We start from the raw sequence: 144,179 nt of genomic DNA, 5'->3' as shown, positions 1-144,179 counted from the left end.
TGTTGTGTTTGGTGAAGAAGACAAGGAAGTGACTTGTCCCTGACCGTGAACATCCACTAACGACGCGCTGCTTTTACTTTTACCAGTTTCACGAGAGGAGGCGAAAGAGCTTGAGGCTGAGTCAGCAAGGAAAGCCAAAACTTGTTCTTGCTTCTCCGGCTTTAAAAGCGGTTTTCCTACTCCCAGAAAAGGGAGCGTTCGAGGCCTTGTGTAGCCAGACGACGAACCTGGCTCAACAACTCGAGACTTAGGTGCTATATTGCTTTTCCCACGACCACCTGATGCTCCACCACCACTACCATCATTACCAGCTGGCAATGACCGCCCACGGCCACGACCTCTTTCACCAGACTTCCTCATTGTTTGAAAAACGTAACCAAACTAACGGTATTTGTTACTGTAAAACCAGTTGCAAGGTGAACTCAAACTTCTGTTGGATTTATATATCCCTTTATAGGTGGGTGAGACTGCAGGGAAAATCAGGCCCAATGTATAACAGTACACAGCTTCAGTGGCAGACAGATATGCCACTAACAGGACTGACGCTGATGCAGACACTACCAATTAAAATCTCCCCCTCTTTATTTTTTCTGGGAGAATATTGAAGAAATGTGGCCCACTCTTATACAGTATATGTTCTGTGACACAAAATTAGAGACAGATGCCACACACAGCACTGGCAATGAGGCAGAATTGCCAATCTTAATCTCCCACTATTTTTTTTTTCAGGGAGAATTTAAAAGAAATCTGGCCCAGTATTACACACTAGGTTTAATGTGACACAAAATTTGAGACAGGTGGCACACACAGCACTGGCAATGAGGCAGAATTGCCAATCTTAATCTCCCACTATTTTTTTTGTCTGGGATAATTTTAAAAAAAAACTGGCCCAGTATTACACACTAGGTTTAATGTGGGACAAAATTAGAGACAGGTGGCACACACAGGACTGACACTGAAGCAGAAATGCCAATCTTAATCTCCCACTATTTTTATTTTTTCAGGGAGAATTTAAAAGAAATCTGGCCCAGTATCACACACTAGGTTTAATGTGGCACACAATTTGAGACAGGTGGCACACACAGCACTGGCAATGAGGCAGAATTGCCAATCTTAATCTCCCACTATTTTTATTTTTTCAGGGAGAATTTAAAAGAAATCTGGCCCAGTATCACACACTAGGTTTAATGTGGCACACAATTTGAGACAGGTGGCACACACAGGACTGGCACTGAAGCAGAAATGCCAATCTTAATCTCCCACTATTTTTATTTTTTCAGGGAGAATTTAAAAGAAATCTGGCCCAGTATTACACACTAGGTTTAATGTGGCACAAAATTTGAGACAGGTGGCACACACAGCACTGGCAATGAGGCAGAATTGCCAATCTAAATCTCCCACTATTTTTTTTGTCTGGGATAATTTAAAAAAAACTGGCCCAGTATTACACACTAGGTTTAATGTGGGACAAAATTAGAGACAGGTGGCACACACAGGACTGACACTGAAGCAGAAATGCCAATCTTAATCTCCCACTATTTTTTTTTCAGGGAGAATTTAAAAGAAATGTGGCCCAGTATTACACACTAGGTTTAATGTGGCACACAATTTGAGACAGGTGGCACACACAGCACTGGCAATGAGGCAGAATTGCCAATCTTAATCTCCCACTAGTTTTATTTTTTCAGGGAGAATTTAAAAGAAATCTGGCCCAGTATCACACACTAGGTTTAATGTGGCACACAATTTGAGACAGGTGGCACACACAGGACTGGCACTGAAGCAGAAATGCCAATCTTAATCTCCCACTATTTTTATTTTTTCAGGGAGAATTTAAAAGAAATCTGGCCCAGTATTACACACTAGGTTTAATGTGGCACAAAATTTGAGACAGGTGGCACACACAGCACTGACAATGAGGCAGAATTGCCAATCTAAATCTCCCACTATTTTTTTTGTCTGGGATAATTTAAAAAAAAAACTGGCCCAATATTACACACTAGGTTTAATGTGGCACAAAATTTGAGACAGGTGGCACACACAGGAGTGGCACTGAAGCAGAAATGCCAATCTTAATCTCCCACTATTTTTTTTTCAGGGAGAATTTAAAAGAAATCTGGCCCAGTATTACACACTAGGTTTAATGTGGCACACAATTTGAGACAGGTGGCACACACAGGACTGGCACTGAAGCAGAAATGCCAATCTTAATCTCCCACTATTTTTATTTTTTCAGGGAGAATTTAAAAGAAATCTGGCCCAGTATTACACACTAGGTTTAATGTGGCACAAAATTTGAGACAGGTGGCACACACAGGACTGGCACTGAAGCAGAAATGCCAATCTTAATCTCCCACTATTTTTATTTTTTCAGGGAGAATTTAAAATAAATCTGGCCCAGAATTACACACTAGGTTTAATGTGGCACAAAATTTGAGACAGGTGGCACACAGGACTGGCACTGAAGCAGAAATGCCAATCTTAATCTCCCACTATTTTTATTTTTTCAGGGAGAATTTAAAAGAAATCTGGCCCAGTATTACACACTAGGTTTAATGTGGCACAAAATTTGAAACAGGTGGCACACACAGGACTGGCACTGAAGCAGAAATGCCAATCTTAATCTCCCACTATTTTTATTTTTTCAGGGAGAATTTAAAAGAAATCTGGCCCAGTATTACACACTAGATTTAATGTGGCACAAAATTTGAGACAGGTGGCACACACAGGACTGGCACTGAAGCAGAAATGCCAATCTTAATCTCCCACTATTATTATTTTTTCAGGGAGAATTTAAAAGAAATCTGGCCCAGAATTACACACCAGGTTTAATGTGGCACAAAAGTAGAGACAGATGCCACACACAGCACTGGCACTGAGGCAAAATTGCCAATCTTAATCTCCCACTATTTTTTTTTATTTATGGGAGAATTGGCAAGAAATCAGGCCCACTGTTAGACTGTATGTTTTCTGTGCCAGAAAATGAGACACAGATGCCACACACAGGACTGCCACTGATACTGATTTGCCCATTTTAATCTGCACCCTTTTTTTTTTCTTCAGGTAGACTAGTGAATAAATCTGGGCCACTGAATTAGAGTATATTTTCTGTGGCAGAAAGTGGCTTGAAGAGATATAACGAAACAAAAAAATAAAAGGGACTGTCCTACAATTACTATCTCCCTGCAGTAATCTCAGCAAAGTACGGCAGGCAGCAATAACAAGGAGTGGACTGCTGCACAAAAAAGTCAAAAGTGTGGACAAACAAACAAGAAAGCTGTGCAGAAAGGAAGGAGCAACAGGATTTGTGCTTTGACAAAAGCAGTTGGTTTGCACAGCGGTGTACAAACAGCAATGCAGCTATCAGGGAGCCTTCTAGGGCAGCCCAATGAGCTACAGCGCTGAGGAAAAAAAAATGTAGCCTCCACTGTCCCTGCAAACAAAAGGTGGTGTTGGACAGTGGAAATCGCTACAGCACAAGCGGTTTGGGGGTTAATGTACCCTGCCTAACGCTATCCCTGCTTCTGACAAAGTGGCAGCAATCTCTCCCTATGCTCAGATCAGCAGCAGTAAGATGGCGGTCGGCGGGAACGCCCCTTTATAGCCCCTGTGACGCCGCAGAAAGCAAGCCAATCACTGCAATGCCCTTCTCTAAGATGGTTGGGACTGAGACCTATGTCATCATGCTGCCCACACTCTGCGTCCGCCTTCATTGGCTGAGAAATGGCACTTTTCGCGTCATTGAAACGCAACTTTGGCGCGAAAGTCGTGTACCGCATGGCTGACCCCACACAGGGATCGGGTCGGGTTTCATGAAACCCGACTTTGCCAAAAGTCGGCGACTTATGAAAATGACTGACCCTTTTCGCTCAACCCTACTGATGATGGCATTGTCAGCGCTAACTATCTTAGTAGCCCTTTCAAAACTATGCAGAAGGGTGAAGAGATCCTTCATCTGTGCCAACCCTGCAAGTGTGATTTGCACCACATCCAAACTGCATTGGCCCAGGCTATGCAAAAGGCTGTGCAAAAGGACATACTGCACCAGGGCTCATCACTGTGGCCTCAGTCGCTGCAACATGTGCAGAGTGGAATTCCACTGTGTCGGAACATCAGAAATAAAAAGTTAACTGGTTGCCTGAAAGACCTCTGTCAAAATGCAAGTTGATGATCTGCGGGGTGTGGTCAGCAGAAGTGAGCACACAGCGATCACGCTTTCTGCAGCAACACATCTAGCCCGAGTTAGTGGCAGAGAAATTTCGGTACCACCAGATTGAGGATGTGGACCATGCAATGTACATATGTTAGGTTGCCGTTATCGCACATGGCCTTCTCTGGCTCCAGGTTCAGTGGAGACACCAATTGCTCTAACTCAGCCTGGAAAACTGTCCACAACTCTTGAACTGTTTTACTGCAATCACCAAGGCATATTAATTTGAACACTGCCTGATTGCTTTGGGTCATGGCTCTGCAATGCGGAGGTGGGGGTGATTCGATTTGCACTGTTGGAATGCGTATCTGATTAAAGAAGAGGCTGAGGGCACAGGTGGAGGTCCTAGAGGAGGTGAAGGAGCCAGAAATAGGGGGGAACTGTTAGATACAGCCTTGGGGATTCAAAGACTTGACCGCCTACCCCCACATCCACCTGACTCACGCAGAGTACAGTCAGTGAGATGTAATGCCCATGTCCATGCTTGCTTATCCAGGTGTCAGTGGTGAAATGCACCCTGTCAGACAATTGATTTTATCAGGGAACAGATTAAGTTATCTGTGACATGGTGGTGTGGCGCAGGCACAGCTTTCTTAAAGAAGTAATGGCAACTAGGCAACTGGTACTGGAGGCCTGCAGTGGCTATCAACTTTCTGAAATTGTGTGAATCCACTAGGTGGAAAGGCAGCATCTCTGTGGCCAACAGATTGGATATAGTGGAGTTCAAGCTCTTAGCTTTGGCAGGTGTAGGATGAAACATTCTTTTAAGTGACCACAACTGCGGAACCGAGGCTTGGCTGCAGTGCTGAGAGCAGGTGGACTATGTAGAACAGGACAAACTGCTGGACTGTGAGTGAGGTGCAGGTGGAGATGTTATGGTTGTTTGAGAAATATGTGTTGTCCTAGGTGACAAAAAAACCTCAGTCATGTCCTCTTCCATAACAGCTGAAGGGCTTACATTCACCCTGACTGTAAGGGGTAAACGAGTGGATTTTCTATGAGCATAGCCCTGTGTGAGAATACTTGTCACAGTGATGGAGGAGGAAAAAGCAGCAGATGTGGCTGATGGGACAGCCGGTGGTTGGCGTGACCCGCCATTCAGCATTTGAGCGCAGTGAGATTCCCAGACTAATTTATGATGATTGCACATGTGGCGAATCATGCATATGTAGTTGTTGTTGTCAAATTATAGTAATTTTTGCCCCTACTGAGTTTATTTTTACAAATTTCCCGGATGACCTGAGTTGTGTCATCCTTTGAGCTTTCAAAAAGGCCCAGGCTAGGCAACCCTTGCTGCCCCTGCAAACTGCACAATCTCGACAGGTGCTGGCCATAGCCAGAGTTGTGGCTGAAGTTGGAGTTCTTGTCATGCTTGCATTACTTTGTTTCTGTGCAGGAAGCCATAACGTAACCTCGTCGTCTTACTCCTCCTCCACCTCTTCTGCTGAGCTACTCAGCTGCATACCTCTGGGTTTACACCAAGTGGGATCTACAACCTCATTGTCATTCTCCTCTTCTTGCCCTGATCCCACAGTACAGTCCACGTGTGCCTCTGGTATCTGAGTCTCATCGGGATCACCTCCACCCTTGGTGGTTAAAGTCTGCTGATAAGGGTCTGGATTCTCCTCAGACCCTACTTCATCCGGCTCTGGCTCTAACATGAAACATTTTTTGGCATCGGTGCAGATACTTTCTTCTTCTGGATTCTTGGATTTTTTGAAGCAGACCTCTGATGTCCATAGAATAGAATTTGTGAACAGCTCTGTAGAATAGCCCAACTGTGGTTCCTCACAATCAGTCGGGCATTTGGAAATTTGTTATGCAGCGGGAAACAAAGGTGATTGGGGTGCCATCTCTGAGGATTGTACTATGTGTTATGTTAAGGTGGAGGAAGAGGAGGAGGGGCAAATTGATGCAGCACTAGCCATTGACTCTTTTTGAGCCTCATCTACAAGGTGTAATGCTGTGCAGCAACCAAAGAAAGGGAATCAAGTAGCTCAGAGAGTAACAGATGTTGTCAGTGGTCTTTAGTTAGGACGAGACGGTGTTTGTTCAGGTGAGCTTTCATGTACATTAACACCTAACCCACGTTCACATCAAACACCAATCCTATTCCCCCTTCCATCATGATCTCGTTTTTTCCCACTCATGTTGCTTGCACCCTTCCTCTCTTTTAACCTGCTGTTTCACACCTTAAACTCACACCTGTCAGTCACCTGTCACTAAATGAACAATCACTATTTATTTTCTTAGATAGTGTGCCTGAGCAACACTCTTATACCTAATGATTTTTATGAACAAAATTGGCCTTCTTATTGCTTCCTGATTCTTTTAACCAGCTGTTTCACAATCCTAGGCCCAGACCTGTCAGTCACCTGTGAATAAATTAGTAATCAGCATTCATTGTTTGATACAGTGTGGCTAGACCACAGAGTTAGCACTGAAGATTTTGATTATGAAATGAGGTAAGATGCACTGTAACACTGAGAAAATGACTCCAGCAAAACAATATGTCCTCTTTTTATATGGCCAGGGGCATATGATTTCAGCAGCCAATCATAGAAGACCTTGTATCATACATTGTGGATGGTTTATGCGCCCTGATTGGCGCACAAAAAGTTAAGGGGAAAAAAAGAACATGCCGCTCCTCTAACCTCTCCACACCCCCTTGTCTCATCGAACATGCCCCCCCCATTCCTCATATAGCACCACTATCCTAGCCAAAGTAATTAAGAAGCATTAGTGGAAACATGATGATTTACCGAGCTGTGACCGAATTTTGCAGACTTTGAATAAAAATGCTTATAAAACCCAACATGAATCTGAATGTGCTACGTTCATGCTGAATCTGAAATTGGCAAACATTTTCCGAACAAGTTTGCCCGTCTCTGCTTTCAAGAGAACATAAATGTTAATATCTGGTAACAGGAACTCTATATTAACCTCCTCATGAGTGACTGACAGTCTGCTCTCCTGAACTACTTGTCGTGCGCTGGTAACATTCCATTTCATTTAAAATAATCTCTGGGTGCAGATTCTCAGGGAGATCTTTGTCTGCCCATAGACCTTGACAGTTCATATACATATCAGAAAAACGTGGATTTCTCTGAAATAAGAACATCAGATCACAGATATCAAGGTATCATCTTATTCAGCTATGCCCATCTAGACGGCTTCAGGAGGTTAATCCTACTGACAGATTCCCTTAAAGAAAATTGATTATTGCACAAGAAGCTTCATACATGTAAAGTTATGGTATTTTATAAAGCATGCTCATGGGTCGCCCCTAAACATCTGGGGTAAAAAAACAGCACATGTGTAATTAGAGCAGTAATGGGTTTTATTAGATGAAAAGAGCTGTCTTATGATGACAGTGATTTTTTAGATTGAAGATGTCATAGTAAGAAGCTTTTCAGGCCAAGTATAATGTCAGCCATCATACCTTACATGGCAACCATTTAAAGGGGTTGTTCTGCCTTAGGCTACACTCTATGTGACTGCAGACTTGTGAATACTCACATAACGTGCACTGTGTGCTGTGAAGATTCTCCTGTACTGGAAGAAGCAGGTATGTGACTGCAAATATGCGATTTGCATACATGCGGTGACGTGCTGACTAGATGACATGGCCTCGCTAAATGCAAGTGTACAAGTCAAGCCAGAAAGTGCACAGAAGTATCCAAATAACATATATCTAGTTATATGATCGCCCATTCCTGGTGCTGGCATCAGAGGATCCTCACAGTGTGCAGGGTGCACATAGAGTGACTGCAGACTTGTAGCCTAAGGCAAGAAAACCCTTTAAGTGCAGGTGTTGGCTACCGGAGAAGGAACCTAAACAAATACCCCATTCATGACATCTATGCACCTTAATAGGGCACACAGAAAGAGTTTATCTTTATAAGACATTGCATTTAAAGTGTAAGTTGTGTTTCAGGAGAACTTGCTATAGACTGTCTGTGTCTTCTAGCTGACCCTGACTCCCATCTGCATAGAATTTTATGTATGAAAATTGTCATCTCCTATCTCAGTAATGTGAACTGAGAGTGAATAATAAGTCCAAGAGGAGAAAGAAGCAGATATTTCTGATATGTGTCACGCTGTTTATGGCGATAAAGGGGCAGGACGGCATACTGGGACGCGCACCTGTCCCTGCCAATGTAAAGGGGCCCTGGCTTTCCCTTATCTCAGGGGTACCTATAATGGTTAGGAGTCCTGAGCTGCCAGCGCATCCCTGTCTTCTGTGCAGGCTCTATCAGTGGCCCCCTCTCCCCCCCAGGGAGGAGGACTGCACCAGTGTATTAATATGACAAGTAAACAGGGTATGCAGACAAGGTAACTAAAATCTCAAACTCACCAAATGCTCACACAACCACAGAGGAAACAGAGAAGGGAAGAGAAGGAAAAAACAAGGAAGGAAAACATGTTTAACATGCACCCAAAACAGCAGACATCAAACTCTGTAGATAAACGTCCAAGCTCATAACACCACGCTCCTTCCCACTTCAAGCCAGGCAGCAGAACTGATCACTGACAACAGTTGTAGTCAAAGCTGAGTCTATATAGGAGAGGAGATTACAAAAACCAATCCAGCTGAGAGACCCAGCTCTCAGCAACTTCAGCAACAAGGTTTAACTCCTGTCCTGCTGGCACAAAACAGCCAGGTCAGAATTCAGGAGAAGAGCTTCTGTTCATCGTGTGTGAATGAGGCCCAGAGCGCTGCAATTCTCTGGAACCTCTCTGTCGCGGTAGCCCCGTGACAATATACATTACAGAATTTTTTTTTCACATGTACATGTGATTTAGAACAATAAATAAAACAATGGTTACGCTGTAAATTTGGGTCCTGTTATCCATCTGTGAATATTGAAGATTTTAAAAGCTACATAACTAATGTAATTTATGCATGAAGAGAAAATTGGAAGCAACAGATAATTATTTGTTTCTATATTGTTGGATATTTTATAACGCCTGTAGTTTTATGTCTATGACTGTCCTTTCGAGTTGAACGCTCTTGAAATTACTCTATTTTCTTTGCATTTTGTGAATTTTAGACGAGATAGACAAAGCTGTAATTACGGTCAGGGTAATAATAATTTACACAGCTGCTAGTGTAAGCCATGCCATGTTATCTACACAGAACTTGATAGCTGAATTGTTAAATTAATGTAAGGGGCGCTACAAATGGGAGTGTTGAATATGCCCATCACCAAGTTCGGTGGCACAGCTGTGTAAGGCTGGCAAAAAGTCTACCAAACTACAATAAGCTTTTAATCTTTGTTAACAAGACCTTTTGAATATTCCCACTATGAAAGCTCTCCAGAAGAATGTAGAGAGGTGAGATAACTCAATACATATGATGACAAAAGGGAACAAAGGACCCGAGGAGAAAAATGAAACCACTACCAATGTGAATCCGCAGCAAAACAATGGGCAGCTGATCTGCCTGGCATACGATAACCCTCTGCTGAATGAGCTTGCAAGAAGAACAAGAAGTATGTTATTTTCATCGGTGCGCTCAGGCAGACATTAAACATATTAGTCAGATAGTTTTTCATATGCTTTACAAAAGGATAATTATACAAAGGAGAGAGGATCCATTTCACAGCGAGCGCTGGCATCAAGAATGAATGTCCAGTATTTGTACTCAAATTATTATAATAATAAGCCAGAGACAAAGATGCTGGAAAACTGAGCAAAGTCACAAACAACGGTTCTTGGTTGTTTCTGTAGTTAGACACCTACATGACATCGAAGGGATTTAGCTTTGAGAATTTTGGAATAAAATATAGGAATACATGTACAGCAATTGCCTTGTTCATTGTTATTTATGCATTTGGAGCAGGTGGAATTTGTTGAACTTTAAGGTCTCGTTCACTTGACCGTAGTTTAGGTCCGTGGAAAATAAACGGACAGCACTCGGACCAATGGGACTCATTGGGGCAGTGCAGATGAGCGATTTTGTTCCACTGACTAAATCTGTTATGAAAAATTCCCAGTAGTTTATTCCATAAATTGGATGAGACTCATCCATTCAAGTCTGTGGGTGCATGAAAAAAAATCAAATGCCACAGTGTATCGTCCAATTTTCATGGATACGTTGTCATTCTGAAACATAGGAAACTGTAAATGTTCCTGTAAATGATGAATTGCTGATGCATAAAAGCGTATTGTATACGGATGTCAGATGAGAAAAAAAATTTCCTACTTTTCTGAATGAAACTCTGAATAATATTTTGTAGTCATATGAACCTATCTTCAAGCTGAGGCCACCGTCACAAGTTCAGTTTTTGGTGAGTTTTTTACCTCAGTATTTGTAATGCAAAACCAGGATAGGAACAATCAAAGGAAAAGTATAATAGAAACATATGCACCACTTCGGCATTTATCACCCACTCCTGGTTTTGGCTTCCAAATACTGAGGTAAAATACTGACCAAATACTGATAGTGTGAACGGGGCCTAATACAATCCTCCCCTTCATTATGTACTGTACAACATGAAGGTAAAGGGAACCTATTATCAAGTTTTCCAGACAATCATCTTCACTGCCATGTTGTGCAGCCATTTTATATATTGATGATAAGTCCTGCATATCACTATAGTAGCCCCTTATACCTTATAAAAATAAACATTGAAGTTGTCGGCCACTGTATGTTAATGAGAGCCAAGTGCTCCTCTCTACATTGCAATGCCACCCTTCCAGATGACGTCAACCACAACTACGACTTTACATACGACAGAGAATAAACAAATGCACACCAAAGTTTTCCCTAAAATTGCTCAAGAAAGTGCAGTGAATTCTCACTTACAAAATACCCTTCAAACAAATGAAAGGATACGAAACACAATGTACCAGGACACATATAATGTCGCAACACAATAAACTCAATAAAAAAAACAAGAAAGAAGGAGGCTATTGTTCACACAGTTAAAGAGGTTGCCATACAAACAAAGTGTACTTTAATACTTTCCCGTGAGGAAGCCATGTCGTGTGGCGATACGAGTGGGATTCCTCTCCTTCCAAATACCATGACTAGTGATGAGTGAGTGTACTCGTTGCTTGGGTGGTCTCCGAGTATTTGTTAGTGTTCGGAGATTAAGTTTTCATTGCCGCAGTTGAATGATTTACAGCTATTAGCCAGGCTGAGTACATGTGGGGGTTGCCTGGTTGCTAGGGAATCCCCACATGTAATCAAGCTGGCTAATAGCTGTAAATCATTCAGCTGCAGTGATGAAAACTTAATCTCCAAACACTAACAAATACTCGGAGATCACCTGAGCGTGCTCGGGAAAACCGAGCAACGAGTACACTCGCTCATCACTAACCATGACGTGACCGGGTGACTTTTTTTCAGACTCTAATAGGTCTTATACAATCTGACTTATTTGCTCCTTTTACTTTTCTCTTTTCCTCCCATTTGTGCTTATTGCATCCCTTATTGCTGCTTACCCTCTTCATTTTCAGAAATCACCATATTCCTTTACAGAGGTTTAATTGCTTATGGTTGAGGATGCTTTTTCATGTTCTGCTTGTTTGAGCTTTTGATATTTTTGAACTGTGCTGCATAATTGGTTTCTCCCCTACAGTGCGCTTCCTTTTAGCGCACTCCTGGTGCACATAGTGGAGGAGTTTTGCCGGGCACTTATATGGCCCTCCAATAGTTGTCCGCCTGTAAGTCTTCTTTGGCTTTTTAACTGTTTTTAAATTATTTCTTGCCTTGCTTGTTTTTTTGAATAAAGATTTTGTTAAATATACATTTTGTATGTTTAATGGGGATCCTTGCCTATACACGCTACTTTTCTTTTTCTTTTCATGCATATTTTTATAGTGTATGGTTAGTGATCCCATTTATTCATATTTATAGTAGTGCCCTCAGTTTTGTTTCATTAATGAATAGAATAATAATATTTTTCACAATTGGATGTGTTAAAAAATGTTCCTGTGAGATAATCTTATAAATGTGTCCCTACTGTGTAATGACCGTGTCTGACCGTGTAGGAACATGGTCTGGTCATACCACAGCTTCTGGGCAGGGAAGGAAGCAAGAGAGTATACAGACATTACAGCACGTGATCACAGCTGCTGGGCAGGGTAGGCAGCAAAAGAGAGTATACACAAGGGGATCACAGCTGCTGGGCAGGGTAGGCAGCAAAAGAGAGTATACACAAGGGGATCACAGCTGCTGGTTTCTGTCAGGAAAAACATCTTTTTGAACAGGTAGTGAAATGTTTTTCCTTACAGAAAGAATCATCTGCGATCCTGTGCTGTCCTGTGTGTATACTCTTTTGCTTCATCCTCTGCTCAGGAGATGTAGTATGATCAGACCATATCTCTGCACATTTATAAAATGATCTCTGCACAATAACATTTTTTAATACATAGAGGAGGGGAACTTATTATTATTACAAAATCTATTGATTAATATGTATTTTGTTCATGGGAAAACCTTTTTATGGATAATGCACGTGCAATTAATATATTACGTAATACTAAGACCTCATTCAGATGTCCATGGGTGACATAGTCCAGTGTTCTCGCAGTGGTTTAAATGGATAGAAATAGACATGTCCACTTTTGATCAGGATCACAGATTAAAATTTCTCAAGTCTATGGTTCCGTGAAAATCACTGACAGCAGACGGCCATAATCTACAGGTGCTTTTCACAAAATTAGAATATCATGAAAAAGTTAATTTATTTCAGTTCTTCAATACAAAAAGTAAAACTCATATATTATATAGAGTCATTACAAATAGAGAGAGATCTATTTCAGGTGTTTATTTCTGTTAATGTTGATGATTATGGCTTACAGCCAATGAAAACCCAAAAGTCATTATCTCAGTAAATTAGAATACTTTATAACACCAGCTTGACAAATGATTTTAAAATCCAAAATGTTGGCCTACAATATGTTCAGTAAATGCACTCAATACTTGGTCAGGGTTCCTTTTGCATCAATTACTGCATCAATGCAGCGTGGCATTGAGGCGATAAACCTATGGCGCTGCTGAGATGTTATGGAAGCCCAGGTTGCTTGGATAGCAGCCTTCAGCTCATCTGCATTGTTGGGTCTGGTGTGTCTCATCTTCCTCTTGACAATACTCCATAGATTCTCAATGGGGTTAAGGACAGGCGAGTTTGCTGACCAAACAAGCACAGTGGTACTGTTGTTTATAAACCAGGTATTGTTAATTTTGGCAGTGTGGGTAGGTGCTGAGTCCTGCTCGAGAATTAAATTTCCATCTCCAAAAAACTTGTCGGCAGCAGGAAGCATGAAGTGCTCTAAAATTTCCTGGTAAATGGTGGCGTTGACTTTAGTTTTGATAAAACACAGTAGACTTACACGAGCATATGCCATGGCACCCCAAACCATCACTGGTTGTGGAAACTTCACACATTTTTTACATGACAAAAAGCTAGTATTACAACAGAGATGTGTAGACTTTTTATACTGACTGTACTTTCTACCTACATAGCAACATTTGCTTAAGTTTGAGAGTGAGAATTTTAACTAAAGAAAATAAAATATGCACAAATACTTTGTACCTACCAATTTAAATTTTTCTGCTTGATATCTGTAGTCTCACAACAATTTTAAGCATCGTTCCTACTACCTGCCATTTGTTTTTACTTGTAATTTATGAAAAAGGGGAGAGTGCCTTACTTTAACTCAAAATGTTCCAATAGATTATTACAGTGAATAATCTCATTTAACTGTACAGGTCTGTCTTGCCACATCCATTTAAAGGAAACCTGTCAAGTTCCCTGTGCTCCCAGAACCACCAAAAATTATGTCTTCACAGCAAAATACCCTGCCTAACAGTTCCTCTATTACATTACACACATAAACAGATCTTTAGAAAAAGTATTTCTAAAGTCCATCTATGATATGTAAATGAGGCCTTTGACTAGTCGATGGGGCGTTAGTGTCCCCAGACTAGTTAGCCCACTAAGCATTGATCCACTGAAGCTGGCTTCAGAGAGGTGCACTGAGCATGATCGGAAGTCTTCTTCACTTCAGATCATGCGCAAGGTGCTCTCTGAAGCCGGCACGCATCAGATGATCAATGCAGTGAGGGAAAAAGCAGCACACATGCGTAAAATATGTAAAGTGCTGGCATTGACACCTGTGCTTGTAAATCATGTTATAACACCCACAGGGGCGTGATAACATGGAGTGCCTGCTAGGGCCGTAGGGTACTCGAAACCGGATCCGATGGTTCTTAAAGGTGTGGTCACGGCAGCAGTGACCCAGTTCGTGGCCCTTGGCATCCAATAAAAGTGAAATGAAGGGGGTAAAGTTTATGGGGAGATTGTTCATGATGCCACCCATGGTATTCTGCAATAAGGAGAGAGCTGATGCTGTTTAAAGGGGAACACTGGGGCCGATGGTGATGCAGCAGAGTTGTTATAGCTTCCCACAGGTAGAACTAGGCCCCAGGGCAGTTAAGAAGCGAAAGATGGTTAATGTTGCTGTAGTGCAGGGCATAAATCCGAGGACACAGCAGAGTGCAGTTTCTACACTTTTACTCACAGCTCTCTAGTTGCATTCCCCTGCCGGGGTGCTGTGTCCTCCGGGTTGTTGATCCTGCCAGCTCTTAAGTAATTTGGGCTCTACACCGTGTCAGAACCCCTTTTTATGTTCCTTTTCTGGCCGTCCCACTGCGCAGGCTCCCACCTCTCCTGCACTGCACCTTCACATGCAGTGTCCCAAGCCAGCAGCTTCGGATCCTGTCGGGCGATGTATTCTAGGTCCCCTTGATTCTATGTGGCTACCTTTTTGGCAATTACGTGTGGAAGCGGCTGCAGCACTTACAGATGCTGTAGCCTCCGTTAGGCTAGCTGAGTCCTCAGTTCCTCCACTAGTCTTGGGGGCCAGTTCCCCCACTGCGACCTGGTCCTTCCACCCGACTACGGTCAGCGTGGATGCGGGCCCCATGGGTGGATTTCTCAATACCCATGCCCCAAGGAGCCCTTTCTCTCTTCCGCTGAAGCTTATCTTTGTGTTCCTTCTGTCCTTCCTTTCTCTTTTTCAACTACCTTCTGGTCCAGGGACGAGCTCCCCTCACCTCCAGTCCCCAGCACCAACTCTCCCTCTGCTCTCATTGTCACTTCCTTAAAGGGAGGGTGCCATGATTTTAGTTTTTGTATTAATAATTATTGATTATATAATCAATTATTTTTAATACAAAAGTAAATGTACTACTTTAATACTTTTTTATTTATTCATTTTTACTTTTGCCACTGGAGGCCGCCATTTTCATTAGTGTGGGTGTAAGTGTCTGGGCACGACACTTGCACACCTCACTTACGGCAGCCATGGGCATAGGAGCCAACAGTCGGGCTCCGACCGCTCCTCCTGCCTCTCAGCTGTGACTTGGGCACGCCCACTGGGCTGCTACGTCACAGCTGTGAGAGGAGATCGCGGCCATTTTGTTTTTTTCCTCTGTCATCGCACACACAGCTCAGTGTGTGCGATCATAGCAGGAGCTGCCAGGGAGAAGCTGCTGCTGGGAGCGAGGGTCTGAGGTGAGTATCTGCAGCCAGGAGCTGTGATTGCAGCCTGTACTTAGTATTACAGCACAGGCTGCAATCACTGCTCACTGCCGTTCAGAGCAGGGAGATCGTCACACTGCTCTGCCCTGAACATGATTCAGCACTTCCTGGAAGAGGACTGAAGGTAAGTACAGAGTTTTTATTTTCTTATGCATCTACCACTGCTACCAGCTCCTATATACCACTGCTACTAGCCCCTATATACCACTGCTACCTGCTCCTATATACCACTGCTACCTGCTCCTATATACCACTGCTACCTGCCCCTATATACCACTGATACCTGCCCCTATATACCACTGCTACCTGCTCCTATATACCACTGCTACCAGCCCCTATATACCACTGCTACCTGCTCCTATATACCACTGCTACCTGCTCCTATATACCACTGCTACCTGCCCCTATATACCACTGATACCTGCCCCTATATACCACTGCTACCTGCTCCTATATACCACTGCTACCTGCCCCTATATACCACTGCTACCTGCTCCTATATACCACTGCTACTAGCCCCTATATACCACTGCTACCTGCCCCTATATACCACTGCTACCTGCCCCTATATACCACTGCTACCTGCCCCTATATACCACTGCTACCTGTCCCTATATACCACTGCTACCTGCTCCTATATACCACTGCTACCTGCTCCTATATACCACTGATACCTGCCCCTATATACCACTGCTACCTGCTCCTATATACACTGCTACCTGCCCCTATATACACTGCTACCTGTCCCTATATACCACTGCTACCAGCCCTTATATACCACTGCTACCTGCCCCTATATACACTGCTACCTGCTCCTATATACCACTGCTACCTGCCCCTATATACCACTGCTACCTGTCCCTATATACCACTGCTACCTGCCCCTATATACCACTGCTACCTGCCCCTATATACACTACCTGCCCCTATATACACTGCTACCAGCCCTTATATACCACTGCTACCTGCCCCTATATACACTGCTACCTGCCCCTATATACACTGCTACCTGTCCCTATATACCACTGCTACCAGCCCTTATATACCACTGCTACCTGCCCCTATATACACTGCTACCTGCTCCTATATACCACTGCTACCTGCCCTATATACCACTGCTACCTGCTCCTATATACCACTGCTACCTGTCCCTATATACCTCTGCTACCAGCCCTTATATACCACTGCTACCTGCCCCTATATACCACTGCTACTTGCTCCTATATACCACTGCTACCTGCCCCTATATACCACTGCTACCAGCCCTTATATACCACTGCTACCTGCCCCTATATACACTGCTACCTGCTCCTATATACCACTGCTACCTGCCCCTATATACACTGCTACCTGCTCCTATATACCACTGCTACCTGTCCCTATATACCATCTACCACTGCTACCTCTGTCCTGTGTAGCTAATCTAGTCCTGTGTAGCTAATCTTGTCCTGTGTACAGTATCACACAAGATAGGATTAGATACACGGTGCAGCACAGTATCACACAGGACAGGATTAGATACACGGCTCAGCAGTCAGTATCTAATCCTCTCCTATGCACTCCTCTCCCCCCTGCGTGTCTTTCCCTATTGTGGTTTATTATTTTTGTTGTGGGAGATGAGGGAGTCGAGGATTATGCGTTCGGTATGGTATAAAAAAGATTAATAAAGGACTTTATTCTGGCCGAGTCTTTATTTACAATACATGTGAGATCTACGTGGCGGCATTATGGGTGATCTATATGGCGGTATTATGTGAGAAGCATATGGTGGTATGTGAGAACACTGGCGGTATTATGTGTGATCTTTATGGTGGTATGTGAGAACACTGGCGGTATTATGTGTGATCTATATGGCGGTATTATGTGAGAACACTATGGCAGTATTATCTTCAGAAAGCGGACCCATTCTATGGTGGTTCTGGCTGAGCACCTGCACGCGGGTCTGGGGTAATAGAGGGGACAGCGTGACCTCCAGTTAGGTGTAGTCAGGGGAAGGCTGGTGAGGCAGCTGAAGAGAGGGGTCTCATTTTTATCATTACTATATGGCTACATTTCCTTCCCAGCGTCACCCCGGACTGCGCCTGTCGCCTCGCTTTCACACATCGCCAGGACAGGATGGAGAAGACAGGATCTGAGGAGGGGAATGGGGTCTGTATGCAAAGTCTGGATCAGACCAGGCCATCAATCCGCAGAAATGTTTCCTGGATTTCTGTGGAGCAGACGGTCCATCCATGTGTATAAAAGACCGCGCTCAATGTACAATCTCTGGCTGCTCCGCACACCAAACAGGGGGCCCCTATAGACCAGCACACTGCTCTCCTGAAATACTCTGTGCTGCTGTCACCCTGCTCCCTCCACCACATATCTCCCAGAATCCTTGCTGCCTGCCATCCTTGGTGACCGTCTACTTGTCAGTATAAGGCTGCTTTCACACTATCAGTATTTGGTTTGTATTTTACCTCAGTATTTGTAGCCAAAACCAGGAGTGGGTGATAAATACAGAAGTGGTGCATATGTTTCTATTATACTTTTCCTTTAATTGTTCCACTCCTGGTTTTGGCTTACAAATACTGAGGTAAAATACTGACCAAATACTGATAGTGTGACGGCAGCCATACTCTGCAGTCACCAACAAAATGGCTGCTCACTGGGTTCCTGAATCTCATCCTCTCTAATCCCTTAGCAGACACACTCAGAAGGAGAGGAGAGGAGACATCACACACGTCAGCAGACTCCGCCCATATTTACTGCAGTGCAGTAATGTGAGCTATTTGTACACTAGGTTTTTCTGAAATTTCAGCAGCTGCTTCCCCTAGTGTTTAAAAGTGGAAATTCCAAAACTTTTCAAATTATTTTTCATATTTTACTAAATTATAAACAAATGATAATATTTTTTAAGAAAATGTAATCATTAATTCTTTACATTTTTACAATTTCTGAAAAAAATTTTTTTTGATGGCACCTTCCCTTTAAGCACTTCCTCTCTCTGCTTTCTCCACCCACACCCTCTGCCTAGCTCCTCCCTGCGCCTGAGAGGTCTGGTGTTGGATGCAAGTGTCTGGGTAGTGCCCCCTCCTTACCTTAGAGCGGAGTACCACACCTCTGGCTGAGGTGCAGTGCCTCTGTGGCAACTGGATCCTCAGGGGCGCCACAAAAATCTAAGTGGGCTGACTAGTCCGGGGAGTCTAATATCCCATCAGCTAGTCATAGGCCTCATTTACATATTATAATCAGACTTTAGAAATACTTTTTCTAAAGATCTGTTTATGTATGTAATGTATTAATGAGACTGTTGGGCATTGTATTTAGCTATGTAGACATAACTGCTGGTGGTTCTGCTGGCACAGGGGACCTGACAGGTTCCCTTTAAACTGTCAAATTGGATACACATATAGGCCACACAGATATTGCAAAAAAATTGTTAATAAATTTTCCGTTTTAATCATGATGTTATTCCTGCCCAGATTTCTCCCTGATTTCGTGTTTTTGTAAACAAATTAAACATTATACTTGTGTCAACAATGTAATCCTGCTGATTAGAGTTGAGCGACCTTGACCTTTTTAGAGTCGAGCCGGGTTTCGCGAAACCCGACTATCTCAAAAGTCGGGTCGAGTGAAATCGGCCGATTATGACGTAAAGCCGGGATCGACCGAAACACGAAACCCAATGCAAGTCAATGGGGCAGCATAGTCGGCAGTGAGTGGGGGCCAGGAAAACACCTAGAGTGCCCATTTTAATGTCAAAACCATCCATTCTTCTTAATGAAGCTTGTCAAGCGTAATTTACCTTATAATAATTGGAAGGCATTTGAAATTGGGGGTCATTTGGCTAAAGTTGTGTGGGGTAGGGCTGGTTCAAGTAATTAGTGGGCCCAGGAAATCTGGACCACGTCACGGCAGTGGAGCAGGGAGAGGTAAGTATTTCAACTTTGCAAGTGCTGTGATCCTGAGCAAGCAGGGGGGGCCCACTTGTTGGCATTGGCACTGGCACAGGGCCCCTCAAAGTACAGCGGTGTGTTTGCACGGCGGGGGCGCCTCCCACCGGCAGCAACACTTTTGCGTACTATGAGAGGCCCTGTGCCAGTGACGTCGCCAACTAGTATTCCTCCCCCCACCTGATGAAGGAACCTGCACTTTCATCTGCACCTTCCTCTTTGTCCCCGTGTAAGGTGGTATGGTATGCGGGAAGAGCAACCTGACTTTCAGCAGGGTCACAATGTTGTTGTGTAGCATGCACGGGGAATGTTGCGTTATGGGTCAATGTACCAGCAGACTCATCTATCACTGGCTGGGCAATGGGCACGATGAAGTGGAAACACAGATATAGGCCCAAAGAATAAAGTGAGCTAAATGCAGTTCAAAATTGGTAACACAGGAATAACCAGGGGGCATTGCAGTGGAGGACAACTGGAATGAGAGGCTGACACAGAGAGTAGGGCCAAATCAGTAAGTAGTCGAAATGCAATACAAAATTGGCAACCGTAGTAAACAGGCGGCACAGCTTTGTTCAGTGGAGGAGAACAGCAAGGAGTGGCAGACACCGATAGTAGGCCCCAACCCAACTAGTAGGCCAAATGCAGTCTAACATTAACAACTACTTAACGAGAGCCTGAAAATGGAATTTCAGGACAGGAAACCAGGAGAACAGCAAGGAGTGGCAGACACCGATAGTAGGCCCCAAACCAACTAGTACGCCAAATGCAGTTGTTCCATTTAACCACAATTTAATGAGAGCCTGAAGATAGAAGCTCAGGAAAGGCAACCTGGGGAACACCTTGGAGTGTAACACACCATCTCTCTCCACCCCATACCCATTTTGTAGGCCTAATGCAGTGTACTTTTCTACAACTACTAAACGAGAGTCGGAAGACCGAAGCAATGGCAAGGAAACCTGGGGAACACCTTGGAGTGTAACACACCATCTCTCTCCACCCCATACCCAATTTGTAGGCCTAATGCAGTGTAGTTTCCAAGAACTACTAAACGAGAGCCGGAAGATCGAAGCTCAGGAAAGGCAACCTGGGGAACACCTTGGAGTGTAACACACCCTCTCTCTACACCCCATACCCAATTTGAAGGCCTAATGCAGTGTAGTTTCCAAGAACTACTAAACGAGAGCCGGAAGATCGAAGCTCAGGAAAGGCAACCTGGGGAACACCTTGGAGTGTAACACACCCTCTCTCTACACCCCATACCCAATTTGAAGGCCTAATGCAGTGTAGTTTCCAAGAACTACTAAACGAGAGCCGGAAGATCGAAGCTCAGGAAAGGCAACCTGGGGAACACCTTGGAGTGTAACACAACGTCTCTCTACACCACGGAAGGGCTGATTCTTAGGAAGGAAGGCTGTTGGAAATAAGCATTGCGCGTCCGAGGGTGATTATATTCTTATTAGGTATATACTCACCCTCGGACGCGCCCTGCTTCTTTATTTGGAATGAATGTTTATTTGCAATGTGGTGTTGACTTTCTCTATTATTTTGGTAATTAATGATTTTATTATTTTCATTGTTTTGCATCTTCTCGGCAATAATATAAAGAAGACGCGACAGGACAACACTCGGTGGATGCCATATCTGTGTTTTCAATTTAAAAAACCTTTCAGTTAACTACTTGCAGGAGAAAGTAATTGTAGCTGGTGGCCATTTTTAGTACTGTACCAGATTTTAGTTGTGTGTTTGTTTTTAATGTTAAAATGTCTGCATTTGATATCTCACCAGTATTTTCTTTTTTATAAGCAAAATACTTTTTTTTTTATTTTATGATGTTGGTTCAAGGGGTACACGGGCAGCAGTAGACAGGTCAGTGGAGGCCTAGTGGAAGGAGGGACCGCAGACAGGCTTCGAAGCCCTAACATAATAAATTGGGCTGCCTGTAGGCAATTTAAAATTGGTTCCAGGGGAACACGGGCAGCAGTAGACAGGTCAATGGAGGCCTAGAGGAAGGAGGGACCGCAGATGCGCCAATGTTTCCCCCATACCAAATTTGTAGGCCTAATGCAGTGTAGTTTCCAACAACTACTAAACGAGAGCTGGAATATCGAAGCTCAGGAAAGGCAACCTGGGGAACACCTTGGAGTGTAACACACCCTCTCTCTACACCCCATACCCAATTTGAAGGCCTAATGCAGTGTAGTTTCCAAGAACTACTAAACGAGAGCCGGAAGATCGAAGCTCAGGAAAGGCAACCTGGGGAACACCTTGGAGTGTAACACACCCTCTCTCTACACCCCATACCCAATTTGAAGGCCTAATGCAGCGTAGTTTCCAACAACTACTAAACGAGAGCCGGAATATCGAAGCTCAGGAAAGGCAACCTGGGGAAAACCTTGGAGTGTAACACACCCTCTCTCTACACCCCATACCCAATTTGAAGACCTAATGCAGTGTAGTTTCCAAGAACTACTAAACGAGAGCCAGAAGATCGAAGCTCAGGAAAGGCAACCTGGGGAACACCTTGGAGTGTAACACACCCTCTCTCTACACCCTATACCCAATTTGAAGGCCTAATGCAGCGTAGTTTCCAACAACTACTAAACGAGAGCCGGAAGATCGAAGCTCAGGAAAGGCAACCTGGGGAACACCTTGGAGTGTAACAAACCCTCTCTCTACACCCCATACCCAATTTGTAGGCCTAATGCAGCGTAGTTTCCGACAACTACTAAACGAGAGCATGAAGATCGAAGCTCAGGAAAGGCAACCTGGGGAACACCTTGGAGTGTAACACAACGTCTCTCTACACCACGGAAGGGCTGATTCTTAGGAAGGAAGGCTGTTGGAAATAAGCATTGCGCGTCCGAGGGTGATTATATTCTTATTAGGTATATACTCACCCTCGGACGCGCCCTGCTTCTTTATTTGGAATGAATGTTTATTTGCAATGTGGTGTTGACTTTCTCTATTATTTTGGTAATTAATGATTTTATTATTTTCATTGTTTTGCATCTTCTCGGCAATAATATATAGAAGACGCGACAGGACAACACTCGGTGGATGCCATATCTGTGTTTTCAATTTAAAAAACCTTTCAGTTAACTACTTGCAGGAGAAAGTAATTGTAGCTGGTGGCCATTTTTAGTACTGTACCAGATTTTAGTTGTGTGTTTGTTTTTAATGTTAAAATGTCTGCATTTGATATCTCTCCAGTATTTTCTTTTTTATAAGCAAAATACTTATTTTTATATTTTCTGATGTTGGTTCCAGGGGTACACGGGCAGCAGTGGTGTGGTCAGTGGAGGCCTAGTGGAAGGAGTGACCGCAGACAGGCATCGAAGGCCTAAAATAATAACACATGGCTGTAGGCAATTTTAAATTGGTTCCAGGGGTACACGGGCAGCAGTGGTGTGGTCAGTGGAGGCCTAGTGGAAGGAGTGACCACAGACAGGCATCGAAAGCCTAAAATAATAACACATGGCTGTAGGCAATTTTAAATTGGTTCCAGGGGTACATGGGCAGCAGTGCCCTGGTCAGTGTAGTAGTAGTTGAAAGAATGGACCGCAGACAGGCATCGAAGGCCTAAAATAATAACACATGGCTGTAGGCAATTTTAAATTGGTTCCAGGGGTACACGGGCAGCAGTGGTGTGGTCAGTGGAGGCCTAGTGGAAGGAGTGACCGCAGACAGGCATCGAAGGCCTAAAATAATAAGACATGGCTGTAGGCAATTTTAAATTGGTTCCAGGGGTACACGGGCAGCAGTGCCCTGGTCAGTGTAGTAGTAGTTGAAAGAATGGACCGCAGACAGGCATCGAAGGCCTAAAATAAAAAAATTGGGCTGGCTGTAGGCAATTTTAAATTGGTTCCAGGGGTACACGGGCAGCAGTGGTGTGGTCAGTGGAGGCCTAGTGGAAGGAGTGACCGCAGACAGGCATCGAAGGCCTAAAATAATAACACATGGCTGTAGGCAATTTTAAATTGGTTCCAGGGGTACACGGGCAGCAGTGCCCTGGTCAGTGTAGTAGTAGTTGAAAGAATGGACCGCAGACAGGCATCGAAGGCCTAAAATAAAAAAATTGGGCTGGCTGTAGGCAATTTTAAATTGGTTCCAGGGGTACACGGGCAGCAGTGGTGTGGTCAGTGGAGGCCTAGTGGAAGGAGTGACCGCAGACAGGCATCGAAGGCCTAAAATAATAACACATGGCTGTAGGCAATTTTAAATTGGTTCCAGGGGTACACGGGCAGCAGTGGTGTGGTCAGTGGAGGCCTAGTGGAAGGAGTGACCACAGACAGGCATCGAAGGCCTAACATAACAAAAATGTCAATACAATGGTATTGTCAGTGGCAGGCATTGAAGGATGTCAGCGCATAGACTAAACATTGGTGGAGCTGTGAGATAATTTTGCAAGTGGTAGAGCACTGTTTGAGCTGGGGTGGGGGGAAACTGTCTTGTGGCCGGCGGTACAGGCCCAGGGCCCCTCATATTACAACGGTGTGTCTGACGTTGGGTGCGCACCACCACCGCCAGAGACACTTTATTGTACTAGGAGGGACCCAGTGGCAGTGCCGTCGACCAAAAGCGGGCTCACCCACCTCTTCAGACAAACTGCACTCTCACGGGTGCTGTCGCCAAGTGTCGATACCACGGCCCCGTGTGGGGAGTTTGGCCATTTAGTGAGGTGTAAACATGTCGTATGCTGGACAATCAGGTGCTGAAAATTACGAGATTGGAAAAGGCATTCAGAATAGTCCACAGGCAAGACCTTTTCATAGGAAAGCTAGGTGTCAGCCGGGCATGGTGGGGCAAAAGATTTCGAAATCCAGTTGTGGTTCATTTTAATGAAGGTTAGATCATCTACATTTTGGGTAGCCAGACGAGTCCTTTTTTCTGTTAGTATTGAACCTGCAGCACTGAATACTCTTTCTGATAGGACACTAGCTGCCGGGCAAGCAAGCTCCTGCAATGCATATTCTGCCAATTCTGGCCAGGTGTCTAATTTTGATGCCCAGTAATCAAATGGGAATGACGGTTGAGGGAGAACATCGATAAGGGATGAAAAATAGTTTGTAACCATACTGGACAAATGTTGTCTCCTGTCACTTTGAATTGATGCTGCAGTACCTGTCCTGTCTGCGGTCATAGCAAAATCACTCCACAACCTGGTCAGAAAACGCCTCTGGCCAACGCCACTTCTGATTTCTGCCCCTCTAACTCCTCTGGTCTGCTGGCCCCTGCAGCTCGTGTGAGAACGATCACGGGCGCTGTGTGCAGGGAATGCCAGAAGCAAACGGTCAACAAGAGTTGATTGTTTGGTTGCTAATATTAGTTCCAAGTTCTCATGTGGCATTATATTTTGCAATTTGCCTTTATAGCGAGGATCAAGGAGGCAGGCCAACCAGTAATCGTCATCATTCATCATTTTAGTTATGCGTGTGTCCCTTTTGAGGATACGTAAGGCATAATCCGCCATGTGGGCCAAAGTTCCAGTTCTCAAATCTGCGGTTGTGCTTGGTTGAGGGGCAGTTTCAGGCAAATCAACGTCACTTGTGTCCCTCAAAAAACCAGAACCCGGCCTTGCCGCGCCACCAATTTCCAGTGGCCCCGGAAAAGCTTCCTCATTAAAAATATAATCATCCCCATCATCCTCCTCGTCCTCCTCCTCCTCTTCGCCCGCTACCTCGTCTTGTACACTGCCCTGGCCAGACAATGGCTGACTGTCATCAAGGCTTTCCTCTTCCTCAGCTGCAGACGCCTGATCCTTTATGTGCGTCAAACTTTGCATCAGCAGACGCATTAGGGGGATGGTCATGCTTATTATGGCGTTGTCTGCACTAACCAGCCGTGTGCATTCCTCAAAACACTGAAGGACTTGACACATGTCTTGAATCTTCGACCACTGCACACCTGACAACTCCATGTCTGCCATCCTACTGCCTGCCCGTGTATGTGTATCCTCCCACAAAAACATAACAGCCCGCCTCTGTTCACACAGTCTCTGAAGCATGTGCAGTGTTGAGTTCCACCTTGTTGCAACGTCTATGATTAGGCGATGCTGGGGAAGGTTCAAAGAACGCTGATAGGTCTGCATACGGCTGGAGTGTACGGGCGAACGGCGGATATGTGAGCAAAGTCCACGCACTTTGAGGAGCAGGTCGGATAACCCCGGATAACTTTTCAGGAAGCACTGCACCACCAGGTTTAAGGTGTGAGCCAGGCAAGGAATGTGTTTCAGTTGGGAAAGGGAGATGGCAGCCATGGAATTCCTTCCGTTATCACTCACTACCTTGCCTGCCTCAAGATCTACAGTGCCCAGCCACGACTGCGTTTCTTTCTGCAAGAACTCGGACAGAACTTCCGCGGTGTGTCTGTTGTCGCCCAAACACTTCATAGCCAATACAGCCTGCTGACGTTTGCCAGTAGCTGCCCCATAATGGGAGACCTGGTGTGCAACAGTGGCAGCTGCGGATGGAGTGGTTGTGCGACTGCGGTCTGTGGACGAGCTCTCGCTTCTGCAGGAGGACGAAGAGGAGGAGGAGGGGGTGCGAACGGCTACAGCCAATTGTTTCCTAGACCGTGGGCTAGGCAGAACTGTCCCAAACTTGCTGTCCCCTGTGGACCCTGCATCCACCACATTTACCCAGTGTGCCGTGATGGACACGTAACGTCCCTGGCCATGCCTACTGGTCCATGCATCTGTTGTCAGGTGCACCTTTGTGCTCACAGATTGCCTGAGTGCATGGACGATGTGCTCTTTAACATGCTGGTGGAGGGCTGGGATGGCTTTTCTGGAAAAAAAGTGTCGACTGGGTAGCTCGTAGCGTGGTACAGCGTAGTCCATCAGGGCTTTGAAAGCTTCGCTTTCAACAAACCGGTAGGGCATCATCTCTAACGAGATTAGTCTAGCTATGTGGGCGTTCAAACCCTGTGTACGCCGATGCGAGGCTAAGTACTTCCTTTTTCTAACCATAGTCTCATGTAGGGTGAGCTGGACTGGAGAGCTGGAGATCGTGGAACTAGCGGGGGTGCCGGTGGACATGGCAGACTGAGAGACGGTGGGAGATGGTATTGTTGCCACCGGTGCCCTAGATGCAGTGTTTCCTACTACGAAACTGGTGATTCCCTGACCCTGACGGCTTTGGCCTGGCAAAGAAACCTGCACAGATACTGCAGGTGGTGCGGAAAATGGTGGCCCTACACTGCCGGAAGGGATGTTGCGTTGCTGACTAGCTTCATTGGCCGAGGGTGCTACAACCTTAAGGGACGTTTGGTAGTTAGTCCACGCTTGCAAATGCATGGTGGTTAAATGTCTATGCATGCAACTTGTATTGAGACTTTTCAGATTCTGTCCTCTGCTTAAGGTAGTTGAACATTTTTGACAGATGACTTTGCGCTGATCAATTGGATGTTGTTTAAAAAAATGCCAGACTGCACTCTTTCTAGCATCGGATACCTTTTCAGGCATTGCAGACTGAGCTTTAACCGGATGGCCACGCTGTCCTCCAACAGGTTTTAGCTTTGCCACGCGTTTTGGGCAAGATACGGGCCCGGCAGATGGAACCTGTTGCGATGTTGATGCCTGCTGCGGCCCCTCCTCCTCCGCTTCAGAACTGCTGCCGCCTGCACCCTGTTCCCCCAATGGCTGCCAATCGGGGTCAAGAACTGGGTCATCTATTACCTCTTCTTGTAGCTCGTGTGCAACTTCGTCTGTGTCACCATGTCGGTCGGTGGTATAGCGTTCGTGATGGGGCAACATAGTCTCATCAGGGTCTGATTCTTGATCAGCACCCTGCGAGGGCAATGTTGTGGTCTGAGTCAAAGGACCAGGATAGTAGTCTGGCTGTGGCTGTGCATCAGTGCACTCTATGTCAGATTCAACTTGTAATGGGCATGGACTGTTAACTGCTTCACTTTCTAAGCCAGGGACGGTATGTTTAAAGAGCTCCATGGAGTAACCCGTTGTGTCGCCTGCTGCATTCTTCTCTGTTGTTGTTTTTGCTGAAGAGGACAAGGAAGCGACTTGTCCCTGACCGTGAACATCCACTAACGACGCGCTGCTTTGACATTTACCAGTTTCACGAGAGGAGGCAAAAGAGCTAGAGGCTGAGTCAGCAAGATAAGCCAAAACTTGCTCTTGCTGCTCCGGCTTTAAAAGCGTTTTTCCTACTCCCAGAAAAGGGAGCGTTCGAGGCCTTGTGTAGCCAGACGACGAACCTGGCTCCACAGCTCCAGACTTAGGTGCAATATTTTTTTTCCCACGACCAGCTGATGCTCCACCACTACCACTACCCTCATTACCAGCTGACAATGAACGCCCCCGGCCACGACCTCTTCCACCAGACTTCCTCATTGTTTTAAAAACGTTACCAAACGAACGGTATTTGTTGCTGTCACACAACTTACACGGTGAGCTATAACTTCAGTATGATTTAGCTACCCCTTTACAGGTGGGTGAGACCACAACGAAAATCAGCCACAATGTTACACACTCTGTTGTTGTTGGCAACAAATGAGATGGCACACACGCAGGACTGTCACTGAAGCGCAAATGTAAATATTTATCTCCCACTGATTTGTGTTTGGTTTTTGTAAAAGGGAGACTTCAGAAAAAAAAAAATTTAAAAAAAATTATTTTTTACAGAAGAATTTATAAAACAAATAAAATGAAATGATTGTTTCAGGGAGAATTTAGGAAAAAAAAAAAAAAAAAAGGCTTTGTAGGGCCCACTGAGTGAGAGAGGATGCACACAGGAGTCAGGAGTGGCACACAAGCCCAGAGGCCAATATTAATCTCCCACCGATTGATTTAGTTATTTTTTTTGGTAGATTTTGGAACCCAAATCAAGCAAAAAAATTAATAGGCTTTCTATGGCCCACAATTGGGGAGAGAGAGAGAGATGGCACACCCAGGAGTCAAGACTGGCACACAAGCAGAAGGGGCAATATGAATCTCCCACAGATTTTTTTTTTTTTTTCAGGGAGACTTGAGAGAAAAAAAAATACAAAAAAAATGATTTTTTTCAGGAATAATTTAGAAACCAAAGAAAATAAAATGATTGTTTCAGGGAGAATTTAGAAAACAAATAAAACAAAAAATAGGCTTTCTAGGGCCCACTGAGTGACAGATGACGCACACAGGAGTCAGGAGTGGCACACAAGCCCAGAGGCCAATATTAATCTCCCACTGATTGATTTAGTGATTTTTTTTGGTAGATTTTCGAACCCAAATCAAGCAAAAAAATTAATAGGCTTTCTATGGCCCACAATTGGGGAGAGAGAGAGAGATGGCACACCCAGGAGTCAAGACTGGCACACAAGCAGAAGGAGCAATATGAATCTCCCACAGATTTTTTTTTTTTTTTTTTTTCAGGGAGACTTGAGAGAAAAAAAAATACAAAAAAAATGATTTTTTTCAGGAATAATTTAGAAACCAAAGAAAATAAAATGATTGTTTCAGGGAGAATTTAGAAAACAAATAAAACAAAAAATAGGCTTTCTAGGGCCCACTGAGTGACAGATGACGCACACAGGAGTCAGGAGTGGCACACAAGCCCAGAGGCCAATATTAATCTCCCACCGATTGATTTAGTTATTTTTTTTGGTAGATTTTGGAACCCAAATCAAGCAAAAAAATTAATAGGCTTTCTATGGCCCACAATTGGGGAGAGAGAGAGAGATGGCACACCCAGGAGTCAAGACTGGCACACAAGCAGAAGGGGCAATATGAATCTCCCACAGATTTTTTTTTTTTTTTTTTTTTTCAGGGAGACTTGAGAGAAAAAAAAATACAAAAAAAATGATTTTTTTCAGGAATAATTTAGAAACCAAAGAAAATAAAATGATTGTTTCAGGGAGAATTTAGAAAACAAATAAAACAAAAAAATAGGCTTTCTAGGGCCCACTGAGTGACAGATGACGCACACAGGAGTCAGGAGTGGCACACAAGCCCAGAGGCCAATATTAATCTCCCACTGATTGATTTAGTGATTTTTTTTTGTAGATCTTGGAACCCAAATCAAGCAAAAAAATTAATAGGCTTTCTATGGCCCACAATTGGGGAGAGAGAGAGAGATGGCACACCCAGGAGTCAAGACTGGCACACAAGCAGAAGGGGCAATATGAATCTCCCACAGATTTGTTTTTTTTTTTTTTTTTTCAGGGAGACTTGAGAGAAAAAAAAAATACAAAAAAAAAGATTTTTTTCAGGAATAATTTAGAAACCAAAGAAAATAAAATGATTGTTTCAGGGAGAATTTAGAAAACAAATAAAACAAAAAATAGGCTTTCTAGGGCCCACTGAGTGACAGATGACGCACACAGGAGTCAGGAGTGGCACACAAGCCCAGAGGCCAATATTAATCTCCCACTGATTGATTTAGTGATTTTTTCAGGTAGAATTTAGAACCCAAATCAAGCAAAAAAATTAATAGGCTTTCTATGGCCCACTGAGTGAGAGATGGCACACACAGGAGTAAGGAGTGGCACACAAGTACTGAGGCCAATATTTTTCTCCCACTGATTGATTGATTGATTTTTTCAGGTAGAATTATGAACCCAAATCAACCAAAAAAATAAATAGGCTTTATAAATAGGCTTTCTATGGCCCACTATTTGTGAGAGAGATGGCACGCTCAGGACTGGCACACAAGCCCAGAGGCCAATATTAATCTCCCATTTTTTTTTTTTTCCAGGGAAAATTTATAAACCCAATAAAAAAAATAATAATAAATAGGCTTTCTATGGCCCACTATCTGAGAGAGAGAGATGGCACGCTTAGGACTGGCACACAAGCCCAAAGGCCAATATTAATCTCCCACTGATTGATTGATTGATTTTTTCAGGTAGAATTATGAACCCAAATCAACCAAAAAAATAAATAGGCTTTCTATGGCCCACTATTTGTGAGAGAGATGGCACGCTCAGGACTGGCACACAAGCCCAGAGGCCAATATTAATCTCCCACTTTTTTTTTTTTTCCAGGGAAAATTTATAAACCCAATAAAATAATAAAAAAATAGGCTTTCTATGGCCCACTATCTGAGAGAGAGAGAGATGGCACGCTTAGGACTGGCACACAAGCCCAAAGGCCAATATTAATCTCCCACTGATTGATTTATTGATTTTTTCAGGTAGAATTTAGAACCCAAATCAAGCAAAAAAATTAATAGGCTTTCTATGGCCCACTGAGTGAGAGATGGCACACACAGGAGTAAGGAGTGGCACACAAGCCCTGAGGCCAATATTTTTCTCCCACTGATTGATGTTGTGATTTTTTCTGGTAGATTTTGGAACCCAAATCAAGCAAAAAAATAAATAGGCTTTCTATGGCCCACTGAGTGAGAGATGACACAGACAGAGATGGCACTCTAGCAGAAATGTCAATCTTAATCTCCCGCAAAAAAAAAAAAAAAAAAAAAAAAGGAACTGTCCTTCAATTACTATCTCCCTGCAGTAATCTCAGCCAGGTATGGCAGGCAGCAATAAGGAGTGGACTGATGCACAAATTAAATAAAAAGTGTGGACAAACAAACAAGATAGCTGTGCAGAAAGGAAGGAACAAGAGGATTTGTGCTTTGAAAAAAGCAGTTGGTTTGCACAGCGGCGTACACACAGCAATGCAGCTATCAGGGAGCCTTCTAGGGCAGCCCAATGAGCTACAGCGCTGAGGAAAAAAAAAAAAAAGGGAGCTTCCACTGTCCCTGCACACCGAAGGTGGTGTTGGGCAGTGGAAATCGCTACAGCACAAGCGGTTTTGTGGTTAATGGACCCTGCCTAACGCTATCCCTGCTTCTGACGAAGCGGCAGCAACCTCTCCCTAAGCTCAGATCAGCAGCAGTAACATGGCGGTCGGCGGGAACTCCCCTTTATAGCTCCTGTGACGCCGCAAGCCAATTACTGCAATGCCCTTCTCTAAGATGGTGGGGACCAGGACCTATGTCATCACGCTGCCCACACTCTGCGTTTACCTTCATTGGCTGAGAAATGGCGCTTTTCGCGTCATTGAAACGCGACTTTGGCGCGAAAGTCGCGTACCGCATGGCCGACCACGCACAGGGGTCGGATCGGGTTTCATGAAACTCGACTTCGCCAAAAGTCGGCGACTTTTGAAAATGTTCGACCCGTTTCGCTCAACCCTACTGCTGATATTCATCCTGGATAAAATACTCACAAGAAAACAAGAGCGGATGAAGGAATCAGTCAAGTGCACAATCGAGTACTCTGCACTTCATGGGTATAATTTTTATTGTACTTCTGGCTTGAAAAAGGCCCTTTGGGGACGAAACATTGCATCACTCGTCTACTTCAATTGTATTTCCCCATGTCATTTTTAAGGATGGAATAATGGAAAACAGGTTATGTTTAGTGATGAGCGAGTGTACTTGTTGCTCGAGTTTTCCCAAGCACACTCTGGTGGTCTCCGAGTATTTGTAACTGCTCGGAGATTAAGTTTTCATCGCCTCAGCTGCAGTGGCGTAGGAAGAGGGGTGCAGGGGGGGGGGGGCGGGCCGCCCCGGGCGGCACAATGCGGGGGGCGGCACAATGCGGGGGGTGGGTCACTGCCGGGCCGCGGCCGGCGCTGGCTGAAGAAAAAGAGCGCTATCTGTGCTATACCATTATTGCTGGTGGCGGCCATCTTACGGAGGCCGCGCGTGCGCAGATGGTAGTGCTTCCCGGGGCTTCAGGAAAATGGCCGCGGGATGCAGATGGAGATCGCGGCAGCCATTTTCTTGAAGCCGTGTTCGCATCTTATTATATTACCCGGCCGTAACTTTCACTTTCGATCTCCTGAGGCGGCTGCCACTGCAGCGATTCCAGGAAGCGCCGGGGATTTCTGCACAGCAGCAGCTGCAGATCACACCGGATCAGATCATCAGAGGCAGACTCTCAGGCATGCTGCAGTCCCAGTAACAGTTTATGTGGAATTTAATATTGGTTTGTGAGTTTAGAGAGGCATCTAGGGTTTATGTACCACTTCCTTATGGTACTGTCTAAATGTATTTTGTTGTGACCAGTGCAACACTAAGGCTACTTTCACACTAGCATCGGATTCGGCCCGTCGCATTGCATCGGGCCGAAATTCCGACACTAGCATTTAATGCGCCGCACAACGGGTGCAGCAGATGCATTTCTCCGGAGCATCCACTGCCCCATTGTGAGGTGCGGGGAGGTGGGGGCGGAGATCTGGCCGCGCATGCACGGTCTGAAAAAGCGGTCCGTCGGCAGCAAAAAACGTTACATTTAACGTTTTTTGCTTCCGGCGGTCCGCCACAACACGGCACAACCGTCGCACGACGGTTGCGACGTGTGTCAATACGTCGCAATGCGTCGGTAATGCTACTCTATGGGGCAAAAACGCATCCTGCAAACAACTTTGCAGGATGCGTTTTTTCCCCTAAACAACGCATTGCGACGTATTAAAAAAAAAACGCCAGTGTGAAAGTAGCCTTAGTTCTACTTATAACAACCTAGCTTGCATTTTCTGTTTTTTTTTTAAGAGAAAATAAATACGGTGTACATTAATTTAATATTTTTGGGTCTAGATTGAGTTCCAGATAAAATGCTTGTGATTATGACTTTAAAAGTGGGTTCTGCCATAATCTGCCAAAAGCTAACACTCAGGTTCCCTGTTATACTCCACATAGTCTCTAATGTACTCATTTGTGTGCTCCAAGGTCTTGTGCAAGTGAGGAATCTGGAGTATTTCTGCAGACCCTGCGTTTACCACCCAGCAGGTGGCATGCAGATTTCTCACTGCGCATTACATGAATATTTTTATAAGGGGTGCAAAAAGAAATTCAGCAGCAGAAACTTGTGAATAATTTTTTTTTAACTCCCTCATGCACGTAATAATAGTTAAAACCGTGTAATATTATGTATAAAGTACTGTAACTATTATGGCTCGTATGTCAATTCTTTCTGAGGAAGCAATAACCCAGTGGCGTAGGAAGGGGGGTGCAGGGGGGCGGGCCGCCCCGGGTGGCACAATGCGGGGGGCGGGTCACCGGGCCGCAGCCGGCTCTGGCTGACGAAAAAGAGCGCGATCTGCGCTATACCACGGATTATCGCTGGCGGCGGCCATCTTCCGGAGGCCGCGCATGCGCAGATGGTAGTGCTCGGCTTCCCGGGGCTTCAGGAAAATGGCCGCAGGATGCCGCGCGTGCGCAGATGGAGATCGCGGCGGCCATTTTCCTGAAGCCGAGTTCGCATCTTTTATTATATTACTCGTAACTTTCACTTTCGATCTCCTGTCACTGCAGCGATTCCAGGAAGCATCGGGGATTTCTGTGCGTCCGCACAGCAGCAGATCACATCAGATCAGAGGCAGAGAGGATCGCACCGGGCTGAGGTGAGCGACCGCCGGACAGCAGCCGCCCGGTGTGGTGATACGGGGGAGGCCGCATTTATGCACTTTATTTATGTATTTGCAGTTTCTCTTTACACCACTTTTAGGGTCCTTCAGACTTTCCTATCTCTTTATACCATTTTTTTTTTGGGGGGGACGAGGTGCTCCCCATTATACTTTATACTTTATACTTTAGGCGCGCAGGGCCTGTGATGATGTCGCGGTCACATGACCGTGACGTCACGGCAGGTCCTTCTGCCAGACGATCTATGCCAACGGAACGTGGCGGTTGTCTCGCGAGGAGCGGGAAAAGCGGCGTAGGTGAGTATATAATCGTTTTTTTTTATTATTATTTTTAACATTAGATGTTTTAACTATTGGCGTCAATTGTAAAAAGCTTGGTCACACAGGGTTAATAGCAGCGGTAACGGAGTGCGTTACCCGCGGCATAACGCGGTCCGTTACCACCGGCATTAACCCTGTGTGAGCGGTGAGCAGTGGGATGTATGTATTCATTTCATCATTTACAAGAGTTGAGCATAAAAAGCTTTGTAGGTCTTAGCAGTCAGGTTGGTGGTCCCAGAGGTCTTGGTGGTTCCAGCGATCACGTTGGTGGTCCCAGCAATCGCGTTGTGGTCCCAGCGGTCACATTGGTGGTAAGCAGAACTTTTTTTTTTTTTTGCAGTCCCGATCATGTGATGGAAGAATATTTAGAATTGAGAGTCCTCAGTGGTTGATACCTTTTAATGGCTAACTGAAAAGGTATCAACCACTGAGGACTCTCAATTCTAAATATTTTTCTATCCACTGGCTAACACGGTACCAAGATATATTTCTTTCCTGGATCATGTGATGGTAACATTCACCGGCGAAAGAAATTAACTTGTCCATCTGAGGTCTTATTTCTGCTGCATTGTTTTTTATTCTAAAAAATGCATCATAGAGAATTCAAATTCAGCCTACAGGCTTTACCAACTTACTCCGCTGCCGGGCCGATTGGTCATTTGGTGGGAGGGCGGGACAGTGTGTAGCAGCACCCAGACGTAGGCAGAAAGTGACGTCATTCTGGGAATGTTGGAGTGTCTGCAACCAGTCCCGCTCTTATGCCGGCTACAGGAGTGCCATCCTGGTGGCCCGGGCCCTGGTCTGACCTAACTTTATTTTTTTGTTATTTTGTTAGGCTTAGATAAAATGAAGCGAAGGAAAGAAAGTGGTGCAATGTTTAGGAAAAAGAAAAAGGCTAAGGAGGAAGAATTGAAAAAAAATGAAGGTGCACTACTAAAATATCTCAGCCACGATACTACTACTCCTGTTGCTGAGGAGATTCCTAAATTCACAGCATCAGACACAAGTGCTCCTTCAACTTCAGGAACCAATGAGCTGTGTGATGACCAAGACATTGACCCAAGTGCTCCTTCAACTTCAGGAACCAATGAGCAGTGTGATGACCAAGACATTGACCCAAGTGCTCCTTCAACTTCAGGAACCAATGAGCAGTGTGATGACCAAGACATTGACCCAAGTGCTCCTTCAACTTCAGGAACCAATGAGCAGTGTGATGACCAAGACATTGACCCAAGTGCTCCTTCAATTTCAGGAACCAATGAGCAGTGTGATGACCAAGACATTGACCCAAGTGCTCCTTCAACTTCAAGAAGCAAGGAGGAGTGTGGTGATCAAAATACTCCTGCTATTGATTTAAAGGATGTTGGTCTTTGGCCAAGTAAAATTAATGATGATACAAAGATCTTACTGGTACGTCAAGGTGCATCAGTGGTTCAGCATCTAGACTCAGACTTTGCTGAAGTGGTTCGTGAGGGTGCATCAATCAAAGGACAAAACAGAAAACTTACACGCAACTGGTTTTTTAAAACTCTGCCAAATAATGAAAAAATGTTGAGGTCATGGTTGCTGTACTCTCCTTCCAAAAAAGCCCTTTACTGCTTTTGTTGCAGACTATTTGCAGATGCAGAAACAAGTCAGTCTAATTTTGATTCAGTGAATGGATTCAAAACATGGTGGAAACTTAATCCTAAAGTATACAACCATGAATCTAGTGTGGCCCATGTAGAATGTTTCACAAAATGGAAGGAGTTAGAAATTAGACTCCAACGTGGCGTAACAATTGATAAAAAAGTACAGGAAGAAGTAGAAAATAATGTGAAGAAGTGGAGGGAGATACTTTCAAGATTGTTGGATATCATTAGATTCCTTGCTAAACAAAATTTGGCTTTACGGGGTCACAGAGAAGTAATCCATCATGAGACTGATTACGAACCTGAATCAACTGGAAAAAAGGGAAATTTTTTAGAATTAGTTCATTTGTTGGCGAAATATGATCCAGTGCTACGTGAACATATTCTAAGAATCAAGTTTGGAAAAAAGTTTGCTACATCATATTTCTCTCCTACAATTCAGAATGAGTTTATAGAAATTTTGGGAGGGAAAGTAAGAAGCCAAGTTGTGGAGCAAGTAAAAATAGCAAAGTATTTTTCTATGATATTTGACAGCACCCCTGATATTTCTCATAAGGATCAAATGTGCCAAGTTTTACGCTACGTTATGATAAATGGAAATTAAGTTAAGGTTGTGGAATCATTTGTTGATTTTATTGAAATAAAAGGTAAAACTTCAGAGAGTATTTCAACTGTGATTTTGCAACAATTAGAAAAATACGGAATTGACATCCAAAATTATAGAGGACAAGCATATGATAATGCTGCTGTAATGGCTGGTCAACATACTGGCGTTCAGAGACGCATTAAGGAAATAAACAAAAAAGCTGAATTTGTTACATGTACAAATCACTCTCTGAATTTGGCAGGTGTACATGCAGCTTCTGTTGCACTGAGTTCGGTTACATTTTTTGGAACTGTGGAGCGTTTGTTCACATTTTTTTCTTCTTCTACCCATTGCTGGGATGTTCAGATTTCAGTCACTGGTCAAAGTGTCAAGCGTGTATTAGAAACTCGGTGGAGTGCACGGGGAGATGCTGTGAGTGCAGTGAAAAAAAATTACTCCAAAATTTTACAGGCTGTAGAACATTTAACTGGTGAAGAAGAAAATAGAGTTACCAGGTCAGATGCTGGCGTGTTGCTTGTTGCTTTACAATCTTTTTCCTTCCTGTGCTTTCTTGGCATGTGGAAATCTGTGCTTAAAGAAATTAATGACACACAGGTCTACCTACAGACCAAACGATTAAATATCCAACAATGTGACACAAAACTTGGAGCATTAAAAGCATTTTTAACAGAAAACAGAGAGGATTTAGTTAAGCATTCAGTAGCTTATGCAAAAGAAATTTGTGAAGATTTGGGAATAGATATGGATCGCCGCTTTAGAAAGAAGAAAAAGATGGCAGGTGAAGAATCACAAGACGCTGCATTGCCATATGAAACGGAGTTGATGAGAGAAATGTACCTTTCGTGGGACAGAGTGATCCAGGAAATCACAACAAGATTTCAACAGCTTCATGCTCTTGCTGAAAAACATGCCTTCCTTACTCCATCACACCTTTTGGACGAGAAGTATGAGTGTCAGCTAAATCAAGATCACGATGATATTAATAAGGAAGAGGTCCTCATTGAGAGAAAAAGGCTTAAAAGTTTTCTTTATGTTGCTGTTACACAAGACAAAAAAGAGACATGGAAGGAGGACAGTCCGCTTGAACTGTTGCAGTTTATTGTAAAATACAGTCTAGAGAACTCAGTTCCAAATATTGTCATACTCCTTCGCATTTTTCTTACTATTGCTGTAAGTGTTGCTACTTGTGAGAGGAGTTTTTCCAAGTTAAAGCTGATTAAAAATTACCTAAGATCCACAATGAGCGCCATGAGTTTAGGAAATATGGCCATTCTGTCTATTGAACATCAGCTGAGTGAAGAAATAGACTTTGATGATGTTGTCAACGATTTTGCAAACAGAAAGGCAAGAAAAGTAAAATTCCAAAATATTTGAAATCAACTTTACTCCCAAAGTGACAATTTAAAGTTTCAGTTAAACAATAAAGAGTGTTGTTTCTGTGCATGTTGTCCTGACTATTTTTGGTAACCTTGGTGTGTATTGAGCCGGGGGGAGGGGGGAGCGCCAAACTCGGGAACAGCCCTGGGTGGCAAAAGCTCTAGCTACGCCACTGCTCAGCTGCATGATCTGTGGCTACTAGACAGCTTGAACACATGTGGGGATTCCCTAGCAACCAGGTGACCCCCACATGTACTCAGGCTGGGTAGTAGCTGTAAATCATAAATAAAACTAAATCTCCGAACACTAACAAATACTCGGAGATCACCCAAGCATGCTCGGGAAATCCCGAGCAACGAGTGTACTCACTCATCACTAGTTATGTTGTATCCCCATTTTCTCTGGTGCCTCAGAAGCTCAATACTTCTATTGCTTTGGACCTTGTGGGGGTCTAACTAAGTCAGCACAGACCAAAACCGCACAGTTCAGCAAGCCCACGTATGATGGCTATGTCAACAGAAATATTTAAAGGGAACCTGTCACCCCGGTTTTTCAGTAGGAGATAAAAATACCGTTAAATAGGGCCTGAGCTGTGCTTTACAATAGGGTATTTTTTGTCCCCTGATTCCCTACCTATGCTGCCAAAATACCTTACAAAAGTGTCCTTTTTCGCCTGTCAATCAGGCTGGTCAGGTCAGATGGGCGTGGTCACAGCGCTGTTTCTCCCCCACATCTTGCTTATGTTCCCGTTGGTGGCGTAGTGCTTCTCGCATGCGCAAGTGCCGAATGCACTGCGCAGCTGTAGAAAAAGAGCGCGCTCGCTGCTATTCAGCGGTTTCTCGGTGGGCGCGGCCATCTTCCTGAGGCCGCGCGTGCGCAGATGGAGTCTCCTGCTTCCCGGGGCTTCAGGAAAATGGCCACAGGATGCCGCGCGTGCGCAGATGGACATCGCGGTGGCCATTTTCCTGAAGCCGTAAGGAAATGATCTTGGAAAAAAGGTAGGAGTAAAAGAATCATCAAAACTAGTGATGAGCAAACTTACTCTGATAAGGTGTTATTCGAGCAAGCTCGGGGGTAACCGAGTGTCTTCGGCAAGCTATATAAATATGTTTCAGTCAACGCGACTGCATGTTTGGCAGCTGTTTGACCACTGCAACACATGCAGGGATTGCTTGTTTGTTAGTGAAGAAATCCTGGGTACGTAATTAGTTAAACAATCACTGATCAGCTTAAAGTAGTCGATCGATGGCTGTGTAATGGGTCTGGTCAGCCAGTGTAAATGCTAAGAAAACCAAATCATAATTCTCTTCAGTAATTAAAATATTTGCTCACTTAAAAAGTAGATACATGGCACTAACCTAATTATTATTTTTAATGAGGTTCAAATAAGGTTTTTTATTCCCAACATTGCATATGGACATGTGACAACCCACTTATCAGTGAAATATCCATCACAGAGATCAGACAAACTCAAGAATGGGGATCTTAAATGTCGATATGGAATGCTCGACCACAACTTGATTCTGACTGGATATTTCAGAGAATCATTCATGGAGTCTTTCTGACCAACACCAATCAGCAAGTCATCACTTATCCTGTTGATGAGTAAAGATCAAATACATTTGTCTTTGTTGTATGGATCCCACACACAGCAAAATAATGAAGTCTGGTCCATGGGGACAATCATTACAGTAGCCCTAGGCAAGAGCTTCTCAACTGTTTTCTTCAAGGACCTCACTAGATAGACCATGTGAATGCTTGGACCTCACCAAAAGTGGTGCAAGGATACAGTAAACTAAAAATTACAACTCTTTTTTTTTTTAGTTCATGAGTTTTGTGCAACATTTAAATAGGCACAAAAGGAGTGAGTTACATTGCTAAATTACAGATTTCAACAGCCAGAAAAATCACTGTGTAGATTACAATCACCACAGTGAGAACTAACTCCCCACCTGCACCACATCAATAATTGAGGGCACCTCATAGGTTCTCTCAAATAGAACTCACATCTATCTAAAAAATTGGGCAACACCAAAAAAAGTCATGAATTAAAAAAAATCACAGGCTAAATAGACATGTTAATGATATGCATATGATAAAGAAATGGAAACAACGTTTTCAACACATGTCAATTTTCTCAGAATCACATATGAGTGCCATATGCAGAATTACATGAACTTTCACGTCTTGACATGCTATTAAGAAGTTTATTAATAGTTGTCTGATGAATGTTCTGTCTCACTAAATACACTTGGGCACACAAATCATCAAGATCTGCAGCTGGCAGCTCTCTTTACAAAAGCTGACCAATCATATCCTAGAAATGCTCGATGGGAAACAAGACCAAAAATGCTGCAAACCATGGTAGTTTGTTTAGGCCATGCAACCTTCGAACAGTAGCATCAAGAACAGGCTCTGGGGCCACTGAAGAAATGGCCGTACTACTAGCTCCAAGACAAAATCAATGTAACTCCGAGTTGTTCGTGTACCTGGATGGAAGACTAGAGGGGTCTGTTTACTGCACTTTATGCGACTCCACAATATAATCCCAGGAGAGGGTATGGTGTAATGTTCCCTCATGAAGACCCCTTTATAGCATTGCCCCATGATCTCCAGACCAATCTCCAGCTATTGTTGCATCCAAGACAAAAGCAGGATTGATCACAAAAGAGGATATACCTCCATTCCAGTCTCCATTGTTATCTTGTTCTGTAGTCTTTCAGAGTGGTGACATGAGGCTATATAAAGCTACGTGCACAAGATTAGGAATAGCATCGTTTTGGACACAGTATATTTCCGCTGCCTCCAAAAGTCTGCATTCATATCAAGCAGTAAATTCACATGTTCTTAGTGAAGTATGCGGATGTAGCACATCTAATGACTGGCTATGGGGGAAATTAAGCCAAAATTGACATGCTGTGGCTCCTCGGTGAGTTTACGCAGTGTTAAATACCGGTAAATGCACAGTGGGCACCGCAAATGCGTTGCATCCAAAACACTGCTATTTCTGATCATGCAGCCTAAAACACCAGTAGCTGGACATCTGACTCATAACAAAAAGTTGTGCAAATACCATCGGATCATTTGTCTAGATATTGTTTGATTGATGAGGTCCGGTATGTGACGTCCAATCTCACTTGCAGTACAGAATGGTTTAATTGCAGAGCCAGTGGTACTCGCTCTTCTTTTTATATGTCCCAGGGGCTGTTTTTCAACATGACACCTGGCCACATATTTGCTTGAGCTACTATAAGCTGCCTGTGTGTAATAAATGTACTGCTATTGCATGCACTGTTTCTGCACTTGTCTCCTATCAAACACATCTGGGACATTTATAGCCATCCTGCGAGAACCAGTCTCAAAATCAGGAAAGTCTGATCATAGCCCAAATTCGTGTTAGTAAGCATTCTGTAGAGGTGCCAGAACTTACTAATCTGAATGAAGCCTTAGTCCTCAGTCACTATCAGCAAACCTAACTCCTTGGGCGGCCAGGGCCTGATGTTAGAATCTGTTTTGTTTTTGACCATCCGCCATCTTGTTGTGGTTTTCTGGCTGCTGGTCTTTTTCCCCTGGTGCTGGGTTGTCTTGGTCAGGTGATTGTATCACCCTTTATTACCCAGCACCTGCCTCCAATTCTTTGCTAGACAACAGCGCTAATCCTCTAGAGTTCTGGCTAGGTGCTTAGACAGCTTTCTGTGTGTGATATTCTGCAGTTATGGGATCTCTGGTTCTGCTATCTTTTGTTTCTGCTTTCAGTTTGTTTTGGCAGCCTTCTCTGTGTTTCCTATTAGGAGGTGACCTGATTTTTGTACCCAGTCCTTAGATCTTTTAGGGACCTCCTTCCCCTTATCTGTAGGTTTTCGCTGAGTTTAGACTAGTTTCATCAGTGGGTCTATTTGCAAGGAGTGGGTCACCCACTCCATCATAGAGTTTCAGCCTAGTCTTAGTGCAGGGTCAGCTTTCCCCCATCTCTCCTAGTTCTGTGCCAGTTTCGTAACACCTGAACCTTGTCCACTGTTCCTGGAGCGGCAGGGACTCAACCTCATCAGCTGGTCGCTGAGAAGCCAGTTCTTGAGCATTGTCTCTGATCCATATGTGGTCAAACCCTGATCCAGTATTCTTGATCGGTGTGTCTGAACCTAGTCTAAATCCGGGTCAATAACTGTTGTGTAGCTGTGCCAGAACTTATGAGTCTGAACAGAGACATATCCCTATCAGTGTCAGTGTGCCTGACCCCTTGGGTCAGCATCTGCTGTACTGAGAACTGTTCGGGAGTGGAACGTGGCATCTACATGTAGCCCAGTCTGTCTCCACCATCAGGAGCTCCAGAGAACACCTGGTTGCCGCTTAGCCACTCCGCTTCCTAGGCTGGTCTGGTTTTGTGGCACAGTGAGTCAACAAAACCACGTGCGCCATCGTTGGGCATAACCCACTGCAGTCTGCCAGTTGGTGAACAGTTTTGCAACCAAACAGGTCACACTTAGCTAAAACTTGCATTGCCACCGATCCTATTTAGCGAGAAATGAAAACAAATGTGGAGTTTCATAACATATACAGTAGCAATGAAATATTTCATACTAATTTCTTCTTCAGGAAAGGGATGGGGTTGACATCTGGATAGGATGAGGCAGAATTCGAGAGGTGGTAGGGGCAAGGTAGCACCAGATGGCTGCAACACTCTTGCAAAAGTTACAACAGTAACTAATTGGAGCCCTGATTCTCCTTTGTTTGACAAACTCTTTGTGAATTTAAACAACCACTTTCGGCAAACCAGTGAAAGTTGACTGGATCCCAATATATTAAATTCATTGTATTCTTCAACCAATAGTACCATAGGTAAGGTGCATTAGATTACTTGAGAAAAAATGTTCTAATAATAGATGCTTTCAAAATAAGAACTGGAAGCATAGTTCACCCTATGAATCTAATGCAGGCTCCTCTGGAGATCTGTGCCAGCTGGAATTGGCACATATTTATGGAGCATGATGGAAGGTTGATGGATGGTGACTGAGTATGTTTCCACTTGCTATCATAAGATGCTTTAGTTTAGCCAGTGTATTGAAAACTGGATTAGCAACTTATTCTTTGACCCGGGTAAATGACCTAGGTTAAAAATCACACCCAACAAAAAGAATGTGGCGCCACTGTGACGGTATCTCAGGTGAGAGGTCCCACGTGAAATTTGCCACCTCCTTTTGAATTCTTTTGTATATTTATGAAGCAAAACAAAATGAGGCTGACTATTTTTTTGGTGTTTGTTATTTAATCTTCTTCAAATTAGTTTTCTTTTGATCAGCCTCCAAACTCCCAAAAAATGAATGCTGCAACCCATTAATCCTGTGAAAAGCACATTTGGCTTTGTCTACCCCTGGGAAGCTCAGACCTTCAACATTTTACTGTAGTCTATTATCCTTCCCTTCGAAGCCTACACAAAAATTCTGTTACAAACAGTAACAGTTTAGACTCACCAGCTTCAACAGAATTGGAATTTTGTTTTCTATACATGATTATTTTTAAACTGACTATTACATGGCATCTGAGACGCCATAAAGGAAACATCTGGACCAGATAAAAAGAAAATGCCGGCTTTAAAATAACAAAACCAAAGATCAAATATTTTAGTCTGAGTGTTCAAAGAAGTGTAATGATTTCAATAAAGCTCAACTGTATACACTGCTGAAATAAAAGCTTAAGTTGCAAAATTATTCTTGTTTGCAAAGTGTTTATGTTTTCCTTTAACTGTATTTTCCTAACGAATGATCTGGAAATATGTCTTGATTTTCTTAAATTCTTAAAATATATATTTTAGCTGGTTCCTAGCAGTTTAGGTAAAATATGGCCTAATTAGGTAATTTATTAATATTAGGTCATTTAATTAAAGTTAGGTATTTCAAAAAGAACTGTCTAAGCTCTGCACTTTTCTTACATTTATATTCTTAAACTGTATGTCGCCCCCCCATGAATAAGACGGTTGCCCTTGAAATGCAATGTTATGATCCAACATATTTTGCCATGTTATATGATCCTGTTAGGCGTCGAGTTCCTGCCGCTACACAGGGGGAATCTTGAGCAATGTCTGCTGCGGTCTCCCATTTTTCTCCAGCCACAGTGGAGCCTGCTCAGCGGAGACGTCGATCCCAGTGCCTGGCCAGGACATATACTGCACGTTTGGTTACTGCTTCGCTTCCAGGTTCAGCCATTAAAACTAGTGCTGTTCGGCGGCGAGCAGGCGCTCCTGGGACTAAGTCCTGCTTTTCCCCTCCTGAGCATGCCCAGGGGAAGACATCTCATTGGAGGTTGGTGGTCACACGCTCAGGTCCTGTAGCAGCTCCTATTGGTCCACTAGGATGGTTCAGAACTGCTACAGCTGTAAAAGGTTCGCATGCCCGCACGGGTATGCGCTAGTATCATTTGTGTTTGGCAGTTGCCAGTGGATACTCTGCCACACTGTATATAAGTGGGGCGAGTCTGTTTAGCTTTGGGGCTGTACACTCAGGCAGGCAGCTAGCGTCAGTGGGGGCAATTAGCCTTGGCTTAGCATCTGGTTCCTTCATGTGTGCGGTAAGCACAGAAGAGTTCTAGAGCAAGCACATCTTTTAGTTAGGGTTTTAATCCCTGTGTACAGCGTGACTCTGTAAGGCAACAGAGCTCGCTTTCATTTCACACGGGGTGAAGTTTAACCCTCGTGTGAGCTCAGTGTCCATCCGCCATTACTTTGCAGCAGGTATCTCTGCACGGTGGTCCCCGGGCTGCAAACACACCTCGTATCTATCACCCTATTACTTGGTGCGTTCCGCTTGCCCTAACATGATCCTATGTGTTCCTGCAAAGACGATACAGAAAAAAAAGTTTTCTTTTACTGGATGGGTCCTTTAACAAACTGACTGTCAAGTGGACTGTATTTTGCCTGTAATTGGCCCTTGTGATTAATCCACGGTATTGCAGGTGGCAAGAGTCTGTTGTGAGTAATTTAATCTTTGAAACTGTACCTTAAAGATGTTGTCTGGTCTTAAACTACAAGTCTGCAGGCAAAAAAAATTAAAATAAGGCCGACACACCTTTAGTTTTAAATGAACCCTTTCACCCTGAAGCCTGTTTTCACCTTTCCTGACACGGCCAATTTCTTAAATTCTGACCTCTGTCACTTTACAAGGTATTAACTCTGGAACGCTTCACTGGATCTCACTGATTCTGAGATTGTTTTTTGTGACTTATTGTACTCCATCATAGTAATAAAATTTCTTTCACATGACTTTTGTTTATTTGTGAAAAAATCTGAAATTTGGCTAAAATTTTGACAATTTAGCAATTTTCAAAACATTTAATTTTTATGCCCTTAAATCAGAGACATATCACACACAATAGTTTATAAATAACATTTTCCACATGTGTACTTTACATCAGCACAATTTTTGAAGCATAATTTTTTTAATAGGAAGCTATAAGGTTTAAAAGTTGATTTCTCATTTGAGCTATGTTGGTGAAAAAACCTTCTCTCCTCCAGACGCAGAGAATGCCCCCTCATGACCGTCACCTTCCTTGGTATAAACAGATACTCGGAGAGATATTTGTATTGTCCCCTTATATACTTATAAATGGTAATTAGATCCCCCTCAGTCATCTTTTTCTTAAACAAAATAATCCAAATTTTGCTAATCTCTCTGGGTATTGTAGTTCACCCATCCCCTTTATTAATTTTTTTGCCCTCCTTTGTACTCGCTCTAGTTCCATTATATCCTTCCTGAGCACCGGTGCCCAAAACTGTACACAGTACTCCATGTGCGGTCTAACTAGGGATTTGTACAGAGGCAGTATAATGCTCTCATCATGTGTATCCAGACCTCTTTTAATGCACCCCATGATCCTGTTTGCCTTGGCAGCTGCTGCCTGGCACTGGCTGCTCCAGGTAAGTTTATCATTAACTAGGATCCCCAAGTCCTTCTCCCTGTCAGATTTACCCAGTGGTTTCCCATTCAGTGTGTAATGGTGATATTGATTCCTTCTTCCCATGTGTATAACCTTACATATATCATTGTTAAACCGCATCTGCCATTTCTTGGCCCAAGTTTCCAACTTATCCAGATCCATCTGTAGCAGAATACTATCTTCTCTTGTATTGACTGATTTACATAGTTTTGTATAATCTGCAAATATCGATATTTTGCTGTGTAAACCTTCTACCAGATCGCTAATAAATATGTTGAAGAGAACAGGTCCCAATACTGACCCCTGTGGTACCCCACTGGTCACAGCGACCCAGTTAGAGACTATACCATTTATAACCACCCTCTGCTTTCTATCACTAAGCCAGTTACTAACCCATTTACACACATTTTCCCCCAGACCAAGCATTCTCATTTTGTGTACCAACCTCTTGTGTGACATGGTATCAAACGCTTTGGAAAAATCGAGATATACCACGTCCAATGACTCACCGTGGTCCAGCCTATAGCTTACCTCTTCATAAAAACTGATTAGATTGGTTTGACAGGAGCGATTCCTCATAAACCCATGCTGATATGGAGTTAAACAGTTATTCTCATTGAGATAATCCAGAATAACATCCCTCAGAAACCCTTCAAATATTTTACCAAAATAGAGGTTAGACTTACTAGCAGTGACTAACACATATATATATATATATATGTGTGTGTCACAGACATCTATATATCTATCTATTCTATATGTGTATACTGTATATAATCTGTGTAGTCTGTCGTGTCAGCTCCTGCTGTGATTTTACTGTACACGACAAATGGCACACAGGCATCTTCTCCATGCTTTTCCCATTTAGTTTTAGCACTTTCCCATCCATTTCAGCTTTTTTCCCATGCCCCCAAACCTGTTTGTTGGGTATAGCAGAAAAATATTCGGCTTTCCCACTGACTTGCATTGGATCTAATATTCGGTACGAATTCATGGATATTAGAAATTAGTTGTACCAATTTTCCCGAATCTGAATATTTAATGATTCGCTCATCACTAATCTGTAACTGTTGTTAGGTTTTGAGTGCATGAAAATTCCCTTTCTTCTTCTACTTTGGATTAATTCCATCCACTACTCCCCAATGCATTCCTCTGTTGTCTGTGTGAGTATATTTGTTTGTTAGGTATTTTTCGTTATTCCTGTTCGTATTACCTTGATAGTCTGGTTGGTGTATAAAGGTACACTACTACCTGGGTGGTGGAATGGTAGAGACTGAGGGCAGATTCAAAAGCTAAGGCAAGTTGTGTGGCCCCGGCATAGTCACCATCAGAAGTAATCTGGGGAACAGGGTGAGCTAGGGTGCCCCTCGCGTTAGGGACAGGGAAGTATATTCTGGTCCCGGGACTCTCGGACCACAGAGTCATGACAGCTTGTTTCTGTAAAACACCTATGGAGTCAAAATCGTAGCTAAATTTGCAAAGAGGTATAATTTACAAAATGAGGTCACTTGAGGTTGGGAGTATGCTTTTCTTGCACTTAAGGGCTCTGTACATGGAGTCTGCAAACTTTTCTAGGAAAATTTGTGCTCCAGGAGGCAAATAGCGCTGCGTCCCTCCGTCCTGAGTCTCTCAGTATAGCTAAGCAGTACTATACAACCACACATAGGGTATTGCCACATTTAGTAGAAATTGTTGGACAAATAATGGTGCAATATTTATCCACTTCTTGTGTGAAAATGTAAAATCTGTTGCTAAAACAAAAATTTTGGTATTAAAAAATTATTCTTCTTTTGTTCACTATTTAATGGTTTAAAATTCTACGACACACCTGTGGTGTCAATATGATCACTGCACACCTCGATGAATTCGCTGAGAGGTGTAGTTTGTAATATGGAGTCACTTATAAAGATTTCTGCTGTTCTGGCAAGTGAGGTGTTTTCCCAGTGGGTCACGGCACCCACAAACCATAACAGTAAAATCTGCACTAGAGTATTTTGCTCCTTGCCTTCTGAGCTTTCCACTGTGCCTTAAAAATATTTCCCGATTGCATATTGGGTATTGGCGCAATAATTAAAAAATGCACCTGTTTGTTGCAAAAAAAAAAGTATTATTAATTTATTAGCCCTTAAAAAATTCAAAACTTGTTGCTAAAACAACATTTTGATAAACTGATCAAAGAGGCTTAAATACATTGGCAGTTCCAATATACTTGCAAAACCGACAAAGACAGCAGAAGTATTGCCACATCTATTTTATTGAGAATAAGTTACCTTTTTTTTCTTCACCGCTCAATGGTATAAAATTCTGTGAGGCGCATGTGGTGTCAATATGATCACTGAACCCTTAGATGAATTCATTGTTGAGTTTAGTTTGTAAACGGAGTTCACATATGGGGGATTTCTGTTGTTCTGTAAGCTCAGGGGCTCCACGAATGTGATATGGCACCCTCAAACCATTCAAGCAAAATCTGAACTCCAATATGGTGATTCTTCCATTCTGAGCTTTGCACTGTGCCTCAAAAGTAGTATTTTCCCACATATGGGGTATTGGCGTGCTGAGGAGAAATTGCACAACATATTGTCTGGTGTGATTTCTTCTGTTACCCTTATCAAAATGAAAAATTTGGGATTAAAAAACTTTTTTGTGGGGAAAATGCTATTTTTATTTTCACGGCTCAATGTTAAAGACTTCTGTGAAGCACCTGGGGGTTCAAAGTGCTCACCACACATCTCACCACACATCATTCCTTGAGAACTCTAGTTTCCAAAATGGGGTCTCTTGTGGGGGTTATCATTGTTTAGTCAGATCAGGGGCTTTCCAAATGGAACATAGTGGCTGCTAATGATTCTAGCAAATTTTTAGTTGAAAGAGTTAAACGACACTTCTTCCCTTCTGAACCCTGCCATGCGCCCAAACAGTAGTTTTCTCTCACAAATAAGTGTACTCTGGAGAAACTGCACTACAAATTGTGTTGTGCAATTTTTCCTGTTACCCTTATGAAAATACAAAATTTGGGGCTAAAAAATTTTTGTGGGGAAAATTTGATTTCTATTTTCACGTCTCAATGTTATTAACTTCTGTGAAGCACCTGGAGGTTCAATTTTGCTTACCATACATCTAGATAAGTTCCCTGAGGGGTCTAATTTCCAAAATTGTGTCACTGGTGGGAAATTTTCACTATTTAGGCACATCAAGTGCTCTTTAAACGTGACATGGTGTCCCCTAATTGTTCTATCAAATTTTGCGTTAAAAAAGTCAAATGTTGCTCCTTCCTTTTCGGAGCTCTGCCATGTACCCAAACAGTGGTTTTTCCCCTCGTATGATTTATCGGCATGCTCAGGAGAAACTGCTCCACAAATTTTGGGGTCCATTTTTTCTTGATACCTTTGTGACAAAAACAAAATTTGGGTCTAAAATATTTTTTTTTGTGGAAAAAAAGATAAAAATGTTAATTGTTTTTTACATTCCAAAAATTCTTGTGAAGCACCTGAAGGGTTAATATTTTTTTTGAATTTGGTTTTGAGCACGTTGAAAGGTGCAGTTTTTAGAATGGTGTCACTTTGGGGTATTTTCTATCATATAGACTCCTCAAAGTCACTACAAATGTGAGGTGGTTCCTAAAAAAATGGTTTCGGAAATTTTGTTGGAAGAATTCCAGTCAACTTTTAACCCTTATAACTTCCTAACAAAAAAATGTGTTTAAAAAATTGTTCTGATGTAAATTAGACATGTGGGAAATTTTACTTATTAACTATTTTGTGTGACATATCTCTCTGATTTAAGGAAATAAGTATTCAAAGTTTAAAAATTGCAAAATTTTGCAAATTTTCGACAAATTTTTATTTTTTTTCACAATTAAACGCAAGTTGTATTGAATAAATTTTACCGCTATCATGAAGTACAATATGTCATGATAAAACAGTTTTAGAATCTCTGGGATTCGTTGAAGCATTCACAAGTTATTACCTTAAAAAATGACACTGGTCAGAATTGTAAAAATTGGTCAATAATGTGCAAACCACCTTGAGGGTAAGGGAGTTAATTAACTAGATGTCTATTTCAGTAACCCAGGAGGAATAGCCTAATCTACAGTACAGACCAAAAGTTTGGACACACCTTCTCATTTAAAGATTGTTCTGTATTTTCATAACTATGAAAATTATAAATTCACACTCAATGCATCAAAACTATGAATTAACACATGTGGAATTATATACTTAACAAAAAAGTGTGAAACAACTGAAAATACGTCTTATATTCTAGGTTCTTCAAAGTAGCCACCTTTTGCTTTGATGACTGCTTTACACACTCTTGGCATTCTCTTGATGAGCTTCAAGAGGTAGTCACCGGAAATGGTCTTCCAACAATCTAGAAGGAGTTCCCAGAGATGCTTAGCACTTGTTGGCCCTTTTGCCTTCACTCTGCAGTCCAGCTCACCCCAAACCATCTCACTTGGGTTCAGGTCTGGTGATCATCTGGCATAGCATCCCATCACTCTCCTTCTTGGTCAAATAGCCCTTACACAGCCTGGAGGTGTTTTTGGAGTCATTGTCCTGTTGAAAAATAAATGATGGTTCAACTAAATGCAAACTGGATGGAATAGCATGCCGCTGCAAGATGCTGTGGTAGCCATGCTGGTTCAGTATGCCTTCAATTTTTAATAAATCCCAAACAGTGTCACCAGCAAAGCACCCCCACAGCATCACACCTCCTCCTCCTCCATGCTTCACAGTGGGAACCAGGCATGTAGAGTAGATCCGTTCACCTTTTCTGCATCGCACAAAGATACGGTGGTTGGAACCAAAGATCTCAAATTTGGACTCAGACCAAAGCACTGATTTCCACTTATGTAATGTCCACTCCTTGTGTTCTTTAGCCCAAACTAGTCTCTTCTGCTTGTTGCCTGTCCTTAGCAGTGGTTTTCTAGCAGCTATTTTACCATGAAGGCCTACTGCACAAAGTCTCCTCTTAATAGTTGTTGTAGAGATGTGTCTGCTGCTAGAACTCTGTGTGGCATTGACCTGGTCTCTTATCTGAGCTGCTGTTAACCTGCGATTTCTGAGGCTGGTGACTTGGATAAACTTATCCTCAGAAGCAGAGGTGACTCTTGGTCTTCCTTTCCAGGGGCAGTCCTCATGTGAGCCAGTTTCTTTGTAGCGCTGGATGGTTTTTGCAACTGCACTTGGGGACACATTCAAAGTTTTCCCAATTTTTCGGACTGACTGGCCATCATTACTTTAAGAAATGAAGGTCACTTGTTTTTCTTTACATAGCTGCTTTTTTCTTGCCATAATACAAATTCTAACAGCCTATTCAGTAGGAATATCAGCTGTGTATCCACCAGACTTCTGCTCAACACAACTGATGGTCCCAACCCCATTTATAAGGCAAGAAATCCTACTTACTAAACCTGACAGGGCACACCTGTGAAGTGAAAACCATTTCCGGTGACTACCTCTTGAAGATTATCAAGAGAATGCCAAGAGTGTGCAAAGCAGTCATCAAAGTAAAAGGTGGCTACTTTGAAGAACCTAGAATATAAGACATATTTTCATTTTTTTCACACTTTTTTGTTAAGTATATAATTCCACATGTGTTAATTCATAGTTTTGATGCCTTCAGTGTGAATTTACAATTTTCATAGTCATGAAAATACAGAAAAATCTTTAAATGAGAAGGTGTGTCCAAACTTTTGGTCTGTACTGTATATGTTGATTTTTGAATTTATATGTTTGGTCTTTGATTTTACAACTTTCTTTTTGTTTTTACCAAGTCCCACTATTGGACTTTGACTTTCAGCACTCTGATCGCAGTTATAAAGCATGTGTCAGGCACGGCCATGGGAAAGTCCAGCAGATGACACACCATATAAATTCGATGGTATGAAAAAGGGAAAGGAAGGCCTTAAAGGTAGGGAGCTAGAGATGGAAATCCTCATGACACCAACCTATGCCTGTCACTAAGCTCCCCTAATGCCCAATGCTGTTTCTTCCCCCCACTGTCGTCATGGGCCTAGTCCCTGATTGTCACCTCAATGTACCCTGGCTAGTGCACTGGCCAGCAAGGACACTAAGACTCACCGCTGCAGATGTTAATACACAGGGGACGGACAAAAAAAGAAGAAATACTCAGCTCTGGCTCAGTTGCTATGCTCCACAGCAGCAGATAACGCGGCACCAGGAATCTGAATTTCCACAGCAGCAACACCACCAGGAGAACTCCAAACCCCTAGCTGGTCTGCACAGAAGAACTCTATAAGCGATGATCAGCTCATGAGTAGTGCTGAGCGATACCTTCCGATATTTGAAAGTATCGGTATCGGATGGTATCGGCCGATACCGACAAAATATTGGATCTCGCCAATACCGATACCCGATACCAATACAAGTCAATGGGACACAAATATCGGAATGTATCCTGTATGGTTCCCAGGGTCTGGAGGAGAGGAAACTCTCCTTCAGGCCCTGGGATCCATATTAATGTAAAAAATAAAGAATAAAAATAAAAAAATGGCTATACTCACCCCTCCGACGAACCCTGGCTGTCACCGCTGCAAGCGTCCGCCTCCGTTCCTGAGAATTGCAGAGAGTGAAGGACCTTCGATGACATCGTGGTCAGGTGACCGGTCACTGACCACTCACGTGACCACTCACCTGACCTCGACGTCATCGAAGGTCCTTCACTCACTACATTCTCAGGAACGGAGGCGGACGCTTGCAGCGGTGACAGCCAGGGTCCTTCGGAGGGGTGAGTATAGCCATATTTTTTATTTTTATTCTTTATTTTTTACATTAATATGGATCCCAAGGCCTGAAGGAGAGTTTCCTCTCCTCCAGACCCTGGGAACCATATGCACCGCACACTCCGATTCCGATTTCCGATATCACAAAAATATCGGAACTCGGTATCGGAATTCCGATACAGCAAATATCGGCCGATACCCGATACTTGCTGTATCGGAATACTCAACACTACTGATGAGTTATGTGACTATTTAAAGGAAGGTAGGAGTGGTTAACAACCAACATCAGCTGACTAACCTAAAAGAACTGCCAGCAAGATACTGACATTAACTCTTGCTGGACCAAAAGGAAAAACAAAATTTAAATTTCAGCAGACCCAGAGCTGCCATGAATCCCTTAATGATCTGTGACAGCATAGCAATGTAGGAGCATTGCTAAGCTTTGCAACTGTCAGTGCTGCATTTACACAAGTGACATCATGCACTGTGCATGATTTAACTAACTTTCTAGAGTCTGGTGACCCTAATGTCATCATGACAACATCGGGTCACCATGGCAATGACATCACAGGGGTACAGATCAGAGGGCAGAGAAGGCTTTCTCCCTCTGCCTGCTTTCTAAATGATTCAGTCAATACTGATTCCAGCATTTAGGGGGTTATTCTTCTAGGAGCAGTGTTGGCACCGCTTCTGGCATTGTCGGCTGTCAGCTGTCAGAATTGCTGAACACCAGGTGGCAAATGTGGCACACAGCTCCTGTGTGCGCAAAATTGCCTGGAAGTATCTCTATTTCCAAGGTCTGAAAGTACTTTACCGATCTGGATGTATGGATGCGTCCAAGGTCGTGATCGTGAAGGGGTTAACCAGAACCCAAACCCCATAGAAGTAAATGGGATCCTGAACTTTGTTGTTTTAAAATGGTCTCTCTCTACTTTCAAATCAAAATGGACTTTCAAGAGAAGATTGTGCTCGGAGATCAACACCGGACACTAGGTGTCCAGTATGAACCCCAAACTTTACAGTTTGGGATCTCTCATCTCTAGTCATGGATCCTTTACCAACTACTATAGTTTTAATACATGAAAGTTCTATTAACAACCTATAAATACAGTTAAAAATGCCAAAAAGAAAAGAACAAAGAGAAACACAATACATTTTCCCCAGTTTATTTAAAAAATGAATAAGAAACCAACATGCAACTCTTCTACAAACTGAATATGCTTAAATAAAATGATAATTTAACGGTACAATACATATATAGATAATATACACATTTATAGTACGAATCTTTATCAACATTGCCTATTTACATATTATTAAGTATTCATCTCTCCGACTATGTCCTGTAAGAAAGGATCATATGGTCCAATATTGAGTGAAATACTAACGATCATGATTTTGTACCTAGAATTAGTGTCTGTATAAAGACTAACAACATGTAAAAACATTTTTATAACTGCTATTGGACTTTATTTTGGAAAAACAAGTTGAGATAAGTATGGATCTGTGCTATGGTCTGCACATCACAACCATAACAATCACCGTAAGGAGTCATTATAGGAATGGTTATATTGCTGCCATATGGAACCTGAATGTCTCTGAATTCAGAACATATGATCGGCTATGTCCCAAGTCTACATCTGTACAACAAAAATGTGTGTAAATGTATACTGTCACATACTGTACATAGCTTTCTAGTGACTAAACGTATGCTCAACGGTAGCGGCATACGCCGCATGCTCCAATGGGCAACATTCAATAGCATAGCCTGCCATGCTATCTGTCCTGTCAAAATTCAGGATTCTTTTTTTTCTCAAAGAAATTCAATGATGGTAAGATTAAACTAAATTTACATGTGTTTAACTATATTTGTATACTATATGTTTGGATTTATGTAAAGACATGAAGGGGAAAAACTGTTGCTTTAAAAAACCCATTTATCCAGTGGATTAAGATTGTACTTTTTGATGGATTTAATTGAGAGACAGCGTTCAGTTAAATATATGTTTTCTTTCATCGCCCAAGATGAGCTTTAGAGTTGTTTTTACCCAATGCATAAAATGCATTTATGTATTTAAAAAATCATTAAAATATCTATAAATAGAAAAATGCAAATTCACTTTTTATGTCTAATTTGAAAATAATAATTATATGACTTACAAATAGCATTTTTATTAGTAAAATATTTTTTTCCAGATAAAAATGGGATTATTTTGAATGTTTTAAATTTCTTGTGCATTTTTTTTAATTATTATTATTATTATTATTTATTATTATAGCGCCATTTATTCCATGGCGCTTTACATGTGAGGAGGGGTATACATAATAAAACAAGTACAATAATCTTGAAAAATACAAGTCACAACTGGTACAGGAGGAGAGAGGACCCTGCCCGCGAGGGCTCACAATCTACAAGGGATGGGTGAGGATACAGTAGGTGAGGGTAGAGCTGGCCGTGCAGCGGTTTGGTCAATCGGTGGTTACTGCAGGTTGTAGGCTTGTCGGAAGAGGTGGGTCTTCAGGTTCTTTTTGAAGGTTTCGATGGTAGGCGAGAGTCTGATATGTTGTGGTAGAGCATTCCAGAGTAGGGGGGATGCACGAGAGAAATCTTGTATGCGATTGTGGGAAGAGGAGATAATAGGGGAGTAGAGAAGGAGATCTTGTGAGGATCGGAGGTTGCGTGCAGGAAAGTACCGGGAGACGAGGTCACAGATGTATGGAGGAGACAGGTTGTGGATGGCTTTATATGTCATGGTTAGGCTTTTGTACTGGAGTCTCTGGGTGATGGGGAGCCAGTGCAGGGATTGACAGAGGGGAGAGGCCGGGGAATAGCGGGGGGACAGGTGGATTAGTCGGGCAGCAGAGTTTAGAATAGATTGGAGGGGTGCAAGAGTGTTAGAGGGGAGGCCACAGAGCAGGAGGTTACAGTAGTCAAGGCGGGAGATGATGAGGGCATGGACTAGGGTTTTTGCAGATTCTTGGTTTAGGAATGTGCGGATCCGTGAAATATTTTTGAGTTGGAGGCGGCAGGAAGTGGAAAGGGTTTGGATATGTGGTTTAAAGGAGAGATCAGTGTCAAGGATTACCCCAAGACAGCGGGCTTGTGGGACTGGGGAGAGTGGGCAGCCGTTTACTGTAATGGATAGGTCCGTTGGGGAGATCGCGTGAGATGGGGGAAAGATGATGAATTCTGTTTTGTCCATGTTAAGTTTTAGAAATCTAGTGGAGAAGAAGGATGAAATAGCAGACAGACATTGAGGGATTCTGGTTAGTAGGGAGGTGAGTAGTGTATAATAGCCATGATCCGTCAAACTCAATCTGACAGGTGCCCCGCCCCTATCAAAGTGTATCAAAATGTGTAACCCCTCCCCTTGTCTGACGGCTGGTATCCAGCTGGCCCTCCTTGTTTGATTTCCCCTTTTGATATAGTTTAATATAGTTTAATTTGTTGTAGTTTTGATATTATTCCCGTATTTTGTGGAATAACACATGTTTATAATTATAGCCTAGTCGTGTATTTATTTTACACGTGGTTTATAACACCTTTCTCATTTGTTTTATAATAGATTTTATACGTAGCCCCGAGTTTGATTCTGTAAGCTTTTGTTTTATTCACAGTGTATCCATATAGTGAATAGGGCTGATGTTTCTGTATGCAATCCTACATCCTGTTATGTGAAAAGTATTCTCAAACACTAACTAAATGGTAAACATTACCTAAATTAGGTTAACTGTGGGTCAGAGGTTTATAGCACCTAGGTCAAGCAATTGTTGTTGTATTTGCGTACCCCATAAATGTTTATTCTCACAAACAGAAAAGTTATTGTGTCCTGAAGATGGCATCTGAGGTTATTTGTTTTTTGTATTAGCTTTCTCAGAAAACAGCTGTGTTATCTGAGGGTCAGATATTTTTGTACAAACTCATGCTGTTTGGTGATCTTTGTGAAGCAAAACTTTGTTTTATAACACATCTGTACTTGTATTGTACCTGAATTGACATTTGCTTTCTCTTTTTTTTTTGTGTCCTGAAGATGGCATCTGCAAAGTTATTTGTTATCTACTGAGGCCATTGCAAGTTGTGTTTATTCACATTGTAGCAGGTTTTATCCTTGTGGCTGCCTTATATACACAGAAGAGATATGCACCAATGTCACAACACAAGTTATAATATGACCCAATGTTACAACACAAGTAAGAAGCGGCGTGTTTTATACGAATAAAAACCAAAGACACGATATTGTAAAAAAAAAAATTTAAAAGATTTATTTCTCACATCTTTTTTGTGTCCTGAAGATGGCATCTGCAAAGTTATTTGTTATCTACTGAGGCCATTGCAAGTTGTGTTTAATCACATTGTAGCAGGTTTTATCCTTGTGGCTGCCTTATATACACAGAAGAGATATGCACCAATGTCACAACACAAGTTATAATATGACCCAATGTTACAACACAAGTAAAACCAAAGACACGATATTGTAAAAAATTTAAAAAGATTTATTTCTCACAATAAAACAGCATCTCAAAGACATTTCATTACTATAAAAATTCATACAGAATATAAAAAGTAAAAACATTAAAATAGTACAATGAACATTCATCATTACACTTCTTACAAAATAATTAATATAGAGTTACAAGGCGAGTACAGCATTTTAGCCAGTACATTCTTTACATCGTGAGCCACATGGTTTGCAGCATCGGTAGAGACCTTTTTTAGGTAGCAGAGTTCCACGTGTGGTACCTAATGACGGGGAATGTAAAGATTGAATTGTACGGGGAACCGCCGCTAACTTCAGCGGTGTAGATACAGAGCGTGTCTCACTGTTGGTAATTTTTAATTCATCTAAAAGCTTCCTAGTAGCGGTGTTACCCACAACTGTAGACGGCATATTTAGTTCGGCCATAGCCTGCATAAATGAATCCCAACCCGGTGGTAAATTTCTACTGTTCAGAGCATGGCTCTGCGTTGTACTACGTACCAAATCCAGTAAGTTAGACCCTGGTATTACGGATCCTTTGAAAATAAATTCAGCATTATTATTCCATGCTGTGACATTTTTATTCTGCAGCAGCCTGTTTAGTAAAAATTCAGCATTCTTTTTATATCTCTGGTTTATATGACTGACAATTTCAGCGATCTCATGATTTTTATCAGAGTCGGTATGATTTTTATCAGAGTCGGTATTTGGCAATTGATATATATATATATATAATATGACCCAATGTTACAACACAAGCAAGTAAGAAGCGGTATGTTTTATACGAATAAAAAAACCAAAGACACGATATTGTAAAAATAGAAAAAGATTTATTTCTCACAATAAAACAACAGCTCAAATTTTAACATGAAATAGACATTTAGGACTTATTTATGTTATTATCTTTATGCACGTTGCCTGTGCTGTCTATAATTTGACTCTATCCTTGTTTTGTTGAAAATAACTGGACATACATAAGAAACCGGGCAATATATCTTTATAGAAATAACACTTCTGCACTCTTTGGGCATTTCTATCAGTTTTATTCATGCATTTATAACACACCATGTTTGATATTGGTAATTTGATTCTGGGAACACATTTTAAGTTACATCTGCACATGTATTACTGTTTTTTTAGGCCATATAAATAGAAAATTATGTAGAAACCCAAAGTTTTGATAAGTGTATGAAAATACACCAATATTAACTATTTGTGCTATTTTAGGCGTAAATTTGTCCTATATGTATAGCAGTCAGGAGTTGGGGCGATGAAATATGTGTTACAAGCGTAGTGAATTGCAGATATATTCTACAGTGTATGTCATTTTGAGAAATGTGTGGCATAACCAATGTATACAGTAACAGGCGGAATGACTGAGTGTAATATTGCACTCAATACTGTGCAAAGGGTCTGAATACTTATGACCGTGTGATATTTCAGTTTTCTTTTTAATAAATTCGCAAAAAATCTACATTTCTGTTTTGTTCAGGCATGATGGCGTGCAGAGTGTACATTAATATATATATATATCTCAGAATGCAACTGAATAGTATTGCTAATTAGGCCATATAAATAGAAAATTATGTAGAAACCCAAAGTTTTGATAAGTGTATGAAAATACACCAATATTAACTATTTGTGCTATTTTAGGCGTAAATTTGTCCTATATGTATAGCAGTCAGGAGTTGGGGCGATGAAATATGTGTTACAAGTGTAGTGAATTGCAGATATATTCTACAGTGTATGTCATTTTGAGAAATGTGTGGCATAACTAATTACCTATTACGGCCACATTTCTATGCAGTGTATTTTAGAACCAGTGTTTCTGGCTGCAGACTGTAATGTGTAAGGTATTCTCATTTTTATATATTGTATTTTATAACACACCATGTCGTTTATATAATAATCACAGTTGTGTCTCTACAGGACAACGTGGCTTACAAAGACATTTCATTAATATAAGTGTGAAACTGACAGACAAGCACAGCTGTGTCTCTACAGGACATGCTGGTCACTAGACAGCCAGAGTTTCTGTGGGGGAGATATACTAACAGAGGTTCTGTTGACCCAATAAACCGGTGTAGAACGTACACAGAGAGCAACTTACAATATTTACTAAGGTAGCGGAAATGGGTTTACTGCAGTTATCAGAGCATTGTATTTTATTTGACAGCCACAAGTCACACAGGTCATGATGATAGTGTATCTGCAGCATGTTATTTGGAAATAAAGAAGCCTTTTTTGTATTCGCCCGCATTTTATATAAAATCTGCATAAAAAAATCTTCTTGGCTACACCAAAACACGTAAGAAACAAATGTATAACTTTTAGATCTACCGCATCCACAGATATTATTCCAGCGTTCTTTAATTCTACATTATTTTAGCACATATTAATTTCACAACTTTTATATGATATTTATAACACTCATTTTATATGAGTTTTCTAACACATTCTCACGGGAATATTATATATATATATATTTTGTGTTTTGCGCAATTATTTGACACTGTAATTCGCATTTTATATAAAATATGCATAAAAAATCTTCACATTCTCACGGGAATATTATATATATATTTTGTGCTCTGCATCATTATTTGACACTGTAATTCGCATTTTATATAAAATCTGCATAAAAAATCTTCTTGGCTGCACCAAAACACGTAAGAAACAAATGTATAACTTTTAGCGCTGTCGCATCCGCAGATATTATTCCAGCGTTCTTTAATTCTATATTATTTTATCACATATTAATTTCACAACTTTTATATGATATTTATAACACATTCTCATTTATAAGGGATTTATAACACAATATTGTAAAATCATTTATTGGTTCGCGGCCTTACTAATATCCTTTGAAAATAAATTCAGCATTATTATTCCATGCTGTAACATTTCTATTCTGCAGCCTCCTGTTTAGTAAAAATTCAGCATTCTTTTTATATCTTTGGTTTATATTATATTAGCTTTTTGATAATCCCGGGAGTGCCATCTATCTAGCCCTAGTATTTTTGTTATCTCAAAAGGGTGTGACACAGTCCCATATATTATTCCAGCATTCTTTAATTCTACATTATTTTAGCACATATTAATTTCACAACTTTTATGATATTTATAACACTCATTTTATATGAGTTTTCTAACACATTCTCACGGGGATATTATATATATATATATATATACTGTATATATTTTGTGTTATGCACCATTATTTGACACTGTAATTCGCATTTTATATGCCGCTGCTTTTTCTTGTTTTTGTGTAAAATCTCTGGCAGACAGGCACAGCTGTATCTCTACAAGACATGCGGGACACACCAGAGACATTGGAAATTGGGGGTTATAATGTCGAATTCAGAAAATAACCATTTTATATTGAATGACTAATGATTTCTATAGGCCTACTTTACTATGAAATTATGCATAAAAAATCTTCTTGGTTAACCCAAAACCGTAAGAAACAAACGCATAACTTTTAGCTCGAACACATCAGCATATATTATTACAGTTTTTTGCTGAATTAAAAATTATACAGTTATTTCATATTTTTGGGGCTTCATGACAGGAGAAATTATTGATAGAAACCCAGAGTTTTGATACGTGTATGAAAATACACCAATATTAACTATTTGTGCTATTTTAGGCACAAATTTGGTCTATATGCATAACAGGCAGGAGTTGGGGCGAAGAAATATGTGTTACATGCGTAGTGAATTGCAAATATATTCTGAAGTGTATGGCATTTTGAGAAATGTGCGGCATAACCAATTACCTATCACGGTCACTAGATGGCAGAATATCATATTAATTATACATTGGGGTTTACTTTTGGAAGCTTATAAAGGCGGTGTGTATGTGCACAGGATGACTTATTTTGTTTTTATAGTCACTAATATCCATATTAAATGACTCTTTAGCTTTATGAGTAAGAGACAACATACAAATAGAATCCTTTTCCCTAGTAGTTTTATATTCTATGTCTGATATATTTCTACACAAAGCTACAAAACTATTTTGTAGTTTATAATGTATCACAGTAGTTTCATGTGAAGTTACATCTTAGGTTCTGTTCAGACTATTGTAATATCTATAGCTTAAAATAGAGCCAAATAGCTACTTTCAAACACGGACATACACCATTGATTTTCGGCACAAATGGATCCAATATATCTCGTGTCACGGTTTATTTTTACCGCGTTGCGGTTTAAAGTTATAAGCATTTAAATAATAATTTTCTCATTAGATATGTGACTCGCGATATTTATTTGCTTAGGTTAGATCATTTTCAGTTTAACAATACATTTTATCACAAAAATGACCTTATCTGGGGCCCTAGAAACAACATAGCAGCATTAGTAAGCCCCTTTCTTTTTACATTATCAAGAATCCTTGGGTTAAGATAACGTAAGTTTATATGCATAAAGCATTTAATATAGTGCACCAAACATGATATGGTTTTTGATTTCTATGAACTGTCGCGGTCTAAAATGTAATCGCACTATACACTATGTGTGTTGTGTGTGATGCATGTGTTGTATGTGTTCTGTGTGTTGTGTGTGTGTGTGTATGTTTGTCGTGTGTGTTGTATGTGTTGTGTGTGTTTTGTATGTTATGTGTGTTTGTTGTGTGTGTGTGTGTTCTGTATGTTGTGTATGTATGTTTGTTGTATGTGTTGTGTGTGTGTGTGTTTTGTATGTTATGTGTGCTTGTGGTGTGTGGGTTCTGTGTTGTGTGTGTGTGTGTGTGTTCTGTATGTTGTGTATGTATGTTTGTTGTATGTGTTGTGTGTTTTCTGTATGTTATGTTGTGTTTTGTATGTTATGTGTGTTTGTTGTGTGTGTTCTGTATGTTGTGTGTGTATGTTTGTTGTATGTGTTGTGTGTGTTCTGTATGTTATGTGTGTTTGTGGTGTGTGGGTTCTGTGTTGTGTGTGTGTGTGTGTTCTGCATGTTGTGTATGTATGTTTGTTGTATGTGTTGTGTGTTTTCTGTATGTTATGTGTGTTTGTTGTGTGTGTGTGTTTGCCTGCAGCCATCTCCTTTCTGTAATTCTCCTCTCTCTTTACAGCGCCATAAATCTATAATGGCCAATTCATTTACCCATATTTATATAGAAAAGGTAAAAATCACAACTGAGGAAGAAACCAGTAGTACATGAACAAAAGTAACACCCGGAAAATAAAATACTGTAAACAATAGTAAAACATTATATTCAATAATATTCATATTTTTAACCTTATATGATTTGTTCGCGACAGTTCATAGAAATCAAAAACCATATCATGTTTGGTGCACTATATTAAATGCTTTATGCATATAAACTTACGTTATCTTAACCCAAGGATTCTTGATAATGTAAAAAGAAAGGGGCTTACTAATGCTGCTATGTTGTTTCTAGGGCCCCAGATAAGGTCATTTTTGTGATAAAATGTATTGTTAAACTGAAAATGATCTAACCTAAGCAAATAAATATCGCGAGTCACATATCTAATGAGAAAATTATTATTTAAATGCTTATAACTTTAAACCGCAACGCGGTAAAAATAAACCGTGACACGAGATATATTGGATCCATTTGTGCCGAAAATCAATGGTGTATGTCCGTGTTTGAAAGTAGCTATTTGGCTCTATTTTAAGCTATAGATATTACAATAGTCTGAACAGAACCTAAGATGTAACTTCACATGAAACTACTGTGATACATTATAAACTACAAAATAGTTTTGTAGCTTTGTGTAGAAATATATCAGACATAGAATATAAAACTACTAGGGAAAAGGATTCTATTTGTATGTTGTCTCTTACTCATAAAGCTAAAGAGTCATTTAATATGGATATTAGTGACTATAAAAACAAAATAAGTCATCCTGTGCACATACACACCGCCTTTATAAGCTTCCAAAAGTAAACCCCAATGTATAATTAATATGATATTCTGCCATCTAGTGACCGTGATAGGTAATTGGTTATGCCGCACATTTCTCAAAATGCCATACACTTCAGAATATATTTGCAATTCACTACGCATGTAACACATATTTCTTCGCCCCAACTCCTGCCTGTTATGCATATAGACCAAATTTGTGCCTAAAATAGCACAAATAGTTAATATTGGTGTATTTTCATACACGTATCAAAACTCTGGGTTTCTATCAATAATTTCTCCTGTCATGAAGCCCCAAAAATATGAAATAACTGTATAATTTTTAATTCAGCAAAAAACTGTAATAATATATGCTGATGTGTTCGAGCTAAAAGTTATGCGTTTGTTTCTTACGGTTTTGGGTTAACCAAGAAGATTTTTTATGCATAATTTCATAGTAAAGTAGGCCTATAGAAATCATTAGTCATTCAATATAAAATGGTTATTTTCTGAATTCGACATTATAACCCCCAATTTCCAATGTCTCTGGTGTGTCCCGCATGTCTTGTAGAGATACAGCTGTGCCTGTCTGCCAGAGATTTTACACAAAAACAAGAAAAAGCAGCGGCATATAAAATGCGAATTACAGTGTCAAATAATGGTGCATAACACAAAATATATACAGTATATATATATATATATATAATATCCCCGTGAGAATGTGTTAGAAAACTCATATAAAATGAGTGTTATAAATATCATAAAAGTTGTGAAATTAATATGTGCTAAAATAATGTAGAATTAAAGAATGCTGGAATAATATATGGGACTGTGTCACACCCTTTTGAGATAACAAAAATACTAGGGCTAGATAGATGGCACTCCCGGGATTATCAAAAAGCTAATATAATATAAACCAAAGATATAAAAAGAATGCTGAATTTTTACTAAACAGGAGGCTGCAGAATAGAAATGTTACAGCATGGAATAATAATGCTGAATTTATTTTCAAAGGATATTAGTAAGGCCGCGAACCAATAAATGATTTTACAATATTGTGTTATAAATCCCTTATAAATGAGAATGTGTTATAAATATCATATAAAAGTTGTGAAATTAATATGTGATAAAATAATATAGAATTAAAGAACGCTGGAATAATATCTGCGGATGCGACAGCGCTAAAAGTTATACATTTGTTTCTTACGTGTTTTGGTGCAGCCAAGAAGATTTTTTATGCAGATTTTATATAAAATGCGAATTACAGTGTCAAATAATGATGCAGAGCACAAAATATATATATAATATTCCCGTGAGAATGTGAAGATTTTTTATGCATATTTTATATAAAATGCGAATTACAGTGTCAAATAATTGCGCAAAACACAAAATATATATATATATAATATTCCCGTGAGAATGTGTTAGAAAACTCATATAAAATGAGTGTTATAAATATCATATAAAAGTTGTGAAATTAATATGTGCTAAAATAATGTAGAATTAAAGAACGCTGGAATAATATCTGTGGATGCGGTAGATCTAAAAGTTATACATTTGTTTCTTACGTGTTTTGGTGTAGCCAAGAAGATTTTTTTATGCAGATTTTATATAAAATGCGGGCGAATACAAAAAAGGCTTCTTTATTTCCAAATAACATGCTGCAGATACACTATCATCATGACCTGTGTGACTTGTGGCTGTCAAATAAAATACAATGCTCTGATAACTGCAGTAAACCCATTTCCGCTACCTTAGTAAATATTGTAAGTTGCTCTCTGTGTACGTTCTACACCGGTTTATTGGGTCAACAGAACCTCTGTTAGTATATCTCCCCCACAGAAACTCGGGCTGTCTAGTGACCAGCATGTCCTGTAGAGACACAGCTGTGCTTGTCTGTCAGTTTCACACTTATATTAATGAAATGTCTTTGTAAGCCACGTTGTCCTGTAGAGACACAACTGTGATTATTATATAAACGACATGGTGTGTTATAAAATACAATATATAAAAATGAGAATACCTTACACATTACAGTCTGCAGCCAGAAACACTGGTTCTAAAATACACTGCATAGAAATGTGGCCGTAATAGGTAATTAGTTATGCCACACATTTCTCAAAATGACATACACTGTAGAATATATCTGCAATTCACTACACTTGTAACACATATTTCATCGCCCCAACTCCTGACTGCTATACATATAGGACAAATTTACGCCTAAAATAGCACAAATAGTTAATATTGGTGTATTTTCATACACTTATCAAAACTTTGGGTTTCTACATAATTTTCTATTTATATGGCCTAATTAGCAATACTATTCAGTTGCATTCTGAGATATATATATATATTAATGTACACTCTGCACGCCATCATGCCTGAACAAAACAGAAATGTAGATTTTTTGCGAATTTATTAAAAAGAAAACTGAAATATCACACGGTCATAAGTATTCAGACCCTTTGCACAGTATTGAGTGCAATATTACACTCAGTCATTCCGCCTGTTACTGTATACATTGGTTATGCCACACATTTCTCAAAATGACATACACTGTAGAATATATCTGCAATTCACTACGCTTGTAACACATATTTCATCGCCCCAACTCCTGACTGCTATACATATAGGACAAATTTACGCCTAAAATAGCACAAATAGTTAATATTGGTGTATTTTCATACACTTATCAAAACTTTGGGTTTCTACATAATTTTCTATTTATATGGCCTAATTAGCAATACTATTCAGTTGCATTCTGAGATATATATATATATTAATGTACACTCTGCACGCCATCATGCCTGAACAAAACAGAAATGTAGATTTTTTGCGAATTTATTAAAAAGAAAACTGAAATATCACACGGTCATAAGTATTCAGACCCTTTGCACAGTATTGAGTGCAATATTACACTCAGTCATTCCGCCTGTTACTGTATACATTGGTTATGCCACACATTTCTCAAAATGACATACACTGTAGAATATATCTGCAATTCACTACGCTTGTAACACATATTTCATCGCCCCAACTCCTGACTGCTATACATATAGGACAAATTTACGCCTAAAATAGCACAAATAGTTAATATTGGTGTATTTTCATACACTTATCAAAACTTTGGGTTTCTACATAATTTTCTATTTATATGGCCTAAAAAAACAGTAATACATGTGCAGATGTAACTTAAAATGTGTTCCCAGAATCAAATTACCAATATCAAACATGGTGTGTTATAAATGCATGAATAAAACTGATAGAAATGCCCAAAGAGTGCAGAAGTGTTATTTCTATAAAGATATATTGCCCGGTTTCTTATGTATGTCCAGTTATTTTCAACAAAACAAGGATAGAGTCAAATTATAGACAGCACAGGCAACGTGCATAAAGATAATAACATAAATAAGTCCTAAATGTCTATTTCATGTTAAAATTTGAGCTGTTGTTTTATTGTGAGAAATAAATCTTTTTCTATTTTTACAATATCGTGTCTTTGGTTTTTTTATTCGTATAAAACATACCGCTTCTTACTTGCTTGTGTTGTAACATTGGGTCATATTATATATATATATATATCAATTGCCAAATACCGACTCTGATAAAAATCATACCGACTCTGATAAAAATCATGAGATCGCTGAAATTGTCAGTCATATAAACCAGAGATATAAAAAGAATGCTGAATTTTTACTAAACAGGCTGCTGCAGAATAAAAATGTCACAGCATGGAATAATAATGCTGAATTTATTTTCAAAGGATCCGTAATACCAGGGTCTAACTTACTGGATTTGGTACGTAGTACAACGCAGAGCCATGCTCTGAACAGTAGAAATTTACCACCGGGTTGGGATTCATTTATGCAGGCTATGGCCGAACTAAATATGCCGTCTACAGTTGTGGGTAACACCGCTACTAGGAAGCTTTTAGATGAATTAAAAATTACCAACAGTGAGACACGCTCTGTATCTACACCGCTGAAGTTAGCGGCGGTTCCCCGTACAATTCAATCTTTACATTCCCCGTCATTAGGTACCACACGTGGAACTCTGCTACCTAAAAAAGGTCTCTACCGATGCTGCAAACCATGTGGCTCACGATGTAAAGAATGTACTGGCTAAAATGCTGTACTCGCCTTGTAACTCTATATTAATTATTTTGTAAGAAGTGTAATGATGAATGTTCATTGTACTATTTTAATGTTTTTACTTTTTATATTCTGTATGAATTTTTATAGTAATGAAATGTCTTTGAGATGCTGTTTTATTGTGAGAAATAAATCTTTTTAAATTTTTTACAATATCGTGTCTTTGGTTTTACTTGTGTTGTAACATTGGGTCATATTATAACTTGTGTTGTGACATTGGTGCATATCTCTTCTGTGTATATAAGGCAGCCACAAGGATAAAACCTGCTACAATGTGATTAAACACAACTTGCAATGGCCTCAGTAGATAACAAATAACTTTGCAGATGCCATCTTCAGGACACAAAAAAGATGTGAGAAATAAATCTTTTAAATTTTTTTTTTTACAATATCGTGTCTTTGGTTTTTATTCGTATAAAACACGCCGCTTCTTACTTGTGTTGTAACATTGGGTCATATTATAACTTGTGTTGTGACATTGGTGCATATCTCTTCTGTGTATATAAGGCAGCCACAAGGATAAAACCTGCTACAATGTGAATAAACACAACTTGCAATGGCCTCAGTAGATAACAAATAACTTTGCAGATGCCATCTTCAGGACACAAAAAAAAAAGAGAAAGCAAATGTCAATTCAGGTACAATACAAGTACAGATGTGTTATAAAACAAAGTTTTGCTTCACAAAGATCACCAAACAGCATGAGTTTGTACAAAAATATCTGACCCTCAGACAACACAGCTGTTTTCTGAGAAAGCTAATACAAAAAACAAATAACCTCAGATGCCATCTTCAGGACACAATAACTTTTCTGTTTGTGAGAATAAACATTTATGGGGTACGCAAATACAACAACAATTGCTTGACCTAGGTGCTATAAACCTCTGACCCACAGTTAACCTAATTTAGGTAATGTTTACCATTTAGTTAGTGTTTGAGAATACTTTTCACATAACAGGATGTAGGATTGCATACAGAAACATCAGCCCTATTCACTATATGGATACACTGCAAATACCCACAGCAGATTCTCTGTTTGTGAAAAATAAACATTTAGTTAATGTTCACCATAGTGTTCAGTAGAGACACATATAAACAGCTTTAAGTTCTCCACTATATGAATACACTGTGAATAAAACAAAAGCTTACAGAATCAAACTCGGGGATACGTATAAAATCTATTATAAAACAAATGAGAAAGGTGTTATAAACCACGTGTAAAATAAATACACGACTAGGCTATAATTATAAACATGTGTTATTCCACAAAATACGGGAATAATATCAAAACTACAACAAATTAAACTATATTAAACTATATCAAAAGGGGGAATCAAACAAGGAGGGACAGCTGGATACCAGCCGTCAGACAAGGGGAGGGGAGGGGTTACACACTTTGATACACTTTGATAGGGGCGGGGCACCTGTCAGATTGAGTTTGACGGATCATGGCTATTATACACTACTGAGGTGATATCTGGTCCAGAGATGTAGATCTGTGTGTCGTCAGCATAGAGATGATACTGAAAGCCGTGAGATTCTATGAGCTGTCCTAGGCCAAAGGTGTAGATGGAGAAGAGCAGGGGTCCTAGAACTGAACCTTGCGGGACTCCGACAGATAGGGGGCGAGGTGAGGAGGTGGTGTGTGAGTGGGAGACGCTGAATGTACGGTCAGTTAGGTATGATGAGATCCAGGATAGGGCCAATTCTGTGATGCCAAGGGATGAGAGGGTCTGCAGCAGCAGGGAATGGTCCACTGTGTCAAAGGCAGAGGACAGGTCCAGGAGGAGGAGGACAGAGTAGTGTCGCTTGCTCTTGGCGGTTAATAGGTCATTGGTGACCTTAGTTAGGGCAGTTTCAGTGGAGTGGTGTGACCGGAAGCCTGATTGAAAGCGGTCGAAGAAGGAGCAGGAAGATAGATGGGAGGACAGTTCAATATGGACATGTTGTTCCAGTAGTTTTGAGGCAAAGGGGAGAAGTGATATAGGGCGATAGCTAGATACAGAGGATGGGTCAAGAGAGGGCTTTTTGAGGATAGGTGTGATTGTGGCATGTTTAAAGCTTGAGGGGAAAATGCCAGTTGTTAGTGATAGGTTAAAGAGATGGGTTAGGGTTGGGATGAAGACTGTGGTGAGGTTTGGGATGAAGTGGGATGGGAGTGGGTCAAGTGCACAGGTGGTGAGATGCGATCTTGAGAGTAGAGTGGAGAGTCCGTCTTCTGTAATGGTGGAGAAGTTGGTTTTGGAGGTGGAGGGCTGGGTAGTTGGGAGGAAGGGTTCTGGGGGTTGTTTACTAAAATTGTCTCTGATGTTCTCAATTTTCTGCTTGAAAAATGAGGCGAAGTCTTCAGCTGAGATGAGTGGGGAGGGAGGAGGTGCTGGGGGACGGAGGAGAGAGTTGAAGGTGTTGAATAACTGTTTGGGGTTGTGAGACAGGGAGGATATGAGAGATGAGAAGTAGGTTTGTTTTGCTGTGGCGAGCATGGTTTTGAAAGCAGTGAGGGACTGTTTGAATGCGATGAAGTGCTCGATGGAGTGGGATCTTTTCCATCTGCGCTCAGCAGCTCTGGAAGCTCGCCTCAGTTCTTTTGTCATGCTGGTGTGCCAGGGTTGTCTGTTGATTTTGCGAGCTTTGGTATGTGTGAGAGGGGCAAGAGATTCCAAAGCTGCAGCTATTGTGGTGTTATATAGAGTGGCAGCATCATCCGCATTGTGTAGGGAGCTTATGTCTGTGAGAGGGAGGAGGGATTCAGAGAGTGAGTGAAGATCAAGGTGTTTAAGATTTCTGCGAGGGTGTGAGAGTTTGTGGGGTGGGGGTTGTAGACAAGGAGTGGAAAGGGAAGAGAATGTAAGTAGGTTGTGGTCAGAAAGAGGAAGAGGTGAGTTTGAGAGGTTAGATAGGGAGCAGAGGCGGGTGAGAATGAGGTCCAGTGTGTGACCATCTTTGTGGGTGGCTGTAGAAGACCATTGAGTGAGGCCAAAGGAGGAAGTGAGAGATAGAAGTTTAGTGGCAGCTGAGAGGGAAGTGTCAATGGGGATGTTGAAGTCGCCCATGATGATAGTGGGGATGTCAGCGGCGAGGAAGTGGAGTAGCCAGGTGGTGAAGTGGTCGAAGAAGGTGGATTTAATAACAAATCATTCTAAAATTTTCTAAAGTAAAGTATTATTTCAAAAGACGGGGTCTAAATTTGGATTAAGCAAAAACAGAGAATTATTCTGAATTATTCAGGGACAGCTGTGGTGAAACAAGGAAAGGAAATTTGTCAATATCTAAAAAAAATTGACTGATTTTATCCAGAGAGACGTATCAGTTTTCTTCTGTGATATAGCATTAAAATATTGAGGAAGTCTTCTTAAAAAATGGAAAAACAATGGAAAACGTAAAATAAATATGTAAAGAGGAAATTGGGGAATCAAAGAATCTCTTCTTTTAACGACACACTTATTGAACTTATAAAGCTCATACATACTATTAATCTTTATCAAACACGCAAATGGTATCATAGAATTATAACACAAAATCTTTCCATTTTCAGAGTCATGTAGACAGTTACAGCAAAATTCAGGAAAGTATGAGAGAACTATACATATCAAAGGTCTTACTTTTATAGGGGTAAAAATGTACAAATGGACCCCTCTTAAAGAGTGTTTATTGTAATAGAAGCATAGATTAATGAAAGCTAGGAAAGAAGTCGTTGATTTGCTTGCGCTTCTCTTGGGGCAGTTGGTTGCCTCTGTCATTGTATCTTGGAAATGGAAATTCTTCTTAATCTTCATAAACTCTAGAAAGAAAGCACATTTTATATGTAAATCAATTATTGCATTTAGAAATCTACTATATAATTGTCTAAGGGTCACTCCCGTCTGTCTGTCTGTCACGGATATTCATTGGTCGCGGCCTCTGTCTGTCATGGAAATCCAAGTCGCTGATTGGTCTTGGCAAAACGCCCACGACCATTGCCATGACCAATCAGCGATGGGCACAGTCCGGCAGCAAAATGGCAGCTCCTTCCTCCCCACAGTCAGTGCCCGCTCCATACTCCCCTCCAGTCAGCCCTCACTCAGGGTTAATGGCAGCGTTAACGGACCGCGTTTTGCCATGGTGTAACGCACTCTGTTAACACAGCTATGAACCCTGTGTGACCAACTTTTTACTATTGATGATGCGTATGCAGCATCAATAGTAAAAAGATCTAATGTTACAAATAATAATAATAAAAAAAAAGGTTATTCTCACTTTCCGAGGTCGCACGCTGTCCTCGGCAGTGCAAGCGGCAGGTTCCAGTGCCAAGGATGCTATGCGAGAAGGACCTGCCATGATGTCACGGTCATGTGACCGCGACGTCATCACAGGTCCTGCGCTCATACCAACCCTGGGACTGGAAGCTACGGTCATGTGATCGCGACGCCATCACAGTCCTGGAGGTTCCGCTGCCAAGGATGCTATGCGAGAAGGACCCATGATGTCATGGTCATGTGACCGCGATGTCATCACAGGTCCTGCGCTCATACCAACCCTGGGACCGGAATCTATGGTCATGTGACCGCGATGTCCTCACAGGTCCTGCGCTCATACCAACCCTGGGACCGGAAGGCGCCAGGACTTCAAGGGACCTTCAGAAGGTGAGTATATGTTTATTTTTTATTTTAAGTCTTTTTTAACCATGCATATAGTGCCCACATTGCTATTTACTACATGGGCTCTGTTACATACTGTGTGGGCTCTGTTATACACTACGTAGCTGTGCAATACGCTACGTGACTGTGTTATATACTACGTGGGCTGTGCAATGTACTACGTGCCTGTGCAATATACTACGTGGCTCTACAATATACTACGTGGCTCTGCTATATACTACGTGGCTGACCAATATACTACATGCCTGTGCAATACACTACGTAGCTGTTCAATACACCATGTGGCTATGTTAAATACTACATGGCTGTGTTATATACTACGTAGCTCTGCTATATACTACGTACGCTGTGTTACATACTACGTAGCTCTCTTATATACTACGTCGGTTGTGTTATATACTACGTCACTGTGCAATATAGTACGTAGCCTGTGCTATATAATACCTACATATTCTAGAATGCCCAATACGTTAGAATTGGGCCACCATCTAGTTATTATATAAGTATAATTGACTTGAACTCTTGCCCTGGAGACAATATTCATGTCACACCTATTATTGATCTATTTATTCAGACTGAACAATCTTTCCGGCTTGTGAAGATGACCACATAACTCTGATGAAAGCCATCCATCATTTTGACAGATATCATGTGTCTCCTTATTATTCTATCTGGCCATGCACATGTCTGATTTTTTCCCGTACCAAGACTGCCCAAGAAAAAAAAATTGCAGAATGCATAGTTTATCTCTGAGATTCATATGGCACTTACCCATTCAACTCTATGGGTTTGTGTAATAGAAAAAAAATCAGACCGCACTACAATGACATCCAAGTGGGGTCTGATTTTCACAGACTGACATTACACAGAAGGTGGAAAACATTTGTTTCTCCACCTCCGAGAAAATTACATCACATTCTGATCAGAGATTTTTTTCTGATGCGGAGAATATGGTTGTGTGACCCTGTCCTTACATATACTATCATCACCTTACCAAAAAACAGTTTGTACACTGCAAAAATAAAAAAATGACCCCTTTGCGCACCCATCCAACAATTCTCATGATGTCCCGATACACCGTGCCCCCTGCTCATTTCGCCACAGCCACGGCGTCGCTATGGGCTGGAACACGACAGAAGCCGGCGCCTCTTTCTGTGCACCCAGGAGGATCGTTATCACGGGAGGACGCTCCCAAACCCCTACCTCCTTGCACACTCACATCCTGCTACCTGGGACCCACTGCATGCTATAACACTCACAGCAGCACAACTCCATTTCAACATAGTGATTACCTTGAACTTGCGGTGCGCTACACCACCAATGGCAGCACAAGTAAGTGCCACTCAAAACCAGTGTGATTGTCGCTTGTTCACACAACTCCTCCAATGGTGGCTTGTTAAGTGACCACATAGTTATTATTTTTCTAGCTCTATTTCAGCACTTCCTGTCTTAGCAGTGGACACTGCAGACTCTCACACAATGCGCTGCCACACAGATCTACTCTATCCAGATGACTGATGAAGGTCAGGCATTGACAGAAACGTCTCATTTTTCTGGAATTTCTTCATTCAATACATAAGTTCTTGAACACACCTATATGAGTGCCAAGTATTTCTACATCACATATATTTTATCTTAGACTAGTGTAAGTATTTGATGGCCATTTCCATCAGAAAAATTAATCATCTGGGAGAATTGTAATTATGGTCCAGACAGTAGCGCCATAAGTATCTAGCAGCATTTTTCAAGAGGAACATTTGCTAGGCCGGCTGGGCAAAGCACATGTATTGAGAATGTAAAAATCACTAAGTACGGCAATTACAACTTACAATAACTTGGACAATTTTTAGGACTGCATAATCGATAAAAATATACGGTAAATAAATGATTGTTATGTTTTTACACATTTACACTGGGCAACTGCGGAATCTTTACAATCATTATACAGTGTACATGTGGCTGTAGAGTTCTGTGATGTCCCATTTAAAGGGAGTCCTTAGGTCCAAAGAGACAGAATAAACTAAGCACATTTATTTGTTGGTGATATACCCCCAATAGAAATCACACATTCAGATCACTGCATCCATTCTGCAAAAAATTGAAGCTTAATCAAATATGCTAATTAGGCTAATTGGTGTATTTTTTGTATAGGCAATAATCCCCTTGCATTGTTTTGCCAACTGGATTTATATGTCCCACCTCCTACACTGGAGACTGACAGTGCTGGCCTGCATATAGCAAGCAGAGAAAGCTCAAGCAAGCCAGCTTTATTCCCCATAACCCAATGGGTTAGTTTATACCATCAGTTTGGGATGACAAACAGATTTTTGAAGGGATTTATTTATTTTTAATTGGGACCACAAAAGAGTACTAATAAATAAGCATATGTACCACGGAAGGGCCACTAGACAGTGAAAAGAGGTGCTCTCTTTACTGTTTAAATTGCACTGAAGATGAAAGCAGCTGGTTGGTGGGAGTGCTGGGTGCTGAAGCTTCATCAGTTTGATATTGATGAGCCATTCTAAGAGAGGAGTCATACAGCTGTATAACTCAGGCGAGGATCGCAACAAAATTGGCCGTTGGCTCTCCAGACCAAGGCATGACAGCGGCAAAGAAATACATGCTGTCACACTCCTATTGAGAGAGCCGACGGCCAGTCTGAGCATTGCAGTGTGATCATCGTCTGAGTAATACGGCCATGTGACTTTCCCTAAGGATAGGTCATCAAGATTGCACGTGTTGAAAACCCTTTTAAAAATTAATGGCATATTTTTATGTACCGTATATTTAAAAAATACTGCCATCTTGAACATTTATGGTATATTCATGAGATCTACTATATAAAGCTGAATGTGTGTATGTGTGTGTGTATGTGTGTGTGTGTGTGGTGTGTGTGTGTGTGTGTGTATGTCCGGGATTGGCATCTGCACCGTCGCAGCTACAGCCACAAAATTTTGCACAGTCACACGTCTGGACCCCGAGAGCGTCATAGGCTATATTGAGAGGCGAAATTTTAACCCCGCGCGTTCCAATTCACCAAACAATTTTGCCCCTATCTACATAATGGGGAAAAAAGTGAAAGGAAAAGTGTTGGAGGCGTCGCAGCTACAGAAACAAAATTTTGCACAGTCACACGTCTGGACCCTGAGAGCGTCATAGCCTATGTTGTGAGGTGAAATTTTAACCCCGCGCTTTCCAATTCACCAAACAATTTTGCCCCTATCTACATAATGGGAAAAAAGTGAAAGGAAAAGTGTTCGAGGCGTCGCAGCTACAGCCACAAAATTTTGCACAGTCACACGTCTGGACCCCGAGAGCGTCATAGGCTACGTTGTGAGGCGAAATTTTAACCCCGCGCTTTCCAATTCACCAAACAATTTTGCCCCTATCTACATAATGGGGAAAAAAGTGAAAGGAAAAGTGTTGGAGGAGTCGCAGCTACAGAAACAAAATTTTGCACAGTCACACGTCTGGACCCCGAGAGCGTCATAGGCTACGTTGTGAGGTGAAATTTTAACCCCGCGTGTTCCAATTCACCAAACAATTTTGCCCTTATCTACATAATGGGGAAAAAGTGAAAGGAAAAGTGTTGGAGGCGTCGCAGCTACAGAAACAAAATTTTGCACAGTCACACGTCTGGACCCTGAGAGCGTCATAGGCTACGTTGTGAGGTGAAATTTTAACCCCGCGCATTCCAATTCACCAAACAATTTTGCCCCTATCTACATAATAGGGAAAAAGTGAAAGGAAAAGTGTAGGAGGCAAATTGACAGCTGCCAGATGTGAACAAGGGGGACTTAAAGAATGAGAGCGATGGCGCCAAAGAGTATATACCGTACAGTTGCTAAGGTGGGGCCCCGACACGGGATACTCACCACACACGGGGATATGAACACACACAAAATGCGCCACACACTACCACGTGCTTGAACACATATTACCCTCAGCACACATTTCACCACACATACACCAACCTCGCCACATAAAAGTCGAAACACAAAAGTCGCCACTCAAAACTCGCCACGCGCAAAACTCGCCACATGCAAAAACTAGGCTCTTGCAAAACTCGCCACAGTGCAAAATTCTCATGAAAAACTCGCCACACGCAAAACTTGCACACGCGGAAAAATTGCCACATGCACAAAAGTTGCAACACATGCAAAAGTTGCCTCACACAAAACTTGCACATACTCAAAAGGCACCACACATAATACTCGCAACGCGCAACACTCGCCATGCGCAAAACTTGCTGCACACAACTTGCTACACTAACCTGTCACATGCAACTCGACACACAAAAAGTTGCTACACGCATGTTGCCACACAAAACTCATCTCACAAAAGTCGCTACATGAATGTCGCCACACGCAACTCAACACACACAACTTGACAAACGAAACCCGCCCTAAAACACACACAAGTCTGGTATTATCCTTCAAAAATAAAAATCTGATTAATAAGCAGACAAACTACAACAATTGTACCATATAGGAAATACGGCAGCTGTCAGTCACATGACCTGTCTATTATGTGTATGTGTGAGCTAATATATACTGCCAGGGGGAGGGCTTCCTGTTGGCTGGGGATTTATCAGGCTGCCAATTTAACTTACAAATACTGAGGTAAAAAAACTGAGCAAATAACGTGTGAGCGAGGTCTAATACAGGAGGAGATGACACACAGGTATATACTATATACAGGGGAGATGACACACAGATATATACTATATAAAGGAGAGATGACACACAGGTATATACTATATAGAGGAGGAGATGACATATAGGTACATATATATACAGGAGGAGATGACATACAAGTATATACTATATACAGGAGGAGATGACATACAGGTATATGCTATATATAGAAGATGACATGCAGGTATATACTATATGCAGGAGGAGATGACACTCAGATATATACTATATACAGGGGAGATGACACAGGTATATACTATATACAGGAGGAGATGACATACAGGTATATGCTATATATAGAAGATGACATGCAGGTATATACTATATACAGGAGGAGATGACACACAGATATATACTATATACAGGGGAGATGACACACAGGTATATACTATATACAGGAGGAGATGACATACAGGTATATACTATATATAGAAGGAGATGACATTCAGGTATATACTATATATAGGGGAGATGACACACAGCAGGTATATACTATATACAGGGGAGATGACATACAGGTATATACTATATACAGGAGATGACATACAGATGTATACTATATATAAGGGAGATAACAAACATGCATATACTGAGGTGATGAGGTGAAAATGAGAGGTGTGAGGTGAAAATGAAAAGGTGTGAGTGCAAAATGAGAGGAGTGAGGAAAAATAGTGGAGTGATCAGAAAATGACAGATGTGAGGTTGAAATGACAAGTGTTAGGGTGGAATGAGAGGAGTGAGGGAGAAAATGAGAGGTGTGAGGGAGAAAATGAGAGATGTGAGGGGGAAAATGAAAGATGTGATTGGGAAAATGAGAGGCGTGATGGGAAAATAAGAGAAGTGAGGTGCTATAACTAACCAGATATTTACTATGCCCAGGCAACGCCGGGCTCTTCAGCTAGTCTACTATATAAAGCTGAATGTGTGTATGTGTGTGTGTATGTGTGTGTGTGTGTATGTCCGGGATTGGCATCTGCACCGTCGCAGCTACAGCCACAAAATTTTGCACAGTCACACGTCTGGACCCCGAGAGCGTCATAGGCTATGTTGTGAGGCGAAATTTTAACCCCGCGCGTTCCAATTCACCAAACAATTTTGCCCCTATCTACATAATGGGGAAAAAAGTGAAAAGAAAAGTGTTGGAAGCGTCACAGCTACAGCAACAAAATTTTGCACAGTCACACGTCTGGACCCTGAGAGCGTCATAGGCTACGTTATGAGGTGAAATTTTAACCCCGCGCTTTCCAATTCACCAAACAATTTTGCCCCTATCTACATAATGGGGAAAAAAGTGAAAGGAAAAGTGTTGGAGGCGTCGCAGCTACAGAAACAAAATTTTGCACAGTCACACGTCTGGACCCTGAGAGCGTCATAGCCTATGTTGTGAGGTGAAATTTTAACCCTGCGCTTTCCAATTCACCAAACAATTTTGCCCCTATCTACATAATGGGAAAAAAGTGAAAGGAAAAGTGTTCGAGGCGTCGCAGCTACAGCCACAAAATTTTGCACAGTTACACGTCTGGACCCTGAGAGCGTCATAGGCTATGTTGTGAGGTGAAATTTTAACTCCGCGCTTTCCAATTCACCAAACTATTTTTCCCCTATCTACATAATGGGGAAAAGTGAAAGGAAAAGTGTTGGAGGTAAATTGACAGCTGCCAGATGTGAGCAAGGGGGACTAAAAGAATGAGAGCGATGGCGCAAAAGAGTATATACCGATCAGTTGCTAAGGTGGGGCCCCGACATGGGATACTCACCACACACGGGGATATGAACACACACACAAAATGCGCCACACACTACCACGTGCTTGAACACATATACCACCCTCAGCACACATTTCACCACACATACACCAACCTCGCCACATAAAAGTCGAAACACAAAAGTCGCCGCTCAAAATTCGCCACGCGCAAAACTCGCCACATGCAAAAACTAGGCTCACGCAAAACTCGCCACAAGTGCAAAACTCACCTCATGGAAAACTCGCCACACGCAAAACTTGCACACGCGGAAAAATTGCCACATGCACAAAATTTGCAACACATGCAAAAGTTGCCTCACACAAAACTTGCACATACTCAAAGGGCACCAGACATAAAACTCACCACGCGCAAAACTCGCCATGCGCAAAACTTGCTGCACACAACTTGCTACACTAACCTGTCACATGCAACTCGACACACAAAAAGTTGCTACACGCATGTTGCCACACAAAACTCATCTCACAAAAGTCGCTACATGCATGTCGCCACACACAACTCAACACACACAACTTGACAAACGAAACTCGCCCTAAACACACACAAGTCTGGTATTATCCTTCAAAAATAAAAATCTGATTAATAAGCAGACAAACTACAAGAGCAACAAATGTACCATATAGGAAATACAGCAGCTGTCAGTCACATGACCTGTCTATTATGTGTATGTGTGAGCTAATATATACTGCCAGGGGGAGGGCTTCCTGTTGGCTGGGGATTTATCAGGCTGCCAATTTATCTTACAAATACTGAGGTAAAAATACTGAGCAAATAACGTGTTCACGAGGTCTAATACAGGAGATCACACAGGTATATACTATATACAGGGGAGATGACACACAGATATATACTATATACAGGAGAGATGACACACAGGTATATACTATATAGAGGAGGAGATGACATACAGGTATATACTATATACAGGAGGAGATGACACACAGGTATATACTATATACACGAGCAGATTACCTACAGGTATATACTATATACAGGAGGAGATGACATACAGGTATATGCTATATATAGAAGATGACATACAGGTATATACTATATACAGGAGGAGATGACACACAGATATATACTATATACAGGGGAGATGACACACAGGTATATACTATATACAGGAGGAGAAGACATACAGGTATATACTATATATAGAAGGAGATGACATACAGGTATATACTATACATAGGAGGAGATGACATACACGTATATACTATATATAGGAGGAGATGACCTACAGGTATATACTATATATAGGAGGAGATTACATACAGGTATATACTATATACAGGGGAGATGACACACAGCAGGTATATACTATATACAGGGGAGATGACATACAGATATATACTATATACAGGCGATGACATATAGGTGTATACTATATATAAGGGAGATGACAAACGTGAAGTGAAAATGAAAAGGTGTGAGTGCAAAATGAGAGGAGTGAGGGAAAATAGTGTAGTGATCGGAAAATGACAGATGTGAGGTCGAAATGACAAGTGTTAGGCGGGAATGAGAGGAGTGAGGGAGAAAATGAGAGGTGTGAGGGAGAAAATGAGAGATGTGAGGGGGAAAATTAAAGATGTGATTGGGAAAATGAGAGGCGTAATGGGAAAATAAGAGAAGTGAGGTGCTATAACTAACCACAGATATTTACTATGCCCAGGCAACGCCGGGCTCTTCAGCTAGTTTTCCATAAATGTATAGTATGTGTGGGTCGACATAATGGGACTTGCATCTATCTCGAGAACAGAAGATATCATGGAAATTCCCATCATCTCTTCAATGACTGCATAATGCGACATGGACGTTTGTAGAGATGGATGCAGGACATGCTACATTTTTGTGGCATTTCTCTGCTATAAATGTACATTATGAGAACACCTTTTTGAAGCAAATCTTTGACTGAGGCCTTAGTCACACGTCTGAGAGTCACATTCTTGTTCCATCCATGTTTTTTATAGATAGAACATGTAGCCATTATAGCCTATCCACATGACACAGACAAAGTCGTCTGTAAAAAATCATGGCAATGTGTGATTTTGAACTAACGGATCAAAATTACCCATATCAGTCTAGGGGTCTGAGAAAATCATGGAAAGAACACAAATTACATCAGTATACAATCCGCATGTTGTTGATGATTACTATTACAATTTGTGAGTGATAATGAGTCGATAAAAGTCAGGTGGTAAAAACTGACATACAGGGCAAACACTCAGTAAAATCAGATGGAAAAGACTGGTGAACAACAGTCTACATTTTTACGTGTGATAAATCATTGACATCTGAATGAGGCCTTAAGGTTGTGTTTAAGATATTTCCTTTTCAAGCTTTGCCAAATTAGATGAGAAAGGAACTGTTGGATAGAGAATGTCACTCGGGAATGTTAAAAATTCCATTAGTTTCTTCCAAACCAGGTCATGTTCAAAAGGTCCATAGTGCTGCAAGGGAACAACGCTAACCACTGAGCCACCTTCGTACCAATTTGTGATTGTCTAACTTTTGAGTGTAACAATTATTATTATTATTTATTATTATTTATTATTATAGCGCCATTTATTCCATGGCGCTTTACATGTGAGGAGGGGTATACATAATAAAACAAGTACAATAATCTTGAAAAATACAAGTCACAACTGGTACAGGAGGAGAGAGGACCCTGCCCGCGAGGGCTCACAATCTACAAGGGATGGGTGAGGATACAGTAGGTGAGGGTAGAGCTGGCCGTGCAGCGGTTTGGTCAATCGGTGGTTACTGCAGGTTGTAGGCTTGTCAATTATGTAGTCATTTAGGAGCCTCAGCCATGAAGGCATATAAAAACATGCTGCAAAATGTAGGCCCCACCGTAGGGACAAAAATGCAACTGATATAGCCGGCAACCACTATAGTATTGGGTAGTATCTGTTACTATTATGTTTGTGTAGAACATAATGGCAACATAATGATATCACTACAATTCTATACAGATATATCCTTGACACCAAGGCTGCCACATCAGAGCACCTACTATATACTCTTCACGACCATTAGGTAATGTTTGCTTCTTCTCTAATGTTAAGGCTTGTGCACACAGCTTCTTATAGCACCCACTGAGTTTTTGAAGCAGAACACACTGCTGTTTTTTTCCTGAAGCACCTTCTTTTGCGTTGCTTCATTATGGAGGCTTTGTCTTTTGTTTTGTAATCAGGTTGTCCACTACTTGAACATTTGTTAAATTCCCCCATGTATAATAAGCATATACGCGTCTCCAAAGGCATTCCAACGACATCAGCAGCTGATTGCTTGTACTATACACAGCAATATGGCATTGCTGTATACAGCAATAATCATGGTGTACTATGAACGTCAGCCACAGGGCGGCTTTCATAGGAATACCATCATGAGAGACATGGAGGTTACAATATTCCCACCTCGATTGGGGGCGCAGATGAGCCGTTAAAACAGCATACCCCTTGGGCCACGCTGTTATTGCTGCTTTCATAGACTATAGTAGAAATTAACAAGTTAGCAGCTCTGTGCCACCCATGGCTATGTAAGGCAGATGATGGCTGAATAACATGGCCATCACCTGTTGTCAAAGATGTGGACTCGGTGAAACGGAGCAGACTCATGATGTACCAGTACCTCAATATTATGGTAAGGGGTTAAAGTAGATTTCAGGTGGAATCTACCAGAAAGCCATTGTGTAGACATCCCCAAAAAATAGCCTATGATGCTGTGTCAATCTCTTTAGTCAGAATTCAATGAAGAACACACATTGGCCAAAAGTATAGCACATGTGTTGCCTAATAGAGTCCTGGGCGTGGGGTGATGCACATGATTTCTAAGCCATCCAAAAATGACCCTGGTTATATAACAGTAACATCCATTACATGCCAATAATCTAATATTGATGGTGTAACTGAAGAAATTATGTTACCATATAGTTTGTATAAAATTAAGGAATACTGTAGATCTCCGTCAACTTCTAGATTCTTTTAGCACATGTCACCTTTCACGTTCTAATCCTAGGACAAAATGATATGATCTAGCACTGAACTAGTTAAAGTATTCATCCAAAAACCGAAATCCCTTACGACAGGAGACAGAAGCTGATAGGTGCCCGACAATATTTTCTAATTTAGGCTTTATATATATAAAGTTCCTATCATCTTCTCTCTGCATGTGTAGCTAATCTGGGCTCTCCAGGGAAATTTTGATGCCCACAGCTGGGGCTTCTTCATGATGGACTGACGCATGCTTCCAAATAACATAATTAGAGTGAAATTTCTAGTCTAATCAGAACTTGCTGCTCTGAAGCAGAAAGTCTGAACTCCACTCATAGGTGCTATTAATAGATGTCACTGGATTTCGTTACACTCCTGGTAAGGACGGGAACAAGCTGAAAAAGTTTACCAAACTTACGTTAAATCTATAATGGATGAGCATAGCCTTTCTGCATGGTAGGGAAAGTGGAACCCGTATTTAAATTTATTCCTTTGGATCTACAAAAATCTGTAGGTGTTTCACTACATTTGTCAATAAAGTGCATTTCACAACTCTTAAGACCTCATTCATAATAATATGTGTAATGTATACAGTGGGAAAAATATTTAATGCACTGTCAGTTTTGCTAGTTATCCCACCTACAAAGAATGGAGAGATCTGTAATTTTTAGAGTAGGTCCACTTCAACTTTGAGAGACAGAACCTAAAAAATCCAGAAAATCACATTGTATGATTTTTAAATAATTAGTTTGTATTTTATTGTATTAAATAAGTACCGCATTTTTCGTACTATAAGATGCACTTTTTTCCCACAAAAATTTGGAGGAAAATGGGGGGTGCGTCTTATAGTCTAGATGCACATGTACTGGTTGTGGATGGGAAGGTGGGAGAGCGGCCACGGCGGAGCGGTGGGTCACAGGAGGCAGAAGCCTTCTGCTGCAGCTCCCCACTGCTAAAAAGAAATAAATATTCACTGCTCTCCATGCCAATGGGAGTGGAGAACAGTGAATATTCATTTCTCTTTAATAGTGGACAAGCTGTTAGTCACAACCGCCTGCTTCCTGCAGCGGCCAGGCAATCATGTATGCCCGCTATTAAAGAGATTGAATATTCACTGCTCTCCCCATGCATGGGAGTAGAGAGTAGTGAATATTCCTTCCCTTAAGTAGCAGGCACACGTGATCGCACGGCTGCTGAAGAAAGCCAGCGGCTGTGGTTACTGTGCACACTATTAAAAATCAATGCAGACTCATTGCTCCACACACCCGTTGTCTCGGTGTGGGGAGCAGCGAGTATTCCGGCAGCTGTAAGCTGTAAGCAGTGCATGATGTCACTGCCATGCGTTGCTTACAAGAATAAATCAGCTTCCGTCATCAGAACAGGAGGCTGCGAGGGAACGCAGGGAAGGTAAGTAGAATGGTTTATGTTTTTTATGCTTTTCTGATGGCGCCATGTATACCAGGATAGGGATGATGGGGCCAAGCATATCAGGGTTAGAGATGAGGGGCCATGCATACCAGAATGGGGATGAGGGGGCCATGTATACCAGGATAGGGATGAGGAGGCCATGAATACCAGGAAAGGGATGAGGAGGCCATGCATGCCAGGATAGGGATGAGGATGACATGCATACCAGGATAGGGATGGGCGCCATGCAGACAGGGAAAGGGATGAAGAGGTTATGCATACCGGGATGGGGATCAGGGGACCATGCATACCAGGATGGGCAAGAGGGGACCGTGTATACTAGGATAGGGATGAGGAGGCCATGTATACCATGATAGGTATGGGCACCATGCAGGCCAGGATGGGGATGAGGGGGCCATGCATACCAGCATGAGAATGAGGGGGCCATGCATACCAGGATGGGAATGAGGGGGGCATGCATACCAGGATGGGGATGACGGGGCCATGCTAGGAATGAGGACACCATGCATACCAGGATACGGATGAGGGGACCATGTACACCTGGATTGGGAAGTCGGGACATATACTGCATATACCAGGATATGGGATATTAGTACAGAATTGACCACATTTTTTTCCTTATTTTTTCTATTTTCTTCCTCTAAAACCTGCGTCTTATGGTCCGGTGCATCTTATAGTCTGAAAAATATGGTATCTGATATAACAGAAAAAGAAAACATAATTTTCGGCACAGAAACTTTTGTTTGCAATTGCAGAGTTCAGATGTTTCCTGTCGTTCTTGACCAAGTTTGCATACACTGCAGCAAGAATTTTGGCCCACTCCTCCATACAGATTGTCTCAAGATCTTTCAGGTTTCGGGGCTGTCGCTGGTCAACATTGATTTTCAACTCCCTCCAAAGATTTTCCATTGAGTTCAGGTCTGGAGACTGGCTAGATCACTCCAGGACCTTGAAATGATTCTTACAGTTCCACTCCTTAGTTGCCCTGGTTGTGTGTTTTGGGTCAATGTCATGCTGGAATATTTAGCTACAACTCATTTTTAATGCTCTTTCTGAAGGAAGGAGGTTATTGGCCAACATTTTGCAATACATGACCCCATCCATCCCCCCTTCAATACAGTGCAGGTGCCCTGTCCAGTTTGCAGAAAAGCACCCCCCAAGTATGATGTTTCCGCCACCATGCTTCACGGTTGGGATGGTATTCTTGGGTTTGTGCTCATCCTTCTTCCCCCAAACATGGCAAGCGGATTTAATACCAGAAAGTTCTATTTTTGTCTCATCTGACCACATGACTTTCTCCCACATCTCTTCTGGGTCACCCAGATGGTCATTGGTGAACTTCAAACGAGCCTGGACATGTGTTGTCGTAAACAAGGGGACCTTGCGTGCCCTGGCAGATTTTAATCCATGATGGCATAGTGTGTTACTGAAGATAATATTTGAGACTGTGGTCCCCGATATCTTCAGGTCATTGACCAGGTCCTTCCATGTAGTTCTGGGCAGATACCTGACCTTCTCAGAATCGTCCTTACCTCATGAGGCAAGATGTTGAATGGAGGCCCAGACCGAGGAAGATTGACAGTCATATTGTGTTTCTTCCATTTTCTAGAAAATGAGCCAACATTTGTTGTTTTCTCACCAAGCTGCTTGCCTATTGTCCTGTAGCCCATTCAGCCTTGTGCAGGTCTACAATTTTGTCCTTGGTGCAGTTAGACAGCTCTTTGGACTTGGCCAAGATGGAGAGGTTGGAGAGTGATTGATTGTTTGAACAGGTGTCTTTTATACAGGTGCAATTAATACAGGTAATGAGTGCAGTGCAGGAGGACGTCGTAAATAAAAACTAACACGTCTGTGAGAGCCAGAATTCTTGCTGGTTGATAGGTGATCAAATGCTTATTTCATGCAATAAAGTGCTATTTAATTATTTAAAAATCATACAACATGATTTTCTGGTTTTATTTTTAGATTTTGTCTCCCACAGTTGAAGTGTACCTACGATAAAAATTACAGACCTCTCCATTCTTTGTAGGTGGGAAAACTTGCACAATCGGCAGTGTATTAAATACTTATTTTCCACACTGTATGTGCCTGTGCATGCATATCTCTGTATGTATGTCTGTATGCATGTATGCATATGCTCCTTGTATACATATGTGTGCATGTGCTTGGTGTATACATGTGTGTGTCCTACATGTATATACATAATTGTGAGTGTGTCTGTAATATACAGTGTTTGTATCACATACTGTGCGTGTGTGTGTGTGTGTGTGTGTGTGTGTGTGTGTGTGTGTGTGTGTGTGTGTGTGTGTGTGTGTGCGTGCGTGTGGCATCCGCAATCCTGGCAGCGCAGATGAATGTTCATAGGGGTAAACACATCAGCAATCATCCAACGAATGAGTAAAATGCTGCTCATCCCTCAGGTGATTATACCAGACCAAAAATCATTGTTCTCAGCAGCACATCGCCCGGTGTAAACTGAAGATGTGCTGCTGATAACATGATACTGTATGGAGACAGGTCAGAGAGGCCCGGCGCCTGCGCACTGCAGTACTTTGCTCTGCCCTCAACAGGGCAGACAAAGTACGCCTGTGCCGGAGCCGCAGCATGAAGACCAGAAGAGGACGTCATCATATGAAGATGGGAGGCGCCGGAGCGGACCTGAGACACCCATTTGACCACACCGCAGCGGGACCACCCCTGGGTGAGTATAATCTAACGTCCTTTTCTTATCTTTCAGGATACATCGGGGGCTTATCTACAGCATTACAGAATGCTGTAGATAAGCCCCTGATGACGGTGAGCTTACCTCACCATCGATTTTCGGGGTGACAGGTTCCCTTTAACTCTGACAAATGAACTTCATATGAAACAGTTAAATATTTAGTCAAACTAGAGTTGTTCTCCCAAAAGGTGCTCACAAAAAAAATCTACTGCTCTGTGCCACCAGAGGCCATAGTTGTTCTCAGAAAATGTTTTTAATAAATTCTGCATTCCTTGAATAAGAATGTAATAAAAAGAATGATGTTAAAGATTAAAAAAAAAAGTGTTTCCATTTCTTAATATTTCACCCTATTCTAAGTATATTGTATATAGTAAATTGTGTATATAGAATTAGAATGTTGTCTATTTAATTCTGGCTTTTTGTTATAGGCTGACAGAGAATTTTGGCTTTTCATTTAAAGGGAATCTTTCAGCAGGTTTTTCATACCTCACCTGAGAGAACCATGATCTAGGCAACAATACCCTGTATCCAAGGATGTATCACTAAGATTGCTGGGTGCAGTCGTTCTGACACAATCAGTGTTCTTAGTAAATTCAGCAATGCAGCAGAGCTGAGAAACCTAACCCCACCCCGACCAGGTTCTATATACAATGTCTATTTACATTGAGCTGCTTATCAGAGGAGGGGGCGGAGTCAGACCAGAGCTCACACAGGCCAGCCAGTCACAGCAATGATAATGTCCTAGTGATAAAACCTTAATTGAAAGTAAACAACGGCCCACAGTCTGATATCTGACACATAGTTGAAATCTGTATTTTAACCCCTACATCATGCTGTCCTCAGATCACATAGCAAAAAACTGCTGACAGATTCCCTTTAATTTATTGGCATGAGATGCAAAATGTTTGAATTTAAGATCTTGCTGAATTACATTGTCATCATCTCCTCATGAAAAGATTAGGGCAAACTAAGAAAAATATTGCTCTACACATTTTTTTAAGAGTTATCATGCAAACAAAATAAATAAAAATGATCTAAAAGCTCACCGAAATAACATTCATTAGTTGCAGCATTTCTGCGTAAAGATGCCACAGTAGGGCAGTTCCTTAGTAACATTCAATTTCATAGATCAAAAATCCTAAATTTCCAGGATTATAATGATTTTATGGAAACAGTCCCAAGAAATTTGCAGTACTCTAGACCAAAAGGAGATTGGGTTTACACAATCAAATTGTATGTTTGGGGCAAGATTTATGGACGTCAAGAAAGGAACCGAGGTTGGGTATGGGGTTAAAGCATCACTGAATTGCCAAAAACATTGTTAGCATCTATGCAATTTCAATGGAGGAAATTCTACTTTGTACATAGGAATAATCTGTTAGTCATAGGTTGTAATCCCGCAAAATAATCCTGCAGCGAATCATAAAGATAAATAAGGTGGATTACTCATCATGGAACTGCTTTTTCTTGCACATGTATACAAGAGTATCTATCTACTATATAATAGTCTAAAGGTCACTTCTGTCTTTCTGTCTGTCTGTCACGGAAATCCCAAGTCGCTGATTGGTCGCGGCAAAACAGCCACAATCAATCAGCGACCGGCACAGTCCGGCGGCAAAATGGCTGCTCCTTACTCCCCACAGTCAGTGCCCGCTCCATACTCCCCTCCAGTCAGCACTCACACAGGGTTAATGGCAGCATTAATGGACCGTGTATGCCACGGTGTAACGCACTCCATTAACGCTGCTATTAACCCTGTGTGACCAACTTTTTACTATTGATGCTGCCTATGCAGCATCAATAGTAAAAAGATCTAATGTTAAAAATAATTAAAAAAATTAAAAATAGTTATATACTCACCGTCCGTCGGCCCCCCAGATGCAGAACAGGCCTTTCCCGCTCCTCGTGACGCTCCGGTGACTGCTCCATGCATTGCAATCTCGCGAGATGATGACGTAGCAGTCTCGCGAGACCGCTACGTCATCATCTCGCGAGACCGCAATGCACTCTTGGGACTAGAGCACGCGAGGAGCATCGGTAAATGTTTCGCCTGGATCCGGGGGCCAACGGAACATGAGTATATAACTATTTTTTATTTTAATTCTTTTTTTTTTAACAGGGATATGATGCCCACATTGGTATATACTGCGTGGGCTGTGCAATATACTACATGCGCTGTGCAATATACTACGTGGGCTGTGCAATATGCTACATGGCTGTGCAATATACTACGTGGCTGTGCTGTATACTACATGGACTGTGCTATATACTATGTGGCTGTGTTATACACTACACGGGCTGTTATATGCTACGTGGGCTGTGCTATATGCTATGTGGGCTGTGTTATACAGTACGTGGGCTGTTATATACTACGTGGGCTGTGCTTTATACTCCATGGGCTGTGCTATATACTCCGTGGGCTGGGCTATATACTCCGTGGCTGTGCTATATACTCCGTGGGCTGTGCTATATACTCCGTGGGCTGTGTTATATACTACATAGCTGTGCTATATACTCCGTGGGCTGTGCTATATACTCCGTGGGCTGTGCTATATACTACGTGGCTGTGCTATATACTACGTGGTTGTGCTATGTACTACGTGGCTGAGCTATTTACTACGTGGGCTGTTATATACTATGTGGCTGTGCTATATACTACGTGGCCAGCTGCAAACAATCAGCGACAGGCGCAGTCCGGCCGCAAATTGGCGCAGGATTTGAACCACGCTTCGCTAATTGGTCGCGGTTGGCCGAATCCTGTGTAATCAATGTATTATTCTAAAATCTTCATAAATAAACTACATACATATTCTAGAATACCCAATGCGTTAGAATCGGGCCACCATCTAGTATATATAATCGTGCCCAGCTGGCGGCGACCAATCAGCGACAAGCTTTACTATTGATGCTGCCTATGCAGCATCAATAGTAAAAAGATATAATGTTAAAAATAATTTAAAAAATTAAAAATCATGCCATTCTCACCTTCCAGCGGCCCCCGCAACCTTCCCCATGCTCGCAATGCTGTCGGCTGCTCCATTCCCAGTAATGCCTTGCGAAATGACCCCAGATGACGTAGGATCACGCGAGACCGCTGCATCATCACAGGTTATTGCCGCAAAGCATCACTGGGAATGCAACTGGCGAGAGCATCGCTAACTCCTGGGCTGGATCCAGGGGCCGCCGGAAGGTGAGTATATAACTATTTTTTATTTTAATTCTTTTTTAGCAAGGATATGGTGCCCACACTGCTATATACTACATGGGCTGTGCTATATGCTATGTGGGCTCTGTTATATGCTATGTGGCTGTGCTATATGCTACGTAGCTGTGCTATATACTATGTGGCTGTGCTATATACTACGTGGCTGTGTTATATATTACGTGGCTGTGTTATATACTACGTGGCTGTGCTATATGCTATGTGGTTGTGTTATATGCTACATGGCTGTGCTTCTATACTACATAGCTGTGTTATATTCTACGTGGCTGTGCTATATACTACGTAGGCTGATATATGCTCCGTGGCTGTGCTATATGCTATGTGGCTGTGTTATATACTATGTGGCTGTGCTATATGCTATGTGGGCTGTGTTATATGCTACGTGGCTGTGCTATATGCTACATGGGCTGTGCTATATGCTATGTTGTCTGTTATATGCTACGTTTACGTTTACTGAACAAGTTATGTCATACATATTCTAGAATACCCGATGCGTTAGAATTGGGTCACCATCTAGTCAGTAATAATACGTTGGCATACATTACTAGTAGCAATAATAATGATAGTAATCTTACCTGTTCTTTTCTCGATATATTGTGTACCACTTGAGGAACTTCTTTGTACTGTGTAGCTTAGGGTGTAAGCAGTATTGTTGTCCTCTGAGCCGAGATACATGCATGGTTACACTAAAACATAAAGAGGGGATATGGAATAATATTCTTTATAGTAGAATCCCCAAAAAATGTAATAAAAATACACAGTACATACATGGGAAACCTTTTAACAAATAGATTCACTTTCTTGGGGTATGTTTCCACGGTCAGGAATCCCTGCGCTTTGGACGCAGAGGATACCACGCTCCGCCAAAAGCACAGCCCCCTGTTGTACACGCGGTGATTCTGGATGTGTTCATTGAATACATGCAGAATCACCACCTCGTACTCATAGACTGTGTTATTTATCTTGCGGAAACGGAGCATCTCCACAAGATAAATAGACATGCTGCGGTCTGGAAAGATGTGCCGCATGTTTGGTTACGCATGGCCGGATGCGGCTCTGCCACATAGTGGAGATGGGACTTCCTAAAATCCCCTCCACTATGCTGTAACATTTGGACGCTGCGGATTGGACGCTGCGGATGTATGCAGCGTCCAATCCGCAGTAAAAACTCAAACAATACGCCCCATGGAAACATACCCTAATACATATGCATTTATTTCTGCATATAAAATACAGTCATGGCTGAGAGTGTTGGCACCCTTGAGATTGTTCCACAAAATGATGCATTTCTAAAAGAAAATTCTAGCAATTACACACGTTTTGTTTTACATGTTTATTTCTTGTGTGTGTATTAGAACATCATGAAAAATAGAGAAAAAATAGTTTGACACAAAACCCCAAAACTGGTCTGGCACCCTCAAATTACCATAATATTTGGTTGTACACCCTTTGGAATAAATTGTTTCTTATAACCACCAACAAACTTCTTACATCTTTCACCTGGAAATTTGGACCACTCTTCTTTTGCAATCTGCTCCAGGTCTCTCATATTTGAAGAGAGCCCTTTCCCAATAACAATTGTAAGATCTCTCCACAGGTGTTCAATGGGATTTAGATCCTGGTTTATTGCTGGCTACTTCAGAACTTTCTAGTGCTTTGTTTCCATCCATTTCTAAGTGCTTCTTTGAAGTATGTTCGGGGTCACTGTCCTGCTGGACGACCATGACGTAGGATGTAAACATAGCTTTCAGGCACTGGGCACTACATTGTGACCCCAAATCCTTTGGTAATCTACAGATTTCATGATGCCTTGAACACAGTCAAGGCACTCAGTGCTAGTGGCAGCTGAACAATCCCATAGCATTTTTGAACCTACCTCATATTTGACTGTAGGTACTGTGTTCTTTTCTTTTGTAGGCTTCATTCCATTTTTGGTAAACAGTAGAATGATGTGCTTTACTAAAAAGCTCTATCTTGGTCTCATCGGTCCACAAGACGGTTTCCCAGAAGAATTTTGGCTTACTCACATACATTTTGCTAAACTGTAATCTAGCTTTTTATGTCTATGTGTCAGCAGTGGGGTTCTCCTGGATCTCTTGCCATAGCAAGCATTCAAATGTCGAAAGATAGGCTCAGTTTGCGCTGACACTGATGCACACTGCAGAACAGCTCAGATTTCTTTAGAACTTGATTGGGGTTATTTAGCCACCATCCAAGCTATCCTGCATTACAACCTCTCAGCATTTTTCTCTTTCGTCTGCATCCAGGGAGATTAGCTTCAGTATCAAGGGTTGTACACTTCTTGATTATGTTGCTCACCATGGACAAAGGAACATCAAGATCTCTGGAGATGGACTTGTAACCTTGAAATTGTTGATACACACAATGCAAACATTGAGTCAAATTCTCCCCTTTTTATTTAGTTTTATGTAAGATTTTCATATTGATCATGCTGGTTTCTCTTGCAACAGATGAGTTTGAATGACTGTCACATTTTTGGAAAGGTGCCAACAATTTTGTCTGGCACATTTTTGTGTGAAATAATGTCCAATTTGCTCTTTTATGTTGTTCCAATACACTCAAATAAAATAAACATAACAAAACATGTGTAATCACAATTATTTTCTAAGTGAAAAACGTCATTTTCAGGAAAAATTTCAAGAGTGCCAACATGTTCGGCCATCACTCCATATGTTCTGAAAACATTTGCATACCCAGCTATTGTTACAGTAGTACAAAGACGGGTTCATTGCTTGCAAGTTCTGCCTATACAAAACCCCCAGTTATCAACAAGTTATTACATATGATGTGGTTAAGTAATGTTGCTTCATTTTCGCATTGATGCTAGCAATACCATCAGCAACATAAGAATTGTTCAAATAGTTTCTTCACCACCTAACCAGTGATAATATTAGGAGTTTGGGAAAATAATCAAAACAGGAGACACATGCCTTAGACCTCATCGGGACAAATTGCCATTAATATAAGGTGCTTGATCTTGGGCTTTATCCCCACATCATTGTAAATTGATGGCATGGCGTTAAAGCTCCTGCAATCTTGTAAAAACAGCTAGGGTCTTGAGCTGTCAGGCACAGCCGGGGATCGATGGAGAAAACAGAAGAGGTTCATCACCTTTTCTGTCTTCTCTTTTGCTTCCTCGATGAGTACTATGAGCTGGACATTACTTTCATATAGGTCCTCATGGCCTAATGTCCATTAGCAAAGTCTCAGTCCTTCTCAGCCCTTATTCACATGTACGTCACTTGATAAATGGTAAAGTTTTAATACTAGAGATTAGGACCATCCCAAATAGGGTCACCTTGACATGGTGAGATGGCTTTTACAAAGCCCAATATTATTTTCATGCACTGTTGCTATTTATTTATTTATTTATATATTTCTTTACAGTAGGGTATTTGCTTATTTTGGTTTTATCTTTTTTTTTCAATGAGTAGTATGTAGTGTACAGAGGCAACTGCATAGCCAATGCTTCTAGGATCCATGATCTCTGGTTGACTGTTGGCAAAGTAGAGCTTCTTAATCCTAACAGACACAGATCAACTTTGCTAGCAACTTTTGTCACTGTAGTGTGCGGTTTTCCCCTGTAACCAGGGTTAATAAAGATGGCCCAGTGACAGTGGGAAAATAAAGAATAATAATAGTCCTTTGCTAGTCTCTTGGGAAACAAATTATGCAAAAAAAAATTTAAGTACAAAATAAAAAAAAATATACAAAGTAAAGTCTCCACTGTAAAAAAAATATGTTTTTTTTTTAAAACATATTATTACACGTATGTAAGAAGAAAAAAAACAATAACCTACACATATTAGGTATCTGCACAACTATAATAACCTGAATTTGTTGTGCAAAATAAATAATTAAAAAAATTTAAAACAACTGTAACAAAAATAATAATTTTCCACATCTGCGGCGCAAAATAAAATGAATATAAATGACACAATAATTTTATGTCAAGCATAATGCAGCCACGTTTTGTCAAGATTTTCTTTATTTGAAATTAGAAATGGCTGAAAAGCAGACAGGCAAAAATTTTAAAAAATATATATAGTATATAGTATACTGTATATATATTTTTCGGTCTTTAAGTCTTTTTCAGGCCTGGTCATTAAAGGGTTAAATGAACAGTTGAGATTAGAAAAAACAGAAATGACACTGAAGACATATTATTCCACTTCCAATACTGCTCTCTTCTAACACAGGCAGAACATAAAGAAATATTTCCTATGATCTGTCAACACCAACAGATGTGGGTAAATGCCTTGCATGCCAGCCTTACTGCATCACTGCTAGCCTGCCCTTTTATAGTTAGGAAAACATGACCACTCCATTACGTGAAGTTCTCTTTCTCTTCATTCATGATATAGGTTATTCTATTTATATTTTCCCATGGCAAATCTGGTCACAAAGTTCTGTAGACTTCTCTTTCTGGCAATCCCGGAGACCACTTTAATACCTTAATATAGAGAATTTAATTTGTCTATAGTTCTTCAAGGAATTCTATAATACGTTGACACATAACATTCAAGAAATGGAAAGCAATAAAAAGCAAACAAGACCAATGAACGAAACGGTGTTTAAATACCGCGCCAATATCGCTGATTGGTCGTGGCCGGCCGTGAGCTACCAATCACTGAAGCACTGTTTAAATCCAGCGCCAATATCGCTGATTGGTCGTGGCCGGCCAGGCATGACCAATGACCGAAGCGGTGTTTAAATCCCGTGCCAATATTGCTGATTGGTCGCGGCCGGCCGTGCACGACCAATCAGCGAAGCGTGGTTTAAATCCCGCGTCAATTCACGGCTGGACTGCGTCTGTCGCTGATTGGTCGCAGGATGTCGGGGTTCGGGGCGCTGGATGACAGTGGTTCGGGGTGCAGGATATAGTACAGCCAAGTATTATATAACACAGCCACGTAGTATATAGCACAGCCACGTAGTATGTAGTATATAGCAGAGCCATGTAGAATATAGCACAGCCAAGTAGTATATAGCAGCCACGTAGTGTATAGCAGCTAGGTAGTATATAGCACAGCCACATAGTATATAGCACAGCCATGTAGTATATAGCACAGCCACGTAGTATATAACACAGCCCACGTACTATGTAACACAGACAGTCACGTAGTATATAGCAGAGCCACGTAGTAGATAGCAGAGCCACGTAAGATATAGCACAGCCACGTAGCATATAGCAGCCACATAGTATGTAGCAGCCACATAGTATATAGCAGCCACATAGTATATAGCACAGCCACGTGGTATAAAGCAGCCACATAGTATATAGCAGCCACGTAGTATAAAACAGCCAACACAGTAAATAACACAGCCCACGCAGTATATAACACAGCCCACGTAGTATACAGCAGTGTGGGCACCATATCTCTGTTAATAAAAGAATTAAAATAAAAAATAGTTATATACTCACCCTCCGGCATCCACCGAAGTAGTCTCGATGCGTGACCGCTATGTCTTCTGGATAATTTTGCAATGTATCTCTGGGAACGGAAGCAGGCGGCAGCCTCGCCGCTCGCGCGCATTAGTGGACGGCGGAAGGTGAGAATAGCACCATTTTTTTTTAAATTATTTTTAACATTATATCTTTTTACTATTGATGCTGCATAGGCAGCATCAATAGTAAAAAGTTTGTACATACAGTGTTAATAGCGGCGTTAACAGACTACGTTACACCGCGTTATGCCGCGGTGTAACGCTGTCGGTTTAATGGACTACTAAAACACTATGTGGGCAGCAGGCGCTGACTGGGAGGGGAGTATGGAGGGGGCACTGACTGCAGGGGAGTAGGGAGCGGCCATTTTGTGGCGGGACTCTGCCCGTCACTGATTGGTCGCGGCCGGCTGGCCGCGACCAATCAGCGACTTGGGATTTCCGTGACAGACAGACAAACAGACAGACAGACAAACAGACGGAAGTGCCCCTTAGACGATTATATATATATAGATTATTATTATACATTTTTTATAGTGCCATTTATTCCACGGCACTTTACATGTGAAACAGTGGCAAATATAGACAAATGCAATAAACATAAGTAAAAAAACAAGGCACTAAAAGGTACAGAAGGAGAGAGGACCCTGCCCGCGAGGGCTCACAGTCTACAGGGGATGGGTGAGGATACACTAGGAGAGGGTAGATCTGGTTGTTTGGTGTTTCACAGAAATATTGATTTGGACAATTTGAGGTAATCTGTCTGAAAAGAATTTCAGAAAATTAGCTCATCTCTACATATTTCTCATACCTATTTGTAAAAATTTGGCAAAATATGAGGTTAGCAAAAAAAATATCTTTTTTGTGAAACCTCTTGTTTTTTCCATAAGCTGTGTCTTGTACTGCTACTCTAATCAAATGACAAGGATCTCTGTGTTTGAGGAGCAGATCTAAAAATTTACTTGATAATACTGTCAGAATTTTGTGGCTACACAGTAGGTTCTGCTTCATTACAGAGATTGGATGAGTTTTTCTTAGGATTGGCCATGAATTTTGGACCGTTGAAGGTCAGACCTCCACAAAATTCAATCTATATATGTAATCGTCTAAGGGGCACTTCCGTCTATTTGTCTGTCTGTCTGTCTGTTTGTCACGGAAATCCCGCGTCACTGATTGTGACGGGCACAGTCCGGGCAGGAATTTGCCCCTTCCTAGTCTCTTTCAGCGCCCCCTCCATACTTCCCTCCAGTCAGCTCTCACACAGGGTTAATGGCTGCGTTAACGCTGCTATTAAGCCTGTGTGACCAACTTTTTACTATTGATGGTGCCTATGCAGCATCAATAGTAAAAAGATCTAATGTTAAATAATAAAAAAATAAAAAATCATTATATACTCACCTTGCGGCGCCTTTCCCGCTCCTCGCGACGCTCCGAGCCATGCATTGCGGTCTCGTGAGATGATGACGTAGCGGTCTCATGAGACCACTACATCATCATCTTGCGAGACCACAATGCATTCTTGGGACCGGAGCGTCGCGAGGAGCATCGCTAAACGCCTGGCCTGGATCCGGAGGCCGGAAGGTGAGTATGTAACTATTTTTTATTTTATTTCTTTTTTTTAACCGGGATATGGTGCCCACAATGCTATATACTACGTGGGCTGTGTTATATACTGTGTGGGCTGTGTTATATACTACGTCTCTGTCCTATATACCATATGGGCTGTGCTATATACCACATCGCTGTGCTATATACTACGTGGGCTGTGTTATATACTGCGTGAGCTCTGTTATATAATGCGTCCCTGTGCTATATACTACGTGGGCTGTGCAATATATTACGTGGCTGGGCAATATACTACGTGGCTGTGTAATATACTGCTTGAGCTGTGCTATATACTATGTGAGCTGTGGTATAAACTATGTGAGCTGTGCTATACACTATGTAGCTGTGCAATATATTATGTGGCTGGGCAATATACTACGTGGCTGTTTTATATACTGCGTGAGCTGTGCTATATACTACGTGGCTGCGCTATATACTACATGGGCTGTGTTATATACTACGTGGGCTGTGTTATATACTACGTGGCCTGTGTTATATACTACGTGGGCTGTGTTATATACTACGTGGGCTGTGCTATATACTGGGTGGGCTGTGTTATACACTTCGTGGGCTGTGCTATATACTACGTGGGTTGTTATACACTGTGTGGGCTGTGTTACAAACTGCATGGGCTGTGCTATATACTACGTGGGCTGTGTTATACACTGCGTGGGCTGTGCTATATGCTGCATGGGCTGTGCTATATACTACATGGGCTGTGCTATATACTATATGAGCTGTGCTATATACTATGTGGCTGTGCTATATGCTACGTGACTGTGTTATATGCTATGTGGCTGTGCTATATGCTAAGTGGGCTGTGCTATATGCTACGTGGGCTGTGTTATGTACTACGTGGCCTGTGCTATATACTACGTGGCCTGTGCTATATGCTATGTGGCTGTGCTATATGTTATGTGGGCTGTGTTATATGCTACGTGGGCTGTGTTATATGCTACTTGGCTGTGGTATATTTCTCTGCTGTATCTGTGCATCATGAATCATGGTATGTGTTAAAGAGGGGGGCCCAGTGAGACTCTTTCGCACGGAGCCCTCAAAAACCTGGAGCCGGCAATGGCTTCACTGATTGGTCACACCCGGCCGGCCGCGAACAATCAGCGACAGGTGCAGTACGGCTGCGAATTGGCACGTAATTTGAACCACACTTCGCTAATTGGTCGTGCCCGGCCGGCCGAATCCTGTGTATAAATTGCATTATTCTGAAAACTTCATAAATAAACTACATACATATTCTAGAATACCCGATGCGTTAGAATTGGGCCACCATCTATTTATTTATAATAGTGCAATCATGCCGCAGATCCTTTGATGTTCACGCACCCAGCAGTTTGTCATTTTGTGTGGGTAATACATATCGTGTGATCACTGCGGCTTCACAACATGGTGCAAGTGAATGGAGTTATACTGTGACCTGCAAGGTCCAGGATATAAAAATTGAAGAAGAAAAAAATCTAACTGGCTCTGACATTTCCCAATTTGTTTGTCACAGTAGTGGAATATTGCAAGTCACAATGCGACTCTATTGGCTTGCACTATGTTGCGGTTTGCAGTGACATACAGTGATGTTTGGCCACATGACCAGTGTTGCGACCAGAGTCACCATGCAACCACAGTCTTATTGCCTGCCTAAAAGGGGTTTTCCCAAGAACAAAGTTCACTTTAATGAATAGATATTGGAATGCTAATAAGTTCCACAATTGGATGTGTTAAAAAATTGTCCCTTGCTGTGTGCTGTGTAATGACCATGCAGGAACATGGTCTGATCATACCACATCTCCTTGACAGGGAAAGATACAAAGGAGTATACAGACAGGAAAGCAGGAGTTCGCTGGTGATTCTTTCTTTGAGGTAAAATGTTTCTTAGAAACAGGAAGGGAAATTTTACCTCACAGAATCAGCTGTGATCCCATACTATCCTGTCTGTATACTCTCTTTTCCATCCTCCCTTGCCCAGGAGATGTGCTATGATCAGACCATGTTCCTGTACGGGCAGACACAGCCATTACACAGTACACAGGGGGGCACATTTATAAGATTATCTCAGCACATGAACATATTTTTTAACACATCCAATTTTGGAACTTATTATTCCAAGATCTATTGATTAACGTACTTTATTTGTGGGGAAACCCTTTTAAGTTATGGCACATCATATCATGTACTTTGTATTGTGCTATTGCATTGCAATGACATACTGTAGAGAATTTTCTCATTGACGTTGGCTGTTCTAGATTATCGTAGAGGAAAGGATAAGTAGTCATTGAAGCTTAAAGTGAAATTTTTAGCAAAATGTAATATTTTACAAAACATATCTGACTTAAGTCAATGAACCTTTCATGTCCCAAAATGCTCTTTACCTGCAGATAACAGGTTAATCTGAAAATCCAGTCTTACTGCCATACTGAAAATGCGACAACCAGGAGAAATTGAACTTTTATTCCTCCTGAGAGCTTTCAGTCACAGACGTGCGCCTGAGCAGTTTTAGTCATTGTGCCATTGCTTAGTATATTGTGAGCATACCCACTCTTTGACTAACATTTGTGCACAGATGTGTCAAAGTGACAAGGTGTAGTTAAAGCCACTTTGGGCACGTCTGAATGACTGACAGACGATGGCTCCCGGGAGCAAAAAAATGTAATTTTCTCCTGGTAGCCACTCTTTGGGTAATGCGTCTAGGCAGTTTTTTAATGCAATTATTATACTGTACATATTAACCCTATAACAGCAGGTTAAGGCATTTAATGATGTCACCATTTCCATTTAAGCAATTCATATCATTTGCAGTTTTTATGTGTGGGAGGACATTAACTTCCAGGTGGGCCCTTAAAAGCAAATTGTACCCAATAATTCATTGAAAATTGCAGTAATGTCTGAATCTCTCTTCCCTTCAGCCAAAGCCATGCAGCTTTTGGCATTACTTGCAGGTTACTCTCTAATGACCTCCAATAATTAAAAGGGGATTTGAATCTAAGTGTAACAACCCTGCCGGCATCACTGCATGGCCTCCCGTCCCTCACCTGCCTTACACATTTATTTACTCTCTGCTCCGGGCCATGCTGTGTACTTCATGCCTCCTGCCTGTTCTGTGCATGCTTCATGGCTGTGTGTATAGGGGGGTGGCTCCGGCAACTCCTGATTCTTATTGAGACTGTGTGCTGCTTCCTAAGGTGTCCCCTGCCAATTGCCATGAAGCCTCATGTACTTAAGGCATCCCCACCCATTGGAGGACGCCTGTGCAACTTACTCCTCAGTCAGTGTCTCGCTGCTGAGGTGCCAGGTCCCATCTCTGTTACTCTTGTGTTAGCCACCCAGTGGGGCATTGTACCCTGGCCTGTACCTGTGTTCTATAACTCCTGTGTCTGCCACCCAGTGGGGCATCGTACCCTGGCCTGTACCTGTGTTCTATAACTCCTGTGTCTGCCACCAAGTGGGGCGTCGTACCCTGGCCTGTACCTGTGTTCTATAACTCCTGTGTCTGCCACCAAGTGGGGCGTCGTACCCTGGCCTGTACCTGTGTTCTATAACTCCTGTGTCTGCCACCCAGTGGGGCATCGTACCCTGGCCTGTACCTGTGTTCTATAACTCCTGTGTCTGCCACCAAGTGGGGCGTCGTACCCTGGCCTGTACCTGTGTTCTATAACTCCTGTGTCTGCCACCCAGTGGGGCGTCGTACCCTCGCCTGTACCTGTGTTCTATAACTCCTGTGTCTGCCACCCAGTGGGGCGTCGTACCCTGGCCTGTACCTGTGTTCTATAACTCCTGTGTCTGCCACCCAGTGGGGCATCGTACCCTGGCCTGTACCTGTCTTTGGTTACTCCTGTGTCTGCCACCCAGTGGGGCCTTGTACCCTGGCCTGTGTCCTTGTTTCTGTGCCTTGTCTCGTTCCTGACCCTGTCCTATTCCTGTGTCCATTTGTATCCCTGCCTTGAACCTTCCCTATCTCTCTGTGTTTCCTTGTGTTCACTCCTTCGGCTCTTAGCCCCGCCTCCTGTTGTTCTGCTCCACCTCCTGTGACTTTGCTTCACACTCTGCGGCTTTGCTCTGCTCTTAGCTCCGCACTATGCGGCTTTGCTCTGCTCTCGGCTCTGCACTCTATGGCTTTGCTCTGCTCTCGGCTCTGCACTCTGTGGCTTTCTCTCAGCTCTGCACTTTGTGGCTTTGTTCTGCTCTAGAGGGGGGCTGTAGGAACGGAGTTAAAGAAAGCCCCCCATGACTGCGTTGCCAAGGGAACGCAGGGGAGCAATTTTCAAATAATTATACAGGGAGAGGGGATTGGTTTAAGGGATGGGGAGGAGTAGGGGGGTGGCCCAGAGTTATGGGGCGGGTTATGGGAAAAGTGCGGGAAAGGGGGCCATTACTTTTAGATATCTGACCTGAGAAGACGTGCAGGATGGCCTCCGTCGATGAAATCCTCGGGCAGCTGAGGGAGATGGCGAGGTCGCTGCGCGGAGGCTGGCTGGAGAACCAGCTGGTGTCATTGCTGGGCAGTTCCGGGTGCCCAGGGGACCAGATCCAGGAGGACCCGTCCCCCGGAGCGCCTGTCACCGGAGTTGGGAGGGCGCTGCAACCGCCGGCCACGGAGCCCCTCTCGGGACCCTGCGGAGTGTGCGGGCCGGCGGTCACCTACCCTCCCCGGCCCGCCCTCCGGCAGGAATCCACAGGCCGGCGCTGCTGGCGCTGGACGACGGACGGGAGCAGCGGCGACGCAGGCCCAGAGAGACACACAGGCCGCACCGGAAGTGCCTGATGGAGTTCCGGGTCGCGGCTCCAACATGGCGGGGGGGAGCAGGAGCGGTACCCGGCGCGCAAGGAGTGGCGGCGGGGCAAGTGAGGAGCAGCGGAGCGGCGGCGGGTACCTCGGGGTTTGAATCACCCCGGGGGCCTGGCAGGGGTGGCGCGGCAAGAGGCAGAGCGACGGGCAGGCGTACCTCAACACCACAGCCTGGCCCAGCACGGCGGGGGCGAACGTTGGTAGCGGCTGGGGCTCGTGGCAGAGCCCAGCAAGAAGACAGGTTCGGAGTCAGGCTGGCGGCCGCCAGGTCCAGGTCACCCAGAAGGTCCAGGGAGAGTTCCAGTTCGCCTGCTCCGGTCCCCCCTGGTGACGAGGAGGCCAGGGGCGCGGGCCTGGAGCAACACAGCGGCGCGGAGGATTCCGGTTCCAGGAGCGACCCGCGGGAGTTCGGTGATCGCACGGCTGGCGGGGACACAGCACCTGCGCAGCTTAGTGAGTATGAGAATAACTCTGTTGCGGGGTGGGATAGTGGTGCTAGGGCCGGGGATAGTTGGTATGGGGGGGTTGATTTGGCAGGGAGTGGGGGGCCCAGCACCGGGGGGGTCCCGGGGGTCAGGGAGCTTTTGGCGGGTATGTCCCAGATTTTGAGGAGATTGGATGGGGAGGGCCGGGATAGTGTGCGGTCGTCCCAGTTAGGTGCTTGGTTGCCGGCTTCAGGTACGGGTGCGGGAGTGGTAGTCGGGTCTGGTGGGGCTAGTGGGGTAGAGCAGGCGTCGACGGCAGGGGTGTCGGTGTCGGTACAGACTGACAAGGATAAAGGGGACAGGATTAAGTTGGATGACAGAGCTAAGGGGGAGGTTTATGTGTGTTTTGAGGGGCCGTTGGGGGCCCATTTAAAGAAAGAGGTTAAAGAAAAAATATGGAAAGATGAATATGTAGAGATTTTCTCCCTGTTGCCCCTGGAGAAGTTCAATGTGGATAAGGGTAAGAAGGAGAATAGTAAAAAGGAGGAGGAGGAGAAGAGGCGTTGGCGTTTGATACCGCAGACGTTTGCGAATTGGCAGCAGGCGTTTTTCATTTTGGCAGGTGTTATAGGTGAAAAGTTTCCGGAGAATTGTGCAGGTTTGTTCTGCTATGTCGATGCGATAGGGGAAGCATACAGGGCGTACGGGGGCCAGGCGTGGTTACGCTATGACGAGCAGTTTCGGCAAAGGAAGGCGATTAGACCTGAGATAAAATGGGAGCAGAAAGACATAGGTTTGTGGTTGAAGGTGATGGCTCCAACGCGGTTTGGGCAGTCCTTTCATGGGGGTGGAGGGAGTAGCGGTCAGCAGTCAGGGCAAGGAAGTGGGGAACAGGGGTCACAAGGGGCTAAGGACAAAACAGGGACGTGTTGGCAGTTTAATGACGGCCAATGCAAATACGGCAGTACATGCAAGTTCAAGCATGTCTGTTCCCACTGTGGAGGGGCCTCACATGGAGTGGCCAAGTGTTTTAAAAATGCAAGGGGCAAACCAGCAGTGGGAGGCGGTCATGGGGGTGACACCGGTGAAGGTTCTAAGGATGGCCCCGTATCTAAGTAGGTATCCGGATAGAGAAAAGGCTAGGTTGTTGTGGGATGGTTTTTCGGAGGGTTTTAGGATTCCTCATCCGGCTCATGCTATCCCCTTTTCAAAAAAGAATTTGAGGTCGGCTAACCTTCAGGCAGATGTGGTTACGGCTAAATTGGCGAAGGAGGTTGAGTTAGGGCGCATGGCGGGGCCGTTTAGCGATTTACCTGTGGAGGGGGTGGTTGTTTTGCCTCTTGGGGTTGTCCCTAAAAAAGAGCCTAATAAGTTTCGCCTTATTCAGCATCTGTCGTATCCAAAGGGCCAGTCAGTTAATGACGGGATAGCGGAGGAACTTTGCTCGCTGGTTTATACCTCCTTTGATGCTGCGGTGCAATGGGTGCGTAGGTATGGCAAAGATGCACTAATGGCTAAGACAGATGTTGAGTCGGCTTTCCGTCTACTTCCGGTTCACCCCGATAGTATCCCGCTGTTAGGATGTTTTTGGAACGGGGGTTTTTATTTGGATAGGTGTTTGCCTATGGGTTGTTCGATTTCCTGCTCGCTGTTTGAAGCTTTTAGCACTTTTTTAGAGTGGGTTGTTCGGGATGTTTCTCAGGTTCCGTCCGTTATTTATTACTTAGACGATTTCTTGTTTGTTGGCCCCTCGGATTCTTTGTTGTGCGGTAATCTGTTGGCTACGATGGAGTGGGTGGCAGGACAGTTTGGTGTCCCCTTAGCGCGTGATAAAACAGAGGGACCTGTCATGGTGTTGAGTTTTTTAGGCATTCTCATAGACTCAGAGAAGATGGAGTGTCGCTTGCCTGAGGAGAAGCTGTTGGCTTTACGGCAAGAGGTGTTGAGATGCGAGAAGTTGCGCAAGGTTACGTTGAAAGAGCTACAGTCGTTGTTGGGGCGGTTGAACTTTGCGTGCCATTTTATGCCTAAGGGCAGGATATTTTGTAGGAGATTGTCAAGGGCTACGGCTGGAGTGCGTTCAGCACATCATTTTGTACGCTTGAACAAAGAGCATAGGGAGGATTTGGCGGTTTGTAGGCGTTTTTTGGACAACTATAACGGTAGGGCCCTGATCCAACAGGAGGATTTGAACGATTTTGATTGTGAAATTTTTACGGATGCGGCTGGTAGTGTCGGATACGGGGCTTATTGTGCTGGAAAGTGGAGTGTTGGGGGATGGCCTGATTGGTGGTGCGAAGCGGGTTTTACAAAAAATTTGGTGTTGTTGGAGCTGTTTCCAATTGTGGTTTCGGTGTTCATTTGGGGCAGTACTTTTAAGGATAGGCGGATACGTTTTCATTGCGACAATTCGAGTGTGGTGTCAGTGATCAATAGTCTGTCTTCATCGTCTCCTCCGGTAATCAAATTAGTTCGGGAGTTAGTTTTGCGGTGCCTCGAGTTGAATACACGGATTTCGGCTGTACATGTTCCCGGCGTTCAAAATTCTATAGCCGATGCTCTGTCTCGTTTACAGTGGGAACATTTCCGGGAGTTGGCTCCAGAAGCGGAAGATGCAGGAACGACATGCCCTTTTCATTTGTGGCAGATTGTTGCGGACGAGGAGGTCGGCTGATACAGTCTTCAGTGTCCGGAAGGACGTGGTCAGGTTATGAGGTGTCTTGGCATTTGTGGGAGGGGTGGTTGGAACAGTTGGGTTCAGTTGAATCGGATGGTGACAGGGTGATGGCGATTTTGCTTTTGATTGGATCGGCGGAGGAATGGGGTTGGTCTGTGTCGAAATTGAATAAATTTATAGCTGGCATTGCTTTTGGTTTTAAGCTCCAGGGTTCCGTCGACGTCACTAAGGATTTCTTGATTCGGCAGGCATTAAAAGGTTTTAGGAAGGGTTTTTCAACTTGCGATACTCGACGGCCCATATCTTTCAGGATGTTGGAGCGTCTGGGAGTAGCATTGGGGGAAGTTTGCAGTTCTGATTACGAGGCTATTCTGTTTCGACTGGCGTTTTTGTTGGCCTTTTTGGGGGCATTGAGAATAGGGGAGCTGGTTTCCCCTAGCAGGTTTACAGCCGGGGGTTTGTTGGTGGAGGATATTGAATTTTGGTCAGGTGGGGTTGCCTTTTGGATTCGGCGGTCGAAGACCGATCAGTTTGGGAAAGGAAGATGTGTGGTTTTAGGTAAAGTGATTGGGGGGGCGATGTGCCCCCATCGGTGTTTGGAAGATTATTGGGGATTGGATCCAGATAGGTCTGGCCCACTTTTGCGGCACCGTCAGGGTGAATTTTTATCGCGGTTCCAGTTTACGGCAGTATTGAGACAAGCGTTGACAATTTTAGGCCTGGATCCCTTGTCATTTGGGACGCATTCATTTCGAATTGGGGCAGCATCTGAGGCGGCTGGTTTGGGGCTGAGGCGGAGGTTATTCGTCGTATTGGCAGGTGGTCGTCGAATCGTTATTTATCTTATGTGCATAATTGATTTTGTGGGGGTATTAATTATCGTTGTATTTTGCAGGTCGGACCCCACTTCTGACGTGGATTTTCGGACATTCTTTTGTGCATTGGGGGGCGATTCGTGCCGATGTTAGACAAGATGGTAGGCAATTGGGATTTCAGAGGGAGGCGGTGGTGGTCCGATGGTTGGGTTTTCGGGGCATGTCGTGGCGCGGGTTTTTGACCGAGTTTTCCAGATTGGTTAGTTTGGATCGTTCCCCTGACAATGTAGTGGTACATTTGGGTGGTAACGATTTGGGGTCTAAGCCGGTGAGAGAATTAATTCGGGATATACGGTATGATTTTTTAAGATTGTGGGTATCCTTCCCAGGGATGGTTACGGTGTGGTCCGACATAGTGCCCAGAAAAACGTGGAGGGCAGTACGCTCTATGAAGGGTATCAATAGGGCCCGGGTTAAGCTAAACAGGGCTGTGGCGAGTTTTGTTTCTCGTAATGGGGGGTGGCGGTTCGCCACTTTGAGTTGGAAGCTGGTGTTGGAAATTACTGGAGGAGTGATGGCGTTCATTTGAACGATATTGGCCTGGATTTGTGGATGTTGTCAATTCAGGAAGGGGTAGAGAGGGCCATGGCGGTGGTGGGGCACTCGCGAGCCTGAGGTGTTCAGTGCTGCTCGTGCTTGGCGGTGGGCGGGGTTCTTGGAGTTGGTTTCATGGGGCTGATCTGGCTTTGGTTTACTGGCTCTGGACGGGGATTTTACCTCGGGAGCTTTGCGGTTGGTTTGCCCGGTAAACGGGTTACATGGTGCCCTCGAGCTGGTGGTTACGGCTGAGGGTAAAGAAGGGTTTTTTCATGTTGGTTTTGGGCTTTTGCCTATTAGGTGCCAGATTTATTAGCTCCAAGAACCCTCCCCTCAAGTTTTTATACAAATGTATAAATGGTTGTTTATGTTTGTTATTAATAAAATGGCCGCTGTGGCCAAATTATCCAAAATAAATAATTGTTGTGTTTTAATTTAGGGGGTATTAATAGTTCTGTGGTATAAGGTTTAAAGGGGTAAGAGAGGCCTGGTATCTCGGAGGTCCCATCTTGGAATACGCAGTCAAGAGGGGGGGCTGTAGGAACGGAGTTAAAGAAAGCCCCCCATGACTGCGTTACCAAGGGAACGCAGGGGAGCAATTTTCAAAAAATTATACAGGGAGAGGGGATTGGTTTAAGGGATGGGGAGGAGTAGGGGGGTGGCCCAGAGTTATGGGGCGGGTTATGGGAAAAGTGCGGGAAAGGGGGCCATTACTTTTAGATATCTGACCTGAGAAGCCCACCCACCCTCCCTTGTTTTTGGTCTTTGCTTCGGGCGCTTTATAAGGGTAATGAGGGAATAGTTGGGGTAATTAGGTGCTAATTTGGTCCTTTGTAGGGGTTTATGTTATACTGTTGTCACAGTGGCTGGTTGGTGGGGGGCGGGGTTCTTGGAGTTGGTTTCATGGGGCTGATCTGGCTTTGGTTTACTGGCTCTGGATGGGGATTTTACCTCGGGAGCTTTGGGGTTGGTTTGCCCGGTAAACGGGTTACATGGTGCCCTCGAGCTGGTGGTTACGGCTGAGGGTAAAGAAAGGTTTTTTCATGTTGGTTTTGGGCTTTTGCCTATTAGGTGCCAGATTTATTAGCTCCAAGAACCCTCCCCTCAAGTTTTTATACAAATGTATAAATGGTTGTTTATGTTTGTTATTAATAAAATGGCCGCTGTGGCCAAATTATCCAAAATAAATAATTGTCGTGTTTTAATTTAGGGGGTATTAATTGTTCTGGGGTATAAGGTTTAAAGGGGTAAGAGAGGCCTGGTATCTTGGAGGTCCCATCTTGGAATACGCAGTCACGGCTCTGCACTATGTGGCTTTTCTCTGCTCCCGGCTTTTCACTCTGTGGCTCTGGTCTCGGTTCTACACTCTGTGGCTCTGCGGCTCCTCTCTGCTCTCGCTCTGTGCCTCCACTCCTTGCGGTCCTACCCTGCTTCGCTCCTTGCGGTTCTACCTTGCTCTGCTCCTTACATCTTTGCTCTTGTCTCCGCCTCCTATGTTTCTGCTCTTAGCCCCGTCTCCTGTGGTTCTGCTTTGCATTCGCTCTTGCAGTCTTGCTCTACCTCTGTTCTGCAACTGTCTGAACTGATCCCTACCTGTTCTTAGATTCCCTCCTGTCTGAACAGATTCCTACCTGTTTTCACATACCTGCTTGTATACTAGTTCCTACCGGCCCTGCCAGTGTACCAGCCCTGTCTGCCTGTCCTGCCAGAGTACCTGCCGTGCTCATCTGAGTGCCAGTGTCCAAGCCATGCCCGCCTGACTGCCAGAGTGCCAGCCTTTCCCGCCTGCCTGCCAATATCTCAGCCGTGCTCGTCTGCTTGCCAGTGTTTCTGCTGTACCTGTCCACCTGTCAGTGTCACAGGCATGCCTGCCTGCCTGCCTGTGTTCCGTCCCCCGGTGGCATCAGCAGCCACAGCCAGACACTACCCTGGAGTGGTACCTGGTAGCTTCCTGCCGCACAAGCCTGACCTCACCATCAGAGGCTCCAGCGAACACCAAGGAAGCTCCCTAGTCATGCCCATTCCAGGGTAGTCTGGTTTGTGGCACAGTGGGCCCACAACCCCGCATGCCCGCACCAACCAGTATAGGCACGAGCGTAACACTAAGGCATTTATTCCATAACCCAAAACATGCCATCAATGTCCATTAGATGTGAGAACTGCTTTAAGTTTTAGAATATTGCCTTTTCACTGGAGAGTTAATGTTGCATGGTCCTTTGCATTGACTTTTATAGAAGGTAAAGCACGCAGCTATGCATGGATGATCACCCCTTCACTCAAGACAGGTGTGGGTCCTAAAGTTGGGAACAGCAACTATGAGATATTCTTGGTACATACTGTACCGTTATAATTTAAGCTTAGAGATAGAGAGAGTATAGAAGGCTAGCACTCGACAGTTCTGAAGGTGACGGTGCAGATGAACGGAACCAATGGTCCTCTCAATCATATAATGTAAAATCACTGCACTCGTACGATGAAGATATTCAATTCATGTGGATAATTTTATTTAGAAAAATGTTCAGGTGAAGCGATAAGTATAAACGTTTCGGCCAGCCCGTGGCCTTGTTCACTATATCGCTGAAACAAATAGAATAAAATAAACGTGAATAACTATGTACAAGATGAAGACAAAATTACATATATACATATAAGCATATATACAGTTCAGAAAACACATTCATATTAGTGTCAAGGAAATGGAGGCTATCTAGGCTCATATCGTCGAAATCTAGCAAGGAACAAAAAACAATGGAGCGAGAGAAATGTACAATCGATAAATTGTCAACAGAAGAGACGGTACGGAGAGATAGTCCAGCATACCCATAGGTAGTAGATCCTTCCTTTGAATACGTGAATATTACTGCTGGACTATCAGCCAAGATGCAGAAGTAAATTACCTGTAACGGGTAATGGAAAAAGTAAGCTGGGTTACTGCATGACAGGTGTATGTATGGCCTCAGATACAACCATAGAAAGGCCTAGCTAGGCCACCATAGGAGTGTTTACACATCACCTTAGTGATAATGATGCCGTAGTCGCCGTGATACAGGGCCGACAGGTGTATATCAATGGCTGTATGGGTAGATATAAATGCACTATATCATCCAGTGTGTACATGACAAATGGGTAAGTAATACAGAGTAAAAATACATAACTACCTGTGTGCTTTAGGGGACCAGACAGAGCAATAGTTGGATGCCTTGGAAGAGTACAACCAGAAATATTAGAAAATTCGTGTGGCTTAGTGATACAGGAGCTGTGGTCGCCGTAGAGCAGGGCAAACAGGTATAAGTACCAAAGGCTGTATGGATAGATGTAGATATATTAAAATAATCGGTATGTGTATGATCAGTAAATAATGGATGATACCGATGGTAGAAACAAACGTATCCAGCTACCTGTGCGCCTTCAGAGATTTGCCAGAGTCAAAATCGGATACCCTGGAGCAGTATAACCAGTACTGTGGGGAAATTCGTGTAGCTAGAGAGGGGCAAGGAGAAGTAAGTAAGTATCTACGATATAGGTGACGTATATGTAGTAGAAAGATGAAAAAAGATGAAAAAAGTACCTGCTAGGTTGTGGAACCAGCTAGAAGCAATGTATATTGAACTAAACCACAAGAATAAGGGGATCAGTGTCACTAGGAGGAAAAAGGGAAAGGAAACCCATGAGTATGGCACTGAGCAGGTGCTATGAAGCACAGAGTTAACTTATCTGTTAATGATCTCTTACATCCGTCCTCATATGTCCATGAAGATGGGTGGCCAGGACCAGCGTTGGTGGGCAAGTGGGAAGAGCAGACACTCACGGTGTCACTGTGTGGAGTAGCGCTGGTATGGAAGTGTCCAGAAGGCACCTATTTATAGCTCCGGGTATAGCACGAGTGCAGGGACGCCGGCGCATGCGCAATGGCTGTTTTCGCCGCTCGAGCGCATCGGTTTGCCAGAGAAAGCCTGGGCATGCGCAGTGTGCGCAAGTCCGGGCCCGTCGATGACCGAACGGGTGTATATGTTTGTAAAGGCAGGGGCGCCCCCACAGCGTTCCACATGGAGCGCCCTTGTAAAGACGGCAGGATATATGTAGGCGCTAGTAAGGTGCCATGAAGGGGGGAAGGCATTAATAGGGAGACACCGTAGTAGTATGAGGAAGACACGGAGAGGCTGTGATGTGTGAATGGAGTGGTTGCTGTAACAGAGAACAAGAACTGGCAATACATAATATACAGTATAATACATAGAAAAATATACAGTTACACTTGCATGGTAAAGCATACGGGTGCATGGTAGGAGTCCAAACTAAATAAAATAGAAATAAAAAGAAAAGAACCCAATAAATGAAAAGAAAAAGAATGAAAAGAATGAAATAAATAGAAATGAATGAAATGAATGAAATGAATGAACTAAATGGGAAGATGAAATGAAATGAATGAAACTAATGATAAATGAATGAAAAAATGAATGAAATGAAAAAAATTCATAAAAGAAAAAAATGAAATGAATAAAAAAATGAAAAAATAATAAAAAAATAATAAAAAAATTAATAAAATAATTAAATAAAAATAAAAAAAATGAAAAAAAAGGAAATATGAAAATCAAAAATGGATACTAGTTGCTATGGGGGAAAAAATCTTACCGTCTCTACTGTGCAGAAGGGTGAGGCTACTAGTGCAGTAGGTTAGGTCTAGGGGTAAATCATATTAGCCAGTCTATCTCGCGGTTCAATCCCCTAGGGTGGAGGCTATCAAGGGTATAAATCCAGAACGTTTCTCGCTGTTTTAGCAATCAAATATGGTTCCCTCCCCTCCTAGGGCGAGGGACTCTTTCTATAACCTGAAATCTAAGTTGTGATACGTTGTGTCTTGCCTCTTTGAAGTGCAGTGGTAATGGTAGCCATGTTTTTTCGCATCTAATAGTGGACTTATGGCTAGAAATTCGATCTTTGATAGCCTGAGTCGTCTCCCCTACATACAATAGCCCACATGGGCACTTGATGATGTAGATCACGTAGTTTGTGTCACAGGTGTAGTGCTCCTTGATGGGATATGACTTCCCGGTCCGTGGATGGACTACCTCATTACCTTTAATGACGTTGGAGCAGCACCGGCAACTCAAACACGGGAAAGTACCTGTTCTGCTTTGGCCCGTCAGAGTTCTATTTAAAGCTGTTTTGTGTGAGCCTAGATCTGCCCTTACAATATTATCACGTATATTCTTGGGTCGTCTGGTGCACATTAAAAGGGGGGTCTTTGAAGATGGGGATATTAGGATAGGCCTTGTTGAGGAGAGGCCAATGTGCTCGGATCAGGTTCTGAATTTTGTTCATTGTAGGGTGGTAATTATGCACAAAGGGCAGACGTGGATTTTTTTGTTCTCGTACCCCTAGGTTGGGACTTTTAGAGTCATGTAGTGCTCTAGAGTATTCCGTATTAAGGAGATCCAATGGGTACTGACGGGCATTGAATTTGTTAGTCATTTCATGTAGCCTCAACTCCCTGATGGAAGGATTGGAAACGATTCTGGTTACCCTTTTGAATTGAGATCTGGGGAGACTGTTTTTGATAGACCTGGGATGACAGCTGTTGTATAGCAAAAGGCTATTACAGTCCGTCGGTTTTGTGAAGATGTCAGTACTTAAATTCCCGATTGAGTCTTTGATGATCTTAGTGTCTAGGAAGGTCACTTCGTCACTGTGGTGAACCAATGTAAAAGACAGTTCTGGTCTGACGGCATTAATGGTGTTGAAGAATTCTAGGAGGCTAGTTTGGTCGCCCCGCCATATACAAAAGACATCATCTATGTACCTATACCAGGCGAGAGCATGCTGCTGAAAGTCGGGGTTTGTGTATACGAAGTCCTGTTCAAAACGATCCATATATAGGTTTGCGTAGGCTGGGGCTACGTTGGACCCCATTGCCGTGCCGCATGTCTGTAGGAAAAAATCATCCTCGAATACGAAAAAATTTTCCCTGAGCACTAAATTAAGGAGATCAATGCAGAGTTCTTGTGTACCTTTGTCTAGTTCTGCCTCACTGAGGGTTTGAGACACCGCTTTAATGCCCATATCGTGGGTAATGGATGTATACAGGCTATTTACATCTAGTGTGCATAGGAGGCTATTGCTGGGTATCTTTTCCATATTACGAATTTTACCTAGGAAATCCCCAGTGTCCAATATAAAGGACTTAGTGACCCTGGTGTATGGTGTGAGGAGCTTTTCGAGGAATATGGATAGTGGATTGAGAATGGAATCCGTCGATGCCACAATAGGGCGACCTGGGGGATTCTGGAGGTTCTTATGGATTTTGGGCAGTATGTATAGGACAGGGGTCACAGGATGGTGGTTGATGAGGTATGTTTTAGTCTTGTTATCGATGGTCTTAAGTTGCAGGTGTTTGTCGACCACCCTAGTAATCTTTTGGCGTATAGTGTGAGTAGGATCATTCTGAATCTTTTTGTATGTTGTTGTGTCAGCGAGCTGTCTCCTTACTTCGGAAACATAGAAGCTTTTATCCATGACCACGATGGCACCTCCCTTGTCCGCCGGTTTAATAATTATGTTTTTGTTGTCACGTAGTGAGTTCAAGGCTTGTTTTTCAAGCGAATCCAAATTGTGGCGGACAGGGAGGAAACCTAATCGTTGGTCATGCAGAGTTCTTTTGATGTCTCTGTCCAGAAGATTGACAAAAGTCTCTACAGCATGGTTTGATTTAGATGGAACAAAAGTACTACGATTTCTAAGACCAAGTTGGTCAATTGAGATGTTGGGTCCCTCAGTGTGTGGTAATATAGAGGTAGGTCTGGTGGAATTACTAGAGTCCTCGAAGTGTACCTTCAGTCTGATGTTCCTATAGAAGTGCTGTAGATCCCTTTCAAGTTGAAAGGAATCCCACCTGGGAGTTGGGCAGAAAGATAGACCCATGTTAAGCACTTTGAGTTCTAAGGGAGAAAGAGAAAAGTTAGAAATATTTACCACCGAGTTTGGACTCCTACCTGAGACCTGAGAGTCATGTGACGGTCCCCGTCCTTTCTTCCTTGACCTCCGGGTTGGCGTGCGTTTTGTCCCAAAAAACGGGGACCTGATGTTTGTGCCCCGCCAGTTTCGCTGCCGGATCCTGCAGAGGATCCCCCTGCAGGTGAGGAGCCCCCGGAGTGGGGGACCGTCACATGACTCTCAGGTCTCAGGTAGGAGTCCAAACTCGGTGGTAAATATTTCTAAGACATCAAAGACTCAATCGGGAATTTAAGTACTGACATCTTCACAAAACCGACGGACTGTAATAGCCTTTTGCTATACAACAGCTGTCATCCCAGGTCTATCAAAAACAGTCTCCCCAGATCTCAATTCAAAAGGGTAACCAGAATCGTTTCCAATCCTTCCATCAGGGAGTTGAGGCTACATGAAATGACTAACAAATTCAAGGCCCGTCAGTACCCATTGGATCTCCTTAATACGGAATCCTCTAGAGCACTACATGACTCTAACAGTCCCAACCTAGGGGTACGAGAACAAAAAAATCCACGTCTGCCCTTTGTGCATAATTACCACCCTACAATGAACAAAATTCAGAACCTGATCCGAGCACATTGGCCTCTCCTCAACAAGGCCTATCCTAATATCCCCATCTTCAAAGACCCACCTTTAATGTGCACCAGACGACCCAAGAATATACGTGATAATATTGTAAGGGCAGATCTAGGCTCACACAAAACAGCTTTAAATAGAACTCTGACGGGCCAAAGCAGAACAGGTACTTTCCCGTGTTTGAGTTGCCGGTGCTGCTCCAACGTCATTAAAGGTAATGAGGTAGTCCATCCACGGACCGGGAAGTCATATCCCATCAAGGAGCACTACACCTGTGACACAAACTACGTGATCTACATCATCAAGTGCCCATGTGGGCTATTGTATGTAGGGGAGACGACTCAGGCTATCAAAGATCGAATTTCTAGCCATAAGTCCACTATTAGATGCGAAAAAACATGGCTACCATTACCACTGCACTTCAAAGAGGCAAGACACAACGTATCACAACTTAGATTTCAGGTTATAGAAAGAGTCCCTCGCCCTAGGAGGGGAGGGAACCATATTTGATTGCTAAAACAGCGAGAAACGTTCTGGATTTATACCCTTGATAGCCTCCACCCTAGGGGATTGAACCGCGAGATAGACTGGCTAATATGATTTACCCTTTTTATTCTAGACCTAACCTACTGCACTAGTAGCCTCACCCTTCTGCACAGTAGAGACGGTAAGATTTTTTCCCCCATAGCAACTAGTATCCATTTTTTATTTTCATATTTCCTTTTTTTTCATTTTTTTATTTTTATTTAATTATTTTATTAATTTTTTTATTATTTTTTTTTTATTTTTTCATTTTTTTATTCATTTCATTTTTTTCTTTTATTAATTTTTTTCATTTCATTCATCTTTTTCATTCATTTATCATTAGTTTCATTCATTTCATTTCATCTTCCCATTTAGTTCATTCATTTCATTCATTTCTATTTATTTCATTCTTTTCATTCTTTTTCTTTTCATTTATTGGGTTCTTTTCTTTTTATTTCTATTTTATTTAGTTTGGACTCCTACCATGCACCCGTATGCTTTACCATGCAAGTGTAACTGTATATTTTTCTATGTATTATACTGTATATTATGTATTGCCAGTTCCTGTTCTCTGTTACAGCAACCCCTCCATTCACACATCACAGCCTCTCCGTGTCTTCCTCATACTACTACGGTGTCTCCCTATTAATGCCTTCCCCCCTTCATGGCACCTTACTAGCGCCTACATATATCCTGCCGTCTTTACAAGGGCGCTCCATGTGGAACGCTGTGGGGGCGCCCCTGCCTTTACAAACATATACACCCGTTCGGTCATCGACGGGCCCGGACTTGCGCACACTGCGCATGCCCAGGCTTTCTCTGGCAAACCGATGCGCTCGAGCGGCGAAAACAGCCATTGCGCATGTGCCGGCGTCCCTGCACTCGTGCTATACCCGGAGCTATAAATAGGTGCCTTCTGGACACTTCCATACCAGCGCTACTCCACACAGTGACACCGTGAGTGTCTGCTCTTCCCACTTGCCCACCAACGCTGGTCCTGGCCACCCATCTCCATGGACATATGAGGACGGATGTAAGAGATCATTAACAGATAAGTTAACTCTATGCTTCATAGCACCTGCTCAGTGCCATACTCATGGGTTTCCTTTCCCTTTTTCCTCCTAGTGACACTGATCCCCTTATTCTTGTGGTTTAGTTCAATATACATTGCTTCTAGCTGGTTCCACAACCTAGCAGGTACTTTTTTCATCTTTTTTCATCTTTCTACTACATATACGTCACCTATATCGTAGATACTTACTTACTTCTCCTTGCCCCTCTCTAGCTACACGAATTTCCCCACAGTACTGGTTATACTACTCCAGGGTATCCGATTTTGACTCTGGCAAATCTCTGAAGGAGCACAGGTAGCTGGATACGTTTGTTTCTACCATCGGTATCATCCATTATTTACTGATCATACACATACCGATTATTTTAATATATCTACATCTATCCATACAGCCTTTGGTACTTATACCTGTTTGCCCTGCTCTACGGCGACCACAGCTCCTGTATCACTAAGCCACACGAATTTTCTAATATTTCTGGTTGTACTCTTCCAAGGCATCCAACTATTGCTCTGTCTGGTCCCCTAAAGCACACAGGTAGTTATGTATTTTTACTCTGTATTACTTACCCATTTGTCATGTACACACTGGATGATATAGTGCATTTATATCTACCCATACAGCCATTGATATACACCTGTCGGCCCTGTATCACGGCGACTACGGCATCATTATCACTAAGGTGATGTGTAAACACTCCTATGGTGGCCTAGCTAGGCCTTTCTATGGTTGTATCTGAGGCCATACATACACCTGTCATGCAGTAACCCAGCTTACTTTTTCCATTACCCGTTACAGGTAATTTACTTCTGCATCTTGGCTGATAGTCCAGCAGTAATATTCACGTATTCAAAGGAAGGATCTACTACCTATGGGTATGCTGGACTATCTCTCCCTACCGTCTCTTCTGTTGACAATTTATCGATTGTACATTTCTCTCGCTCCATTGTTTTTTGTTCCTTGCTAGATTTCGACGATATGAGCCTAGATAGCCTCCATTTCCTTGACACTAATATGGATGTGTTTTCTGAACTGTATATATGTTTATATGTATATATGTAATTTTGTCTTCATCTTGTACATAGTTATTCACGTTTATTTTATTCTATTTGTTTCAGCGATATAGTGAACAAGGCCACGGGCTGGCCGAAACGTTTATACTTATCGCTTCACCTGAACATTTTTCTAAATAAAATTATCCACATGAATTGAATATCTTCATCGTACGAGTGCAGTGATTTTACATTATATAATTTAAGCTTAGTCCATGGTATGGAGAGTGGTCTAAGAACACACGCCATTAAGGCCCCAGGATAAATGACCCATTTGCCCAATATCTTTTTTGATCATAAATAAACCATAAAGATTTATGAGGCCCTTTGAAATGTACACATTTTATGACTGATTTTGTGTTTTGTCGTGGTCTATTATTGAGTTCTCTGCATTGGCCATTCTCCATATGTCACCATCTAAAGGGTTTCAAGATGTTGCTTTCAATTCCATAGCTCTGGTGATTTAATTTTTCTGACATTTGATTCAATATCAGAGTAAACCACTTGAAGCAAAGCAGTGTTCATTGGACATCAACATATCAAGATTTTCAGCAATTATTTCAGAAGTGTCTGGTCAGTAATCCAAGAGCAGACAGAAGAACAGGACCATTAGTGGTAATTATCTTATATGTTACCAAGATTCTGCAACAGCGTACTGGTTTATGCATCTATCGAGTGAGTGAAAAATGGGTTTGGCTAAATACTGAACTTTGTAATAGATCTGATACATAAAAATCACTGACTCTAAACTGCTATGTTTGTATGGAGGAAATACTGATATTAACCTTCCACAGTGCGAACAGAAGGAAAAGGCAGATAATGGCCTAAGCAATGTTTCCAGCTCGTGTGTTATGTCATCCTGCAGGTGGAAGAGGTTTCAATTCGAAGAGGCCATTGTTTGTGTGTCCTGTGCTGACTTGATTCTGGACATTGCACCATAGAGTCTGCTGATGGGCTACGGTTACTTCCATATAGCTCATCAGAGTCTCAATGATATGTATGCTTAGGCTAGGTTCACATTGTGTTAGGGCAATCCGTTAAGCGCATAGCGCTAGCGGATTGCGCTAACGCAATGTTTATTTTGGGTCCGCGTTCGCCGTCCTCGCTAGCGCAGATCCCCGATCTGCGCTAGCAAGGGACGGACCTCGGACATTTTGACTGTCACAAAAGAACGGCACATCGCTAGCGCGTGCCGAAAATGGCATGCGCTAGCGATGCGCTACAGGCACAAATCACATTGCTGTCAATGGGTGCGCTAACGGACCCGTTGCACGGCGTTAATTGTGACATTTTCGCCGTGCAACGCAGTCCGTTAGCGTTAACCCATTAACGCAATGTGAACCTAGCCTAAGTAGTCCTTGAGGTCATGAGTTTTGCCAGCCCCTCACTGCTATTTGTCATCCAACATTCAATGCAAAGTATAGGAAAAAGCAGTCAATCATGTGCAGGAGGCTGGGGGAGTCTGCAGTTCACAAATTCTGCATTTTCATTGCACCTAAGTGTAATTTTAAAGACTGTGTCAAAAGGTATCCAGTAAATAACCCAGCATTGGAATCAAGGACTCCATCACTTACTTGAGTGCATAAGTATGCTTACCCAACTAGTCTAAACCATCGTCAACCAACTGTGGGCAGAAGAGATAGAGAGCATTGTCCACAGTCTTCCTACATTCCTCCTTACCAGAAGTATACTAGTAAGACCAGTTTCAGAAAGCTGTAGTACTAACGCACTACTTGGACATCCCATCTACTGTGTGTAATTAAAGCTCAGCCAAAACTGAACATTTTGGCTGGATCGGTTGAAGATCTCTCGCGTATTAGATATTGGGAAAAGACGGATTGAGCCTGTTGGATTTCAATACATCCCATCCCTTCTTTGAATGGGACATGGTGTCTGGCCAATGCATCTGGCAACCTCAAATTTTGCTCTCCTTCTTAAAATCTAGAAAATGTAGGGTTCCAGTGTTGTGGCTGTATAAAGGATATGTGAAACTGGTTCTACATGAAACATCCTTGACATCAATCAAATCCTTGCTCTGTGCTGAAAAAGTCTAAAAGAGAATAATACAGGTCTATACAAATGAATATTCCTCCTTAGCTAATACTAGAGTGATGGTGTTCAATAGTAAGGCATTGGGCAGTTTGCAGGCGAACTCTCTAAATGGCAAATGAGAGGCAATTTTCTGCCTTCTGGAACACGACAATTTGCATGATCAGAAAACGTATCGTAAGTGAATAGCATTTGTATTTTCTGTACATTTATGGAAGGTTTAAGTTCCCAGTCAACAAATATCATGCAGTAATATATCCCTGTGACATACGGTAGATATTTAACCTTGATGCCAGATAGACATTTTTTCCATTTGTTTCCTACTGGGCCACACATGTTGGGTCAATTAGACACAGATTCTGCTGCTCCGAGCCAAATCACAGGATCTGCCCGTAACCTCTGCAGTTAAAGGTGACATATTAGCATGCTTGTGATGTCTGTTGTGAATTTAAGCATTGTTTAGAAATAACATTTAGCATTAGTGATTTACATGGATTCCCAAAAGCACTTTTAAAAAATACATTTGGCTGCAGTGAAATAACTGAGCACGCAATACCAGCTGTGCCTGACAAAATGTAGGTCATCCGCAGTTAAACATTTGGAAGACCTGGCGCCGAAACAAAAACGGCAAACACAATTTAGTCAGTAAACAATCTGTGATTAATTTTCATTTGCAAGATGTGCCGATAAATGTGCGCTTCTTGGACCAAACGTGGATTATCGGGTTAGGTATTTAATCCTGCCACTCGCACACAGAGAATTACCTTCCTGCTAATTAAAAGGAAATGCCAGTCTGGCCTCTGTATTCATTTTTGTAGCCCAGCGGTCTGTATCCAAGCTCACGTTTCAGGATTTTGTCATCAATTAGTACTAAGTGTTGGTATAATGTTTCATATTAGGGAGCACATCGGAGACTTACATGGTGTTCTGAAACTTCGCCGACCACAGCTTAATGAAATAAATGTCTGCTATGCTTTGTAAACTTTTCACTGTATCTGTGTACTGAATATTCGATAACATGGGACATGTATTTTATACACTGGTCACCGATTTGTTGCATTACATTAAAGGTAGATTGTTTTATTTGTAAAGAGTCCTTTCCCATATGCGGGAGCATCTGTCAGGGTCTGAATAGTGCAGACTAGGGTTGAGCGAAACGGGTCGACCAGATTCAGAAGTCGCCGACTTTTGGCAAAGTCGGATTTCATGAAACCCGACCCGACCCCTGTGTGGGGTCGGCCATGAGGTCGGCGATCTTCTGATCTGGAATCGGAAATCCGATACCGAGTTCCGATATGTTTACGATATCGGGAATCGGTATCGGAATTCATATTTAAGTGTAAAACAAAGAATAAAAATAAAAAAATATTGATATACTCACCCTCGGACGCGCCCTGGTTCTCACCGGCAGCCTTCCTTCCTAAGAATGAGCGCCTGAAGGGCCTTCGATGACGTCGTGGCTTGTGATTGGTCGCTTGAGCGGTCACATGGGCGGTCACGCGACCAATCACAAGCCGCAACGTCATCTAAGGTCCTTTAGGCGCTAATTCTTAGGAAGGAAGCGTCTGAGGGCGCGTCAGAGGGTGAGTATATTCCTAATAGGTATATACTCACCCTCGGACGCGCCCTGGTTCTAACCCGCATCCTTCCTTCCTAAGAATCAGCGCCTGAAGGACCTTAGATGACGTCGCGGCTTGTGATTGGTCGCGTGACGCCCATGTGACCGCTCACACGACCAATCACAAGCCGCGACTTCATCAAAGGTCCTTCAGGCGCTCATTCTTAGGAAGGAAGGTTGCTGGTGAGAACCAGGGCGCGTCCGAGGGTAAGTATATCAATATTTTTTGTTTTGATTCTTTATTTTACACTTAAATATGGATCCCAGGGCCTGAAGGAGAGTTTCCTCTCCTTCAGACCCTGGGAACCATTAGAAACCCAATGCACTGCATTGGGTTTCGTGTTTCGGCCGACCCCGACCCCGACTTTTCTATAGGATCGGCCGATTTCACTCGACCCGACTTTCGAAAAAGTCGGGTTTCGTGAAACCCGACCCGATCCTATAAAAAGAAAAGTCGCTCAACCCTAGTCTGCACTAGGGTTGAGCGACTTTTCTTTTCATAGGATCGGGTCGGGTTTCACGAATCCCTGTGTCTGCACTAGGGTTGAGCGACTTTTCTATTTATAGGATTGGGTCGGGTTTCACGAAACCCGACTTTTTCAAAAGTCGGGTCGAGTGAAATCGGCCGATCCTATAGAAAAGTCGGGGTCGGGGTCGGCCGAAACACGAAACCCAATGCAGTGCATTGGGTTTCTAATGGTTCCCAGGGTCTGAAGGAGAGGAAACTCTCCTTCAGGCCCTGGGATCCATATTTAAGTGTAAAATAAAGAATCAAAATAAAAAATATTGATATACTTACCCTCGGACGCGCCCTGGTTCTCACCGGCAACCTTCCTTCCTAAGAATGAGCGCCTGAAGGACCTTCGATGACGTCACGGCTTGCGATTGGTCACGTGAGCGGTCACATGGGCGTCACGCGACCAATCACAGGCCGCGACGTCATCTAAGGTCCTTCAGGCGCTGATTCTTAGGAAGGAAGGCTGCGGATTTGTACCAGGGCGCGTCCGAGGGTGAGTATATACCTATTAGGAATATACTCACCCTCGGACGCGCCCTCAGACGCTTCCTTCCTAAGAATTAGCGCCTGAAGGACCTTAGATGACGTCCCGGCTTGTGATTGGTCGCGTGACCGCCCATGTGACCGCTCACGCGACCAATCACAAGCCGCGACGTCATCGAAGGCCCTTCAGGCGCTCATTCTTAGGAAGGAAAGCTGCCGGTGAGAACCAGGGCGCGTCCGAGGGTGAGTATATCAATATTTTTTTATTTTTATTCTTTGTTTTACACTTAAATATGAATTCCGATACCGATTCCCGATATCTTAAACATATCGGAACTCGGTATCGGAATTCCGATTCCAGATCAGAAGATCGCCGACCTCATGGCCGACACAGGGGTCGGGTTTCATGAAACCCGACTTTGCCAAAAGTCGGCGACTTCTGAATCTGGCCGACCCGTTTCGCTCAACCGTAGTGCAGACACATCACGACCACACATTACCACCATAGCTGTCTGAACATAATTAAATACTCTATACCAGCACCAATATACCAACAATTCCACATACAAGAGACAAATGTGGCCACACTATGACCAGATCACGTATTACCACCAACCAGGGAAAGAATAATACCACCATACTGATCATTAACTAAAATAACAGTACTAGCTCTGTCATTATCACCAGTGACATTATAGGCAAGATCTCTGCAGATACTACAGTGGGTATGGAAAGACCCCTTTTAATGTTTCACTCTTTGTTTCGTTGCAGCCATTTCATAAATTCAAAAATGTTCATTTTTTTCTCAGTAATGCACACTCTGCACCCCATTTTGACTGAAAAAAAACAGAAATGTAGACATTTTTGCAAATTTATTAAAAAAGAAAAACTGAAATATCACATGGTCATAAGTATTCAGATCTTTTGATCAGACACTCATATTTAAGTCACATGCTGTCCATTTCCTTGTGATCCTCCTTGAGATGGTTCTATTCCTTCATTGGAGACCAGCTGTGTTTAATTAAACTGATAGGACTTGATTTGGAAGGCACACACCTGTCTATATAAGACCTCACAGCTCACAGTGCATGTCAGACCAAATGAGAATCATGAGGTCAAAGGAACTGGCAAGGAGGTCAGAGACAGAAGTGTGGCAATTCACAGATCTGGGCAAGGTTACAACAGCATTTCTGCAGTACTCAAGGTTCCTAAGAGCAAAGTGGCCTCCATAATCCTTAAATGTAAGAAGTTTGGGACCACCAGAAGTCTTCCTAGACCTGTTCGTCCAGCCAAACTGAGCAACCATGGGAGAAGAGCCTTGGTGAGAGAAGTAAAGAAGAACCCTAGGATCACTGTGGCTGAGCTCCAGAGATGCAGTAGGGAGATGGGAGAAAGTGCCAAAAAGTCAACTATCATGGCAGTCCTCCACCAGTCGGGCCTTTATGGAAGAGTGGCCCGACGGAAGCCTCTGCTCGGTGCTAGACATAAGAAAGCCCGCATAGAGTTTGCTATAAAACACATGAAGGGCTCCCAGGCTATGAAAAAATAAGATTCTCTGGTCTGATGAGATGAAGACAGACCTTTTTGGTAAAAATTCTAAATGGTGTGTGTGGAGAAAACCAGGCACTGCTCATCACCTGCCCAATGCAATCCCAACAATGAAACATGGTGGTGGTAGCATCATGCTATGGGGGTGTGTGGGGGGGGGTTCAGCAGCAGGGACAGGATGACTGGTTGCCATTGAATGAAACATGAATATGGCTAAGTACAGAGATATTCTGGATGAAAACCTCTTCCAGAGTGCTCTGGATCTCAGACTTGGCCGAAGGCTCAGTTTTCAACAAGACAATGACCCTAAGTACACAGCTAAAATAACAAAAGAGTGGCTTCAGAACAACTCTATGACCATTCTTGACTGGCCCAGCCAGAGCGCTGACCTAAACCCAATTAAGCAACTCTGGCGAGACATGAAAATGGCTGTCCACCAACGTTCACTGTGCAACCTGACAGAACTGGAGAGAATCTGCAAGGACGAATGCCAGAGGATCCCCAAATACAGGTGTGAAAAACTTGTTGCATCATTCCCAAGAAGACACATGGCTGTACTAGCTCAAAAGGGTGCTTCTACTCAATACTCAGCAAAGGGTCTGAAAATTTATGAATATGTGATATTTCAGTTTTCTTCTTTAATAAATTTGCAACATTTTCTACATTTTTGTTTTTTTCAGTCAATATGGGGTGCAGTGTACATTAATGAGAACAAGAATGAACTTCTTTTAATTTACCAAATGACTGCAATGAAACAAAGGGTGAAACATTTAAAGGCATCTGAATACTTTTTGTACCCACTGTATATAGGGTACAGGTAAGTGTACAGGTAATACATTGCTCACCAGTGAGATTATTTACAGGAGCTCTGAAGATAACATACATTGTGTAGTTTAAGAGTTCTGGTAATACAGGGATCACATAATAAAATACACAGGAGATCGGTAGATAGCATATATTGTATAGTTTAATTGTGTAGGTAATACAGTGAAAACAAGTGACATTATACACAGGAGCTCTGTATATAGTGTCAGTTTACAGGTAATGCAATCACCAGTGACATTATACACAGGAACTCTGTATACAGTGTCAGTAAACAGGTAGTACAATCATCACCAATGACATTATCCACAGGAGCTCTGTAAATAGTGTCAGTGTACAGGTAATACAGTGGTCACTGATACCATTATGCACAGGAGCTCTGTATATAGTATCAGTGTACAGGTAATACAGTGATCACCATTACCACTATACACCGAGAGCTCTGTATATAGCATCAGTGTGCAGGTAATACAGTGATCACCAGTACCATTATACACAGAAGCTCTCTATATAGTGTCAATGTAAAGGAGATACAATGATCACCAATAACAATATACACAAGAGCTCTGTATATAGTGTCAGTGTACAGGTAATAGAATGATCATCAGAACATTATACAATGGAGCTCTGTATATAGTGTCAGTGTACAGGTAATACAGTGATCACCAGTGACATTATACACAGGAACTCTGTATATAGTGCCAGTGTACAGGTAATACAGTGATCACCAGCGACATTATACAATGGAGCTCTGTATATAGTGTCAGTGTACAGATAATACAGTGATCACCATTGACATTATACACAGGATCTTTGTATATAGTGTCAGTGTACAGGTAATACAGTGATCATTAGAACATTATACACAGGAGCTCTGTATATAGTGTCAATGTACAGGTAATACAGTGATCACCAGTGACATTATGCACAGGAGCTCTCTATATAGTGTCAGTGTACAGGTAATACAGTGATCACAATTGACATTATACACAGGAGCTTTGTATATAGTGTCATTGTACAGGTGATACAGTAATCACCAGTGAAATTATGCACAGGAGCTCTCTATATAGTGTCATTGTACAGGTAATACAGTGATCACCAGTGAAATTATGCACAGGAGCTCTCTATATAGTGTATATTGTACAGGTAATACAGTGATCACTAGTGACATTATACACAGGATATCTGTAGATAAAATAGTATTGTATAATTTTAAAGGTGATACAGTGATCACCAGTGACATTATACACTGGAGCTCTGTAGTTAGCGTATATAGTGTATTCCATACAGGCAAATCCAGTGATCACCAGTGATGTCTCAAATGAAAATAATTTAGTTTCCTCTTTATCCGGCACAAACTGCTATGATTTCATCCTGCCATGAGTTATTTCTGCAGAATGTAACACACAGAAATCTGTGGCTGATCGCGTCTAGTGCACCATCCCCATTTTATTTTTTGTGCTGGATAAAGAATAAAAGAGAAGTATTGTAGTGTCAACTCCCCGCCTCTCCGTTGTCCGGCACAGTAATAGCACCTCCCTTTTATTCCCCACACATTAACTGTATCTCAAAAAATAAAACATAATACAGTAGATAGTGATGTCCACCTTTCTGACCCTCTGACGGCAGAAATTTCCCCATCTATAGCTTCCATACAGAACTAATGCTTATAATCCATTCTGTAGGCCCTGTACAATATTAAAATTCCTCTTTGTGCCCCCATAAAAAAGCTTTGTCTTTGTGCTCAAATAGAACAGTAAAGACACACTTTCCCAGTAGCACCCATACCCTATTAACATGCGCCCTTTATTCCATTTTACGGTTGTAATGTCCCATAATTTGGCCCAATACATTATCATTACATTAACAAGAGAGACGTAAATATTTATGGACACCATATAAGACACTATTAGTGTGTGGGGCCACAATGTGGGGCATTATAAATGTATAGGGCCAGAATGGGAGACATTAATAATGTATCACTTTATCCTCGTATGCATTACCAATATTCCCTCTGTGACCCCATCCACCAATAATGTCCCACTGTGGCCCCATGAACTAATAATTTCTCCAATTCTGACCCTCATCCACTAATAATGACAATGTTACCAATATGCTGAAAATGTCTCCAATAGTGGACCTCTTTAAAAATTAAATAAAAAAAAGGCAATGCAATGCAGTGATGTCACCGTGATGGTCTGATGTCACCCGCAGTGGCTGGTCTCTGATAGGCTGGTGGAATGTGTTTGCATTATGTGGCAGGGAGCCAGTTGCTCTCTGCATGGTACTACTTTTCAACTGGATGTACGTCCAAGGAAACACATTCAGTTGGAAATAGCGCTAGCACTGATGAGCCCCCAGCACTTCCCGTGACCAGTCATGGTTGCATCCCTGCCACAATGATATTAACGCAAAGGGCTTTATTGAACATATCGAAGGACAAGTGTCCTACTGTGATTATGAATATTTCTGTTTGAAGTGCAAGTAATGTTGTTTCTTTTACTTTGCTTGTGGTATCATGCACTATAATTACTATAATTCCATTGTATTGCACAACAAAAATTCCCTCATAGCAATTTTTCATCATGACTGAAGGGTTTTCCTTTTCACATCTGAGCCAAATTTTAAGTTAGAATTACCTTTGACAGGAGTATATTATTTTTTCTACAAAGTTATTTCTTTAATGGTTTAGTGCATGTTGTAAGAAACAGCTTAAAACTTACTTATGCAACATTCACACGTGAGGCTATCCTCGACTATTGACTGTGTGCACTGTGCATACGCAGAAAGATGCCAATCTTGGGGGTCGGGTTATACATTGATCAGGAATATAGAGAATTACATGGCAGCAGGTTTACTTGTACGCTAGTGATAATCTCCAGCTGATAAATTAGTGATATTATAAAAAAAAAGCAAGCAGCCCATAAAGTGACTATTTGTTGGAATCAGGGTTTCTGTCTCTACATCAAGCTGTTCTCAGGTAAGGTGGCATAAACCTGGTGACAGATGCCCTTTAATAATCACCCTTTCACTTCTGGTGCCACCTGCCATATCTCTCCCTATTGATAGCACTAAATGTTCTTCCACAATAGCCCCTTTCTCTTACCTTATGTGGAATGAGCTGTGCCCTTTGACCTCGATCCCTATAGTGTAAAAGCATTAAATGGCACTCATTGGCGGGCCCCCGTCTTTTATACTGACTGCGATAGTCCCACTACATTTGGCTGGTTATGTGATCACTGAGGTTATTATGGAGACTCCCGCCTGGCCGCACCTAAGGTCATTAGTCCACTCTGTGACTCTTTGACAGTGTGTGAGATGACACTTTTTTGACCCAACCATGCCAATCAAATTTCAAACTGTTCTAATTTGCTAAGACATGCGGATTCTAGGAAATTCGACTCAAATTTGGTTTGCCACAGATCAATCAGGTCATCTGTAGTCTATACCCTTCTGACGTGGCCAATATCTACTGCTCTGGCAAAAAGTTAGACCACCACATCAAAACCCTGTCATGGCCAGCCCAATCTCCAGACCGGAACCCCATTGAAAACCTCTGGAATGTAATCAAGAGGATGATGGATAGTCACAAGCCATCAAACAAAGAAGAACTGCTTACATTTTTGCGCCAGGAGCAGTGTGAAAGACTGGTGGAAAGCATGCCAAGACGCATGAAAGCTGTGATTAAAAATCATGGTTATTCCACAAAGTATTGATATCTGAACTCTTCCCGAGTTAAAGCATTAGTTTTGTTGTTTCTAAATGATCATGAACTTGTTTTCTTTGCATTATTTGAGGTCTGAAAGCACTGTTTATTTTTTTTTTTATTTTGACCGTTTTTCTTTGTCAGAAAAAAAACTAAATTTATTGCTTGGAAATTCGGAGACATGTTGTCAGAAGTTTATAGAATAAAAGAACAATTTACATTTTACTCAAAAATATACCTAAAAAGAGAAAAATCAGACAAACTGAACATTTTGCAGTGGTCTCCTAATTTTTGCCAGACCTGTTTTTCTTGCAAAATCTGACATTCAGGCAACTGACAGTTTTATGCCCTTATAGCAAATGTTGTATATTTTCAAAATTGCCAAAATTGGTGGAGCCTTGCTTCTCCAGCATTTTCTGGGAGACTTCTTACGAACCCCCAGAGAGATTTGCCAGCTCTCTTGGGATTTGAGAAGCTTGACAGATGTTCTAGAAGAGTTGCCTAGTGGTTGAGGAATACCATTTCTGTGACACTAGCAGATTAGGCTACTCTACTCTGTTCACACAATCTGTAATCACGCACATATTTTTGACCAGAGAATTATTTTTTTTTTCTGCTTTAGTTAAGGAGTTTACAAGAAATCATAAATTTCATTTCAAAGTTATAGATAGAGGTCACTAAACGACTGCGTAATATTTTAGTCAATGTTTTGATTTTCCATGCCTATGCCCATGTTAATTTTTGTAAATTGGCTTTCACTAAAATTAGATTTTCAGAAAATTCCCAAACACTTAACTCCACAAGTGCAGGTTTCTCTCTGGTGGAGGAACATACAGGAGCATAATAAATAACCAAAAGTGTCCAACCACAAAGTCCATCAGAAGCAAGGACATTCAAAGAGTGAAACACTTATGATTTTAAAGTGTTTGCCTCTTGTTTTTTTCTCCTACCAACTAACGATAGGCCCACAAAAACTGCTACCCTGTCAGTTATACCTATGAATGGAGGGAAAACGTTCATAGCAACACACTTGAGATCGTCAAAAAGAAAATACACTTGAATTATATAGTGTTTGGCGAATGGTGAATCTTCAAGGAAACAAATTTATAATAAAGGTTCTTGCAAAAAACAAGCTGCCAAGTATCAAACGAGTGGGCTCTTCAGTAAGAATTGCTTTAAAAAACTCTGAGAATTAGTCCCCTGGTCCAGATGTGTTCTTTAATTTGGCTTTTGGCTTGGAATATCGCTAGATGAGTTGCACGAGACAACTAGCCTTAAAAAAAGATGTGATTTTCCAATTGTCATGATCTGTACTTTTTCCCTGTCCTGTATTTGAATAATATGCCATTTGATGTATGTAACTGTTCTCTGGTTTCTATTAGCTGTAATTTATGTATTCTCTTGTGCTGGGAGTTCACCTGTAACAATGTCTCCTTCCCCCAATACTTGCAGCCCTAAGCTCTAATGTAATTAAGCTTTGTCAACATCGCTAGTGGAGGAATAGCCATTCTTCCTCACAGCAGGTGGCTAGTCAAATGTACATATTACATAGACTGCCTGGAGCCCACCAGTCTAGAATCTTCTGGTGGACCCAACCATTGAATTGAAGGTGTAACCCCTACCCCTTCATGGGCGGATCCCAGTAGCTCAGACAATCCATTCTTATTTTGAGATCAGATGTGAGTTGATCCTTGAAGGAGAAGGAGTGGGGATTCTTAGCTGAGGCAAGACCCCATGTCCATCTGGGACTGCGGAAGCGAACGGGGCGAGACTTGAGCTGAGGACATATCTCGTCGTTTGTGAGATTGTTTTGGGATTTATTGGACTCGTGTGGACTATTGCTTTGTTACCTGGCACAAGGATTATCGGGAGGTGCCCCCGAACCTGTTCCATTGGACTAATTGTGGACTCGTTAGATCTACCTGCATGTGTTATTTCAGCGTTCTTGATAATAAATCTGTTGAATCATCCCTCGGCCTGTTGTCCCTTCTTGCTCTGCCGTACACCCCGTCACAAACTGGTGGCAAGCAGTGGGACCAGAGCAGAAGGAATGGAGGACAACGGCCCATCAACATCGAGAACCAGCACCACAGAGTACAAGAACTGGAGTTTGGGGAGCCAACAATCAAAGGCCCGGGAAGTAGGAGTCCGTTTTAAAGGACTCTCCAAGGAGCAGCTTATTGAGGCTTTGGAAGGAGTTCGCCTGCAAGATGACGCTGAGGAAGGATCCTCACAGCAAATGGAGGAAAGACTGCAGCCGGAGGTAAATGCCCAAAGGAGTCAGTGGGTTGTGTGGTACGAGGAGGAGTTGGCATTGCTGGGAGAAGAGGCCACCATGGACGATAAGAGGGAGGCCATTCACAGAGCTCAGGAGAGGGAGGCCATTCACAGAGCTCAGGAGAGGGAGGCCATTCACAGAGCCGAGGACAGAGCTCAGGAGATGGCATTGCTGGAGAGGCAGATCGCTTTGGAAGCAGCTAGAAGCTCCAGACAGACTCTAACCCCAGCACCCACCATGAGGGAACTCCCCAGAGTGTCCCGCAAAGACTTCAAGCCTTTTAATGAGGCTGCAGGCGACATTGAGGGCTTCTTCCAGGACTTTGAGCATCAGTGTCGATTAATGGAAGTCCCGGAAAGGGACCGAGTCCGACATCTGGTGGGGCTCTTAGAGGGTGGAGCTGCCGCAGCCTATAGAGCTATGGACCCTCAGGGGAACTGTGAGTATGCGGAGATTAAACGGACTATTCTAGAACATTATGCTGTTACCCCAGACACTTACAGGACTCAGTTCCGTACTTTAGCCTGTGATGAGGAAGTGTCTTTCAAGATGTATGCCCACAGACTCAAACAAATATGTCATCGCTGGCTGGAGGCAGATGAGGCCTTAACTTGGGAGACCTTCCTCCAGGTTATCCTAAAAGAGCAGTTTTACTTCAAGTGCCCTGCTGAGATCCGGGAATGGGTGCGTGAGAGGAGACCAGCCACTGTGGAGGAAGCTGCAGCTCTAGCTGATGAGGCTCTCACCATCAAGCCTCAGTGGAGGGTTCTGTTGGAGGATGGAGAGAGGCCTACCAGCTCCACAACACCGGTGGCCCCCTGTTCTTCTGTCCCCATTGTTCCCCGTTCCTCTAAGCCACCACCTCATGCTGATACCCGTGTAAATGTGCCTCCAGTTGCTTCTACTGCGTTTTCTGGAATACGACGAGGAGAGGAAGTAGCAGAGCGCAAGTGTTATGGTTGTGGGCATCTGGGGCATCTGCAGGCCTCATGCCCAGCCAGCTCATGGAGAAGTCGTCCTCAAACCCCTACAGCACCTTCAGGTGGGAGCCGGCCTCCAGGTTCCCTTACCCCTCGCCCAAGAGGACGCCTTGGATGGAGTGAGACCCAGCAGAGATGCTATCGATGTGGACAGCCGGGGCATCTGCAAGCCTCCTGCCCAGCTGTTCAAATGAGGATTAATCCTGTACCCAGTCGTATTATTAATTATGTACACCCAAGTGCCATGGAGGACGAAGTGTCACCACTACGTGAGGACTGGCCTAGTGCCTCACCCACCCATGTTGCACAACCAGGAGTTTATGGTGTGCGACCCGCAGCTATGACGACTTCTGCTCATCGAGGTAAGCACTTGCAGGAGGTCGTGCTGGATGGACAGAGACTTATTGGATTTTGTAACTCAGGGGCTTTCCTCACACTGGCTGATCCCCGAGTGGTTCGGCCTGAGGCAATCCATCGAGGACCTGGGATTGTCATTGAACTGGCTGGTGGACAATGGAGGACTATTCCCACAGTCACTGTGGATCTGAACTTTGGTTTTGGGGTCAGGCGATGTGTGGTTGGGGTGATGGGTGGTCTGCCTGCAGATGTTCTCCTGGGCAATGATGTGGGAGAGCTACGATGCCAATTTGTAGCTGCATGAAGCCACATGTAAGTTACGCTCTGCCTGTGTGTACTTAACCAGCGACCTGTAGAGGTCCCTTGTACGTACACAAATTGGGAGGGGAAGGGATTGTCATGATCTGTACTTTTTCCCTGTCCTGTATTTGAATAATATGCCATTTGATGTATGTAACTGTTCTCTGGTTTCTATTAGCTGTAATTTATGTATTCTCTTGTGCTGGGAGTTCACCTGTAACAATGTCTCCTTCCCCCAATACTTGCAGCCCTAAGCTCTAATGTAATTAAGCTTTGTCAACATCACTAGTGGAGGAACAGCCATTCTTCCTCACAGCAGGTGGCTAGTCAAATGTACATATTACATAGACTGCCTGGAGCCCACCAGTCTAGAATCTTCTGGTGGACCCAACCATTGAATAGAAGGTGTAACCCCTACCCCTTCATGGGCGGATCCCAGGAGCTCAGACAATCCATTCTTATTTTGAGATCAGATGTGAGTTGATCCTTGAAGGAGAAGGAGTGGGGATTCTTAGCTGAGGCAAGACCCCATGTCCATCTGGGACTGCGGAAGCGAACGGGGCGAGACTTGAGCTGAGGACATATCTCGTCGTTTGTGAGATTGTTTTGGGATCTATTGGACTCGTGTGGACTATTGCTTTGTTGCCTGGCACAAGGATTATCGGGAGGTGCCCCCGAACCTGTTCCATTGGACTAATTGTGGACTCGTTAGATCTACCTTCATGTGTTATTTCAGCGTTCTTAATAATAAATCTGTTGAATCATCCCTCAGCCTGTTGTCCCTTCTTGCTCTGCCGTACACCCCGTCACACCAATATTCTTTTGGCATAGGTTAATTGTATAATTGCTGATGTTTGGCCACCATGTGACAGTGACCCGTTATGAAACCTGTGAAGGATTTTGCTAGCATGTCAGGATAAAGTAGTGATTTTCATTCATTAGAAACTTTACGCAAGGACTCGGTAGTATCATTCTCCTCTAGGGGGGAGTGATGCTACGTTTGGTGGCAATAAAGGAGATCTCTTTGTCAGGTAACACGAACACACAACACATTTCACACTCCAGTCCACCAGGGGGAGCTATGCTCCTATTTATTAGGGCACTCTTCACAATTAGGTAAAACTGGTGGTCTGGATAGGAAGTTAGGCAAATGCTGGCAGAGCTCCGCTCAGGTAGTTGGTCCCTGACAGGGGTGGGATCCTGTCAGAGGCCTAGACAGAAGGACACGGAGCTGCGCCTGCCCCACATGCGGCAGCTTCCAGAAAGAGACATGAACAGAGAACTGAATTGTAGAGAGTGAGAGGAAGTCATAGCAAAAGGAGAGGAAACCAGAAGGAGTTCTGCCCTACAAAGGCTGCCTCCTTCTGAGGCGCAGGATCCCGGTAGCTGGAACACCGAGGGAGCAACAGTCCTTTATGCCTTGCTCCAGAGACCGGCAGGACAGCTAATTTCACGTTATCTGCCCGCCCTGCACAGGAGGTAAAGTGGCACCCACGAGAGGCTGGGGCATGATAGAGTCCCTGTAAACAGCCTCATGCCACCACTCATACGGGTTTGTCCTATCCATCTGTGGGACAGAGAGAGACACAACATCTAGAGCATCTACAATCGCTGTGAGGACCTTATGAGAGGCTCAGCAGTAAGGTACTACAACACCCAGGCGCTAGAGGAAGGCTACTGATTTCTACCTGGATAAGGGGACTCTGCATGTGCCTTCGGACCGGCCGGTCTCAGACAGCCCTGTTAGCAGTGGTCTGGATTGAGGATCCCAAAGCCTTCAGTAAAAGGTAAAGAGACTGCAACCTTGTGTCCTCGTTCTTCACTGCGCCTCACACCATCTACCATCTACACTCTGGGAAGCCCTGGGGACATACTTCACCTGTGGGAAGGTATACCATCTAGCTACCATCACATCACCCCAGTGGACCCCTAAGCAGCGTCGGTCACCCTGACCGAATACCACAGGTGATGTCACGAACATTTCCCCTTTAAAGACCTTTTTCTTTTACACGGACGTCCCAAGGCCACGGACCGGGTCAGCCACCGTGACATTCCCCCCTTGAGAACCGCAGGACCCGGTACCGAGTACCCCTAGCCCTTGGGGGCGATCCAACTGCAACAACATACAGTAACTAAGACTATGAAACATGAAATAACCTTTACGTTCTCTTATTCTCTACACACGGGTGTGATCTGAACACATTTGTTAAAGGGAATCTGCAAGAAAGTTTTTGCTACCTCATACCTGATGTAGACAAAGAGACCTTGATTACAGCAATTAATAATTTAGTTTATTTGGTGCAGCAGATGTGCCATAGAGTGTTTAGATGAAGCAGAGCTGAGAAAGCTAACCGCGCTCACACCAGGTGTCCGACTAGTAAGCATGTGCCAGCTAGCCACCGCAATGCTCATGTCTTAGGCTACGTTCACATTTGCGTTGTGAGCTGCTACGTCGGTGACGCAATGCACAACGCAAACAAGAACGCATGCAAAACGCATAGTTTTGCGACGCATCCGTGCTTTTTTTTGCCGGATTTTGGACACAAAAAAAATGCATCTTGCTGCGTCCTCTGCGCCCTAACGTTTGCGGCAAAAAAGACGCATGCATCGCAAAACGCATGCAAACGCATGTCCATGCGCCCCCATGTTAAATATAGGGGCACATGGCGCATGCGTGGCCACGGCTGCGCCCGACGCAGCCCGGCAGAACGCAAATGTGAACGTAGCCTTAGTGATAAAATCTTTAGTGTAAGTAAACAACAGCACACAGCGTTATAAGTGACGCATCATTGAATTCAGTGTTTTAAATCCAACTTCATGCTGCCCTCAGACTATACAGAACAAATATGCTGTGTGATTCCCTTTAAATTCCTCCACATATTATTCAACAAGTTACTGAACTCCTTCCATCACAAATTTATGGTTGACTCTTGGCATCCAGGTAAGTTCCCAGACTAATAAGCCACAGTTTACTGATCATACCGACTCCCAGAACTACTAAACTGCAGTCACTGCTGAGCATTTCTACTTTACACACTTTTAGGTAATTGGGGATGCACTGGTAGAGGAGGTAATCTGTATATTTAGTACAAATATGGGTTTTCTTTGTCTCACAAAATGGCACCATAGGGCATGTTAAGGTAGTAAAGGGAACTGGCACTGCACTGTAGGGCAGCCACTATCTATCGTAATTGATAAAAAGTAGACAACCCCTAAATGTAATAAATCTATAAAATATAAATGTCTACAATTGCAGGGCAACATTTGTCATTTAGTGCTCCATTTTTATGTGAAGGCAACCTGTCAACAGGAGCTGGCCCTCCAAAATCCCACCAATCTGTTATTCTTTTCGATTCCATCAAATAAGATTTAGTGAAAAAATAACTTTAAACACGGGGTTCAACTGTCAGTAAGAAGTCAGAAGGCTGTAGATACTCGCTGGTCAACCTCCTGACTTATGTCCCACAGATCAGGTACATCATGACAAGCCACCTCCATGCATGCACCCCTTCTTCTCTGGACGTGGCTTAGGGTGGCTTATTATTACACGCCCAGACTGTCAGATATCAACCATCCAAGGAAACGGACCAGGACAGTTTGGCTGTTTAGGAGAGCACTTCCACCCCACTGACTTCTCACTGTTGTTTAATGCAGTGCTCCAAAACATTTTACTTCATTATGGCAAATCCGTCAGAAGATAGATGGTTGTCGCTGAAAACCTGTCCCTGTCCTAGATGACAAAGTGGTGGTGGTTGAAGGACAACATCCTGCCGACAAGTTCCCTTAAACACCAGAAGCAAGAAGTGGATACAAAAACGATTGTAGCTAGGATCTACATTTGTTTCTGCTCCCTTCAGCAGGTGCCGATAATTGGGACCAATATCAGTTCGATATTGTCAAGAAAATAGGTCACTTACAGATACTAGATGGTCTTCAAAAAGCCCACCAAGCCCTCGAGAACAAGAGAAGCTGTTTCTACTTATTCTCTGCTTTGGATATACTAAGTTATCCTCCTCCGCCTGGTCTGTCCCCATAAGCCCTAATAGATGACATGGGAGGGGTGTTATCGAAAGCAAACAACACCTTCACCTGTTTCCTTTGTACACTGTGGTATCTCAGTAAGATTGCCCTCTGCCCCAAATCCACAGATAACCTATATCATGCATAGTTTCAAGATCTGCACTTGAATATTGACACCCTGCTATATCTTTACATTTAGAAGTGACGTCACAACGCAATGGAGTCACAGTGCCCTTACTAATGCAGCAATTTATAAGTCAACCATCAGTCAAGCTATTAAACTTTAGATTCGAATGAATAAATAGTGAAATAAATAACAGTTAAAAAAAAACTACAACACTAATTTCTAGTTCAGTTCTAGTTTTCTTCTATCCAACGATGGAGAAAAATAGAGAACATGGTTGGCAACCTTCACCACAATTACTACAGCTGTCCCTGGGATTGTGATGCAGATTTTTCAGATTCTTGCCCAGCTTTCCCAGTTGTACCAGTAGGCAGAGAATGTATCTGTGCATAATTAAACAGATTTCATAGTTAGGAGTCTGAGAAAGCTGGATGCCGAGCTCCGACAGGTCTGTAATGTGAGCCACTAGTGGTTGCCACGTCTAGTAATTAACCAGAGAGGGAAGAAACTGGTAAAGCTGCGCATTTTAATGTTGGATAGCTATAGTTTTTGTTATTTTGGGGGGGAGGGTTAACTACTGGTTATATATGTAACAATAATTACAGAGCTGAGTATCAAGGCATTCTTCTTGAATACCACCGAGAACACTGTGACACCTGTCACACATCACAGATCTCCATGAACAATGCTCCAGCACCTTAAAATAAGCCATAATATCCATAATAATACAGTCCTTCTATTCCCATGGTTATACAGTCCTTCTGATCGCATAGTGGACCTACTATGCTGTAGAAATATAGCATTACAATATAACACTGTAGCATAATATGACACAATTATTCAATGTACAGACGCAGCTGAGCTAGCTTTGCAATTTAGTTCAATCCATCTATTGATTGCCTGCGGTCCACAAGTGATCAATAGATCATGATTTGATATCATGAAATCCAATGGAGTTATCCTAATTATGACATATACCCCATACAGCTCTGCATCATTAGCATATTTGATGCAAATAGGGGCATAAATAATGACTTACTAATTAACCATATATAACCTGCATACTTGGCAAATAAGGCTCGTTAAATGATGTAGAAGTTCATGTACGATAATTATTTGTACAGATTTAGAAGAACTGGGTTTGTGAAGTGTTGAAAGTCTGATCTTTCATATGGCAAAAAGTAAGGTGCAATTAAATCTGCAGAAATCTTAACCAAAAAGCGATTATTTTGATAGAAAGAGTTAAAGACAGGATTTAGACTTGCTCGTCATCAGTAAGAAGCATGCAGTAAATAAGCGCAAAATCACATACATGACCATTTTCTCCTCGCAGTACGGATGCCTTGGTTTAATTTCCAGCTTTTGCACATCGGAAAATCTGATTTTTGGACCCTTTCGGGAACATTTACATTTCGAACCTAGAGAAAAAGAAAAAGAGAACATAAACACAGGGGATCAAAAAAAAAAGTTGTACTTTGTAACGTTTCCGTAAATTGTGTCAAACAAGTAATTGTGTGATGGGATACAAAGTGACGGGAGACCAAAGATACGATAATAGGTAAAAGAGGTGAAGCAGGCAGAATAAATAAATGGTGTCAGGCAGACGGTAATCTGATGGAGACGTCCGCTTTAAAAAGAAATGAGAAGAATCTAAAATTATCCGATAGTCGATCATACCTGTAAAAATATACGTAAAGGTCAAATAAAGGTATTTAATATAGAGGTGCAGTGAAAAATGAGCAGTTCCATTGACAGGATCAGCACTTCTTCATGTGTAGGGTTGATCACTAAGGATCCCAGATCTCACCTTCCACGTGTAGTGCGCACACAGCTATGAGGAGGAGAAGGAGAGCTGCTACAAAGGGTTTCATGTCCCTATTGCTCGGCTGTTCTTGCTGTGCTGCTGCTCTGGCTCAGGGTGCCCTCCTCTGTATTCTCTGGTGGCTTGCTCCGAGCCTCAGTCCTGCCTTTCCAGAATCCACCTCCAATGTGAGGCTGCCTTCCTTGTCTGTCCTCTTTTAAAACAGATCCTACAGCCCAGGGTGCAAAGTCATTAACATGCATAGCAACCAAACTACTCACTGCAATTTCCTCACTGTGCGGAGGGTGGAGATTTCTTACTCTGCCCTAGTCTGGAAAGATTTTGTAACCAATCTATCAGTTATTTTCTTTAATTTCTTCTTTTAGTAAATATATTTGGATTACAATAGTAAGAATTGTAGATAAAGTGTAGCAAGCAACTAATACAAAAAACATCCAAAATCAAACAAAACTTTGACTTTAATTTTCAATTTTACAAATTATCAAAAAATATATATATAAAGTGAATAAACCTACTTGATTGCCCTTGTAAAACGTTATATTGAGCGGTTTCCATTAATTGAAGTGGGAATTTTTCCCAATATAGCTGACGTTCTTGTTCCCAACAGGTTATGGCACCCAAGTTCTTTTTAGAAATGTTTAGGATTAAAGTGAAATTGAAACCCCGGCGTATTAAAGGGAACCTGTCATGAGATAAGACCCTGGCTGCATTATTGCAGCTATGTACATGTTACTCTATGTTGCTGTGGCTTTGAAAGCGGACTAGGGACCATACATCTTGGATGACTAGTCCGAGGCCGGTTCACAACGGCTTCTCTTCGCCAGCAACCCCTAAACTAACAGGTCTCTTTCTGCGTGTGTTTCCCGAGAGACTTCTCAGTCATAGAGAACAGGCAGAGATACTGTCTTGGACTTGGGGACCTGCCTAAGACTAGATGTATTTTGGGCCCAATTCACCAAGACAGCTGTTGTTCAAGCTGGTCTCGATGAGGAGGCATGATGGAGTCAAATGCTCACCCTCTAACTCCTGTTCAGGAATCTGGATGTATACAGGTACTCCTGGGCTGGGGCCACAGAGTCAACTGCCATCCGGGGGAGCAAGTTGATGACAAGAAGGGTCATCACACGGGGTCAGTACCAAGAGGTTATGTCAGGGACAAAATTAGAAAGGAAGCAGGTGGTCTCTATACAAGCCGAGGTCAGAGAATGGCATAGATTGTAAGCTTGCGAGCAGGGCCCTCATTCCTCTTGGTATCTGTTTTGATCTGTGTTTATTGTTATGCTGTAATGTCTATTGTCTGTTCAATTCCCTTCTATAATGTTAAGTGCTGCGGAATATGTTGGCTCTATATAAATACAATTATTATTATTATAAATCAGAATGATATCACATGAGCACATAACAGAGCTATGGACCAGGTAGGCAGAGCTATTGACTGGCAGTGGAAGTCAAAGCTTCAGGTGTTTAAATAGCTGAGAGCCTTGACCAGGGCTCTCACTAAGGAGTGATCAAAATCTACACCAAAATTAACCTCATAACTTCCTGATTTAGTAGTACCTAAAGTCCAAGGAAAAAAATAGGACTGTTGCTGTTATGCATCGCCAAGAATAAAGGCTCATTACTGCCCAGTAGTTGGTGTTGACCCATAAATGTTAACAGGGCAACACAACAATATTAAGCACAGCCATCAGTAACTAGAAAATATGTAGAGGCTAATCACTGCTTAAGAGGAGGAAGATCTTGATCAAGTGCCACAACACCTTCAAACTGCCAATTTGCGGGGCTGCAGAGAGTCACATCCCCAACAATCTGATATTGGCAGCCTAAGAGTAGACCAACATAGGATCAATAAAGTGATCCTTGAAAGTGACTTTATTGGATACCTATTGCTGTCAGGTATGTACGAAAGCTAAGTAACTCTCATCATCAATGCCTTTATTAGCAATCATATTGGCAGACACCAGCATTCCTAGAATTAAATTAGTAAATGACTGGATATAGATAACAAATCAGCCAATATAAGGATTTATACCTTATTGCTGACATTAATTTCAGTCAATGCTCATTCCATATTGCACAGAACCATAATACCATACCCAATCCAGACCAAGGGGTCTTACTGTACCTCCATAAGCCCTTATTGAATAAGAAGGAGAGCTTTTCGCTTGTGTTTCCTATGAATCTTATATGAGATAAACTTTGTAATTCTCAATCAGATGCTGTACTATGGAAGGATTCTCAATTGTTGTCAGGATAGGATAACCCTGTAATACATCGTTGCTGAGCCACCATCAAGGCATTATTGCCCTGATTGGCATATGGTGCCTGGTAAGGAGAGGAGGCCCGCAGCAGGCCTCCCATCTTTGACTCACCGGGCCCCAGCGGCAGGACTCTGTCAGTGCAGTAACTGAACCTGTGTCTGAGACGCAAGTTCAGTTAAAATCAATTGCCATGCGGGCCCACATGGCAATAGTTAAAAGGTAACAGCCAATCGGAGACTGGCAGATGACATCAGCGCGCACATCGCTGGCTTATGAAGTCACTGTCATTCACTGGAGAGTACACACTTGCGATAGCTGGCGGAGACTTCGCCTCTGGACCACGACCAGATAAGGAGAAAGTGTTGCTTTTTTTTACTGAAAGCAGCAAGCCGCAATATGTTTTGATGGTAGGATGGATGGGGAATGATGGAGTCAGATGGAATAGGAACAATGGGCAGGATAGAGACAGATGGGTAAGGAACATGGAGCAGAATGGAGACAGATGGGGCAGGATGGAGACAGATGGGTCAAGAACGTAGGAAGGGATGGAGACAGATGGGGCAGGATGGAGAAACATGGTACAGGACCATGGGGATGGAAGGAGACATATGGGGAAGGATAGAGACAGATGGAGAAGGATGGAGACAGATGTGGCTGGAACATGGGGCAGAATGGATACAGATTGGGCAGGATGGATAAACATGGTCCAGGATCATGGGGCAGGATGGAGACAAATGGTGCAGCATCATGGCGTAGGATGGAGACAGATGGGGCAGGTTGGAGACAAATGTGGTGGGATGGAGACAAATGGAACACGATGGAGACAGATGGTGCAGGGTCATGGGGCAGGATGGAGGCACATGGTGCAGGATCATGAGACATGATGGAGACAGATGGTGCAACAATATGGACATGATGGAGACAGATGACGCAGAATGAAGACAGATGGGGCAGGAACATGGGGCAGGATGGGGACAGATGGGGCAGTATAGAGACAGATAGGGCAGGATCATGGGGCATGATGGAGACAGATGAGGCAGGATGAAGACACATGGTACAGGATCATGGGGCAGGATGGAGACAGATGAGGGGGGATGGAGACAGATGAGGCAGGATGGAGCCAGATGGTGCAGGAACATGGGGCAGGATGGAGACACATGGGGCAGTATGGAGACAGATGGGACTGGAACATGAGGCAGGATGGAGACAGATTGGGAAGTATGGAGACAGATGGGGATGTATGGAGACAGATGGTGCAGGAACATTTTGCAGTATGGATACATATGGAGCAGGATGGAGACAGATGGGGCAGGAACATGGGGAAGGATGGAGACAGATGGGGCAGGATGGAGACACATGGTGCAGGATCATGGGACAGGATGGAGACAGACGGGTCAGGATGGAGACTGGATCATGAGGCAGGAAGGATACAGATTGTGAGAGATGGAGACAGATTATGCAGTATAGAAACAGATGGGGCAGGGGATGGAGTCAAATGGGACAGGAAAAATACAGATGGTGCAGGATCAAGGGGCAGGGTGCAGACAGATGGTGCAGGATCATGGGGCAGGATGGAGACAAATGAGGTAGGTAGGAGACACATGGTGCAGGATTATGGTGCAGTATGGAGACAGATGGGGCAGAATGGAGACAGATTAGGCAGTATGGAGAAAGATATGGCAGGAAGGAGAAAGATGGGCAGGATCATGGGGCAGGATGTAGACAGATGATGCAAGATGAAGACAGATGGTGCAGGATGGAGACAGATGGGGCACAAACATGGGACAGGATGGAGACAGATGGGTCAGAATGGAGACAGATGTTGCAGGAAGGAGACAGATGGGGCAGAATCATGAGGCAAGATGGAGACAGATCAGTCAGGATGGAGACAGATGGGGCAGTATGAAGACAGATGGGTCAGGATGAAGAAAGAATGGTCAGGATCATGGAGCAGGTGTTAGACAGATGGGACAGAATGGAGACACATGGGGCAGAAACATAAGGCAGGATGGAGACAGATGGTGCAGGATGGAGACAGATGCGCAGTAAAATGGGGCAGGATGGAGACAGATGGGGCAGGAATGACTCAGATGAGGCAGGACCATGGGGCAGGACGGAGACACATGAGGCAGGAACATGAGGCAGGATGGAGATAGATGATGCAGGATGGAGACAGATGGGGCAGGAACATGGGGCAGGATAGAGACAGATGGTGCAGGATGGATACAGATAGGCCGGGATCATGTGGTCAGGATGGAGACAGATGGGGCAGAATGGAGACAGATGAGGCAGTATGAAGACAGATGGGGCAAGATGGAGACAGATGGGTCAGGATCATGGGGCAGGTTGAAGACAGATGAGGCAGTATGAAGACAGATGGGGCAAGATAGAGACAGATGGGTCGGGATCATGGGGCAGGTTGAAGACAGGTTGGGCACGATGAACACACATGGGGCAGGAACATGGGGCAGGATGGAGACAGATGGGGCAGGAACATGGGGCAGGATGGAGACAGATGGGGCAGGAACATGGGGCAGGATAGAGACAGATGGGCAGGATGGAGACAGATGGGGCAGGCACATGGGTCAGGATTGAGACAGATGGGTCAGAAAAGAGACAGATGGTGCAAGATGGATACAGATAGGCCAGGATCATGTGGTCAGGATGGAGACAGATGGGGCAGAATGGAGACAGATGAGGCAGTATGAAGACAGATGGGGCAAGATGGAGACAGATGGGTCAGGATCATGGGGCAGGTTGAAGACAGATGAGGCAGTATGAAGACAGATGGGGCAAGATAGAGACAGATGGGTCGGGATCATGGGGCAGGTTGAAGACAGGTTGGGCACGATGAACACACATGGGGCAGGAACATGGGGCAGGATGGAGACATATGGTGCAGGATGGAGACAGATGGGGCAAGAACATAGGGCAAGATGGAGCCAGATTGAGCAGGATGGAGACAGATGGGGCATGAATATGGGGTAAGATGGAGACAGATAGTGCAGGATGGAGATACATAGGGCAAGATGGGTGCCAAATGGAGCAGGATTGAGATACAAGGGGCAGGTGGAGGCAGATGGTGGAGAATAGAGACAGATGGGGCAGGGACATAGTCCAGGATGGAGACAGATGGGGCAGGAAGGAGACAGATGGGGCAGAATCATGGGTCAGGATGGAGACATATGAGGCAGGACCATGAGGCAGGATGGAGACAGATGATGCAAGATGTAGACAGATGGGGCAGGATGGAGACAGATTGTGCAGGATGGAGACAGATGGGGCAGGCACATGGGTCAGGATGCAGATAGATGGGTCAGAATGGATATAGATGTGCAGGATGGAGACAGAAGTGGCATGATCATGGGGCAGAATGGAGACAGATGGGTCAGGAACATGGGACAGGATGGAGACAGATGGTGCAGGATGGAGACAGATGGGGCAAGAGCATGGGGCAGGATGGAGCCAGATGAAGCAGGATGGAAACAGATGGGTCAAGAACAAAGGGCAGGATGGAGCAGGATGGAAGCAGACGGGGCAGGAACCTGGGGCAGGATGGAGACAGATGGTGCAGCATAGAGAAAGATGGGGCAGGAACATGGGGCAGGATGGAGCCAGATGGGACATGATCATGGGGATCAATGGAGACAGATGGAGCAGGATGGAGACAGATGGGCATTTTGGAGACAGATAGGGTAGGATAGAGTCAGATGGGTCAAGATCATGGGGCAGGTTGAAGACAGGTTGGGCACGATGAACACACATGGGGCAGGAACATGGGGCAGGATGGAGACACATGGGGCAGGAACATGGGGCAGGATGGAGACAGATGGGGCAGGAACATGGGGCAGGATAGAGACAGATGGGCAGGATGGAGACAGATGGGGCAGGCACATGGGTCAGGATTGAGACAGATGGGTCAGAAAAGAGACAGATGATGCAGGATGGATACAGATAGGCCAGGATCATGTGGTCAGGATGGAGACAGATGGGGCAGAATGGAGACAGATGAGGCAGTATGAAGACAGATGGGGCAAGATGGAGACAGATGGGTCAGGATCATGGGGCAGGTTGAAGACAGATGAGGCAGTATGAAGACAGATGGGGGCAAGATAGAGACAGATGGGTCGGGATCATGGGGCAGGTTGAAGACAGGTTGGGCACGATGAACACACATGGGGCAGGAACATGGGGCAGGATGGAGACAGATGGTGCAGGATGGAGACAGATGGGGCAAGAACATAGGGCAAGATGGAGCCAGATTGAGCAGGATGGAGACAGATGGGGCATGAATATGGGGTAAGATGGAGACAGATAGTGCAGGATGGAGATACATAGGGCAAGATGGGTGCCAAATGGAGCAGGATTGAGGTACATGGGGCAGGTGGAGGCAGATGGTGGAGAATAGAGACAGATGGGGCAGGGACATAGCCCAGGATGGAGACAGATGGGGCAGGAAAGAGACAGATGGGGCAGAATCATGGGTCAGGATGGAGACATATGAGGCAGGACCATGAGGCAGGATGGAGACAGATGATGCAAGATGTAGACAGATGGGGCAGGATGGAGACAGATTGTGCAGGATGGAGACAGATGGGGCAGGCACATGGGTCAGGATGCAGATAGATGGGTCAGAATGGATATAGATGTGCAGGATGGAGACAGAAGTGGCATGATCATGGGGCAGAATGGAGACAGATGAGGCAGTATGAAAACAGATGGGACAGGATGGAGACAGATGGGTCAGGAACATGGGACAGGATGGAGACAGATGGTGCAGGATGGAGACAGATGGGGCAAGAGCATGGGGCAGGATGGAGCCAGATGAAGCAGGATGGAAACAGATGGGTCAAGAACAAAGGGCAGGATGGAGCCAGATGGAGCAGGATGGAAGCAGACGGGGCAGGAACCTGGGGTAGGATGGAGACAGATGGTGCAGCATAGAGAAAGATGGGGCAGGAACATGGGGCAGGATGGAGCCAGATGGGACATGATCATGGGGATCAATGGAGACAGATGGAGCAGGATGGAGACAGATGGGCATTT

At 42.9% G+C, this 144,179-nt stretch overlaps 1 protein-coding gene across 1 annotated transcript; it reads right to left on the bottom strand.

The window, feature by feature from the left end:
• Positions 1-70,297: 70,297 nt before the first annotated feature.
• Positions 70,298-137,057, bottom strand: CXCL14 (C-X-C motif chemokine ligand 14). Its single transcript, XM_069763802.1, has 4 exons — positions 136,858-137,057; positions 136,363-136,468; positions 90,219-90,329; positions 70,298-70,956 (listed from the first exon to the last, which is right to left on the bottom strand). Exons 1-4 carry the CDS (start codon positions 136,919-136,921, stop codon positions 70,941-70,943), a joined length of 297 nt encoding a protein of 98 aa, XP_069619903.1. The 5' UTR covers positions 136,922-137,057; the 3' UTR covers positions 70,298-70,940.
• Positions 137,058-144,179: the final 7,122 nt, after the last annotated feature.

This window comes from Ranitomeya imitator, chromosome 4 (assembly GCF_032444005.1).
Source record: "Ranitomeya imitator isolate aRanImi1 chromosome 4, aRanImi1.pri, whole genome shotgun sequence".
In the NCBI taxonomy this organism is placed as follows: domain Eukaryota; kingdom Metazoa; phylum Chordata; class Amphibia; order Anura; family Dendrobatidae; genus Ranitomeya; species Ranitomeya imitator.
The sequence above is the reverse complement of the archived record's forward strand: the minus strand, read 5'-3'. Positions and strand labels throughout refer to the sequence as shown.

Bases quoted from the DNA above. Each gene is read 5' to 3' on its own strand.
- CXCL14 (XM_069763802.1), bottom strand. From the start codon at position 136,921: ATGAAACCCTTTGTAGCAGCTCTCCTTCTCCTCCTCATAGCTGTGTGC. The intron at 136,469-136,857 runs GTGAGATCTGGG...CTTTTTCTCTAG, and splicing joins GTGCGCACTACACGTGGAAG to GTTCGAAATGTAAATGTTCC. The intron at 90,330-136,362 runs GTATGTGATTTT...TTTATGTTTTAG, and splicing joins TGCGAGGAGAAAATGGTCAT to TGTAACCATGCATGTATCTC.